General features: G+C 37.9%; 12 protein-coding genes across 14 annotated transcripts in view; 5 read left to right on the plus strand and 7 right to left on the minus strand.

Annotated features, from left to right (window-relative positions):
* Window positions 1-2849, minus strand: part of syt15 (synaptotagmin XV) — a 5650-nt gene extending 2801 nt beyond the window's left edge. Inside the window, exons 1-5 of the mRNA XM_030122151.1 lie at window positions 2713-2849; window positions 1325-1482; window positions 898-1178; window positions 584-751; window positions 408-516 (exon numbers count right to left, since the gene is read on the minus strand). Coding sequence (XP_029978011.1) covers window positions 408-516; window positions 584-751; window positions 898-1178; window positions 1325-1482; window positions 2713-2834 — 838 coding nt within the window. The 5' untranslated portion in view covers window positions 2835-2849. The remainder of the gene's footprint in view (window positions 1-407; window positions 517-583; window positions 752-897; window positions 1179-1324; window positions 1483-2712) is intronic.
* A 2297-nt stretch (window positions 2850-5146) lies between these two features.
* Window positions 5147-10226, plus strand: LOC115410775 (flocculation protein FLO11). 3 transcript variants are annotated; one of them, XM_030122568.1, is made up of 3 exons: window positions 5147-5579; window positions 7885-8757; window positions 8836-10226. In XM_030122568.1, exons 2-3 carry the CDS (start codon window positions 7900-7902, stop codon window positions 9904-9906), a joined length of 1929 nt encoding a protein of 642 aa, XP_029978428.1. In that variant the 5' UTR covers window positions 5147-5579; window positions 7885-7899; the 3' UTR covers window positions 9907-10226. The 3 variants fall into 3 exon arrangements, with proteins under 3 accessions (XP_029978428.1, XP_029978427.1, XP_029978426.1); XM_030122567.1 differs by having other exon boundaries at window positions 5148-5565; window positions 7885-10226; XM_030122566.1 differs by having other exon boundaries at window positions 5149-5579; window positions 7885-10226.
* Window positions 10227-13501: 3275 nt separating this feature from the next.
* LOC115410507 (elastase-1) lies at window positions 13502-18651 on the plus strand. The gene is made up of 6 exons (XM_030122164.1): window positions 13502-13652; window positions 14057-14166; window positions 15922-16016; window positions 16111-16391; window positions 17661-17824; window positions 17939-18651. Exons 1-6 carry the CDS (start codon window positions 13526-13528, stop codon window positions 18116-18118), a joined length of 957 nt encoding a protein of 318 aa, XP_029978024.1. The 5' UTR covers window positions 13502-13525; the 3' UTR covers window positions 18119-18651.
* A 73-nt stretch (window positions 18652-18724) lies between these two features.
* On the minus strand, window positions 18725-21878 carry timm23a (translocase of inner mitochondrial membrane 23 homolog a (yeast)). Its single transcript, XM_030122165.1, is given in 8 exon segments — window positions 18725-19672; window positions 20237-20347; window positions 20517-20575; window positions 20657-20741; window positions 21053-21133; window positions 21136-21145; window positions 21242-21299; window positions 21469-21878. Coding segments are annotated over 8 exon segments (633 nt in total). The 5' UTR covers window positions 21579-21878; the 3' UTR covers window positions 18725-19553.
* A 3746-nt stretch (window positions 21879-25624) lies between these two features.
* On the minus strand, window positions 25625-45115 carry qki2 (QKI, KH domain containing, RNA binding 2). Its single transcript, XM_030121641.1, is given in 10 exon segments — window positions 25625-28323; window positions 30276-30353; window positions 31317-31340; window positions 32733-32921; window positions 32924-33016; window positions 33243-33330; window positions 35366-35509; window positions 39672-39788; window positions 41213-41361; window positions 44485-45115. Coding segments are annotated over 10 exon segments (1047 nt in total). The 5' UTR covers window positions 44627-45115; the 3' UTR covers window positions 25625-28300.
* Window positions 45116-50958: 5843 nt separating this feature from the next.
* Window positions 50959-56321, minus strand: prph2a (peripherin 2a (retinal degeneration, slow)). The gene is made up of 3 exons (XM_030122006.1): window positions 55741-56321; window positions 54070-54316; window positions 50959-52610 (listed from the first exon to the last, which is right to left on the minus strand). Exons 1-3 carry the CDS (start codon window positions 56319-56321, stop codon window positions 52407-52409), a joined length of 1032 nt encoding a protein of 343 aa, XP_029977866.1. The 3' UTR covers window positions 50959-52406.
* Window positions 56322-58978: 2657 nt separating this feature from the next.
* On the minus strand, window positions 58979-60391 carry tbcc (tubulin folding cofactor C). The gene has a single exon (XM_030122005.1). It carries the CDS (start codon window positions 60269-60271, stop codon window positions 59192-59194), a length of 1080 nt encoding a protein of 359 aa, XP_029977865.1. The 5' UTR covers window positions 60272-60391; the 3' UTR covers window positions 58979-59191.
* A 1101-nt stretch (window positions 60392-61492) lies between these two features.
* On the plus strand, window positions 61493-71986 carry bicral (BICRA like chromatin remodeling complex associated protein). Its single transcript, XM_030122002.1, has 13 exons — window positions 61493-61715; window positions 63901-63949; window positions 64145-64190; window positions 64930-64978; window positions 65113-65178; window positions 66100-67371; window positions 67481-67529; window positions 68042-68082; window positions 68179-68228; window positions 68330-68475; window positions 68583-68677; window positions 68774-68876; window positions 69619-71986. Exons 3-13 carry the CDS (start codon window positions 64150-64152, stop codon window positions 70101-70103), a joined length of 2397 nt encoding a protein of 798 aa, XP_029977862.1. The 5' UTR covers window positions 61493-61715; window positions 63901-63949; window positions 64145-64149; the 3' UTR covers window positions 70104-71986.
* A 166-nt stretch (window positions 71987-72152) lies between these two features.
* LOC115410376 (cell wall protein IFF6) lies at window positions 72153-81550 on the minus strand. Its single transcript, XM_030122004.1, has 5 exons — window positions 81133-81550; window positions 78435-79760; window positions 77246-77356; window positions 76741-76857; window positions 72153-75240 (listed from the first exon to the last, which is right to left on the minus strand). The coding sequence occupies exons 1-5, from the start codon at window positions 81173-81175 to the stop codon at window positions 75212-75214; spliced, it is 1626 nt and encodes a 541-aa protein (XP_029977864.1). The 5' UTR covers window positions 81176-81550; the 3' UTR covers window positions 72153-75211.
* An 820-nt stretch (window positions 81551-82370) lies between these two features.
* On the minus strand, window positions 82371-96336 carry LOC115410673 (guanine nucleotide-binding protein subunit alpha-13-like). The gene is made up of 5 exons (XM_030122419.1): window positions 95855-96336; window positions 94633-94859; window positions 89468-89518; window positions 86857-87057; window positions 82371-85250 (listed from the first exon to the last, which is right to left on the minus strand). The coding sequence occupies exons 1-5, from the start codon at window positions 96135-96137 to the stop codon at window positions 84879-84881; spliced, it is 1134 nt and encodes a 377-aa protein (XP_029978279.1). The 5' UTR covers window positions 96138-96336; the 3' UTR covers window positions 82371-84878.
* A 709-nt stretch (window positions 96337-97045) lies between these two features.
* Window positions 97046-113861, plus strand: LOC115410672 (regulator of G-protein signaling 9). Its single transcript, XM_030122418.1, has 17 exons — window positions 97046-97200; window positions 101016-101112; window positions 101968-102018; window positions 102150-102256; window positions 103853-103904; window positions 103994-104052; window positions 104127-104203; window positions 104280-104361; window positions 107197-107259; window positions 108773-108802; window positions 108899-108960; window positions 110922-111035; window positions 111144-111259; window positions 111371-111458; window positions 112473-112611; window positions 112744-112826; window positions 112970-113861. The coding sequence occupies exons 1-17, from the start codon at window positions 97132-97134 to the stop codon at window positions 113154-113156; spliced, it is 1476 nt and encodes a 491-aa protein (XP_029978278.1). The 5' UTR covers window positions 97046-97131; the 3' UTR covers window positions 113157-113861.
* A 2364-nt stretch (window positions 113862-116225) lies between these two features.
* On the plus strand, window positions 116226-120558 carry LOC115410674 (regulator of G-protein signaling 9-like). The gene is made up of 2 exons (XM_030122420.1): window positions 116226-116694; window positions 118250-120558. The coding sequence occupies exons 1-2, from the start codon at window positions 116534-116536 to the stop codon at window positions 118407-118409; spliced, it is 321 nt and encodes a 106-aa protein (XP_029978280.1). The 5' UTR covers window positions 116226-116533; the 3' UTR covers window positions 118410-120558.
* The last annotated feature ends 14612 nt before the right edge of the window (window positions 120559-135170 follow it).

Raw genomic sequence — 135170 nt, forward strand, 5'->3', positions numbered from 1 at the left:
GACGACGGCAGACGACGGCAGACGACGACAGACGACGACAGACGACGACAGACGACGACGACGCCGGACGCCACATGACGCCGCATGACGCCGCATGACGACAAAAGCTTACGGCCTGTCTGCTGGTTAGCTAAAAATTAAGCAGGAATTAAAACAGGTTGTAGAAATCCACTTGATTTTTACCAAAATGAATATAAAGATAGCTTTGCAGCACCTGGAGTGCTCAAATTCAACCTTTTTGAACTATTAGGGTCCAAATACACAAATAAATGTACCAAAGACTAATAAATGTAGGTTAAGCAAAATATGACCCCTTTAAGAAATGTTAGATGTCAGTAATCTTGCATTTTGAAGTCACCACAAAAACAGTTCTGGGTCATTAAGGGTTAACATGGACATCCTCCTACCTGCACCTGTGAGCAGCTGGAGACCACGAGCCCTCAGAAACACCACAGATAGTCTCTGCAGGGAGGGACTGTAGCACAGAGATATCTGGACATCACCCAGCTCTGAACACTGTGAAATGTGGAAAGATTAGGAGTTGTTATTCTTGAATATTGTGCTTGTGTAAATGCAAACAGACCTGTGTGTCGTCCTCCTTCTCCAGGTCCCTCCACATCACCCTGCCTGCCTGACCGAGCTCTCCCTGCAGAGGAAACAGCACCCGGCCCACTGCGTGGCGTTTGGCATCCTGCTCCACACTCAGCACACACACACTCAGGGTGCTCTGAAGGACACACACTCCAGACACCTGAGGCAGAAACATAACATTAACACACACTAGATGACATGATGATATAAGTAAAGTTCATAGATGGGCTGTGATGAAATCTGATCAGAATATTGAGCCTCTTCATTTTTTATAACAGGTACTTCTATACATGTGTTTGTCTTCACCTGAAAAACAAAGCAGTCACTGAACTCTGGGTCAGGACCTGTACCACGGGCCTTGGCCTGGCGGGGCCGCCGGTCGTCAGGTAGAAGCCGGACTTCTACTAGTGTGACGTTGCCATGGAAACGAGGAGGGAGGTTGCCAAGACGCATCAGAGAGACCATGAGCTGCTCGCTGCTGTGTCGATACTCCACTGAGAAGCAGAGACGAGTGGCCATACCGGGAGGCGGGGCCACAGGAGAAACAGAGTAAAGACCCGCCAGAACTGTCCCAACTGGGTACCAACCTGATGGAGACAGGTCACATGAACATAGATGTACAGTAGAGTATATAAACATGTCTTCATTTTGGTAATTTTCCAACAAAGAGGCTTACATTTTAATATATTTCAAGTCTTTATGTTGAAATTAGACTCAGCTATTTTAAACCTACTCCTCACTGAGAGGGATCCACGGTGGGCTAGTATGTCCCTCTGAGCCTCCATCTTCATCTCCATCTCCACCTCTTTTTCCTTTCCCTCTGTATTTTGCAAATCTTTATGGTTTTGTGTCACAAAACGGGGCGGCAAGGCGAAAGGGATATCACTGGGCCTTTGACAGAGAAAAAATGATTTACATTAGTCATTTATGCTTCACTTTTCTCTACAGACTCATTTACAAAGTAGTTTAAATTTTGCTATCGATCGTAACTTAACATCAAGAACCAGTTTTCTACAGTCTCATCTAAAATAGAAATTTCAGAGCCAAAACTAACAAAAGAATTTTGTGCTTATAACTACAGTCACATAGGAAATAATTACTTGTTTTCTAGATCAGCTGATATTCTATGATGTCTGCAGCATTTAATATGTCAATACAGTGATATATTAAATGCACCTAACTGTTAATGGTTAATGTTTAAAATGATTAAAGTTATTATTGTTTTGGCTTTTTACCCCACCCCCCGAAGGGGAGGCAAGGGGTATTGTTTTTAGTTCAGTTTATTTGTTTGTTTGTTTGTTTGTTAACACTCTAACAGCAAAACTATTGGTTGAATTCATACCAAATTTGGTTTGTAGATTGCCAGTGACCCAGAATAAATGTCATTACATTTTGGAAAAAAAAGGTCAAAGTTAAAATTTTTTATGAATTTTTAAATTTTGTATTTTTTTTCCCCCTTTACTTATAATGGGCAAAATTTCACATGTCTGTAGCAGCAAAACCATTATTTGAATTCATACCAAATTAGGTTTATAGATTTCCAGTGACCCAGAATAGATGTCATTGCATTTTGGGAAAAGTAGGTCAAAGTTCAAATTTTTTAAGAATTTTTAAAAATCTTTTTTTTTCCCATTTACTTACAATGAGAGGAATTTCACATGTCTATTAAAACATCGATTTTGTTTCAATTTACTTAAAACTTGGCATATAACATATATAGAGTCAATTGATTTGCTAACATTACCACATGCAGAGACATGATGACATCAGCTGGTTTCGTTTTGTTTTTGTTTTAGAATGCTATCATTGCAGCACTGTAGTTAATTATTTGTGCTGATTTTGGGAGGTTATTTTTGTCATTTACCAGGAATGTAGCAGAAGCTGATCACTACTGATTTGGCTGTCCAAATCAGGCTCAATATTGTCATCATAAATGTTTTTGCAATGATCATTCAAATGTAATTATTAAATATTTGTGATAAATAAATGTAATGGTGATGGGATTAGAAAAAATAGCATATTTTTAGCATAATGTAAAACACTGATACTTATATATCTTTGAATGACTTATATACTTAAAACAGACTTTGGTCTTTGAGGGGTTTTTTTTGTTGAACTCACATCGTCCAGGAGCCTTGAGAAACCAGTAGGACCGGAGCAGAGCATGCTGGTACAGACGGTACAGTGGAGATCAGCTCCTGGTATTGACTCTGATCTTTTCTCCTCCACAGGTAATAAACCATCAAACCCAGCAGCAAAAGCACCACGACCCCAACAGACAAACCGACAGCTAACACCAGCCTCTGGTCTGAATGAGCACAAACACACATAAACATAAGAGGGAGTCACAACAAAAGGCAGTTAGATATGGTTTATTTTCTGCTCACCTGTCATTGGAGTAAAATTTCAGCTCAAATTTCAACAGAGAAGTGTTTTCTTTCAGAGTTATCGCAGATGGTGTGAAGAAGCTATTTTTGCATTAAGTACATACAAGTCTATTACACCAAACTTCTTTTGTTTGTGAGGAACCTACTGCAAGTTGCGCTCCGTTAGCAGTGGTCTTGTAACATGTGGTTATTTCTCACCATTTCACACTCTTATCAAGCTTTTTGTGTAGCTGCCATATCCTCCTGAGACCCAGGAAAGTGAAAATTTTAGCTTTTTTACAATTTTAAACAATTGTCTTGATTAGAAACTGCATAATTCAACATTTTTTTTTACACTTTTAACATTAATTCTATTTCTTTTTCGCTAGAATGTCCTTTGCAATGAATAACATTTTTTAAGTAAAACTGCAAAACTTTTGTCCCCTACAGAGGAAAAACATGCATTGCTGGGTCTCAGGAGGATATCCAACCCCTTTAAAGGACCATACCAGACCATTTTTTTGTTCAAGGACCGATTATCAGATGTTTTACAACACTACATGTGCAGAAACTGACTTTAATAGTGACTGATACGGAGGATTCTCAACTGAATTTACTGAAACTGAGGGAAAATAGTAGCTGAAAAATAATATTCACTTATATCTAGATTTTTTGCAGTTTCTTTCATTAAAAATATTCACATTGATTATCAGACAGGTTCATATCTCAGGTCAGCTTTATCATGACAGAACATGGAAATGTGCTCCTATTTAACTGAAATACTCTTACATTTCAGATCAATAAGGAGATGATGACAATGACAACAAGAATGATCCTCTGTTTGAAAGTGGAAAAGATTCAGTAAGTGAATAGCATATCTAATAATAATAAAAAAGAACAATCATGTTGATTAATGCCCCTTGCAATATTTTTTCTAGAAGTGGAAAAACTGTAGAAGAGTGAACAAGTTTCATTTTCAACAACTAAATAATAATCAACACAAAAAGCTCTTATTGTAGTTAATATGACATATTTACTATGACATAATGTGGGAGGTTTCTGAGCTACCAAAGCTGATTTAGTGATGTTTGAAAACAATCCTGCAAAGTCTGTGTCAGCACCACGCCTTCTGATCTACTTACAGAGCAGTGCACATTGACCTTTGACTTTAAGTTCAAAGGTCAAGGTTGCTGTGACCTCAGTAATGCCTCCAGGGTCTGGTTTTCTAATTTGGCAGATATGTTCACTTGGACTTGAGAATGGACTGGATGAATGGTACAGTTTTGGTAGACAAAGGTAAAGGTTGTGACCTCACAAGCACTTTTTTTTTTTTTTTTTGCCCTGACTGCTAGTAACGCAAAGAACTGCAGAAACAGATTGTGATGAGGATAGTGAATGCATCTGTCTGAACTGAAGGTTCTTGTTCAGGTGTTAATTCCTTTCACTTAGATGCTCATTTCAACAATTATAGTGATTTAGACAAACTAATCAGCTATCAATCATTATTATTATCAAACTTTAAAGATCCACACTCAGTTGAGATCTAATTTATATGATTGAGATTTGTTACATATTTGTGATCTTACACGTTCTATTAACCATTTTATACACAGTTTAACCAAATGTTTGATAAACAATCCATTTAATAAATACTTTAGGTCCACTATTACAGGGGCAATGGCTGACATGGTAAAAGCTCATATTTTTACATAACATTAGCGCGAAATTTAACATCCAAGTAATTAAATCACCACCTAATTGAATGTTTGATTTACATATAATATTTTGAGATATTATTTCTTACATTGTCCTGATAAAAAAAACATTCCTGGCACCAAAGCCACTGAAAACATCCTAATCTAAAAAGCAAAAAATAAAGGTTAAATTAAACACAATGCTAATTTTCATCAATCTGGAATTTATATCACATGGGCAAAATGAAATTTTTCAGCCATCCTTCTATTTTTTTATTTATTATTTGGGCATTTTTGCAAAAGTATGCATCTACCAGTCCATAGATTTATTTATTTATTTATTTATTTTTGCTGGTTTTAAAAATGAAGACTATTAATTATTAATATGAAGCATGTGACACTGAACTGAAGTTGCACATCTCTTAGATTTGACCTCATGATGTTTATTTACTGGATTCAGCAAAGCTTTAATTATTGATTTATACATGAAAATTGAATTCTAAAATAATGTCACATATCATCAGACACATACATGGACAACACGCACCTTGACTGTTCAGAGATTGGACAGCACCTAATGAGATGACGGCTAATCCTCAGAGCTAAAGGCAGAGTAATAGGCCTCTCGTGGACGCACACTCACACTAATACAGACGTCACACACATTCACAAACCTCATATTTAGAGCAATTCCAGTTTCACATGGAAAAAGAAGAAGAGATAAAGAAGATCCAGCTGAATAATAGTCACAGAAGGAGAAAATACAGTGTGTTTACAGGTATGTGTGGAGTCCAGAAACAGGGGAGGTGATCTTCTTAAGAAGTGAGAGAGTGAAGGAAGAGTGGTACGAATGTGAGCCACCGTTTAGCATTGTCTGCTCTGTGACTGGACAGAGGGAAAAACCATAACACAAGGTGTAAACGGAAAGGTAAGAGGTTATTTTCCTAATTCTTATCCCATCAGACTATGCTCTAATACCATCATGTGTGTAGTTACAAGAGCGTCTATTCTGTAAAGTCTTGATATGATAAGATTGAGAGTCTGTGGGTCAGTTTGGGACAAAGGTTTAACTGAATGGAAGTGAGTTATAAGGTAAATACATATGCACTGATAATGTTTTATGAGCTAAACCTAAGTACAGAAGTCTTTATTTTAACTAAATGTACCAGCATTCATTTGACTAAAGCCTTGGCCTTATATGTTTTTGTCTTTTTTTTTTTTCTTTGGGGTTAGTATATAAATAAAGAGGAAGGAGAAAAAGCTGTAGCAGCCCAGAGTAAAAAAAAAACAGTTAATTTATTTTATATCACTTTTTCTTTCTCATTATTTTTTTCTTTTTGCTTCTGTGACATCTTACAACTAAAGCCAAATGGCCTCTTTAATCAGTCTCAATTAATCCACATTATGTCTGAATAATCAAATAATCTGGATTGTGTAATCCCATTAGGCTAATCTGGCAGTGCTTGTGTGTCTTTGTGTGTCTGTGTGTCTGTGTGTGTGTGTGTGCGTGTGTGTGTGTGTGTGTGTGTGCGTGTGTGCGTGTGTGTGTGTGTGTGTGCTTATACTAACAGGGTATGCACGTGAGACAAAGCAAGAAAAGATTATGGATCCCCTACAGACATGTTAACAGGAGCAAAAAAAAAAAAAAAAAAAAAAAAAACACTTTACAAAACAAATATATTTGCCAAATATGTGAATATTGTTAATTTATTTTACCAAAACACATAGCATCTGTGTGCTAAAGAAACAAAATCTCATATCTTGGTATTAATCACTTCATATCTAAATATAGAGTATATATAGTTCTGTGCAAAAGTGTCAGACCAACATTAGGCTTGTAGGTTTAATAAAGTTATAACACAAATGCTTTTCTCAGTTTCTGTATTAAGATACAATTAAACAGCTTCTATAAACCACAGTGGTAGTATTTAATGTGACCACCACCCTTTGCACTTAATATGTCTTTTACCCTTTTGTTGAGACAATATGAGATTTATCACATTCATTTTCTGATGTTTTATAAAAGGTTTCATTCAATAAATGTCAGATGTTTCTAACTTTTTCCGCTGCTTCTTGTCATGGGATCAGGGGTCACATTAAATAGTGACTTTGACATTTATAGCCCATTTAGTTCAGTTTTTTGTGTGTCTTTTAGGGCTGTGAACATATTATATGCATTTTCTTGCTGTATCTGGAGAAAAGAGAAGGAGAAATTAAAAAAAAAAAAAAAAATCTGCTCATTTTAACCTTACAGAAATGCCAAAGCTAAAGGTGGCTAAGACTCTTTTGCACAATACTGTTGATGAAATGGAAATCAAGGCTAAAACTAAAGCTAGCAGTGAAAAAATTATTTTAACTGAAATAAGAATAAACAGTGACAACAATGCAATGCAACAATGACGAAAACAAAACATAAGAGGGTAAAATCAGTGTGATTTTGATTTTATATTTCTCAAAGTTTTTTTTGTTCTTTTGTTTTTTTTTTAATTTGGCTAGGAGTGCTAATCACTATACTTTGCATTTTTCCATCTAACCATAGGAGTTGTCTCATTATACCTCAAAAAACAAAGTTAAAAAAAAAAAAAAAAAGAAAAATCTAAACAAATCCCTAGAAATTTGTCAAACCACAACCAAATTAAAATCAAAAAATAAATTAATAAAATGTTTAATTACAAAAAAAAAAGAAGTATTATAACTCTTGTGTTACATTCAGTCTCCGTCTTGTACGAACTTGTGTCCAGATGATGAAAAATGTCACACGAACTTGCCATGAAAATAAAATGTTCATCATTATATCACACCTGGACACAAGATGTTTCCTATACCCCTGAAATTTAACTGCATTATATTTCTTTACATTATCTGTCAATCTGCCTATATGGACATGTGACACATGACAGATGTGGCCCTATATCTGCAGTGATACTCATACACTTATGTATCTATTTAGACATACACACATTGTACATTTACATAGATCCTCTGCTTATGACAGGATATGAGACAGAGTAAAACATGTATGTACATCCTACGTGTAGTAGGTTATGTACAGTTTATTGTCTGTATACGCTCTAAATGTTTTCACCTCATATGTGCAAAATAGTTCATAAAATCTAATCATAAAATCAAAATATTTACATATTTTACATGTGACAATGTATGTGTATGCATGTCACTCTGCACAGATGAACAATAAATCCACCATAAATGCATTTCTTTTTCCTTACTTGCAGTTTTATGCTGTTGCCATGGCGAGGCCAGGTCGCCCTGCGTCTGAGAGCTACCAGCCCGTCTGCTGCTCAGTCAGTCAGTCTGTGTCTTACTCCAGTGAGACAGGGATAGTGGGGGTGGAGGACGACGATGAGGCGCCCATCTTCTCCCTCTCTAAGAGCTCAATGGATGTGGTCATGGGGACGGGACAACCCCATAAGCGTGACCCGGCCTGGAGCAGACTGGACCTAAGACGGAGCTCAAGCACCAACACACACCCTGAGCAGAACTCAGTGACCCACCAGCACCTTTATCCCAACACGTGGCAGCATGCGAACTCCCCAAACAACCAGGTATTGCTTACAAAGCAGAACCTAGACCTGCACAACCCTCCTGCACTCAGTGAGCGCTGGATCACCAACATGCAGCGCTGGAGTGGGTGCAGCAGCAGCACCCACAGTCGCAGCAGCACTCCAGAGACGGTAGTGTGGAGGGGAACACATTCACGCCCCTGGAGTCTAACCCAGGAAGCTGCTGGTTCTGTTACACCTGACTCTCCTGTCACCAAAGCATCCCCTTCCCCGACCATACCTCCATTTATTTCACCTTTGCACTCCCCCACTCTCCCCCTGGTAGATGTTTTCTCATCTCCTTCTCCTTCGCCATATTGTCTGTCCACACATCTGCAGGAAGACTTACCCTTGCCTGCACCTTTGCCACTTCCGTCACCTTTACAAAACACCTCACCACCATTATCAAACCCAGCTAATCTCCTTCACATGGAAGATGATGGCTTCCCTGAGAGTCAACCACTCTCCTTTACATTTCCTTCACCAGTCCCTTCCTCTGTTAGTCTAGGAAAAGGAGGTCTAGTTTCACATCCTGGAGGCCTTGTTGACAAAGTGATGGAAAGCCCTGAAAGAGATGTAAAAAGAGAGCAAATGTTTGGTTACCTGTTGACTAATCCTGTGCCAGAGGGTCAGGAATCAGGCCGAGGACCTTCAGTCTGCTATCTAGAGTTGCCAGGTCAAAACCTTTCGATGGGCCGAAGTTGGAAGACACCTCTGGTTTCTTCATTAAGTGACTCCCATTTGGGCAACTGCTGCAGGTGCAGTCACTCCAGAGAGTCAAACAGAGCCGCAAATATAGAGGTGATCAGGGAAGAAGGTACAATGACATCCCAGGTGGACCTTGTAGATGCAGCTGTGCAGACAGTTTCTCCTGTTGCCTCTTGGTCGAACCTCAGGAAGAACGTTTCAAACTCCATCATGGGCTCCCACTCCCTCTTGGGTTCTCCTCCTGGCTCAAGACTAAACCTAAGATGCTCAGTTGGGTCTCACTCCAACCTGGTGTCTCCATCCTCCAGCATGTTCCCTGCAAGCAGTGGAGAAGATGATAGGGAATATGCAGATGGCCCGTTATGGGATGAAAACTTGGCTTCCTACCATGATCTGTACAGGAAGAGGTCCTGTTTGAAGAACCACGGGGGGGAGAGGGACGAGCTGGGGAGGAGGAGCAGTATGAAGCAGGTGCAGTGGGATGAGGAAGGGATGACGTGGGATATACATGGAGCATCTGTGGAGCCAGAAGTACTGGTTTCAGCAATAAAGAAACATCTGGAACTCAAGATCACAGAGGAACCAAAAACCCCTCAGCTAGTAAAACGTTCATCAAAGAAGAAAAAGGCACCAAAGCCTCCTGTGAGTCTAAAAGTTGTTGATCAGAATGCCCCGGCGATTGTTAATACATCAAGCTGTGGGCTGGTGGCTGGAGGTGAGGTGAAGAAAGACGCAGTCAAAGAGAGGAAGCAGGAGGAAGGAGGCAAAAAAGACGGAGTAGCAGAGTCTGTGAGGAAAGTCAGTAAAACGGATGGACATAACACAAGAGAAGACAAGAGAGGAGAAGAAATGGAGGTGTTAGAGGAGGCAGGAGCAGCTTGCAGTGAGTCGCCATCACATGGGAGTGGACACAGTCGGAAGAGGAATGTGATCAGGTCTCTGAGGAGGCCCGGGTGGTGTGGAGGCTCCAGGAAGGCTGATGACTGATGCTAAAGACTAATATAACCTACAACTACCCATTACATGCAAATAACCACTATTCAGTTTACAGTTTTAACCATTTGCACAAACAACACCGTAGACATTTCTGCTTGTTTAAACATTAAACTGTATGTTACCAGGTATATTTTTTCACTTAAAACTTATAATACTATGACATCTACAAATTGCTTGATCTATTTTGTTGACTTATGGGTTTACATCATATCAAATGTTTCTAATGTTTCAGTCTAATGGCCTATTTGATTTCTTATCATTCCAGTCACATTCTCATTATTTAAGTTAACATTTCAAATCCCCCAAAACACAATTCTGCACTGGCTTGTGTTACAAATCACCAAACCCATATCTGGTATAATATTTCTGGGCCATTAGGAGTTTTTGCACCACAGGTTATATACAGGAAATAAGTAAATAAACTATGCAAAAAGTAAAAGGTGCTACGATGAATCTTTCATGGGAACTTTACATTAGACCAACCCATTGGTGTGGAATGACGTAATGTAACTACACATCATTAAAGTAACATCAATAAAAGTTTAATATCTCTAATCATAATTTTTGTGCCTGGGAATACCAGGAGGACACCGAAAACAGCTCCCGTGATCCTATGTTACTTCATAGCATCATCTATTACATCATCTTATTCCTTAGATGAACAAGAATAAAACCTTGAGTCTTTAAGTGTGGAAAAACTACCTGTTAACACACATATTTTACAGAAACATATAACAAATATTCCCATATCCATGTACAGCCTATTATTTTTGAAAATAGTGAGTCCTGATTAAAATTCTGGTTTTAAAAAAAAAGTGAAGAAGCAATGTTAGAATACACATTCATCCACTCATCAATATCCTCTGTTTAGTAGATAACGAACAGGAAGAAAACTCCAAGGCACTTTCTTTAAGCATTAAAATGCCTTTATTCTCATGGCATGGTCATATGTAGACCTATCCTTAGGTCATCTACTGTATGAATCCCTTTTCCAAAGAGCACTTCAAACAAATTCTTTTTTTGGGTCCTAGAAGCATTCCTTCCTATGACTTTTTTTTAAATCTTGTTTAGTGTTCAGATGCAAATCAAGTTTCTGTCATGTTCCACTGGATGTAAAAGTACAATTAAATGATACATTTTTGTATTTTTATTGTTTCAGAATTTGTTTGTTTTATATGCATTTGCTTTTACATTCACATTCATTCGATAATTGTGAGCTGATCAGTTGTAGTTTTCCAAGATATTCTTAAGGAAAGGAAAGGAAAGGAAAGGAAAGGAAAGGAAAGGAAAGGAAAGGAAAGGAAAGGAAAGGAAAGGAAAGGAAAGGAAAGGAAAGGAAAGGAAAGGAAAGGAAAGGAAAGGAAAGGATGCACAAATCACATGATGCCACATGAGAAGATCTGATGAGAGCAACTGGAAAACAATGATTATTCGGTGACATTTAAGGTACTTTCCTTTACACTAATATTTACACCACTAAAGATAATGAGCAGGGTGTGACCCAGCAAACAATAATCACAATATCACAACAAACCATGATAAATTAATTCCTCCTCACTAAAAAACACACAGCTAAGCCATTGAATCCCTCCCTCCTTCCTTTCCCACAGCCACTCCTCTCATTCACTGTCAAAACACACACACAAAGTTCAGTTGTATGTAAACTTGGTGAACCATGGTGGTGAGGTCTGTCCATTCAGGCGCTGCCATTCAGATGAGCGGGCACATTCTCATTCACCACAGTAAAAAGCTCCACTGACTAGTGGCTTCCACTGGAGTTATTGTTGTTATATTTAACAGCTGAAAAAACAACACAGCTGTAGGTAAAAGTGGAGGAGCATGTATTCTGACTTACAGGGTCTTGACGGGTCATATATGAATGTATATGTTTTTACTTCATATATACATATTTCATGTCATATTTAGTGGAGACAGAGGATGTATACCGAAATGGGTGGATCCAGCAGCATCTTAAAGTGTTAAAAAGCAAAGTCAGAATAGGTTGAGTGTCAATACTTGCAGACCTATGTGTGAAAATGCCAAATATTACACTAGAAATAATGTTTACATCGAACTACAAAATACAGTTTTAGTATCTAATGTGGTACTGTAATATAGCTCTTATTTGTTGAAAATGAATAGTAAGATATTTTTATTACATCCATTTATAGTGGAATGCTAGAGCTTCTGTTTACTGGACAAGAACCCTTGTCCAGTAAACAGCAATGACAGAGGACCCTACAGGAGTCCGCTGTCATTGCATCATAATTATCCGTGCAGTTGTCTCATGTAGTAGCAGTTATACACAAAACTGTAATCAAGCACACTATAACCTTGGATTTTAATCCAAAGAATATAATTAGTTCATTCTTAAATCCAAGTAAATTTTTTAGCCAAATCTGAAGACATTCCCTCAAGGCGTTCATGAGATATCACATTCATAAAAAGACAAGACAAGAGGTCACTGCATCCTTGACCTTTGACTGTTGGCTGAAATATTATTATTTTTAATATAATGGAGACTGATGATGACCGACAAAAACACATTTTTGACGAGATGTGCTGTGGACACATAATAAAATACATTCTTTCCAGACAGAAGCTTGAAGGTAATTGTGGCAAAAAATTATACTAACAAGGCTTCCAACTACGTTAGCTAATGTTAGGAATACTTCATATTGGATTTTGCGGTCTGTCAGTTAGCCTGCTAATAAAGACAGCTAACACTAATTAGCATTTATAGGGTTTAGGTTTATGTCAATACTGTCATTACATGTCTTAAATCATAAAGTAGCTAAAATGACTTGGTAGCATTTTATTTAACATTTACTGGTTAACAGTACAGTTGGTGTTTTTAATAAGTTAGCAATAGCAATGACTTGTAGAGTTTCACCCATCGCTACTTCTGCCTGCCCAAATACAATCACTTTGGACTTTTCTTGGCAAATATATCATGCCTGGCTCTAAAACCAAGATATTGACAGGTAATGTCAGACTCAAGGCTTCACAACAGAAATCCACAAAACAATGGCAGCCATTTTTATATGGTCTATAGAGTAGACAAATGGTTGTCCATGCTTAAATAGGCAAGACAGAGCTAAAAAATAAACAAATAAATAAAAATAGGGAATATTTAGATTGTTCCGTCAGTGACACCTAGTTATTTTTCATTCTTAAATATCCTCACAAAACACGTTTAGACAGATTATCAGCACATCATCTTATCTCCTGAGTCATATTCACAGAGTGAAGTAAAGATCTTGACCATCAGATATAAAGGTCAGGTCACTATGTCACTATCTGTCATGTGACATGTTGTGGTGACACTTGTTGTCATGTTTGTTTGTGTACACCACTTTTTTTTTTTTTCTTGTCCTGTGAACAAGTGAGCACGTATGTATGTGAAAGTGCTGATGGGACTCCCCAAAATCCCTTTTTTCTCAGCTGCAGTGGAAACTCGTAGCTACAGGAGAACAATCCAGCGCTCAGCCTTTGTTGTCACACTGTCCATTGTTGTATGAGTGTGTATACTGTATGTACATCTGTGAGTGCTTACTGCCTGGTATAAATAGCGTTGGACGTTGGCCGGCCGGTGATTCTGTGGAAGACGATGGCTGTACCAGGACCTCCTCTGCTCCTCTTTCTCCTGCCTCTGCTGTTGAGCCAGGCATCTGTGCCTGCAGCTGCATATACACTGACCCCTGGACGACAGCCACAACACAAAGTCCTCCACCTGGGTGAGGGCAAAAAACACGCCAGACAACATCAGAAATCAAAATTTAATGGGATTTTATCTTTGGCTAGATCTACCAACACAGCCTCTGATTCTGGATTTGACAGAAGTGACGGTTAACCTTCAGATTAAGGGTTAGATTGCCTGTTTAGCTCTTTCAATAAAATAATTGGACTTTTTTTAAGTAAAACACAGTTGACCCTACTTTAAACCATGCAGCTGTGTTCATTCAGGATGACAATAACTTGAAAATCATGTCCTATGGAGTAAAATTTATAGGATTTTATGGAGAAAGTTCAGTTAAAAAAGAAAGAATGAATGAAAAGTCAATTCTGGTTTAAGACTTTAGACCAACCTAAAACGTCTTTAAGAATCCAGCTCCTGATATGTGTCACTGTCTCCCTCCAGACTGGCCTAAGGATTGTGGCATGCCCCACTTCAAGCCCAACATGGCTGAGAGGATTGTTTCTGGAAATGAGGCCAGACCTCACTCCTGGCCATGGCAGGTCTCACTGCAGGTAAATCTGTCTTTCACCAAATTGGTTCTGTCTTTAAAAGTTTATAATCCATAAAGACCCAGTGCTATTTTTTGGCGGTTCCCAAATGATTTTTTCTCTATATTTACCTTTACTTAAGTGATTTATGCTCATTGATTGTAATATTATCTTCCTTATTTTGCTTTTTTTGTGTGTAAATCACGTATTTTTCTATACTTAATTTACTGATAATGTAGATGTTCATTAAAGCTCAGAGAAAAGGTGAGGGTTATTATATCAAAGACAGAGAAAACTCAAGAAAAAGTGACTTTTTCGGCAAAGACATCAATGACTGGACATAAAAACAAGTGTCCCCATCCACTGTCATTGATCAAACTCCATGGGTTTTACTGGTGAATCAATGTTCTAGAAGATGACGGTGTTTCCACAGGAACTACGGAGCCTCTTAACATCCAAATGGGGTAGATCTGATGACCATGAAAAGATGACAAACTGTATTTTACACCAAGTATTTGATAGGATTAGTGGATTGGAAGTTATTAAACATTTTAGATCAGTAGATGGCTTTGGTTGCCGGTGGAGGTTTGGGTCTTCATGGGATAACATAACATGTGAAGAAATTTCCATGTAATAATCAATTATTTCGTTCCTGTGTGCTCAGATCATATCATACATATTCAACTGTCACAGTTGCCTATTCATGAAACAGATCTTGTACTGATTTCTGCTACTTGAACAGACTTTAGGTTAAAACTGTGATGCTCACTGCGCATTTGCCGTAGTGCTTTCTTCTGAACAGTAACCCTGTTCAACAATCATTGCCATTAGAGCAGAAATGGAGTTAAGTAATGTCAACAATTGGCAGACTGTTATCACAATAAAAAAACTTAACATAATTGCATGTACATGAGCTATACTACATCTTTAGGGGTTCAGGAGTCCTTGACGTATTTGGTGGCTTCAACTCCACAAAAAATTTACACTGATTTATTGCTACTTCCTGGATGTCAGTAAGGTAAAAGTGAAAGTAGAAGGACAGGCCCATTCTTACACTTGGTCTGTGATTTGAAAGCTGCAGTTTGTGCAACACAGGGATATTTTTGCATAGGTGAAATACAAGTTTATGTAATTCGTTGAAATAAGATTGTTTTTGTTAGTTTTCAGCGAGCTACTTATAGTCACAGAACATAGACTTTATACAGTGATTGACATTTTGAGAGCACTTGAAATTTAAAGCTTAAAAGTCTCAATCTACCCCTGGTGGCAGGTTGCAGTATAGGTCATAAATCCAACACCCCATGTTATTCTTTGAGAATTTAACCGAACTAAAGACTCAAAGCACACACCCAATAAATTTTTTTATATTTTTAGGTAGATTTATGTTAAAAAATCTAATCAGTTCATTTTTTAATAAGTTACTAGATATTATAAAAATGACAGCTGTAATGACCAGGTATGGTTTTTTGAATGTGGGAAAGGTTTAGAAATACAACAGTTTATAGATTTTTTTTCAGCTACTGTAACAGATCTCAGAAAATTAGCTGCTAGATTAAACTGACATTAAGGCATTTCAATAAATTGTACTTTAGGGCAGAATGAATGCCCATAAATAGATCCACGTCATTAAATCTAACCTTATAATCATGTTTAGTTGAGTCCAGTATCATTTGTTTATATGCATGTCTATATTATGGTGTAGGTGGTGTTCCATTACAGATGAAAAAATTTTAAAATGTAAAATAATACATGTTTAATAATCTGTGTTATCTGTCTTAGGTTCGTCCAAGGGGAAGTAAACATTACATTCACGTCTGTGGAGGAACTCTGATTCACAAGAACTGGGTCCTTACTGCCGCTCACTGCTTCCAAAAGTAAGAAAAAAGAAAAGAAAATTAACACCAAGCTATATATCTTTTAGGTTTTAGTCTGGTAGTGTTTCACGCTGAACCTGTTTTTGTCTCTTAGAGGTAAAGCTGAGGATGCTGGGAGCTGGAGGATCGTCCTGGGAAAGCACCAGCTGAGGCGTTCAGAGATGCCAGAGAGGATTTTCCCAGTGAAGCGTATCTACAGACATGAGAACTTCCGTTACCCTGCTCACAGCGAGCTGGACTACGACATCGCCCTGGTGAAGGCTGGTACAGATATCCTCCCCTCCAACTTCATCCGCTACGCCTGCCTGCCGCGCAAGCAGACCAGCCTCAAACCAGGACACTACTGCTGGGTCACAGGCTGGGGAGACACCCGGGGTGAGTGGGAGAAAAACACCACAAAGGGAAGATGGGGGGCGGGGGGTAGTCATGAGATCTACAGATGGGAAAAAGTGCCTCTCAAATTAGAAAAGGTCCTGCAAAAAGAAAAAAATAGTATCTCAAAACAATGGGGTATTAAGACAAAATGATGAGACACTTTATCAAAAATAAAATGAAATGAAATTTATCTAATAACTGAAAACACTGGTCTACAAGTAAAAGGCATCCACAATAAAAGTAGTTAAACTTCACTAAATTTGAGTCAGTAATAAAGAAAAATTATGTCGAAAGTGCTAGTTGGTTGCAGTTTCTAAGATACAGTCTTGAGCCAAAATGTGAAATTCTGAGAATTAATGAGAGAATGGGTTTTACTCAAAAGATATACTTCAGTACACTGTCTGCACATTACAATACATTCACTTTTCAGGTCCTTTCTAGTGGAAGATTTACAAATCCATTGTATAAATGTACATAAACCAATATATATGTGCAATAACACACCATCATATATACTGAAAACATCAGCTCACTGCACTTTTATTTGGTTTCCAATTCATCTTATTAAAGTATGTAAGATTTAGAACTTTTAATGTCTGAGGCAGATATTTTCTAAGAAATTGTAGAGCAGTGTAACCTCAAAGTGAGGAGACACAAAACACTAAATATGCAAATACAGTAGGTTTAAGACTATCTGCTTTAAAAATCCTATAAACTGTACTTTCTCATAATATTATTAGCACATATTCACAAAAGTATGAATATTAGAAGCCAAAAAAGTGGGTAATGATACCTCTTTGCCCTATATAACAAGCAGCATCATAGTTAAAGCTGCAAAATATCTTAAAACAAAACAAAAAAAAACCTGATGTCATTTCAAGCTGTTGTGGAGAACAGAGGACAGTATCCATTGTGCATAAGGAGGGTTTTGATTCTCATTCCTTCCTTTCTGTATTTGTACATTATCACTTTACAAATCCCCCTGCATTTCTGAAAGAATAACAACCTCAAACTGCAACTACAAACCATTATCTAAAGCACTGGCAAAGAGTTAATGAAACATAGTAGTCAGTAATTGCTGCAAGTTTGAGAAAATAAACAGAAAACCTTAATAATTACACAAGTTCAATAATTAAAGCTCTGCTCTGGCCTTTACCTGGGAAGTTTAGTTCTTGCTATACCTGAACTCTAATAACATGAAACTGATGAAATGAAACAGGGGTCTTTATATGCGATCTGGCTTAAAAACTGTGTTATGTATTGTTTTAGGTGGAAAGGAGAATGTGTCACTTGCAGAGGCTCTGAATCAAGCTCGTCTGCCCATCATCGACTTCAAGACCTGTCGACAGAAGAAGTTCTGGGGTGATCGGGTCAGAGACTCCATGATCTGTGCCGGGTTCAGGGACACTGAGGATCCACCAGCCGCATGTCAGGTATGACTCAGATCAAATTTAAGAAAAAAAAAAAAAAACCCTGGGTGATCTCTGTGATGGAGGTGAGAATAGGCCTGTATAAATAGACCTTACCCACATCTGTCTGTCCCTCAGGGTGACTCTGGTGGGCCTCTGCTGTGCCAGCTGGGCCAGGACCGCTGGGAGGTGCACGGCGTGGTGAGCTTCGGCCCCATCGGCTGCACCGTGGAGAACAAACCCAGCGTATTCACCCGCACCGCCGCCTACATCCCCTGGATCGAGGGTACACGCATCAGGGACTTCTTCCTGCACTGAGCGAGACGCCGGACTCAGCTCTGACAGCAAACATAAGCTCAGCTCGGTGTTGTTTCACCTCTGACATCATCAGACTGTTCAGATACAGGTCACGTTTCCTGAGACGCTTCATGTCTGTGGAAACTCCATATGTAAATACAAGTTCTCAATGTGCAATATTTGTTTTTTACAATTATTTTCATTTTGTACAGTTTACACTATCGTAGGGCATACATTACCACGGCTGGGTATTGTTTAAGTGCCCGCAGAAGAACTCTTCTCTGGGCACTTTAAATAAAGGAGTATGTTTAAAAATATTTGAAACATTTGACAAAAAGCCAAACACAAGAATGTTTTGCCAAGTGCTGGCCTTCAATCAGGATTAATAAGCAAACAAATCACAAATTGGACCTAATTTTTAATATCATGAATTCAGTAAAGCCATGTAATAAATCCAAGTACTTAATTTTATTACATGGCTTTACTGAACTGTTTTATTGGGTCAACAACAGTGTCCAGCAGTATTACAGACCATAGCTATTTACAACAGAATCTGGTAGAGGAAAAAAAAATTATTTTGAAATATTTTTGTTAGTCTAGCATGGTACAAGGTTTTTTTTTTTTTTCATATAAACAAAAGGCTGCTAAAAGGTTATAACAAAAAATGACAGACCTGCTTTACATGATCCCTTACTTAAAATACCCAGCCCTGCATCCAGTCTACATTTACGCAATAAATTTGTTAAAAAGCAAAAGCCTTGTGATTGTTTTCCTTTTTTTTTTAATTTCAGTTAATAATACAGTGGGTTTGATATTGACAATACAGCTTTACAGTCAAATTCACATTGAACAAGATCCTTTCTCGCACAATAAAACATTTCCCACTGTGTTACAGCTCAGTAATAAATATAACTGCAGAACTGGCTCTGTTCTCACAGGTTTCAGATGAATCTGTTTATTCTTCTACTAGAGAAAAGTCTTTCAGTCCCAAATTGAAACACAGGAACATTCATCTGGTGACCACACACCAGATGTCATTTGGAAACTAATATTGGCGCATTAAACCCAAGAGTTTAGGGTTAATGTCACCTTGATTTTAAAAGTTTTACAGGAGTGGAATTGTTCTCCCATATAAAGTGAAATATCGTCTATACAGCACAAAGTGTTCTCATCACCGATCTAGATCTTATCAGTGACAGGGACACTCTGGAAGGGAAAACTAGTGAATGGAGGGGAATTCAGGGACGGTCTTCATTAATTCCAGCAGAATTTTTCACATATATTTGTTACATCCCACAATGCTCCTCAGCAGGGAGGCGAATGGTGGGACCTGACCTGCCCGTCCCTGGAGAGCACACTGAGTTTGACCAGAGTCTAAGCCTTCTTAGTGCTGTCATTAAAGGCTGTGTCCCGGACAGATTTGGCCCTTTTTGTAGAAGCAGATGTGTGGCAATGTTCAGTAAAGTCTGGAGGAGGATGAGGAGCCAGTGAGGTGGTCCCAGTTGTTGTAAACAGCATAGGCACCCGCCAAGGCTAAACCTGCCAGACCTCCACGTGCTATGCCTTTTAACCCACCTGCAAAAGCAAACAGGAAGTGAAGGTTAAAACTAAGAATGCAAACTGTCATTTAAACAAACAGTTCACATTTTGAAGCACCAGAACCAATGATAGAATTAGTTTTATTTTCAGCTACAATACTTGTATTAATTCACTGAACCATAAACTTCACTTCACACAAATTAAAAGAAACCAACTCACATATCTTGAATTTAGAAAATAAGCGTATTTTTTCTGCAATGTGTGTTATGTAAACAACACAACTACTGATGCTACAGTATGTCATATTGATCAATGACGAATTTTGTGGGGGGGTTTTCCTTAATTTCATTAAAATTTTACAAATGTTGGTCTGACAAATGAAGCTTCCTGATGCCATCATCAGTTTTAGACAGACTTCACTTTTTTCTGAGCTGCATAAATGAAAAAGCCATGATCATAATAACCTAATTGCAGCCTACATAACCGGTCAAAAATCCAACACAGTACTGTTATGTTTGGTAAGGCTTGACTTATTCATTAATTTGTGCAAAAGGTTGTAAACAATAATATTTCAACATAATAAAAAGGAAAAGCACTTACTGCCTGATTTAAAGAGCATCCCAGTCAGAGTTCCAGCAGCCACTGTGTTGATGTCATCCTCTGCTCCTCTGGCTTTTTCTATTGCTACACCGAACGCACTATACAACAACGCTGTGAAGGAAAAACAAACACATTTCAAAGGTAGCAAAAACATCAACACATTAATTAAACAGAACACACTGAATCAAATTAATCACATCCCACAATACATGTAATAAATTCACCTATCATGTTTAATTATCTCCTCAAGTTTAAAGTTATATTATGCTGAGGGACTTACCCACAGAGCCCAGAGAGTTGGCCCATGAAGCACCCTGTCTGGTCACCATATTGAGAATTCTGGAGAGAAATTAAAACATTCAGACATTAGCTTAGGTCATCCAAATAAGTTTAACAACTATTTCAGCAAACCTTACTCACTGAACATTACGAGGTTTGGACCATGCCATGTCTCTGGTCTCCTTTAGACCCATCCTTAGACCGTTTAATGCTCCAAGTGTAGCTCCTGTGGTCAAAACAAAGGAGGGGTCAATGGTTTGCTGTAAATCAAAAGAAAATATAAAACTTTCTTTTTTTCAGTTAAGATAGGGAGACATGCCAAATATCATATGCAACTTTATAACATAAGAAAACGTGCCCAAGTCATTCATAACAAACTAACAATATTTGTCCACAGAAATGTAACAAGATGACATGAAGTGGTAGGGCCCTTGGTGAATGATTGGTTGCACGACTGTTTTAATTAACACGTAGAAGAGATTAGGAGTAGCAGAGCCAAATATGCCGTTTCAAAAACGGATTAATTCTGATCCTTACCTGTCATACAGGATCCTCCAATGGTAAAAAAGGCCAACTCAAACCTTCCTCTGGTTTTATTTGCCCCCGTCGGCAGAATGACTCATCTGTGTCCTGAAACACAACATCCAAACGACCAATCATGTTTACACATTCACTTTAACCTACTGTAGAAAAGCACATGATTCACGACGCTCTGGTGTGACTTACCTGAACCAAGTAACGAGGATCGACATTGAGATAAGGTGACAAAGGCTCATTCCCGTCACTGAAACGACACAACAGCACATTTTGTCCACATATGTCAGCAATCTAATTTTCTAAGCATAATATATGTTAATATAACAGCATTTCATTGTTATTTATTGTAATGATGTCTTTGTCAATGGAAGCTTTTAAGCTAACTGCTAGCAAACAAACGTGTAAAAGTATAGCACTTACAAGGGACCCCGGCGAGCTCTGTGTTGGAGTATTCAGGTGCACCACCTCCGAAGAGACCCCCGAGACCCGCCTTTATTCCCCCTGATCCTTGTGAATTGTTATCCATGGCTATGAAAGATCTGAAGGGTCACCTGGCGAAAAAAACAGACCCGAGGTGCTGCGAGCTAACGTTAGCAAAACTAGCTACTGATGTCGAAACACTCAAAACCCTATGGGAGGTTTATAAAGATGAGTTGTCGAAAGAGCCCAGTAAACAGTTGCTGTCCAAAAAATGTATAGTTTTGGTTCCGTCGGTAAATTTCCGAGTGACAACGGCTGCTAATCATGACATGTTACTCAACTTCTCTTCGCGTCATGTCCTGACCTCCAGCAGCACGCGTCTTCTTCTTCTTCTGCTTCTTTCCGCCTCTTCTTCTTCGTGCATTTAAATTGACGCCAGAAACAACATTACTTTTTTTTTTACCGCCATCTACTGTTGAGGAGTGTGAACAGCACGCGAAAGAATGAACAGATGGATGAAATTCTTGTAATACTTTTCTGACATTTTATCCCAAAAATAAACAGTGAGTGACTTCAAATAAACTCTAAGCTACATAAGACCTAAAATAAAACTTAAAATCAAAATGATGCCCAATGATATTTCTGCTAAATATGCAGTAATATAAAAATCAATAACTGAAACCAGTGAAGGGCTTAAGATACATCTCTGCTTTATCCGACAGGACTTTACTTAAATATTGATTAACCCATACACACCCAGAGCTACTTTTGTGTCAGTTCCCAAATGATTTTTCTCTCTATTTAACTATTCTTAAGTGATTCATCGCCATTTATTATAATATTATCCTTTGTATTGTATGTTTTTTCAGTGAAAATCATGTATTTTCCTATATTAAATTCACTCATCAGGTAGATGTTCATAAAAGCTCAGAGTAAATTCAATGGTTATTAAATCAAAACAGAAAAAACTGAAGAAAAGTGTCTTTTTCAGTCCAAACTCTCATTGACTGAACATAAACCAGGTGTATCCATCCACTGTCATTGTTCCAACTCCATGGGTGTTACTGGTGAATTAATGTTGTAGAAGATGACAGTGTTTCCATGGAAACTACGGAGCCTCTGAACGTCCAAATGGATCAAATTGGATGACTGTGAAAAGATGAATAACTGTATTTTACACCAATTATTTACATGGATTGATAGGATTAGAGGATCAACAGGTATCAAACAGTTTAGATCAGTAGATGGTTTGAGCTGTCGATGGTTGTTTGGGTTTTTAAGGGTTAATAAAAGATAGATTGCTAACTACAGTTTATCTATTACTTTTTTCTGTCCAATAAGACAGGCTGTGTGCATATTTTATGCATATTTCTACTTACCACTATGACTATTTGGTGAAAAAATAATAATAATAACTTTTAATATAATTATGCTTGGAGCCACACCCAAAGTTCACCTCTACATTCGTTTCATCTGAAATTTGAAGATACTGGTGTCTGCCTCTATGAGAAATGGGCATACATCCTTTTTTTTGCATTTTTCTTTAGTTTTTTCAGTGCTAATATTTTGATACTGTATGTGAACGGATAATAATTGTTTTGTATATGGATTTATGCAGAGTAAAGTAGGAGCTGTGGAAAACCTAACTTTAAGCGTCTTCTTTGAGGGCATTAGGTCTACCACATCCTTTTACCAGTGTTTCACAGCTGCTGGTTGATGTAATGGATTTCCCTTATTTGTGACACAGGGGGGCAGTAGAAAGCCAAGAGCAGAGATGTCGAGAAAAGGCCCAGTTGAAAACAGGTCAAACATGTTAGTTTGGTTACTCTTCAGTCCTTATTCCAATTAGATGTGATTTAATTGACTGATTTTGCTAAATTTGCTACCAGTCACGACCAAATTAAATTGTATTTGCATCATACTATTTGCATTACTTGAAATCGAGTGAATGCATGTCCGTATGACACCTGTCAGAATACAAGCGAACATTCTCCTACTTTTCCAGCTGAAGGGGAACCAAACAGAAATTAAAATACATGCATGCATGTATATGCAGCACAGCCTCGGCCATCTGCTGCTGGTCAAAGGGACAGAAACACTGAAGGAATTTAGTGTGTGAATTTCACAATAACAGAGCATCTTGTTTGGATTCTGCCATTGTGTGTGTGTATTCAGAAGGGGCCAAGTGGAGCGATGAAGTTTGCCATTGTCGCCCAGTGTGGGTGTTTTCAGACTCTCTGGCATGATCTGTGAGTTAGTGTTCTCTGTGTTACTGCCCAGTGTGCCCACTGTCTTCCCACAATGCCCATTCAGCCCTGGGCCCTCTCTCCCTCTCTCCCTCTCTCTCTCCCTCTCCGGTCACACTCTCAGACTGTGCAACCATCCATTTTGTGCCTCTGGCTAATCATCATCATCAACACCATCATCACCACCACCATCATCATCCTCATCATCATCACACCGGGCTGTGAACCAATTTTGGGCCAGGGGATAAAATAGCTCTGATGTCATCCTTGTTACCATCATCCTTCTCCTCCTTCTTCTTCTTCTTCTGCAACTTGTTTTCATCATTCCCCGGTTCCCTTCCTCTCTGCCTTTCTCTCTGAGCTCCCAAACACAAAAAGACAGAGAGGCCACGACAGGACCCCCAGTGTATGCTGGTTGTCAAGGAGACAAGGAGACAGTGTTGGGTCTTTAAACTGCCTCAGAGGGGTGTGTGTGGAGTTAGGGGGAGTTGGCCTTATTTACATGGGAAGAGGACAAGGGGAAGGGGAAGGGAGAGAGTGGGAGCGAAGAGAGGAGGAGAGGGGTTTGAAATACAACTTTTCGAGCTGTTTCCCTGCAGCTTAGGCCTTCACTGTTATCCAACTAAAATCATTCCACCGACTCGGTCATCAAATATTTACCAAGCAGAGGAAATCTGGAGCTGCTCATTATGTGGAGAATGCCGTGCATACATAGCAATGTAAATCAACCTGTCCTCTCCTACCGCCCACCCTAATCTTTTTCTCTCTGTCTCACACACACACACACAAAAACACACTTTGATTGTAAGCGATGGGAGCTTTGGGCCCAGTGTTGGCAATGGCAAGAGCTGACTGCAGAATACATTACCAGATGCTTGAAGAGTGTTTCATAGCAGACCAAAACTTGACTAAAAACAGGAAAAAACAGAGACAAGAACAGCACACACCCATCCAAACACATGTGCACCCCCACCCGCTTCTATTCTCAATCCCCTTTTTCTTGCTATCAGCCTGTTCTCCACTCTCCTCCTTCCTGTCCAGAGGATTGTCAGCAGCGCTCGTATTATGTCCCCCCTTTTTTTCTTTTCTTTTTTCTGTGTGATCAGGGGGTTGGGGTTGCGGCCACAGAGCAGGCTCAAATCCAAGCTTGAAGTTCAATATCGCCCCCTAAAACTCCACAATGAAAGCAGGAAGGGCAAGCAGAGGACGAATGAGCCACCCACTGCTGCATTCACCCCAGAAAAGAAAAAAAAAAACATGTGAATTTCTTATTTGTTCAATGTGTGTGTGCTCCTAAGGGATTCATCACTTTTAATTCCAGGCTTGGAAGCTTTTATAATGTCTCAAATTACCCCCAGATAACATTATGTTCTTCATTTTTAACTCCAAATTAAAACAAATGTTGCTACTCATGACACATGTCGGCAGCTCATTCAGGGAGATACTTTGGGGACGGACTGTGATCCTGTGTAATGTTTACTCTGCAGATGTTTGAGGGCGAGCTTGCACAATCAATTTCCCTTCAATTCCCCAGCCATTTCCAAACCTGAACCCCCTCCACCACCACCCCCCCCTCCTCTTTTTTTTTTTTTTTTCTGTTGTACATGTGCATGCCTGTGAGAAACCATGGTGAAGCTGGGTGTGTTTGTTCTCTCTTATTACACACACAATGTAATGTCCATTTTAAACAGCAGGAGCAGAGACAGAACACAGAAAAGGAGAAGTGGGAAAACATATTGAAGGGTTTTGTTTCTTTTTTTTTTTTTTTTTGGATGGTATTTCTGTTGTTAATGGTCCTCACTTCTTTGAATTTCCCCGCAGTACTTAGGAGTGTTTGGTGATTAGTATGCAGAAAGGAAGCTGATTTGCATAATTAAGTGCTACAGAGAAAAAGCAACAAAGTTAGTTAGTTTTACAACTATGAGTTTAATAGTGTGCTAAAATGCCTTCCAGTACAAAGAGTTATTCTTGCTCAGAATACCTTTTTAAAAGTTAAAAGTTCATTGTTCAACATATATCGTTCTTTCATTTTTTTTAGACACACATGTATATTTAAAAGGATCAAAAGCAGACAGATACCATTAAAGTTGTTAATAATCACAGACGTTAGTAACCTACACTTGAAGAGTAGATTAATGTTGTACTACACTGTTAATTGTCACACTCATATACAAAAGGCACAGAAGGCAAGCAATGCTTACTGTATCTCAAAGGCTCAAGTTAATACAGAAAACATCAGAGACTCCAGGTTATCAGGACATGTGACATGATTACTAATGGACATGAAATCATCAAATTATTCCCCATAATAAGGCATAAATGTTCTTATCTGAAAAGGTCATTTAATGTTATTTTCACGTACAAAATAGAATATAAAAATACATTATAAACTTGTTACAGATGTTATGTTTTTTTTATGAAGGCATCAGTTGGTTTGTGTTTATGTGTAACCATGGATCTCTCTATCATACAAAAAGTAACTCTTCAGAGATTCACTGTATGTGCTCTGGAAAAAAAAAAAAAAGCGGATACACATGCAAAAATATACCATGGACAAATTCCTCAAACAAACAAACACAAAGAACCAAACAAAAAGAGATAAAATAATATAACACTGCTCTTCCGAGGCCTCGTGAGACCTCACATGAACATCTCAGACATATTTAGCTGGAGCTCTCAATACTGCATCACACTTCCAATTAAAAGACAAAAATTTGCCACTTTTTTTGGCACTGAAGTCTGAATTGAGAAGAGATTATAGATGTAAAGCCATAAAAGTGTAGCTGACAATCAGGCTGCAGTGCATTTCCTCTCTCTGCAGGCCTAATTAATCTGCATAAACTGAAATTTCATGCTTGGGCACAAGCCCGTGATGTAGTTGTAAAAAGATTTAGGTGTAACATTAATCCACTGCTTTCAATAAATAAAGGCACTGTTGTTCAAGCACATACAATACTGTAGTGTGATAAAGGCAAGGCATTGTTGTGTCAGTCCTCTACATTTACACAAAAGGAGTGCAACCTTCGCTGTCTGTGTGTAGACTTGGCATTTATATATATATATGTCGACTCAGAGGGTTACGTGCCAAGTATCGAGATGCTTCACCGTTTTAGAAAAAACTCAGAGATACTTTGGCATTTTGGATTTCGGGTGGTTATTTTCCTCACCGGGCACCTGTCACTTTGTGGGGAAAAAGGTTCTTCATTGGCATTTCACTTAACAGAACATCAGAGTGAGTCAAGGAGAAAAAGAAATCATGCTGCGAAACCATTTTTAAAAAGTGAAATGTGGCATTTAAAACATATCTTTGGAAGTTATTCGTGTTACATTTCAGCAGGTGTATGTTAACATCAGTTAAACCCATTAAAGTCAAAACATTATCATTATAAAAGCCGTCTGGTTTCTTAAAGGTGTGATATGTTTCAGTGATTTTTGGACATGTGTGTTCGTTTTAGATTCACTCAGATATGACATGAGCGTTATAGGAGAGCCCTGATATCCAAGAGATATTTGGCACCTCACACATGACAGGAAGTGGACATTGTCATTGCTGGAAAACAGCTGCGGGTTGAAAAGTTTAACAACCTTACGGACAAAAAGGGGCTCGATCAGCTGTGGGTTTCACATTCTTTTTTTTTTTTTTCCTTTTTTTTCAGAGGATCCACAGTGAATTCTCGACTTTCATTTTAAGGAAGTGCTGCTGCCTGCTGTGTATCATTGACAGTATTTAAGTGACAAGTTCTGTTACCATTTGGCTCCCACAATTTTGGTCTTGATGACTTTTATTTATGACAGATGAATACATAAGACTGGAGACATCTGGTCTAATTATTTCTGTGGTTGCACGCTGTTGCAAAGATAAAACTTTTTTCAGAGTCTGACTCATTCTACATGAGAATAAACAAAGTTAAATTGGGTGCGTCACTGAATTTCATGGTCTATAGGGCTACATTTAGCATGTTTTGGGGTTGATGAATGAGAGAGGAATGCTACAAACGTTATCTTAAACCTACTTGTGTGGAAAAGTTTTGTAGATGACATGAAAGGTGCACAGTGAGGAAAAATGATTAAAATTATCAAGATGTTGCTTGTAGTTTAGTGTTTATGGAAGGTTTGTGTGCTGGATAAGTACGTTTATAATCAGTATTGTTACCATGCTAATATTAGCATCATTATTATTGCATCATATGACTGAGGGTGGGGCAGCTCAGAGAGACGTTTGGCACAGTCACAAACTGATTGGGAGCCCTTCACCTGTACGGGGCATAAAGGATTAGGGCTCTGACTGTCAAATCGGAATAAACAACGTTTTTCAGCCTAACTTTGGAGCTTTAAGAAAAAGAAGGCACGTCTGGTAAAAGTTAGGACTCTGTGATGGGCAGGGATCCTGAGGTTTATTCCTGTGATCGCTGTCATCTGGTTGGTTGGTTAGACAGAAGCAGCCCAGGGTTGTTCCCAATGTGCTGGTCTCTGGTTGGCTGAGCTGGGGGAAGTGTCGGGGGGGGCCGTTGCCAATGAGCACGCCAGCAGGGGCAGAGATGGGTGGGTCATCAGTGGGCGGAAAGGTCAGAAGGTCAAGGGGTCATGGGTTAGTTGCCGTGGCAGCTAGAGTTAGACAGACAGAGACGGACAGACGAGGAAAGGAAACAAAAAGGGCACATAAAGGGACATAAAAAGAAAAAAAGATAGAAGAGAGATTAGTGTCGCTAGTGGCGTCAGGATGACACAAGGCAGATCTACTGCAGTCGCACAGCATGAGGGGCTCGACTTAATAGCTGCAAAACACCTTCATGAGCCCTGCATGACCATTCAACAAGGACTTACATCAACCACCGGGTGTTGACGTAAGGAATGGCTGGTTAGTGATGCTCACATGTGCTTATGAAGGTGTTCGCATGGTTAAGTTTTAGGGAGATACCCCCCGTATCATGTGACTGCTGCTATAGTGACACTACTCATGCTAGCTGGGCTATACGCCTGGCACAGAGAGACAGTGAAACCATGGACAGAGAGGAAGACAGCATGGTTTCATGTGGGTGAGAGAGTGACCTTTATGTCCAAAGAAGGGCCTCTGTAACACTCTGACTTACTCACAAGTAGCTCTATTGTTTAGCAGCAGGCATAAGATCTGGATGATTACTGATTATTGATTATGGTTTGATCCATTTGCTATGAAGTATTAGAACAGCACCTAATTACTACAAGTAAGCAAAGAGGCACCATAAGAGACAGCGATGAGATGTTAAGAGATGGTGATTTTAGAGGGACTTAATAAGAAACATTCAAACTTTATCAATACACAGTCTAACTACAAGAATTTCGAGGCTTTGGTTGTCTTTAGAGATTTTTTTCAATAGTCATCTTTATTGCCTTTTAGTGTTTTTTGTCCATCGTGTACAACAAGAGCTTCCACCGCTCACACACACACATATATTGTAGCTAGCTAGTCCATTTTCTATTGCATAAAACAGTCACGAGGCCTGTGGATTGAGAAGGTCACCTCATCTTAAATACACAGAGCAAAAAACACTGCCTTCATTGCCACCCTCATTATGGTGACTAAAACAGTAGTAGCTACACACTTTTGAATATAGTTTACATGGAGACTTCACCTATAAAAAGCATACTGTAAAAACAAAACAAAACAAAAATAAAAATTTACAAACTAAAAATCTAAAAAAAAAAAAAAAAAAAAAAATACTACAAGTATTTCCAAGCGATCTTGTTCCATAAGCTTCATAAAAGCACTTAAATCCTTAAAATCCCTATATACAAATTTATTTTTGCAGCTAAATACATGGTAACAGCACCACTCTGGCTAGGAAATATATGAAAGATGTAAACAGCCCCAATGATAAAGTCCAGTGGGCGACTGATAAGACCACAAACAACAGTATTTCATACAAAAGAGCTTGTAACACAGACTTCAGTAGTTATCACACGCTGTGTTTTAGTAGTAAAAACCATGTTGAGTTTCATAAAAAGACAATCACTGTTTTCTTTAAGTGTCATATAGGGCACATTACAGGAATTCATTAATCCAAAACAGTTTGTGGAAATCTACTGGAATGATGTTGGGTATAAATAAAATGTCCTACATATTTGTAGGTTAAAAAGTAGTAGTGAAGAGATAAAAAAAACAACAAAAAGGAAAAAAAAAAACTTCTGAGAGACTCAAAATCCAGAGTCACAAGGACCGAGTCACATGAATGGAGTGATCCATTCTAATTGAGAGGGTCCCGGCCTGCAAGCCTTCCAGTTTATCTAACAGGCAGGGTAAAGATAACCACTGCAGCTGTCACCCCTAACATGGTTCATCCCAATCTGCTCACTTATTTCACTTTCACTGCAACAATACTGTTTCACATTTTACAACTGAGGCTGCTTTAGCGTGTGACCTTTTAGCCTGATACAGTTATTTCTCTCTTTTTTTTTTTTTCTCTAAGGCATGCCATTTTACAGACACAACTGAAATTGGTCCATTGGTCTGCATGCACGCTAACACACACACAGATATTCACACACATACACAAAAAGTGGCTGGTGAGCTAACTAACCTCTGTCTGTGGTCACTACCCTTTGGTAAGGATGGATTCTCTTGTCGTGGCGTCGTACCTTAGTGGTCATGGCACCTGCTAACAGCGCAATGACATCGCCAAAACAAAACACAGAAGGTTACTCATCAGAAAGACATCAGACCGTCCACCCATGGCACCAACATCAGTTAAAGGTACAATATGGAAGATTTGCACACGTTCGTATGCGTATGAGAAGTTTGTGTCTGAGTCTGCCTTGTGTTAAGCTAACAACTGTGTCGGTTGTGTACATGTATGATAACACCTGCTGCACTAATTTCTATGTAGAAGACTTGGGCTGTTTTTTCCTGCTCCAAAGTTCTTTAATGCCTCTCTTCTGCTCTTTTACAGCAGCAACACTAGCTAGAAATATCAGCTAACATCAACAATCGACAAAAAAACAGACTCTGACGTGAGCTTCACGTAAGCACACAAAATGTGCAAATCTTGCATATTGAACCTGAAAACCAGGAATTTACAAAGTGTTCAAGGCTGAGGGTGAAAATAAGTAAAATAAAGAGACAGAATTTTGTCGTTGTTCTGTGGTCTTCTGCTCTCTAAAGTAAAGTTTAATCCAAACCACTAATTTCTCACTAAGCTTCACTAGTAGATTCAGCTGTAAGCAAGGCCACTCTATAGCTCTGTGATCAAAATAAGCTTACTAAAATTACAATCAGCAGCACTAAAATACCTACGGGTTCACTAAAATCGTGTTAAAAATTACAAGCAGAAGCTGAACTATTAAAAAAGTTAAATAGCAGTCACACCAAAACACTAGTCGTCAAGTCTGCTAGTACAAAGAGGAAATTAACAGAGTAATGAGCGAAGGAATGGACACTTGACTACAGAATGACTGTCGAGGAATCTGTCATCCTAAAGATTGAGCAAACTGTGTGTGTTTGCTCTGTAGGACAAGTATGTAAGGGAGAAGAGGGGGGTGGGGGGGGGGGGTCTCTGCAAGCCAGTCCATGTGTGTGCTAGGAAGGGTTGCTACCGCTTAGCCTTTGGTTGGGAAAGCCATACCTGTGAAAACAAACGGAGAGGGGACTGTTAGGCCAGCGATGAGTTTAAACATACATCTAAATTAGACATAGATGTATTAAAAGAGCTGGATGCAGATGTTGATTGTACTAGTGGCTGGTGGCAGTATAACAAAGTAAATCCACATCATCTCTAATGATGCCGAATCAGATCTGTCAAAATAATCAAAACTTCACTGGAGATTTAGAGATGTCATTAAGCTCTGGGATATAATGTGTCAACAAATCCAGGATATGACTGAATTTCACTCTCTATTGAGCCTCCTTTTCATTAGTCAGTGATCAAATTCATTCCTAATAGAAAAAAGACACATGAACAGATTCGTGTCAATACAAACAATGAAATATTTGTGAGCGAATAAAGTCTACTGAAGCAAAAAGGTAATCTCAAAAGCAAAATTTATGACTTCTACGCATCTTATTTGTGTGTTTGTGTAAACTATCACTCTTTCCCCTTTCTATTAACATGGCCTTTTATTTACACTGAGTTTTGCTCTCTGTTGTCTTTACGGATCCAGCTCTCTCATTTGTTCAGCCTGACTTTGTTTGCAGTTGTAGCATGCAGCTCACTGTCCCAGATATTGGTGAGTGCAGGGGGATTATACATTACACAAATAATTACACAGGATATTTGTTTTATATTGAGGCTTGTTTTGTTTGATTATTCCATAAAACTACAGTTTTCATTTTTATTAGGAATAAAACATCAGCATTATGCGCCTGAAAGAGGCTTAATGAAAATAAGGCTTAATAGAGGTGGATGTCCTGAATTAGTTAAAACTTTATTAACCACTACACAATAACATCTTCAAGATTATCATCCAGTTTATAAGGTAACACGACAATATGTTTGGATTAAATGTAACTTGTCTCAAACCCAAATTACAGAGTTGTATCATCAAAAGATGTGAATGTGATGCATGTTTCTATAAATGTAGTTCTGTAAGCATGTAAGATATTGCATTGGAAAAGGTTTAATGAAATGACAAAATTAAAGAAGCTGTATATATATTTTTTATATATAAAGAGTGAAAACATGGCTGGTTGTCACATCAGGTACATTGTGGATAGATGTGAAAAATTCCGCAAGACTCAGTTTTCAGTCTTCTTATTACAGTCATGTGTAATGTAGCCTATAGCGCCGCCATCTGATGACACTAAGTAGTCTTATTTCTAACATATCGGAGGTTCAATTCAAATTTACTGGTCAAACACATGGAGCAAAACGCAGACATTATCTAGGATTGTGGGAAACAATGATTAAGATTTTAATAGATGAACGTGAAGTTGAGTTGAGGTCAACCAATACTTTGTCCCTGTACAATGCAGCTCTTAATCCAGTTCTCATAATACATCCATGGCCTATGCATGAATATGAAGAACTTTTCAAATTATGTACCTAATACTCCAGTTGAGTCGATGGGATATTCCAATATGGAGGGTGTGAGCGTGTAGGGATACTCGTAGGGTGTGTAGATAATCCCAGATTCGGGCCCTTGCTGAACCAGTGCCGGGTGTGGATTGCCTCCCGGCACGAGGGTGGAGCTCTGGATCTGACGAATCAGAGGCATGATGGTCGGCGTGGTGACAGGGGCAGGTTACGCAGGGTAGGAGGCAGGACGGGCGTGGGGCCTGTGATGATTCGAGGTGCCTGAGGGGTCGCTAGAGGGAAGGCGGCGGTGGCTGTACGTACATTAACACAAATATGTGTACACCCACATGCCAAGACACACATACAATAGACAGGGAAGGAGTGTAGAGGACAAAAAGGAGACAAACAGTCTATTTAACAGGAGAAACAGAGGCATTGTTCATATATACAGTGGACTCCTGTACTCAAACCCCTCCTTTGTCACCCACCAACCCACAAATCCCCTCCTCCACATGTTAGTTATGATGTCATCCTTACGCGTCTTGACATTGGCGTCTCTGTAGGTTCCATTGAGGATGGCCAACTCCATCAACTGCATTTTCTTGAGGTTGTCCTCCCCCTCCGCCTACAGACACATACAATCACAGAAAAATGGTCAAGCGAGGGTTACCATTCAGCCACGCGAATGTGTAAATCAATTAGAAATAATTACAGCATTCATAAAGTCTAAAGTAGGAATAAATGTGTGTTCTGAGACTTTAACCAGCCATGTTTCTGCAATTAAATAAATGACAGTGTGTAAAGTTTGTTTTCTTAGTCTTGAAAAAATGCTGTCAAACACTGGGAGCTGACAGGGGTAACCAAACAGAAGCTAAACAATGTAGCCTACTGCTATAGATGGAGGCAGCGTTTAAGTGACTATTTCAGCTGCTTTGAAATGCCTACTAAATACCCCTAAAAAACCCAATATCACTATATTTTCTATATTGAGAACATTTCAACCTCAAATCCACCAGACTCCCTTGAAAAACAGTCATTTTATCACACAGATCTTGGGTTACACGTCATAACATAAAGTTACATTATAGTACAAAGACACTGAGTAACCATGGTAGTAGTAGAAGACCAGAAAGTCCTGCCTTCTGAAAGTTAAAATTGCTGTTTTTGTAAAGGGAGTCTGGCAGATTTGAGAATTGATTTCTTGAGATTCTTAGATGAGCCTATTTAGGTAGTTGTTTCATTCACAGCGGTGCGCTACATTGCTTCTGTGTAATTACTCCTGTCTGCTGATGAAAGGTGCTTTTTCTCTTAGTTGTCAAATACCACTGTGTTAATTTCTTACACACTGTCATAACCTAGACAGTATGGAGCTGGAGAACCACTGATACCAACATGATCCACTTTTCTTCAACATTACAGTGCTATGCTAGTGGCTAAACTAAATTTGGCTCCAGTGCGTCATTGAGCCACCACTTCTGATAAACACCCTTAAATAAAAAACTGATGAAAACCAGTTTAAGAGTCTAACTGAATTCTCCATAACTACTGAATAACATCAGTTATGTGTTCCTAATTTCTCTTTGTACAAACTTAAAGTTTCCTCGAAGGACTAGAATTAAAATGTGACATGAGTATAGCTGCACTGTAATTTTATTACTCTTCTTATACTGTTCAAAATGGATACAACCAGACCTTGAACGCGACAGACAGCCCATATTAAGTGTCAAATATGCTAACTTTCTAGCTCCAGTTACAGCTCAGTGAAAAGCTTGAGTGATTTACAGATGAAAAGCTGGGTCAGCTGGGTTACACTAACAGATATCATTAACCTCAACACATGCACACACACACGCACAGAGACACACACAAATAAACAAACAGATTAACAGGTGTTCAGTTTCCTGATTGCCCGTAGACACTTCTTACATCCTTTAACCTTTGGGGTTGACTAATGCTGTGCAGTGACTATGGCAGGAAATGATGGTTGATTGCTGCAATAGAAATTTCCCTGCTGGTCTTTTCAATCTGTTTCTATTGTTACAAATAATGTGCAAGAAAAATAAAAGAGCCTTTGTGATTTGAAATATGTGCTTTTGTGTTCGCCCATGACAGCAGGAAAATTTCTGCGTGCTGTTTTTGTGCGTCTAGGTTTGTTTCTTGCCTGTTCTTGTGTTTTTTTGTGTGCACTTTTATGTATGTATGTGTGTAGGGGGGTTAGTAGGTGGGCCAGAGAATGTGAGAAATGTTGAGGAGTGCAATCAAAATGTCCTCTTGTGTGGACAACAACAAAACCGGCAGAGAAAAAGGAATACTGTAGCCAGTAGTTGGGAATGAAGTGAGTTGTGAACGAGTGAAAGGAGTGATGGAGTGGGGAGAACGAGTGAACAGACTCTCCATTCATTCCCTCAGCCTTTCAAACAACCCGGGGTTACCATGGAAACCCCTTTATACGTGTTCCCTAATTACCCTAACCCCTTACACATACTCTCTCATACACACAGAAAGGGACACAAAAAAGACACACACACTCTTGGACTGACAATCCCCTTCCCCCTTCCATGCATACCAACACAGTGAACTCTCATTCAGTCACACTGATGGGAGTTTTCCCATCAGCCCACTGGATAATATTTGATACATCAGGTCAGTCTGATACTCACAGCGGGCACTAGAAGTTTCTTGACTTCGGTGATGGCCCGCTGGAGTTTGATCTTCGCCCGGTTGTGTGTGTCCTCCACTGTGATCAGTACGTGGAGGTCCTCGCTGAGGTGCTCCCAGTTAGGCTTCCCTCTGTTCATCTCCTCCTGAAACACACAAACAAACACACAACACACAATTTAACTGCTTCCTTTGCAGCACACAGGCTTCCCTCCCTCTAGGTCTGCACAGACAGAACAGGCTTTTACTTTTCTTCTTGTTTTGGCTCATGATTTGGACACATTGTTCACGGTCATGCAATGCAACTTTGGTGGCGTTATCCAACTCAGGAAAAAAACACGTAGCTCTTCAAAGGTGAAACATTTTTTGTTTTGCATTTTATTGGAAATTCTGCCCTCTGATCCTTTAGTTTTCCCCTGTTTTGACCCACTATCTCCTGCATATCTCAGTCTACAGTCAATTCTTAGCTGTTCATGTCCTGTCCTTATCTTATCTACATTTAGCATTTCAGTTTCAATTTGTTTTACAAGTGCATGGTAGTTTTATTCTGAGTTAGATGAATACTTTCAGTTTAATGTTATTTAATTTTAGTATTTAATTTTTTGGGGTATTTTAATGAGAGTCTGATTGTAGAAGCTGAAAAGGGTAAAAGAGCATGACATGATTTACAACCTGTTAGGATTATTAAAACATATATTAAATGTACTATTTTTTAGCCTGTAGAACTACAGATGAAATCCCCTTACATGCAATAACATTTCATTTCAGTTTGCTCTGTTGTTTTAATTAAGTTTTTATGCTGTATTTTTTATATACAGTACATTTCAACTTTCAGCTTCTATTTAGGCTTCAGCTAGTAACTGGTGCTTTCTGCTTTTCATAACCTGCATCTGCATCTCCAGATTAATGCTACATTCTTTTTGTTCGTACAAACCATTTTGATGATTACCATCTTTAAACATTAGAAAATGCAAAAATTATGTCTCCCTTTGTTAAAAAAAATTACGTGTTGAAATTGCTTGCTTTTTAACCACTTTCTAAAGCCCCTAAATATTCAGGTCATCACCACAAATAAATCCTCATGCTTAAGAAGTAGACACCTGCCAAGTGCAAGCTCTTCTGCTTGAAAATTATAATCTAAATAAAGCTGATTAACTTGCACTCAGTTAACTGTTGCAGAAATGACTTGCTGACTTACTGAAATGACTTGCTTTTCTCTGTTTCAGGTTGTATTTCTGTTTTTACATCAGTGATAATCTTAATGTAGGAGAAACCCATGGACCATTTTATCCAGTGAACAAAGAAACCACACAATCAATAGACAAATCAGATATTTCCAAATGTTGCAGCTCCAGTTGAAACTGGAGTTACAGTAAGAAGTGTCTGATCTCAGTATGCTCCGCTGGGACACTGTACCCTCTGCGAATGTTTTTAAAAGTGAGATGTATCGTTTTAAAGAACACTAAAAGTCAACATCTTTCTTTCTCCCCACTCCTGCGCTGCCTCCCACTGTGTCTCTGTTTTCCTTCCTCTCTATCTCTGTGTGTGTCTCTCCCTCTCTCTCTGAGGGGCGTGCGGGGTAGGGAATGTTCTGGAGAGAGAGAGAGAGAGAGAGAGAGAGAGAGAGAAAGACAGAGACTGAGGGAGAGAGAGAGATGGAATGGGGGGGGGGGGGGGTGGGGGGTGGAATGCTGGACTTGCTCCACCTGCCGTTTGGAAAGCTTGGGCCTACTCCGTCCAACACCAGACACCAGGGGAGAGGAAGGGAGGACAGATGGACGGAACACCAGGACAGGAGAGGAAAACTGAGCACCAAAAACTCATTATGGCAACAGCAGAGAAGCAGATAGACAGAGACAGACAGACAGACAGACAGACAGACAGACAGAGACACCGAGAGAGACAGACAGACAGATAGAGAGACAGACAGAAACAGACAGACAGTCATAAAAACAGACAGACATACAGATAGAGGGACAGACAGACAGACAGAGAGACAGACAGATAGACAGAAACAGACACAGACAGACAGAAAAATACAGAGAAATAGAAACAGACAGACAAACAGACAGACAAATAGAGGCAGACAGACAGAGGGACAGATAAAGAGACAGAGGGAGACAGACAGACAGAGGCAGATAGATGGACAGACAGACAGACAGACATAGATAGATAGATAGATAGATAGATAGATAGATAGATAGATAGATAGATAGATAGATAGATAGATAGATAGATAGATAGATAGATAGATAGATAGATAGATAGATAGATAGATAGATGTTTTGTAGCCAAATAACTTCTTGCTCTATTACATTTTCCATTTATCCCAGAGCTGAACCATGTATTTGCATACTCACAAATCCCATTAATATTTTCCAACGAACAGTTACTTCATCTCTCTATGCGTATCTTTTACTGGTTGCATGTCACCACTCAAACTTGGCAGTAAAAGACTCCAACAGTCTGTAAAAGGATGCATGAGCACTTGATGGAAAAAAAAATGCAGCTTCATCCCGTGAGCTGACGATCCAACTGTGCCTTTTTTTAGAGAAAGGGAGGCAATATGACATTTTATTCATGGGTTCCTAGTGACAAACACTCACGCCTCATGCACCATATTCAGTCTGTGCAGAACTGACTCTTCAAGACAGTTTCCCTCCCCCTGAACCATGATGCTGATTCAAATCAGTGTTGTAAATCACTTTGGCAGTGGAAAGACACGTCAAACGGATTTTTTTCTGCTGTATGATTGTTGTATTTAGAGTAACGGTGGATAACAGTATTTCAGGCTCAAAACTATTTACCTAGTTAAATTACTTAGAATACTTTGTAAAAAGACTATGTTGGTACAACGTCCTCTACTTATGTCCAGGATGACTCATTGTTTTGTCAAAAATTCAGCAGTACAGAAGCCTGGTGATGCATTAGGAAGTTATAAATAATTTATACTGTTCTTTTTGCCTTTTTGTGGCTTTGATTACAACTTGTAAAGAGGAAACAGGAAAGGAAAGCATAACGTAAGTGATGGCAGAAGGACATGCAACAAGTTTGCAGTTGGTCATACCCCTTTACTTGTAGGATCAATGACAGAGATGCTCGCATTTTGATCTGCTAGACTTCTAGACACAGCCTGAGTCATGAGTTTACTTTTCTATGAAACATATATTTCTTCTAATCTTAGGCAGGGTTTTTCTTACCATTATAAGGCTTAGCTGCAGCACCGCCTAAGCCAAATTAATGTAAAATCAACATAGAGAGGATCAAAAGTAACTAAAATGACTTTCCAGATCTGATAGATGCATTTGGTGCCAATTTGACCTCTTTGGAAAGTTTCAGTTTAAAGCTTTTTGGGTGTTGTCTATTTAATATCTCTAGCTTTTCATTTTTGTGCCAAGACGTGGTCGTGATAATGGTCCAAAATGAAGTGACATTATATTTTTTTTTGTTTAATATCATCCTGTGGGAAGACCCCAAAACTTTGTACCTCTTACCTAGGCTTAGAGCTGAAATAGATCAAAAGTATGTGAAACTGAATAAACAATTTTAATCAGATAGCATCAAATTTCCTTCAGGGAACACCACCAAATCCCACATCAACGTGACCCACCCACCACAACCACAGCACCTAAGCCCCCAGGTAACTTAGGGGAAACCCTGTTACATGAGGTGCACTCAGAAAAAAAAAAACAAAAAAAACCCACTCCTTATTCCTGGTCAAAATGGTTCTTATTGTGGTTATTTATGGCACTAAATGAGCTCAACTGCATATAAACAACCTTTAAAATCTTCTTTCACATCATAACATAACTGACTGGGAGATTGGTAGGGTTTAAGTCCATATGTTCAACGGAAAAAATCAAAACCTTACCAAGTGTATTTTTCTCATTTCTAGTAAAAAATATTTCATCACACTTAAACTAAGGCATAATAACCTGAAGAGAAACTTTTCAGTGAGATGTAAGAACTTATTTTTAGACAATAGATCTTATTTCAAAAATCTTACCAAGGATAATTTCACTTATTCCATTGGCAGATTTTTTTGCTTAATTCAAGCAAAAAAATCTGCCAATGGAGAAAGTGAAAATTATCTTGGTAAGATTTCTTGAAGTAAGATTTTCAAGATCTATTGTCTAAAAATAAGTTCTAATATCTCACTGAAAAGTTGCCCTTTAGGTGATTATGTCTTATTTTAAGTGTGATGAGATATTTTGACTAGAAATGAGAAAAATACACTTGGTAAGATTTTGATTTTTTCCAATGTTGTGTGTTTTTTGAGACTAGACCACTGTATATTGGGGTGTTTACCTTCTTTTTGTCCCTCATGGAGCCCTTGCCTCGAACCATAATCTTGCAGCCGGTCTCTGCCTCCAGTTGTTTGGCTGTCAGTCCACGAGGGCCCAGAATCCTCCCGACAAAGTTAAACTACGCAACAGACCAAGAAAACACACTCAAAAAAAACAACCTGAAGGAACACACACAGTGTACATACATCACAGGCGTCTTTACATAGGGTAAATGTCATTTTGCAGGCCATGTGTGTTTTTGTAGGTGCTCTAATGTTTGTGCATCTGTGAGTGTTACTAAGAGAGACAAAAATAGCTCATTATATGGGTGCTGGCTGGGTGCTTGTGGCATAACAGGACAGCAGCGTTCTGTTAACCTTATCTGTCACTAAGACTGAGTGATTAACTAGACAGCTGCCCCAACGTGTGTGTGTGTGTGTTTGTTTCTTTGCCACAACCCACTCTTGTCTGTTTATACACCTCTCTTGTAACACTTCTTCAGCCCACTCCTAATGAGTGTCCAAAGTTTGTCTACCAACTTCATACACATTTAGTCGCAGCTTATTCACTTCGGTTCCTAGCATGACCCTCGACACACACACACACAACACACACAAATTCTGATAGAGGAACTGCTCTCTAAATTTAACCTTGATCTCAACCGTTTCAGTGTGCTCCTGTGCGCGTCCTGTTAGCCTCCTCCATCATGTGAGTGAGGACAGCCTGTCATTGTATTCGGTGATTGGCAAGCTGATGCGTGGCGAAAATCATGTGAGCCATTCAATGTGGATCAACCCAACTCATATTGAAGTACTTAACTGTACTTGGCCTGAGTGAGGATGGTAAACTTATCTCATAGCTGTGCACATGTCTTTATATTTGGAGAAAAGCCCTACAGTAATCCATCTTTTAAATCTCTTTTATATTTATTATGATGTAAAGCAATGCCATACACTGTATCAAAAGTCCCAACTGGAGAAAAACAAAGTATTTTAACCATTTCTTACAAAACAAAATAGCTTCCAATGGGTATGAGCAAATTGTGCTAGGCTAGATATTAGAACTAGTGGGGGAAAAAAGCCAGTTGTGCTTATTATCACCGAAAAAACCACAGTAATTGAAGACTTAATATTCTTTAAGTGAGGAAATAAGGAAAACTATCTCCTGCTGGTTGAGCTCATTAGCTTATTAGGCTGAATTTAGATTTATTTTCTTAAAAATGACACGGTGTTATTTTTCTTTTAACTTTTGGCAAACAAGGCTTAACAGTTGATCTTTTAAAAGAAACTTAACAGCCAAAATGAAATAATCTTGCAAATTACAAGTCATTAATCTTATTAGCACTGGATAAGGTTCATTACTGATCAATAAGGCCAGATTACATCACTAGGTGTGAGTAGAGATGATGTCAGAATGAAATCAGCTTTTAGATAAAAATATAAAGCACAAAAAGTGTCCCTGTGGTCTGTGCTTCCTTTTTGTGACTAGGGGGGAGATAAGGAGCTAAAAAAAGTAAACAGAAACTCTTCAAAAAGGCCAAAGGTCGCAGATGAGTCCACTCACATCGGGGTATTCTTTGACCGGTACGTAGAGCTTCTCCTGCAGCTGAGCCACAGGACCGATGGCTTCAGGAAGCTCCTCCATGTCCCGCCCGTTGAACATGCCTCCATTCAGTGTGTCATTGTACATGTCCTTGCGTACCCTGCCAATTTCTACAGAAAAAAGAAAGACCGAGATTAAGAGTTGAAGGCGCCCGTGTGAAGGGGCAGACAAGTTTCACATTTCCTGTACCCGTTTCTTAGGATGATGACTCACTGTCACCAGAATTAAAAAAGGCACTGAGTGTGACAGCAGACAGGCAGACAGACAGACAGACAGACAGACAGATAGACGGTCACAGGCATTCTGCACCACAATGTAGAATCTAACCTCTGAATGTTTTGCAATCAGACCTCCCCTATTACTGGCCATTTGGGCCTTTCAATTTCCCCCTCCAGCAGAAATGGCTCCCTCGTTCTCCAAAATAAAACACACATCTTGCAGTGGTCACAGTGACCTACTCCCCACACCTGTTTCTGTCTAAACCTCTACAAGTGGACAGCGTGAAGGGAGTTAGAGTTATTGACCACCCTCACTGAAAACACGTCAAACTTTGAATAGAACAAATAATTTAACAAAAGACACCAGTATATCAATGCTGATTTTGGAGATCAGTTTCTTAAAAGTTGAACATTTTTGGCTGGAGTCTGGTTCCAAGTACTGTTTTTAAATCAGTCCAACTATGTTTGTCTGCCTGTCTGTTTGTTTAGGGTCGACTCAATGGCCTCTGATGCCTGTGTAATGACATGCTAGCACAATAATAACTGACTACTGCACCACACAAACACATCCGCGACACATACACACAGGCCCCTGGTTTGAACCCTCACACACACATTCACATACACACAGCTGAATAACTGCCTTGAGGCACAAATATCATCTGACCTAAGCAAGCTGACAGGCATGTCTTCCTGCTCTGAGAGTGATAAGTCTGACCATAATAACTACAGTAGGACGCTATAATTACAGCCACAGCTACAGCGACAACGTTGATCCTCTAATAACCCATTCTGACCTGCTAGAGACCTAAAGTAACCATTAGAAACACACACAGAGCAAATCTGCACAGGCAAGCAGGCCTTTTGTCACACTTGAGTTAAAATGGGGAGCAACTTGGTGGAAGAAAATGGGAAGTGAAAGAAGAACAACAGAGCCAGAGACCAGAAAGACATAGCCTAGTGGGTAGCTGAAACTGGTCTTATCTTAACACTTCAACTTGTCAGAAGTTTATATATAGACTGGACAAGACCAGTGTTTCCAAACATGCTACTCACACACACTGACAATATGTGTGACTGGCAGACTTTCTTACTGGCAGAAGATGCAGGATGGCTGAAAACGGGCCTGGTACAATGCCTTTCATTCTAAACATGGGTGTCACATTATCATGTGTGAGTGATGAATATACTCGGCTGTCGTTCCTCAACATGAACTCTACTGGGGATGTGTTGAAAGTTGGCCTATTTATCAAACCATAGAGGTCGTGTGTTCTGAGAGCAACCTTGCTGCGTCATGCGACTTGTCACAGTGCACAAAGTCAGGACCTCTATGATCCTGATGTGCAACAACAGGAACAACAGAAGCCTCCGATGGCCTGTGGTAACTGTTTAGTAATGACACAAATATGAAAGACAAAGAGACAGAAGTAAAGTCTACATAGTGGCAAAGGGCAAGGCAGCAACTAAAGGCTGTACTCGTCATTGATTAACCTGCCAATTAACACATCAATGCATCAGTTAGGGACATCATGATGTCAAAAGTAGAAAAAATGTTCATTGAAATATTCAGAGGAGTTCATGTATCATCTTATTTTGTCTGATTTAGTGCATTAAATGTCAAAAATAGTGAAAAAATGTCCAGTACTATATATAAAAACTTCCTTAAGTGTCTTTATGTGGGTAATGCAGTGTATAAAATGCCAAAAAAAAGTGAAAATGCTCACTCTGTTATATAGAAAAGTCAAGGTGGCACCTTGTTTTGCCTCATTTCATCCATAAAATTTAGAAAAATAATGAAAATGCTTATTGTAATATACAGAACATTACATTGACATTGCATCTTCAAGTGTCTTTTTTGTGTGATTTAATGCGTAAAATATGAAATAATAGCGAAAAATACTCATTATAACATGCATAAATCTCAAGGTTGCATCATAAAGTGTCTTGATTTTGTTGAATTTGAAGCATAAAAGGTTTAAAAACAATAAAAAAAAATTGATTGTAATATTCAGACAACTTAAGGTGGCATCTTCAAGTACCTGATTTATAACATAAAATGTCAAAAAAAAAAGGAAAAATGTTATTTGTAATATGCAGAAAACTGAAGCTGACATTTCTAAGTGTGTGATTTGTCTACTTTAGTGCATAAAATGCACAGAAATTACAGGATGGCACAATCCAGAACACAAAATTATCCATTTACGTGATAAAAACACAATGCAAAGTGTCATTATAGCATTTGCTTGAAATCATTCAAGTGTTTAATTTAGTGTAGCTGGTTATTTCTGGAAATCAGCAAACAGGATTTTGTCATTAATTGTTTTGTTGAAAGATGGGCTGATCCTAAGTTTAGAGAGTTACGTCTCCTAAAATGTTATATCTATTAAAAAATACATAAAATCAAGCAATGATCTGAAGTGCGAGTGTGTCTCTTGGCCTTGGAGAATTAAGTATTTTACACAGTGACATGCTCTCGTTCCTGCACAGGGATGGGCTGCAACATTCACATAAGCCTGCGCATTAGGTCACTGGGAAAGACTAACAACTGTCTGTTTGTTCCCATCACCAACTGCCTGTGTGTGTTTGTGTGTATGTGTGTGTGAGTGTGTGTGTGTGTGTGTGAGAGAGAGAGAGAGAGAGAGAGAGAGAGAGAGAGAGAGAAGGTGACTTGGTGTGTATGCGTGTGTGACAGTGTGTGTGACAGTGTGTGTGTGTGTGTGAGTGTGACAGTGCTCATCTGCTGCTTTGCACAAATTAACATCTGACTCAAGGCAATTGCCACATCCTATTCACACAATTACATCCATATTAATTTTCATTGAGGATTAAGCCCACAGAACAGAAAAGTCACCATAATCCTAATTTATCATCAAGATCTTTAGAGCAGAATGGTGTCATGTTACTTTTTTGGTGAACTTGAATATGGGTGGAAGGTGTTTTGTTTTGTTTTGTTTTTCCTGCTCTGACCCTCAAAGTCAGTGGTCCCACTCCCACCCCACAGTGGACCCGGGTTACCTTCATCCAACAGCCGCTCCAGATGCGTAAAGATGCCGCTGAAGTTGGGGAGGGAGCTCATCACCTTCCTGTCGTTCATCAGCTGCATTAGATAGTCCGGGTTGGACTTGGGTCTCTCCTTCACCTCTGTCTCCCCAACCATGGTTTCTACTTCTTCCTCTTCTTCTTCAACAGTAAAGTGAGAGCTAAAAAGAAATAAAATAAAATAAAACTGGAAAAAAAAAAAAAAAGAAAAAAAAAAAAAAAAAAACACAACAACAACAACTTAAAAACAGTCCAAGCAAAAGTAGTGCGAGGACCCCCGGGGGTTTCCACCGGCTGCGACCCGCTGACCGCCTCTGTGTCTGATGGAAAAGTCAAATAAATCTCAGCTCCGGTTAATTCGACTTTCCCTCGGTTAAACCTTTCGTGTGTGCGCCCTCTCGGTTCCCCCCTCTGCCCGGCTCTGTCCGGAGTTGGAAAAGAAGTTCCTTTTGCGGGAGTTGTGCAACAGGCAAGCACTTTAACCGACTCCACGTACTTCTTTAGCGGCTTAAAAATTTACCATCAACTCTCCTCCGCCCCGACTCCTCCGCTCGTCCGCCCGCTGTATCGGTATTCTGCGGCGGGGCTCGACTCCCTATCATATGATTACAGTACAGCGGCAGCACGAGTCGGTCCACGGGAGCGCGCCCGCGTCGCCGCTTCCACAAGAGGAGGAGGACGAGGAGGAGGAGGAGGCTCGTGCTCGTCCCCAAGCCCCTCCAGTCCAAGCCCACGCCTCTATCTCACACATGCACATACATACACACATCTAGGATAACAATATAACAACCCTACATAGGTATGTACACCTGCTGAGCAACAGTCACTGTCCATCATGTGTCCTCTGCGCGCGTGCATGTGTGTGTGCGCGCAGGTGCTATTTACACAAACTCCCACTGCTGTTAACACCTTCCACTTTGAGGTGTCTGACCAGGAGGCAGGAGTTAAACAAAGTAGTAGACCACATAAACTTCAGTGTGCAGTGTGTGAAATTATCCAGTCATGGAATATAGTGTCAGTGTGTGATCAATAAAAGTAAGTGTAGTAAGTTGGGATGTAATGATATTAAAATTTCATATCACGGTTATCTTGACTGAAATTATCACGGTTATCATTATTATCGCGGTATTGTTGAAATTGTGCTCAAAATGTTCAAAAAGTACTTATACACACACTGAAATAATTTAACCAAGTTGTATTTTGGAAAAAAAAAACAAAAACTAAACTAAAAACAAAAAAAACCAAACAAATAAAATAATTGGCACAATGTACTTTCTCTTGGCAGAAACATTCAAGTATTAACCCTCAGAGGTCTGAGCGTATTTTGTCTGTTTTTCAGTACTTTTTATTTTGCCTTTATATACTATTTAAACAAATGTTTACAATACCCATGTTTGGTACCTTTTTTTTTCAGCACAACTTCATCTATTTCATGTGCCTATTATTTTTTTTTTTTCGCTTTAAACTACTATAGGCCAGAAAACACACACAAAAAAAAAATCTGATTTGAAAAATGTATATAATTTATTGCATAAATAACACACAGATGCTTCACTAACCTTTTCAAAGACTTTAAAAGTGCATGTTGGTTCCAAATATTAGGTATATAAAATCAAAATTGTAATAAATTAAAACTATACTCAAATATTTGACATAAAAGCAGATCTTTACTTAGGCGTTTTTTCCCCTAAAAGTGCGGTAATCAAACATGGTTATCATGATAATCAGAATTTAAACTATAATAATAACTGTCTGCAATTTTACCACAGCTTATCATTATACCAGTAATCGTTATGTCTCTAGTAGTAGGTAAGTAAGTGTGATGAGTAAGATGTCAATAACTAATGAAAATGCTCATTGTATTGTGCAAACATCTCATTGTTTTGCCTGATTTAGTGCGTAAAATATAAAACAAGTGAAAATGTTCATTGTAGTTCATATAAAACCTAATATGTCACCTTCAAGTGTCTTTTCTTATCTGTTTCAGTGTATAAAATGTAAAAAATGTTTTAAGGTGGCATCTCTAAGGACCATTAGTGTATAAAATGTCAGAAAGCAATGCAAATCTCATTGAATTACTTGCTAAATCTTACTTACAGAGCATGGCATCTTCAAGTATCTATTTCAACCGATTCAGTGTATAAAATATCAAACAAAATGTAAAAAAGACATTGTACATTGTAATATGCATAAATCTTAAGGTGGAACCTGGGACTTTAGTGTGTGTAAGTTAGTGTATAAAATGTCTAAAGTGGAAATGCTCATTGTATAATGAAAAGAGCTGATATTGTTTTGCCTGATGTACTGCATAAATATAGTGAAAATGTGATTATTGAAGTCAACACGGCATCTTCAAGTGTCTTTTCTTATCTGATTCAGTGCGTAGAATGCCAAACAAAATGTATATTATAATGTATAGACATCTCAAGGTCATGTCTTTACGTGTCTTGGTGTTCTTAGTGTACAAAGTGTATCTTTGTGTGTCTCTTTTGCCTGTTTTAGTCCATAAAATATACAAAAAAAAAAAGTGTTAAAAAAAAATGTTTATTGTTTATGTGTAGAAAACTCCGGTTGACATCAGTAAGTGTCTTGGTTTGCATTAAAAACCAGGAGTGATAAAAGGGTTGAAAGAAGGCAGGGCTTTAAAACAGGAGTTTTTAATAGAAGGCACTGCCGAGATGCATTATGGGAATTTCCAGTGATTGTCTTAAAAGGGAATGAAACTGGTTTGCCTTGTGGACAGTTTTAGAAGAAACGCTGAGTTATATCTGCCCCATCATTGTTGCTTTACTTTAATGGGCTTAATTTTTTTCTGACAATCTGTCCACATGTATTAATGTATTTGTCATTATTCTGCTTAATTTCTGATATCTCATCATTTTATTAATGCCAGATTATGCCTTTTTCACCTGTCCTGCCTTAATCTTTGTACTCTGGGTTGCATGGTTGTATGAAATCTGATATATAAATTGACTTTAATGGTTCAACTTTCGCAATTTATCTTTGAATCTGACCCCACTTTATGTATCTATGAGAAATATTATTTTAAAGTACATTTAATCAGTAGTTTTGCTGTCTTTCAATCACCTATCTTGTAATTCATGCTTGATTCTATATTTTTTCAGTGCTACTTTTGCTGAAAAGATCATAATTAGTTTTGATTTCTGGGCAGGATGATCCTAAAACTGATAAAATGGTGTGAGCTGGTCTTTTGCTCTTTCTGGGTGGCTGCTGCTTTGGCTACTGAAATGTCACTGAATTGCAGAAAGAACAGATAGGTGCTAGTGTCTAAACTTAACTTGCTGTAAATCACAGACACAGAGGCGAGACACCACACTGTGTTGCTTCTGTGTGTGTGTCCATGCATGCCTTCACTTAAGCCTTTTGTCAGAAGCTTTGGCCTCCCACCTGGTTTCTCTCTTCAGTCCGCACAGAGTTTTCTGCCTCATGAGACTAAATAAATGTATGATTGAGGACTGAGTGCATCCATATCTGCGTCTGTGTGTGTGTGTGTGTGTGTGTGTGTGTGTGTGTGTGTGTGTGTGTGTGTGTGTGTGTGTGTGTGTGTGTGTGTGTGTGAATGTGTGGAGCTGCAGGACTTGTACCGGGGCAGCAGTGTTGGTAATAGCTGGTCAGCTGGTATGGCGAGTATTCAGGGCGGGGGCAGTGCATTGTCCTCTCATAGCTCTAACAATGCCCCTCTGAGCAGGCCACACATCTACCAGTCACGGGCCTCTCTCTGCCTCTCACTCTGCTTTTCTTTCTGTCTGCCATATTTATTCAGCCATGGTGAAGTGTAAAGTGAGATGTGGGAGCTGTGCGGGAAGCCACAGTGTTCCTGACCTTTGGGTGAAACCACAAGGTTAAACAGTTAATATTAGAGCACATGTCAATCAACATGATCTTAGCTTTTGATTGTTCATCACCACTGTAAATAATTCATAAATGTCTGCTATGCTGCATGTATTCATTAGTGCAACTGCTTAATGCATAATTGATAATAAGCATTGATTCATCACTCACATTTTTCTTCTATAGCATTTATGAAACTGGTTCTCTAATCTACATTACAAATGTCTGAACAAATAGATGACAGCATTACAGCAGTGGTGAAAGGCTAGTACTTTTATTAATGTACTGTACATATACATACAAATGTGACAATTATTTCAAAGGAAAATACATACTTTTTTTTTACTCCATTCCATTTGACAGCTTTAGTAACTTCTCAGAGCAGAGTTTTTCCATCCAGTTTAACAAAAGCCAGGTTAATTTTTCACTTTTGTGATAACATGAAGGATGTTTATGTTAGTTTATGGATTGAGAACAACCATCTACTTCTTAAATTAAGTATATTTACTTATATGTAAGTTGTATACTAATAAAACTTACTTAGATTCAATGGAAAATCAACTGTAACAAAACTCAACACTTTTTCTGAGCTCAAGAATTTTAGAGTTATATAGTTCTCACAGGACAATGAAACAGCAAACATTCAATGATCTTATAGAATACAATTCATAGGTGTAGCTTAAACGACCCAAAATAGTTTAAAGGAGTTTAACATTAAACTTCTATAGCAGTAAAATGTAACATACACATTAATGCAGCAGTAAAATGAACCCAGAAGAGTCTGACACTGGCAGGCACCATTTAAAAGTACAATGAATACTTTTACTTTTCATTCTTCATGTGCAGTTTAATGATAAGACATACAAATTACTTGTAGTGGAATATTTTCACACTATGGTATTAGTACTTTTCCCACAGTAAAAGACCTGTGTTTCTATTATATATCTAGCATTGCATCTTTGGATACAGCTTCTTGAAAGTCTAAAATGTGATGTCGTCAGACTGTTGTATAGACAAAACAGTCTATTCCACCCTGTGTTCTCAAAGATTATGAACCATTTAACTGTCTTTAAAACTGTTAACAGATTGATTAGAAACCTATTTACCAATAATAAGATCAAAAAGACAAACACACCAATGACGACAACACCTATTATTCAGTTTTTCATAGTCTCACAGTTTAACTGCTACTGCCTAATATATGTTCCTTTTAATTAAATTCAACCCTGTAACATATTTTCTTCATTCTTTAGGTTGTCCAGCAATCAAAGACCCTCCCTGTTATAAGAGTGAGAGCAACAGCATCAATGATGGAGAGACTCCCCCTGGTGGAGACTTGGTGTAACTGAAACTGTTCAGCGCAAAAGACCAATCATCTGTTGATTCAGGGCAACTACTTAATAAAAAAAAATAAATAAATAAAAAATATGAACAGAAAAATAAAAATAGATAATTATCACAATGGATTATCATAACATAGAGTCACAAGAGCAGCAGACGTACTTTCATATATATGATTTTTAAAGTTGCATGCTGTGGATATATGATTTTGCCTGTATTTGTTGCTTGCATTCACCAACAGAGAGCAGCACAATACAGCAAACAGGATGCACTCAGCAGTTTATTTGTGTTTCTGACAACTACACAGCTTGGGTATTGGCTTCATGACAAGACCTAAATGGTCTCTGTGAGTAAAACTGATGGATAAACCCAATGAATATGTTAACAAAGCAATTTCCACGAATCTGTTACTTTAAAGAAAATTAGGAAATGGGATTATAGTTCAGTTGTCAGCCACAGGCTTTACACAAAAGCCTGTTTTTATTCTAATTAGGAACTATTAAGGTTTAAGGGATTTAACATGTAATTGTAATGCCTAATTAGACTGTTTGGTGCATGTATGCCCCATAATAAAGCAGAAACTGTCTTAAAATAATACAACAATGCAATTTATAAGACATTTTTATTTAACCCAATTGCATAAAAATCTGTTAAGACAAAGCAGGGTTTTCTTTTTTTTCTTGTTTTTAGCATTTTCATTAGTCAATATTCAGTACCTTTAGCCATTTTCACATTATTCTATAATTAAATGGAAAGAACAGTACGGTGCTTAATGTCCTACCAGTGGTTTTTAATTCATAATACTCTAATCCTTACTTTCTCCCATTTGTTTTTGTCTCTCTGTCTCCGTGACGTGAGTCCTGCAGCAGGACATCACCTGCTCACCTGGTTGAGGGGCTCGTGCTAATCTAAAGCCGATTAGGGTTCTTATCTGCTCAGCGCTGGTTATGTGCTTTGGTCCAACAAAAATACCGTGCAGAGTTGGCCTCTTTATCGTTCATGCTGACTTTTCACAGTTCCCTCCCATCTGCTCTTACTAAGCCACACTGACTTGGATATCATGCTTCCTCATTCCTCATATCTAGAGTTTGAAGAATAGTTGCTTGGTGCTGTGTTTAATAGGGAATTTTGATTGAAGAATATGAATAATCAGCACACTGGTGTCATTGGTAAATTCAGAGAGACTGAGTTAAAGATTTTGTTTGTATTCTAGAACCAGATTTATTGAACCAGCAGATTACGAAATGAATTTTAAAAAATTCTCAGCATCATTTCAAATAAACATTTCTACTTGCTAAATATTGTTTAAGACATTTATATGGTGAATAAACCCTCCTTCACACACATGTGCATGTCCTTACATGAGACATGTGAAGAGTCATCCGATGCCCATGTGAAAGCAGTAATGCCATAATTGCTCTTATCCTATTGACTTAATCAGGAACCCTGCCACAGTCACAGCGCACTTTGCCTCTTGATCTCACGTCTGTGTGACTCAAGGTCAGGAAAACTCAACATTTCACTCATCACATCTCTACACTCCTTTATTCATGTGTACAATCAGCATAATCTCTTTTCTACACAGACACACAAAACCAAAAAAAAGGTTTCATATGGAAAAAAACAAACTTTACATTGTTTTGAATAAAAGATTTAGATTAATTACATTATTTTAAAAAAGTAAATTTTTCAGAATTTCTACACTATGTACAAAGACATCAACCCAGGTGTTAGAATATACATAGATGTGAATATACAGGTACTGAAAGCACAAGGGAAACAAAGAGGATCTGATATAACTGTACAGGGGTCAGGAGGCAAGATTTAGCTGCCAATTTTATTCAGCCTCTGTACTCGTTTTGGAGTTGCCCATCATTTTTCTCCCGGGCTCACCCTATATTTCCCACACCTCACTCTTTGACAGTGTGTCTCAACATTCATGCACAATTCATACTGATTCATTCAATTCAGAATTTGACTCCATCTCAGGAGTATTAGCCAGTCTTCACTGTGGACAGTGGTGCACTGGAGTAGAAAAAGAGGTGAGTAGGTTTTTAATTTGCTTTGCTTTTTTGTCTATATATTAGTTAGAAGCCAAAAAAGAAACTATAGGCAGGTCAACACAACTAAAACAATGTGTTTTATGGGCTGTAAATATCTTCCATCTGCACCTCTGGTTCACATGAGAGGGGGGTTGCATAGCAACCACTTTCCCCGTATGGTGTTTAAGTGCTTGATCTTCCCACCAAACTATATGACACAACACCAAGTAAAACATTATATACTTGTGAATGAAAAGTTTCTGACATAAATCAACACATATTAAAGTTAAACAATTCCTCTTGTATTTTTTGGAGAAAAAAATGAAGGAAACATCCAAACACATAGAGCATAAGAACCCAAAACAGTAAACCTCTTAAACAGATGCTGTGAAGCAACTCAGGAGATGAAGACAGATTTACATGGTTGGAAAACAACTAAATGAGAAAACCAAAATTCATTCTAGTCATTATCTCAGTGTACAGATATACCATATTTTGTGTGCGAGGAGTCCAGGTGTAGGGAGTGCAATTGGAAGGAGTTCATAGCCAAATGTATGCAGCAGGTTGTGTCTACATAAATATTGGTAGAAAAAGTGAGAATCTCACACGTCCCCTTCCTCCCCATCAGGTGGGAGTGCTGTCAGTTTATCAGGAGGGGCTGGCTCAGCTTGCTGTTGCAGCTGCCTCGCCCCCCTCCTCCACCTTGGTGCCTTTGCCCATTGTTTTCATTTTGGCCATGATGTCAGTGAACGTCTCCTTCACTGTCTTCTCCAGGAGCCAGCCCTCACTCTCGCTCTCTGGGTCATCTGGGTTCGCCAGGCTGGACAAGGAGCTGTTCACATACTGGAGCCCGACAGTCACTGCAACCTGCAGGGCACAGACATACAGCGCATATGAACCTGTACACTGCTGAGCTCCATGGACTTTCTCAAAAAAATACCTGGAAATTAAAAACATTTTGTTCATGCTGTTATAGGCTTATAATAAATTCTATAAAAAGCCTATGATCCATCTACATTTTGTGACATAAATTGTGTCTGCAATTGAACAACTCAAATATTTTTGTGGCTCATATAGTGAATAAAAACCTAATCAGCCACTATCAATTTTTACATCATTTTTACAGTAAAGAAGGAACAGAGCAAGCAACTCTCATCCTCTTTCTTGAGAAAAGAAAAGAATTATGTAATTCTGTAAATTAAAGAGGGCTGACAAACAAAAATCAGCACCACTACTGTGAATATATTCTTAATATGTAAATCATTTTACTTTACATCTACCGCTGAAGTGTCTGTTGCTGCCATTAGAGAGGTTCTATTGGCTCAGAGCCATTTAAAACTGACGAGAGATCAGGAGTTTAAGCTCCAGGATGTGGATGTGTATTTGTCACCTCCCTTAGATTAACCCATTACTCCATCTCTGAGCCCAGTATCTGTGTCAGCAATCAGAGGATTGCATAACTACCCTTAAATCTAGGATTTCTCCAACTGTGCGTCTGATCAGCTTCCATGGTATCACCCAAATCCATGTTTTTAGAGCAGGATTTCTAGGTTATCTGTTATCTAAATGGCACGATTACTATTTATTGCCTGTGTGAGGAGTTGGAAGAACTTTAACCATCTTCAAACTGACTTCATAGATTCGTGCATAGACGTTTGAGGCTGTTCTGTCATATGGGCTACCTATTCTTCAGTTGTTAATCACACCAACTGATGCTGATACCTCAATGAGGAGAAAGTTGGGGACAGACGAAGGGCCATGTGGCTGCTAAAAGATTAAAAGAAAGTGTCTGGTGACATGCCAAAGGCATGCAAGGTAACCTAACAGTAGGGCAAGAGGAATGATATTTAGGTAAAGAGAATATATATATATATATATATATATATATATATATATATATATATATATATATATATATATATATATATATATATATATATATATATATATATGTGTGTGTGTGTGTGTGTGTGTGTGTGTGTGTGTGTGTTTCAGAGATGTAATAAGTGGATAACTGATTGTGTGGGTGGAGTGTGGAAAGTAGAGAAGATGACAGGAGAAAGGAAGTAGGTAGTGGAAGCCAAGTGGGTCAAGGCTTTGCGTGTTTAAACTAGGCCATTCATTAAAGTGTCCTGGCTCTGGATCAGTTTTATTCTGGCTTTGTCTCAACACTAGATCCTAGAAGGACACACTGACTGCAATTTTCTGTGTAACAAAAACATTCAAATGCAACATAAAGTGAAGGTCACGTCATTGAAGTATAAATACAAAAAAAAAAAAAAACCCATAAGTGACTAAGTGGACTGTGACTGATTTTGGCCCTGACCTCCAACATAGTGACCAGCACCACCATGGCTCCAATGGTGTTCATCATGCCTCCATAGTAAGACAGCAGGGCTTCACTGCAGCCCCGCTTCCACACATTGAGCTCCTCAGTGTAGTGGTCGTAGCTGTAGTGGGCTGAGTTGTTAGTCATCTGGAACTGGATACAGGGTCTGGGGGAGCTGGGGTTACAGCAGCTGAAAGGAACTCCATCCATCAGATACTGGCCATCGACGTTGCTCCCAATGCGGCTAGGATGGTGGGAAAGAGTGTCATGTCAGTACTGGGTTATGATGGATTGGGGTGAAAGTCGGGGGGATTAGAGGTTAAAACCTTACCATGCTATATTTGTAATATGTATGAGCTAAAATTGCCCAAAGTATAATTAGAAGGTGTATATTAGGCTTGTTTTCAGCCAAAAATAACACAATAACAATGACGGAATGCAGCACAACACAGCATTTAGGTAAGTAGTGGAATTATATTCTAGCAACTTTTGTAAGTCTAACTATTTTCATTTTCTTATTCACATTCATTGATTTCTAGGGTTCATTAAAAAATGCTAAACAATATCACACTGAGGTTAAAATGAGACCTTTCTGGCAGAAGCACAATCAATGTTTCATATTAATTGGCTTTGTGAATTAAACATACTTTAAATTATAGGTAGATATGCTTGATTATGAATGATTATGCATGATGTATGAGCATGATTATCAATGACTGACTGATCATATTCAGTTAGAAAAGAAAGTTGTAACAGGACCTGAATTAGACCAGAGATTTCTGACACTGACACATGAACAAATCCAAAATAATTCTCAAGAAATTCTATAAATGCTATATTATGCTTATAAAAGAATATTATGGCAGACAAAAGAGGTTAAAAAGCCTTAATATATGACTCTTAAAATGATTAAAGATAATTAATTTCAAGAAAAACTCCTCTTTGCCAACAATTGATCTTTTTGCTCAGTGATGTCCCCGGATGACAGCCATGTCCTCTGCTGACGGAACAGGATAGTGATTCTTGAAGGACATGGACATGTAATCTCTGTGATTAAATACTACTTAAGTACTCAAAACTCTTTTTCACAAACAGTCACACAGGGAATTAATTGTTACCCAAATCAGGTCTGACAAAAAAGTCATGTCATATGAAAACAAATTCATCCGTGTCCCCTGTGAACGTTTGACCCCATATATCTTTTCCTGTCACTAATCACCAAAGCCCCTCCTTCTAGCTTTATCCATAGAACTGCCTAGTAACCTCTTGTGCCCTCCTTGCCCCCAATGCTACAACCCCATTGCAAACACTTGCCGTCACCATTTCTGAGATGGTAATCCTGGGTGGAAAAGTGATTACTACCCTTGCTGTGGCCTTCCTTTACCTGCAATCCACTTATACTGAACTGTTACATTTGCAAATAGATTCCAAAACATGTTTACAAAAATGTACTGAGGTTTCATGTTAACAAATGCATCAGAAATTTAAAGGTGGTGATATTTTATACTCTTTTAATCCAACAAATAAAGTTGTTCAAGACACTCCAAGTTGGGCGGGAGTGTTTTGGCCTCCAATGTTTCATACACAGCAATTGTTCCTAGCCCCGACTTGTAATTTTTAACTTATGAAGGTGCTCGGAGGTAAATTATTTCTTTTGCTCTCACTTACTCTCTGACCTCCTTGGCGCTGAAGTCAAGGTAGCGGTTGCTAACCCACTGAATCTCAAACCAATCTCTGAAGTTTTCATTTCCACAGCAACGGAACTCCATCTGCATCAAATCCAGGGTCCTCTTCATGTAGCAACGTCCCGGTGTGTCCGTGTCCTTGTAGAACTTCATGCCATTCTTCAGCCCTTCAGCCAGGGTGAACTGTAGAGGGATCCTCATCAGGAAGCACAGTAGTGCTGTAACAAGCAGCAAAGCATTGAAGACCATACAGCCCATCAAGAAGGGCTGCAACATTGGCTTCCACTTCGAAAACTTCGATGGGTCCAGTGAGTCATAGCAGACTTTCCCACCGAAGGCATTGATGCCGCAGATTACTAGACCCATACATATGAGCAGGTTGGGTAAGAAGTGACTCTCGTTGTTGTCCATCAATTCTGAACGCTTTCGTAACTCAATCTTGAAGAATAGGCCCATGCTGAAGACCAGCACGCCGGCCATTACTGCAAACCAGTACATGAACCAAACTGTCTGAGCAAGCTTCACTCGCTTTTTCAGATCAAACTTGACCTTCATCAACACCATTGTTCAACCTTAGAGGTGTCCAAGCCAATTACCAAGAAAGTCAAAAGATGATCAGAAACAAAAGGAGCTCCAAGTTGCCCCTTCGTTGAGATTATTGCACCGCAGGTTCCCCAAGTTCTCGCTCCTGTTTCCCAGTCTTTTTCTGGCTGGTCCAACAGGACAAGAGAATCAGTGCAACCTGTAATCCATCCCACAGCAAAGGAACAGAGATGAAGAGACCAGGATGACTGGTCTGAAGGAGCACAGGTGTAGTTATTCTTTTAAGACTAGCTTCACTCCCATTCTGACAGAAACTAAATTTCACCCTAAATTTGGCTGGTTTTTGCTCTTTCACACACAGGTGAGGCCAATCGTGATGTTCAGTTCTCCACGAGAGGTGGAGGATTGCCGAAGAACCTCATGATTAAACTCAAAGTTGCAGTACGTCATGCTAAGTCCCTGTAAGCACCCTGATCCAATTTGCAAAAATCCTTCTACACAAGATGAGCTCGATCGTAAGCTGCTGCCAGAGGCCATAATTGGTTTGTGTGTTCACGTGGTTATGGTTGCCTCAATTGAACACCCTAGGAGCTAATGGCTGACAGAGACCATGGACATGAAAGCAGAGCTAATAATGGACCACTCACTGCCAGGGGTCCACAAGTTCAACACACCGGATGGCTTTAAGCAAATAATGTTCCATCTCAAGTCTCACTGACCCATTGACATTGAGAAAAGCATTGAGGTCACATACTAACCCCTCTAGTGAAACCTATTTTAACCACCTAAATAAGCATGCATTTCAGACAAACTGGAAGAATTCAGAGAATAGATCACATAAAAACTTGTACCTTCCATAATGCATACTAGAACTGCCATTTATATGCTCACTGTAATTAACTTGTCACTGTCTATTGAAGTACTCGGCACATGGAAAACACACTGTCTGGCACAATCATCGGCCACATGCTTATGCTAACCAAGGCCAGACCTTTCACTAATTGGTTTCTATTCTGGCCCCTTCATTGTGGCTGGACACGAGAGCTCCAATGTTATCATGTGGGATGCCAACAACGTTAGAGGTCAGAAAAACAGACAAAATAAACATCAAATTTGGGAATTTGTTTTGAGGGCATTGACACAGCCTGTTGTATTTCATCACATTAAAATAGTACTAACAAGAGCTTTGTCTTCCTCTGCAAGAACATGTATTATATTGCATTTACTCTCAATTACAATTAAAAACCCACATATTGCACTAGTGCTGTTCTGAGATCTGTAGATGGCAGCAGCAGGAAGGAGTATTTTCTCTATTAGTTGTTTGTATTTTTTCATTTTATTTCAAATTCACCCCAAAGAAGCATCAGTGTTTTGAAACCAATAATGAGGCATTTAGCCCTTTTTATGGTCTATTAACTTAAGCACATAGTAGGTTTTGAGATTTCTTTGTATGAGCTTATGGAATACTAATATCTAAAATAACTTTCTGCATAACAGACATAATATTAGCAATGCTTTGGATTAATGAGAAAACCTTTTGCAGCTTTAACCTCCTAAGACCCAGCTATGGGTTTTCTGTCCACATTTGTGGACAAGAGTTTCACAACTTTATCCCCCCCCCCCCCCCAAAAAAAATATATATATATAAAGAAAACTGTCCACCACAAAGGACATTCCATAAAAATTTTAAAAACTGCATCTGAAAAAAACTGTTGCATCATGATGTTTCCAATATAGGCACTTATTTAATAAAAAACAAAAAAAGCTTGTACTTTGCTGACATTTCCTGGGTCTTAGGAGGTTAAAGAACATAGAAATAGTTATAAGTGAAAAGTTTGATTGAGTAGCTGCACCAAGCATCATCAAAAGCTTTTAAGGTCATTCACCGAACCCTGTAATTATGACAATTACTTGATCATAAAACTATATTCTGTAATTTTTATCATAATAGCCTTTAATATTTTTGAGTAAAGCTTTGGTGTGCACAATAGATTTGGGTCACTGGGAAAATTTTCATAATTGCCTTTCAGCAAATTGTAATTAGTTTCCATTTACAGGCTGTAGAAATGTATCCATGGGAGATTTGGTCACTCAGTTTTTTTCTCCCACATAGGTAGTTACTGCTCATGAGTAAGTGTCCATCAGACACAAGTTTACTGCTCTACCCTTGGCTCCTCACAGACATATGCCACCTCCCATATATTTTGGCTTCACTGTTTTATCATGGCATCAAGTTGTTCTTTCTTTAAGTTTAGTCTTTAAAACTGGATAAAATGTTTCTACTGGTAACAGATCCAGAGGTTAACAGAAATCTTCTCATAGGGGTTAGGAAGAAGACTCCCACCCAATTTTACAATGACAATACAAATTGTGATATAATAATAATAATAATAATAATAATAATAATAATAATAAATCCTAGATAAAATAGAGATAATTGTTACAGGGAAAGAATCAGAAGTGTGTCTCTATGACTAATTTAGCAAAATTTGTACCAACTAATTACAATGTAAACAAATACATCTCTACAGTGCTTTCAAGAACAAGTGCCATCTAAACTTAAAGGTTAATTTACCACCTTAAAATCAGGTATAATCACAGCCAGAAAAGGTTTGCTTTGTCTGATCGTGTATCATTGATGAAAGTGTGTAATATAAATGCAAAATAAATACAGTTTCAACAGTGGATTGGGCATTGTTTAATAGAAACTTATGATAAAGTATCCATGTCCAACCTTGTCACATTGTTAATGATGTCAGAAACATTTTGACTTAGCAATACCAACTCCTTTATGAAGATGTTTTATGTAGTCACAGTGTAATTTCTGTAGCAAAACAGTAGGAGCTAAAGGTAAAGGTGGTGAGTATGCACACTGAAAGAATTTCAGTTGGTTAGTTTGACAAAACATGACTTTTACGCTTAAAGTCTGAGTCCCAATCAGTTTTCCTTAATTCTTCAGGAATGACAGTCCAGTTAGGAGAAGGTGTTCCTGCAGCTAGCCAGTTAAAGTCATCTACCTGGCTCCAGTTGTTTCTGCCTTGGTCTAGGCCAGAGACACTGAAGTCCTCCTCCAGAGTGGGATAAGACCAGGAGAACGGAGCAAAGCTCACCCCTTGACAGTCCTCTATGATTGCTCTGCTGGTTACATGCAGATAAACCTGTGTATCAGTGGTGTTGTGTGTCCGCAGCTGCTGGCATGGAAAGGCCAGTGTGCTGTTTTTACAGTGGTCTACAAATACTGAACTAGACACCGGCCCACATAGGATCTCACAACTGTCAATGTGCTTCAGGTGCAACGTGCTAGGGGATCCAAAAAGACGGACTTTGCAGTTGGTCAAATGAGTCAGAAGCACATCTCTTTTCTGAATCTCCTCTGCTGTTTTGGTCAAAGAAACACCGTCCATATTAGAGAAGCCACACTGCTCAGATACTATCATTCCATCCACGCTGGTACTACCAGTATCTACAGGTGTTCCAGTATCTGATGAGGGTGTGTCTGACGATGGTGGTGCAGGCACTTTGTCGGCAGCTTTAGTACGAGATCGAAAGGCAAACTTCTTTTTGGGCAGAGCCTCCTCTCTGGTTTCAGCAAGGGAGGTCTGCAGTTGTTGGAGCGCAGCCTGGGCTTGTCTGAGGTCGTACTGCGTGAGGAACATCATGCTGTCATTGAGAAACTTTTGTAGCTGTGCAGTTTTGGCCGTTGCTTCCTCTAGCCGCTGAGTCACCAGGGCCCGGTCCGCCCCGGAGCAGCCGGACAGCAGCTCCTCTATCCCCGCCCGCTCTCTGTTAAAAGCACTAGAGAAATACTCGCCCTGCTCTTCTGCGACAACCTGGCTCTCTTTCGCTTCTTTCCTCCGTTCCGCATCCTCTATCCTCGCTTGGTGCCGCTTTAAAAGTCGTTCTTGTATCTTGGCTGCACTATTTTCGCCTGGAATTACATTTTCTTGATTCTCCTCCATAGTTGCTTCCATGTTGTTAGCTGAAGCGGAAGTGATGGTGACAGTTTTCTTCTTCGTGTATATTTCATACTACTACTAAGCTAAATACCGCCACCTATCGGGATGTATGCTATATGAATTGCAAAAATATACTCACGTTAACAAATAACTTTTAACTCTATGTGTTTAATTAAACACTTCTTAACGTCATTATTTATTTATTTATTCCAAATGGATGCATTTACAAAATCCACAAATGCTACAACCGGAAATAGACTGAATGTAATTTCATGAAAAGTCTATAAAATAATGAAATATCAACAAAATAGGCATCTAACGTAATAAACTGTAAGAAAACGAAACGAAAAAGGAAACCAATCCAACAAAATGTGCTTGAAATCATTAGCATATATAAATATTAATAATCAAATCTTTTGTGGAATTAAAATAAAGCAAATACTAAAACCGGAAATGGCAGGATGTAATTTCATAGTAAAAATAAAGTCCACTAATAAGCTATTAAATGTTAATATACAAACAGAATAGGCTTCTTACGCTCTTAAGTTAGGAGAAAAAATAACTAAAAAGGAAAATACACTAATAAAACGTACTTAAAATCATTAGCATGCATGACACGTGAGGTATAAAATAAAGCAAATGCCACAACTGCGGAAATGGACTGCGTGTAATTTCATGATACACCTCACAGTACACTAATAGCATACAAAAGCTTAAAATATGGACAAAATAGACTTCTAACGCTTTGACAACATTAAACTAAAAGTGAAACGCAATCGGTAAAATGTGCTTAAAATCAATAACATGTATGAATATTTTTTTCTGAGGTATAAAAATAAGGCTCTTGGGGAAAGATTCAAGTAAAAAACAAAACAAAACTTTATTTGTCCTTACGGGCAATTTACAGGCACATATGATTACTCGGCACTTTTATACAACAAAAGAAATTCAAGAAAATACAATAATATAATATAATATAATATAATATAATATAATATAATATAATATAAACAACTGTGTGTAATAAATAAGAAAGCTGTGCCATAAATAACAAAAACCTGGCTTTTAAAAGACCATACAATCCGATCATTTTTTTGTGTATTTTTAGAGATATGTGTGAGTTTTTGTGTAACTGCGTGGCAACTGCTCATACCTGTCTGAGTTACGTCAAGGTGTGGCACCCACTCTAGAGGCCCGCCCTCTACTGTTGGTGATGTTTAAATTCTAATAACCTTTATTTGCTATTATTAGGGGCAGTAAAAGGTGATATTAAAATTAATTTATGGTGGAAAAAAATTGTAAATGACTGCTTGGTGGTTGTGTGTTTATATTTTTGTTGCGGTCGCATGCCGCCGTTGTATAGCGGTGATTTGAGTTGTCTTGTTGTGTGCACTACCCCAACAACCCGTGCGGTGATGGCGAGGAAACCCCGTTGACAAGGCACTGCTTTTTCATGACGGTGAGTTTCCCTTTGAGTGTATTATAATTTTGTGATAAAAATTTCAAGGAAAAAACACACACAACCTCCTTCCTCCCTTCCTTCAGGGAGGGAAGAGAGTTTGAGCGGAGAGAAAAATCTATCCGAGACAGAACAGGGACAGTGAGAAAAATATATGAGTGGGAGAGGGAGAAGGAGGAGGAGGAGAAGGAGGGGGGAGCAAATTAAAAGTTGCCAAATGGAGATATTGGGTTTCAAGAGGAGTGAGACAGGAGTAAAGGGTTTGCCTCTTTGAGTCGTCTTTATGTTATGCTAATCTGGATAAATATTTATGGCTCGCCACGGTTTAGTCCTTTAGCATTTTCGTCGAATTCCAGCCGACGCTTTCCAAACAGGCTCCGTCGACTCCGCGGCTAGCTAACCCGACCAGGCCAGTGTTTATCTGTAAAATGGTGCGGAAAAAAAATACACGCGAACCGCTCCGGAGAGCAACTCGACCCGAATCCCGGACTTCTTGGTACAAATCCTTCAATTGAAACGTGTCGATTCGGCATATCGAGACAAATGTGACGTTTTTCATGCTGGCAGATGAGCCACATAGACGACAAATGAAAGCCTCCCCAGCAGAGAAAGAGCGAGCACGTCAGCGACGACCAGCCCGCTACAGGCTGGACGACGGGCGTTTTGTGCTGCTTGAATGCGATTATCATTCTGTCGATTCAGTCTATTTTTGGAAATAAAACTTGCAAGCTGTACATTAGCTGGCTTTTTAACCGTCGACACTGTACTGAACTGGGGCAGGACTACAGCCCCGACTAGCTTGGTTTTCGTCGAAGCAGTCAAGCTAGGGTGGACTGAGAAGCTGAAATTTAACACGAAATTAAAATATATTTTCCATTTGGAGTTACACTGCGTAGTTCTTTACAAACTCGACTAAAATAAATTCATTTCTAACACTTCCTGCCGACTACAAGTATTGGTTTTAGCCGTCTGTAAAATCGCTGTGGTGTATTCGTGTTAAACGTTGCTATCTCTTAATACTTCTCTATTTTGTAAGATTAAATGCGAGTCAAACACTAGAATCAGTCTACATTTCACCTATTTATTAACTTTAAGAGATCCACAAAAAGACGTTTGTTCGTTTTAACCTTCCTTTACAATCAGAATGGCGTTTTTTGTGAATTTCACTGTTACTTTGTTAATCGTCTATTTTTTGTTAAATACAACTTGGTAAATAGTTTCCGTAGCTGTTTTTATTAGACTGTCCTTTTGAAGGACAGGCTTATGAACTCACTGTGATAACCCATTGAAACACGGGAAAATAACGCAGTCTATGTCGCTTGAAAGTATCTAAAATTGAATATTTTTATTAAACCGTGGCTGCCGGATTTCTTTGACTCTTGTTTGTTATAAGTACCGACGGTACAAACGGCCAAAGTGCTGCAGTAACCCTGTCTGTCTTTGTTCTCCCTGAACCAAAGATGGAGGCTGGACGTGGCTCAGCAGTAAAGACAGCCTATGGCTTGATAACAGCCATTTTGTAGCATTGCAGTTGTAACAACTTACACTGGCAAGAACATAAAGGCAGCAAATCGCCAACATTTCAGATAAATTATAAAATAAACTGTTTTATAAGGCCATTTTAATGGAGATCATAAAGTGTGGAGTCAGGAATGTAGATTTTTAGATTGAAAAAATTGAAGTTATAATTAAAAATATAGCTATTACCTGAAAAAAATAACATGTCAGTAGATGTCCAGACACTCCCAGTCTGTGTCAGGTATCTAGTTTGTCTCAACAAAAAGCTGGATACTGCAGGTCGTAGTTTTTCTGGCTAAAAAGAACATAAAGCCAACACCTTGTAAAATTAAACAACCATGTCTAAATAAAATAGGGTGGAGTTACTTACACCCAAACGCACATTTTTGCTCAGACAGGACAGACAACCAATGTGGGACAGAGAAGTGTAATGGGTGGGGGTTTTTCATGTGTCAGAGACAAGCATCTGTAGGAGGGGATGAAGGCCATCCTGCCCTTACTTACACTGATCTCCCCCCTGCCTTGTAGAACATATTTTTCACTTCAACCCCCTCCTTATATTTCACACAACCATCTCTATCTTCTTTTCAACACACTATGTCTCACACATCTTATATCTTCCATTTTTTTGATATAACACCTGCAATTTGTCACCCTCCTGTTACAGGAAACAAAGGGTGCTAAATGACTGAATCCATGCTTCCTGCTGGAAATCTGTGAGTGAGATGTCCTTACTAACATTACATAAAATAAGCTCATTACAGTCCATACGATCTGATACAGAATCAGAAAATGTGCCAAAACATTCATTCATACAGTTGCATGTTTCATACAGAATGTAAAAGTAATTTATCAACAGTATATAAACATGCTATTTCCTCTTCAATTTCCCTACTCTCATACCGCTGTAGGTGTCATGGATGATGAGGACGATCGCCGTCTTCTGGATATTTTAGGGTAAAAAGAAAGAAACCTTTATATGCCATTATTATTATGGACTAATAGTATCACACTGCATGAATGGGTGTGCTGACATTTATGGCCACCTGCTTCTATGTTTGTCATAAGTTTTGCTTAGATAAGATCAACATGCTTCCTCTTTGAAATCAAGGCCACAAGTATCTTTTTTATCACCTGAATTAAGAAAATTAAGGAAGTAGGAAGGAACATGTTCTGAACAAATGAAGCCATAGATCTGGGAAACAAAAATGAAGAGACCATTGGCTTTATTATTTCAAATTACAATTTGAACATTTGAAATTATGACAAATACATTTGTCATAATTTATAGAAATTGACACTTCTAAGAATAACAAAGATATGGTGTTTTCAGATCTTGAATAATGCAACGAAAACAAGTTCGTTTTATTTTCAAACAGCACAATACAAATTATTCAACTTTTAACATTTCAGAAATCTAGATTTGGCTGATTTTTTTTTTGCATTTTGGCACACTCTCCACCTGCCTTTCATTTTACTACGGGACACTTGATGCCACTTCTGGTGCAAATACTGACTTTGTTTTATGGCTTGTGAGCATCCATTTTCCTTACATTCCCGAGGTTTTGCACAGGGTTCAGGTCTGGGAATTTGTGTGGTCTGTCAGTTTTGTTTCCAGAGGTGTAATTTATAGTTTTAGAAGTGAGCCTGGTAAAAGTAATTGTTTTGAATATAAAGTTTTCCTCCCACTTTTCAGGGATGTGGATGCTTTGAATGACTATCTCCATGGCAGCAACAGCAAGTCTGTGAGTGTCTCTGTGAATTTATTGTTTTTTTTAAGGATTTGTAAAATTTATTTTCACACTCTGCTGTAATCCATTAAATAACCAAGTTCATTCATCTTTTGCATGGGTTTTAAGTGTTTACTTCCCTCTTGCAGATTGAAGAAGATGATGTGACAAATGCAGCTTATGGGTCAGACGGATCCTTCTTTGCTAATGATACGGTGTGTATACCAGTGGTTACATTGATCCAACCAAAACGAAAGCATGTCCTCTGTGATTACAGATTATATTTCACATTTTCCCAAGGTTTTTTGGAATTTGACAGCAAACTCCACCATTATGGTTTGTTTTGACTGAGGCTTATCTGTACTACAGTCTTAGATGTAAACAGATATCTGTCTGGCAGTCAGTGTGAACTTGCACACTGAAGGGTTGCTTACTTATCTGACTTTCTAATTTGTACTTCAAAATGTAATATTTAAGTGTTTTAAAGATGGCAATAATTTACATTTATACAAGTGCTTCGTAGGTGTAGTGAGCCCCTCTTTTTCTTTATGAGGAAATAGAATCTTTGCAATTAAAATTCATCTGCATGGTTTACGTGCTTTGAGTTTCAATCATGACTTCAGCATATATGCTAGAGAGCCAATATATAAAACAAGTAGAATTGTTAAGGATTGTCAAATTGACATTTAGGGTGTGTTAATTGCTTAACAGGCAAGAAAACAATCCATCTTCAAAGTTGCTGACGTCCTTTAAGCTGTGTAGTAAGCTACAATATATTTTGCTAAACTTCAATGTCATGTAACATCACAGTCATTCATCATTCACTCCAACAGTTTCTTTGTGATGCATTTACACAGAAACATTACAAAGCCAGCTTTTTTTTTTAAATTGGACAGCCTGTGGTGCTCCAAAAATGTCCAATGGAAATTGAAGCTCACTCTCTTTTTTTAGGCTATTAGATGAGCTTTTTTAGTTGCATATAGAGTGGGGCAATGTATTTTAGTGACAGGTGTGAATGTAAGAAAGCGTAAAAAGAGGTGGTTCTAGATGGATTAGGGCACAAAGCACTGGCATACAAGTGAAGCTGTCTTAAATGTTTCCCACTTTGTTCTTGTGTCACTGAATGGCTTACTTAGGCTGGCTCCAACACTGGCCTCAAAGATGGCTCCGCTACAATGGGTGAATTTGGCGTGGATTCAGCAGGGGCAGGCCTCCAGCTCTCCAGCACCCTTTCGTTTATCGAGGATGAATTGGGGGCTGGGAACTCTCCTGGAGGGGTTGATCTTGAGGGAGAGGACCAGCCATTTGACATCCTACAGAAGTCTCTGTTGGAGGCCGATATCACTGAGCAGACTCTGGCCCAGGAGGCCTTACTAGACTCCCAGCCTGCGCCTACTTTAGTTCAGGCTCCTGTTTCCTTCCCTTCCCAGCTGGTCTCTGGGGGTTATGGAGGGGGTGTAGGTGTGGTTACGACAGCAACCGCTGCGTTCCCCACAGGCCAGTTCCTACAAGGAGTGTCCCAACTGCCGAATGGCTCTACTCAGCACATCCAGGTGTTGGGCTCTTTTGGGACAAATAGTGGGGTCATGACGCTGGGCAGCTTGGAGAAAACTCCTCAAATTGTGCTGAGGCCAGGGGCCCCTGTAGCCTCAGCAGGGACAACAACAGGGGCTCAGGTGTTTGCCCCTACCCAAGGCCAGGTAGGCCAAGTGGGCTTACCTTTCAAAAATATCCCTCTTCAAAACATCATCATTCAGAGAGGTCCAGGAGGGACCCAGGCTCTGGTAAGACCTATACAACCTAAACCCCTTCAAGCTGGCACTCAGACTGTCTACAGCGTTGGTCTTCAGCCCACTCCAATCACCATGGCTAATGTAGTTAACGCTAACACTGTTACTCCTGGGGGACAGTACACAGCCAACGGTTCTATAGCAGTGCAGCCGTCCCTAGACCAACAACAAGCACAGGCCCAGACAAACGTACCACCTGGACAGTTTCTGCTGCCCAGTTCTCTGGCCAACACCATCCACAATGGCCCTGCTGACCCCAATTCTAACACCCTGATTACCAGTCAGAACACGGTGCAGATTGTTGCAGGGCAGAACTTCACAGCCTCAACAGGGGGGCAGCTCATTTTGAATCAGGGAGTCATCAGCGGGAGTCAGGTTGGAGGGAGTGTTACTCAGACATGGACAGGAGTTTCTGGTGCAAATGCTGGTCCTGTGCAGACATCGTGCACTCCTGGACGGCTGACTCTGGTTGGCCCAGCGACGGCGGGGATCAGTGGTCATTGCCAAGTGTCTGCTAGCCCCGTGCAACGCCTCCTAGTGACCCAAACTCCAAACTGCACATCTCTGTCTCCTTTACCTGGTACGGCATCAGTCAACCAGGAGCAAGACTACAGACAGGTACACAACAAGTTAATTGTGGTCTTTTATTTGAACTGCTTTAATTAAAATCTCCTAAATCTGTGCTGTTCTTTACATGACTAATATCAAATTTACTTCTTATTTTCAGAATTCCTCATCACCTGCCCTCAAACAGACACAGCTCAGCAGCATCCATGGTAATAGAAGTTGCCTGTGACAGACATTACCTGTGTTTTTCTTAATATCTAACATAGGGCTGGGCAACGTACTGAATCCATCTGATAAAATGAAAAAAACAAACAAGAAAATCCCACAAATTTCAAAGATTCAAAGATTAGTGCTTCTATCATTTTAGTTCTACAGAATCAAGCTCTCACCATTTCCTTGGAGATGCATACACATGTGAGTTTTGCCAGTCAGTAGTAAGCACATTAACTGCAGCTGCAACTACTGAAGACAATGAAAGAGAACTCAGTCATGTTACCCTGGTGATATTTGACCGGAAACGAGCCATCATGCTGTGTAAAGCTTTTAAAAAGTCCATGAGAATTAAAATTTGCAGCAAAAACAAATACATGTGAAAAAAACGCATGCTGTTGAATAGAAGCAGTTCCAGTTATGACTTCATATAGCTATGTTAGCCCAGTATATTACAGTATAAATGCAACATTTGTCCTAATATAAGTTCTTTTTTTCTGATCTTTTGTAGCTGTGAAACCCATGACTCAAGATTTAACACTAAACTCTCAGGTATATTACTCAGTCTAGAGTTTGTATAGTCGAAAATATCAGATTATTTTTTACTCAAGATGGTGTTGGAAGGACTTTCATTTTTTCTCTTTTTAGGTCGGAGCACAGAAGAGGCCTGCCCTTACGCCACTTACAAGAGGAGGAATGTGAGTTACTTAGATATTTTCGATTTGTCAGGTGACTTGTGTTTGTACAGCTTGTCATCAGCCACTTAGAGTTTATGTTTCTTTCCTCTTACCTTCTACAGGATTTTACAGCAGTTGAGGAAAGATCATGCTGGTGTTCAGATCTCAGATTGGAGTCGTTTCACATCATTTGAAAATGTTCTGGAAAGACTGCTCCCATATCATGTGTTCCAGGGAGCTCCACCCAGCCACGACGAGTTCTCACAGGGTACTGTGAATCTTTAACACCAAGCCTCCATGAAAATGCCGAAAATTGTCTAGAATGATTTTTTTCCCCATTTGAGTGTAAACAATGTCCTGATCTTTTGTTTTTAGTGGATGAAGAATTTGAGGTAGTGTCAACTCAGGTGCTGAAGAAAACACAGTCCATGGTAAACAAATATAGACGGCTACTAATGACAGAAGCTGAGGTAGGTAAACACACAAGAGCAAATATGTGCACGCAGTTGTTTAATGTTGCGACATGAGAAACGAGTCTAACTGGATGCCCCCCCCCATCCCTGCAGCGCTACAGCCCGTCTTCGGAATTGGTGATGATTGACAGGACCTTTAACCAGGAAGAACGCACCAACCTGACACAGGACAAACGTATGGTACTAGTGGATCCAGGTAAAAACAGCGTTTTGTGGAAATATTTTTATGCTATATCCTGACACACACTGTAAAATGTTTCTAGGTTGTCCAAGTATTCAGTTGGACTCCCTGATGAATGATTAGATTTTGGTGAGGAGAGGTCAAAGGTCAAGGTTTTGGTAACTCGATGAGGTGAGGGGGGGCTTTATCTACAGAGCTATATTACCCACCACGTCCTCCACATACAGGTTCATTGCGTTACTTTTAGAATGCCGTACCCCCCACTTCTTGGGAAGTCCATTCTGGGACTGTTCTTACCAAGACCCTACTCGCTGAGTTCACAAGAACGTATTCAGTGAATTTGATATTGAGAAACAGCCATTGTAATTCAAAATACTGGCAACAGGAAATAGATTTTTGGCACACACATGGAAAACCAGGTTTCCAGTATAAATCAATGAGTGACTAATCATGACAAAGTTTCACAATGGTGCGCAAAAGGATGAAATGATTACACTTTATATTGCAAGGGTCATATTCACAGTGACATCATAGTGTTTTGTAATAACACATCTCTAGGTATTACTGAATAACAGTGTTTTTTTTGTTAAATAGTCTAAGTGAAGATGCTATGTTTCTCACTGGAAGTATACAAACATGTCAAAATAGAATTTTTATTAATTTTTTTTAATTTAGTCAAAGTCTTGTCATCAGAGTCTGAACGGAGATGGTTTGTGGAAGCATGCAACTGCAAATTTTATGTTTGTCTTTTTTTCAGATGGTTACTTAGAGGACTTCTGCTGTGGGGTCAAATCTAATTATTTTAAGGATCCATGCCCTTCGCAGACTAGTTGGAATCAGTCAGACAGGAGCTCCACAGAATCCCCTTTTAGGACAGACTCCCAACCAGGGTATGGAGACCCTGGAGGGGGGGGAGAATCTGGAGGAACAGGTACGGCCGACAGACTCCACCCTCCTCACCTTGAAAACAAGAGTGTACTAGATATAAAGAGAACACAACAGCAGCACTTGGGGCCCAGTGGCGGTGCCGCCAACAACAGCCTCAACGCTCCCAACAGTTTCCCCCAAGGTAATCGCTCGCCTTTTGCAGCAACGTCGGGAGGACAGACTCACTACCAGGTGTCTCACCATGTGTCGTCCCACCCTGCCCAGTCCCACTTTACCCCTCAGTTCACCCCACCCCCTCATCCCGACACAGACTCTGCTCTTGAGGCAGCAGTCAACAGCATCTTGGAATGTTAAGACTGATACACTGTCAATATTTTTCCCTATGGATCAGAAATCTGAAGGTGTGTATCTTTTGTTTTGTCAAAGTCTCCTGTAGTAATATTTGTTGTGTCCACCGTAAGCCTGTGTGATGAGAGGGGAACTCTTCTTTCAGGTCTGTGATCTCTGTGATTTTCAGCCATGTAGCATGTAATGAGACATTTTATTTTTTAAGTTTTTTTTTTTTTTTTTTTTTTTTAAAGGTATACTGACATATGACACAGGAGTCATTGGTATATCAAGGTGCCAGTTAAGCACAGACACTTACCTATAAAGATTTGGGAATGAGTGCAATGCAGCAGACAATAGAAAAAAGTTTGTCTAGCTTTGTTTTTATATTTGAACATTATTCTAAAGGGGAACAGTCTGCAGGTCCTTAAAATCAGGACCTTAAATACAAGAGTTTTCCTCTCTTTTCACATGCAAACACAGGGCTGTGCGATATGATTAAAACCTTGTGTCCAACTAAAGGTGAGTCATATCTAGATAATGACACATATCACTGTAGAGAATTTCTGTGTTTAAATACAACAAATAGTTTATAGACCACATGGAAGAGCCGAATTCGTAGCACAATTTTAATGTTACACTCCAAATATAAAATATACTTTCTCCTATTTCATTTTTTTCTCCATTTTTTTAAAATATGTTTTGCAAATTTTTTGTTTAAAGTTAACTGTGTGCTCTTGACAGACTGTAGGAGCAGAAAACATGGCATTAGAAAACTCAGAAGTAATCCTTAGGATTTTTGTAGGAAAGAACAACAACCTGTCTCATAAATCCTTACGCTTGCTCCCATGTGCCTCAGGGCCTCTCTCATTCTACTCTGTAGTGTAAGAGTGAGTTGTATAATGTCCACAAACACCAGCTGGGATTCATATACAGACTGGAGATTTGCAAAAAGATTCAAAATTGAAAAAAAAAATTTTACTTTTGTCATATAATTGAAACTGTAAAAAGTAATAGATTTGTAACAAAATACTTATCGATTAATGCTAAAAATCTAAAAATGTAAATAGGAACCCTATTCCATGCCTGTGTCTTTTGTGGGCTAAGCTATGGCATAATGAAGTGAGTTTTCTTACCCAACTCACATCCACATGTCAGAGGTCGCCCCTCTTTTGGGGACAAGCTCCTTGTTATGTCTGGTAGTAATCCTTCTTTTGTGTGTTACTTTGACTTTCTTACATTTTTGTTTGAGTTGCTGTCATACAAAGTTCCTGCCTGCATCCGTAGAGGAATGCAAAGCAGCATACCTGATTTAAACAAAATATGTACATTGAGAACGCAACAAAATTAATATTTATTCTACTGATATGTGGTCATATCGCACAGCTCTACTTACATCATTGAGAAAATGTCGTGCCAGTTTGATACCCCGACTACCTATGCTGAAAAACAGGGATAAGGAGAAGGGGCAAAAATCACAACTCTGTGCCTAATTCAATTATATGTTTTGTGTTTACATAAAGAAATTATTCAAAAATACCCATTTAGACACTTCTTTTGTGAATTCACCCAAACACTTGTAATGTGTAGACCCCCTGGTTGAGAGGTTGTTCCTTTATGTTCAGCTAAGTAGAAACACATTTATTTGGAGATATTGCACTAAGAGGACTGCTGCCTATTTCAGGAACTATATAAATATGAGGCTATCAATAATATACACAACACGCTTTGCTGAACAGAATGTGAATATTTGGAACAGAACCAAAATCTAATTTGCCTGCTTTGCAAATTTATAACCTCTTAATCACACTAGAAACCAGTAAGACCCATAGACTTACATACAAGTGTTACTGTACGCTGTGAGGTTTTTTTTTTTTTTTTCCTGTGCTTAAGTCACATTTTCATTTACATTTTTTTGTACCTTAAAGGTATGCAAGCCCCAACACAGACACACACAACAATTCTGTTTTTTTGTGGGTTTTTGCAAGACACAGCCACGTTTTCATTTCACAGTGTGTTTGTATCAGGGGAGCTAAGTCCTCAGATTGAGGAATGTATGTTACAATATGTTTTTTTATTTAGACTTTTATTAGTTCTTTTTTTTTTAAGAAATGAAATTGAAAAGATGGCTGTTTTGTTGGTTTTGATGTGTTCCCCGGCTCTGTGAACATGGTACACCGATGCTTAAAGGCTCCCAGAGGGGCATTGATTGTATGTATGTCTGCCTTCTGCATATAATTATATATTGATCATATCTGTCTATGCTTTACTACCTTGACACATTTCAGTGTGTGTTAATCGAAACACATAGTGTATGACTGAAAGTTTGTAGTTTATTTTGTTGCCATACTCCGCACAGGATTTTATTTTTTTTTCCTATTTTTTTGAGGGGAGTTTCTCACATTTCTTCCCTTTTCTGTCAGCAGCAAAACCAAAATTAATTGGAGAGGGAGTTCATCATCAGAATCAACCCCAAGTAATTATGTATTTCACATCTCTGGCTGTGTCTTTTAGATCCACTACTTTCTTTTAAGGATTAGTACATAAGATTCAGTTGGGCTTACATGTTGTATTGAGTCTATTTTGACGCTTGGAGCTGGGCATCAACGTTATGTAACTCCCATGGAGCTGATCTAGTTGACTTCTACATGGTAGTTGGAGACATCAGCTAACTCGGAGTTAGCTAATGTCAACAAATGACTGGCTGCAAGTTTAGGGACTCCCACTTTTAAGCTACCCAAGCTTAAAAACTGAAGTCAGTTAATGTCAAGAAATAACTAGTGAGGGTGTTTTGTGCTGGGAACAGGCTGTTTGTTGACATTAGCTAACTAAATCTCAAAGCCTATGACTTTCTTTTATATCCATGTTTACAGCCTAAATTAATTTCTGCGTAAAAGACACATTAGCATAGACATCGAGTTAGCCAATCTCAACAAATGACTGACTTCAGTGTAGATTTTCAGTCTTCCGGGTCATGGTATATCTAGTTACAGCAACTAGATAAACTCTTGTTTCTTGATGTTGGTTTAACTCCAGCTTATAAACTGAGTTAGCTGAGAGCCAGTCTTTTATTGACATTATCTTCTCCACCAGACTCCAACACAAACTTAATGTCAGCACATGAATATAAACTAATGTTACATAATGAAACCTTTAATATTATCATTAAGACAAATGATTAAATTCTCAATAGTGTCCATGTATTTATGTTTTATAATAAAACCACTCCACTGTCCAATTACTAATCATCAGATACCAGCTGCAAACCCATCACAGGACCAAAGCTAGGGTTAAATGTGTTAAATTCTCTTGGGGTTGATTCAGGTTGTTGGGATCTTTTTCCTACAAAATGTGTCTGTGAAATATGCTTGCCAGTAGGCTAAAGAGCAGACTGAAGGCCTTTTTATATGCTGATTGAGAACGCATCTGTCTTCTGTTTTTGTGTTTTGAGTGCCAGTGGCCATCGCAGCATGTGTGTATTTCTGCCTCCGCCCTAATAGACCTCTTCTATCTGCCAGAGCACACAGAAAACTCGCCTGGCCTCTCTGCTTTGAAAAAAAGTAAGGTTTTGTGCCTGTATAGCACTTAGAACTGCAAGAAACACAGTTCTGCACAAGTTTGAGATTTGTCCATTGTTGGGAAAACTTAATCTGGATGCATATCAATGTCTGAGGGCCTGGTAGGAACATACTGTGCTTAGCCCCTGTTTTTTTCCAGTGCAGAGATTTTGTTTTTGTTTTTTTCCTGCTTCCATTTTCACTGTTGTTTTGTCACACTTGATTTGTATAGTTTGTTGTTTTGTATAAAAATGAAAAGCAAAACACAAAATATTTATAATTTTTGTATGGAAAAAAAAAGAATGTACAAAAAGAAGTGGAATATTTTTATTGTGTTGGCAACGGAGCGAGTCAGAAATCGTTACAAAAAATACTGTCATTTCTTCATTTGTAGCTCATGTGGGTTACACTTACAGCAGCGAGGAGAGTCGACAATAATTCATTTTAAATACAATCACAAACTGGTCCAGTCCGGCTGAGAGCCTCCTCAGCCTTCCTCCATTACTATTCTGAAGTATGTTCGCATACTGCACTGACAAACTAAGCATGCATAATAACATCATGTGACACTAGACAAGAATTTGCGAAAGAAAACAGATTTGAGACAGTCCTGCTACACAGATACCATCTTTTCACAGATGCTGATGGAAGTGTTTCATGTTTCTTCATATCTGAGCGCAAGAGGGTAAGATTTTATCCCAGGAAAATTTCTGGTTCGTTCCCTTTAATCCTCTCATGGACCCCCTGCACCAATGCCTCTGTACAAAGAAGCAAAGAAAACTCTGCATAGCAAACATTCGACTAAGCCTCCAGGTTCTATGGAACAACCCAACAGTGACACCTAGTGGTGCACTGCAGACACACCAGCAGACACCTTTTGGACAGGAATTTTTTTAACTATTTGAGTACCAAACATATTTTGGGGAAAATTATAACTGGGTAAATACAGTACTGATCTGTAAGTTACTGTACTCAATTGAGAATATTAGTTCGGGACAGCTGTGTCCAGTTTGAGTTCATCATCACAGAAAGTGTGATGGGCTGGAAAGATATGGTAGAGGAGACGCATTTAAGGACAATTACAATCATGTTAGGTATTAAATAAAGTAAGATCATATAGACTAGATTATAACCACTAACTAATACCATGACATTAATGATTGTACATGAGGCAAAGTTAAATCATGTCTAATAACTTTTCATGCCAAGTTTCCTCTTGTCAAAAGTTAAAATTAAATAAATTCACATCATCACATAAATCTAAAATGAGACTTGAACATTACATTTTATGAGCTAAGGTGTAGTGGAAAACGTTTTAAAGGCAGTGAGTGAATTTTGAAAAAACAAAAAACAAACATTCTGGTCCAAATTCATCATTTGTTAACTTGTTTAAAGAAAACAAAATGTGCTGACAAGACAACACAACAGACTCGAAAGTACTTAAGTTGGAAACTTGACTTTGGGTTCTGGACAAAGCTTGGACCACGGCGACGTCTCCGAGCCCCAACCTTCCCCTCTGCCTCAGCTCTCGAGTTTCCTCCTGCAGAGTCGCTCTTGTCCAAACATCTTCCTTTGACCTTAGTGGTACTTCCTCCAGCGATCACGCTCTGGAAATAAAAACAGCCAGTGACATGCAGTCATCTCTAAACCAACGCATGAAACCCACAGTTACCAACGTATATGTTCTGTTGCTAAGCTTCGTCTACAAAGTTGCTGTTGCACAAATAAGTGTCAATATTCCTCAGATGTATCATGAGGATTTCTTATTTTTGCCAAGTTTTTCTGCTCCTTCCATGACTTCAAACAACCATTGTTTTATGCAACAAATTGACACAAAGCCTGTTCTGAGGATGAACTATTGAACTTCAACAGTCACACTCTAGTTTTTGTCTTTATGTGGAATCAGCAAGCAGCACATTACAGTCATCCTTACATACCTCTACATAGTGATCCATCTTTTAAGTAATCATAGAGCGCAAAAGAATATAAAAAGTAAACTTGAATAAAATAATAGAAACAGAGAAATGCATGTGGGGAGGGGGAATCATTAGAAAAATGAAGAAATACTTATTTTTGATAGTACAGCCTTAAAGCCTATGTTATCTGACTTGAGCTTTTCTTTGTTATATCTTCTAGATATTTAATGTAGAAGACCAAAGAAGACTTTAACCCAATTAAGTACATTTTGCCGCGATTATAGTCAATAACTTTGTATAAAACTTCGCTTTGGACCGGTGATTATCTAAGCAATGACACTTTGCAACATTGCAATGATGTAATGACTAAAGTTTGGCTTTGACATGCTGTTCATCATTTCATCTAGATTTCATACTTTCTTATACATTATATTGATAAATCCTCTGTATTCATTGTTCATCTGAACGTCTGTAAATGGGATCTGTGCTTGCTCGTTGGCTCTTCCTGAGGATTCTACCTTTTTTTTTTTTTTTTTACCAATGAAGGTTTATTTGGGGGGAGTTTTTCCAAGGATTTAAAGATAGAGGGTGTATGGATTGTAAGGTATTTTATTGGAATATCTGATTTGTGATATTAGGCTATATAAGTTAAAAAAAAAATTATAACTGAATGGAACTGATATCCTTTACTAAAATTAATTATATTTTGGAATGCAAAGCTTTCCCTTTTCTGTATTTATCTATGTTTTATGTAGATGGTAGTTGGTTTTTTAACCTGGAAAAATTCTCTGTATAATGTAAAACTTGCATTAAGCCCAGACTCTGCAATATTTGCAACTAATCAGACCCATGTGGTTTCAAATGCCTTTTCACCCCTCAGCATAAACCTATCCTTAAAAATACACTTTTACTGTATTTAACCCATGTTGTTGCTAAATTCAAGGTTATGACAACACCATTTGAGGATTTTTCTCTCAAGTAATTAATTAGAAAATGAGTGATATATGTAATCCACTTATTACCTGTTTCCATTAGGTTTCTAATCCATTTTCCATTCTTTAGAATTTATGTTTGATGGTGAGTCATGTGTCTTTTTTTCTTTTTAACAACATTCTGTAAATCTGCCACAGTCTGCTGCAGTTCATTTGAGGAGATAAAACTACAAACTGATTCAGTTTTTCACAGACTTACTTAAGTGGGGATAACTCCAGATGTAGCTGAGCATGCAGTATCCTGCTAACAGCATGCCCAGTCCACCCACGCCGCCTTTCTTCACATCAATATACCTCGTGTAGTACCACCGCCAGCCTACAGGAACCACAGAGGAGGCAAGAGGGGAAACATTATATATTTTAGTATGCCGATATATGCACTTTATAGTTTAAGATACGCAACATAACACAAGCACAAATCAGTCCAGTCAATATTATGATAATGATGCAAACAGGACAAATCCCAGTAAATTCTGCACCGTTTTGTAATTTGGTTCAATCACTACAACATACCAACAAAATTGAAAAATCACTCAAACATTAAAGTTGCACAGAAATCCTGTTAAAGGCATTTTTGTATTAACACTGCCATTCGTTTTTTGGCTGCAACAATCCCCTCCAAAAGACAACCACTGAATCCTGGAGCGACTAACAGACTGCCTGCTGTCTGTTCTGTGAGTGTGACTGTAATGTGTGATATTGACCTCTTTGCACCATTTCCAGTACATCCCTGGGTCGGCTGGGAGTCCTGCACGCCAACCACTCAGGCAGCTCCCTCAGTGTCACCTGCCCGATACAACGCTGGGTCAGACCCCCTGGAAGCCGTGGTGCACACAATAAATCAATAAGGCAACACAGAACAATGACTTTTATCAATGTATCACTTGAATATCTGTTGACATGTCAGAAAACACAAAATGCATATAAACCCTGTGTCAGTGTTTGTTAAATATATATGTTGTCTATACTGATTCCTATTCAGTTTGACCTAACACAAGTCACTATGTTTTGGAACAATGGTACACGTGTTAAATTAAGACCATAACTGCTTTTTGCACATCAGTTTATCTCCTTTGACAAAAACCAAAAATGAAACTGATGCCACAGTTAATTGAATGGATGCATAACTCCTCCTTTTTGGCTTTTTTCTTTTGTTACACAGACATTAGGATGTATCAAGTATTGCTGATTCTTTGTATCATGAGACCATTGTTACAGTGGATCATTATGGTATTGTATACTGAGTTACTCTGTGGTTCCCACCCCTAGTTTAAAATATACTTGGTATATTTTACCAGCGAAGTAATGAAATTAACCCTCAAAGACCTAAACCGCAGCTAATGACCAAAATCAACCCCTGATCAAAAATATCTCTTAACTTTTGCACCACTAATCATATCAATATATTTAAATAATTCAGGTAAAATGGCAGTTTCTCAGCTTTTCATCATCATCGGATATGACCCATTTGGATGTTCAGGGACTCTATAGTGACAATGAAAACACTGTCATCTTCTGTAACATTGATTCACCAATAAAGTGTTGTTTTTAACAATGACAGAGTTTGTAGACACTTGTTTTATGTTCAGTTAATGATAGATTGCGCCGATAAAGTCATCTTTTCGTAAGTTTTTTTCTGTTTTAATATAATAATATTTGGATTTATGCCGAGCTTTTATGAACATCTACATGATCAGTGAATTAAATATAAGAAAATATGTGATTTTAACTGAAAAATGCAAGGACAGTATTATAATAGATGTCAATAAATCACTTAGGAAAGGTTAAATGTACAGAAAAACTCACTTTGAAGTCAGCAAAAAATAGTTCTTGGTCTTGAAATGTTAACACAAACTCACAATACATGCATTGAGTTTTATCTGAAATACTAACCCTCACTTCCATTCTGAGCAGTGTTTGACTTCCTCTCCATCCTCGGCCTCTGCTCAGTTCTCTCTGTCTCCACCTTCACAGGCAGATTCTTTTGTGCTAGAGGAGAAAGATGAGCGCTGGAAGAGGATGGTGGTGTTAGTTTTAGGTGCTGGTTGACTGGTGGTGTCACTGAGAGGAGTCCCAGCATGTGGTGGTCCATCCTCAGCCCCTCTCTCATGCTGGAGCTGTGTGTGATGTGCATATCTTGGCTCAACACAGATGACAGATGGTTAGGAAAGACTCCAGGAGAAACTGGTTCAGGTAGATCGGATTTTGAACAGTTTTCTGGTTTTGGCTCCTTGTGCTGTAAACTGGCACTGCTTTGTATCCTGCCTGGCTGAGAAACCATTTTTACTAAACTAATGTCTTTTTGCTTTTTCCCTGCTGTATTTGGAGTGGTATCAAGGCTACTTGTGGTTTCAATTTGATGGAGGATGCTCCCCCTGCTGTGCTGATGATTGTTTTTAGTTCTGCCTAATGTGGCTTTAACATCCTGCAGGGTTATGTTGGCCTGAAGACCTCCTCCTGATTTCCACAACACCTCATTCTCCCGTAAATCCTCTTTTTCCTCATCATCATCCTCCCAGAAACGGCTTCTGGAGTTAGATCTTGAACTGTTATTATTTAGGTTAGAGTCCAGAGACCTAGTTTTGGCAGTGGAAGGAGATGGCGTTGCTTTTGCCTGCTGTGAAACTTTTTTTTTTACAACACTTTTGTGTTGACTGTATGTGGTCTGTGGACCGTCTGAGCTGGTCTTTATCAGTACTGTGTTCCTGGATGTTGTTGCCCGTGGGTCTGAATCTGAGGGAACATCTCGTGAAGCAGATCTAGACTCTGGATTTGACATATGGAGAGGTTTCTTCGTAGCTTTGAGGACTGAGGTTGGTTGTGGTGAAGAGGAAACTGGAGAAGCAGGGGTAGAGGACGGCATAGTAGTGATCTTAATTTGATCAGCCAACTTCTGTTTCTTCTTCTTACTCGACAGTGTTGTAGAATTTAAGGATGACGTTAAGGATAATGTTGACTGTGATGAAGATGCAGGTTCTGCTGGTGATGATGGTTCTAGTATTGACACCTTTTTACTCCTTTTACTGTCTCCTCTTGTCTGCACAGATGTTTTTTTCTTTGCTGCTGTTTCAGACATGTCTGTGCCAAGTTGAAGAGATGACGAAGATGAGATTGTCTGATTTGCATCATGCTGCATTTTTTTGGAGCTCGCTGCTGCTTTGCAATGTGGTAGATGACTCTTCAACCTTTTGAAGGCTTTCCCACAGAACGGGCACACCTCTGTGGGAAATTAAATAGAAATAGATTAATAGTTATCAGTTGAATTGGTTCCAGTGGTGGTCAAGAGTTAATATTATGTTTCTTCGCTAGAATTACTTGAACTGAAAAAACAAGTATATACACAAACACCTACCTAGAGTTTATTTACGGCCAGATTGATATTAAGTTCCAGAGTTACTGATGAATTAACTTGGCCCTGATAAAGTCCAAAGTAGTTACAGTTTTTTTCTGGTTTAGTTTATCTTAGGGTGGAGTGGCATAGGCTGATTAATTGCAATGAGCTTTTTCCTGCCTTCCAAAAGTTTGGAAGCATTTCTTTAATTGTTGTTAACAGATACATGCATGCTCCTATTTATTTATATGCAACCACCTAAACAATTATGCATAGTTATTTCAACTTAAATACATAAATATACAGTACCTTGTACAAAAATACTTTCAGTATCACAAAGTTTTAAGAATACTTTCATGAAACTGTCACCTTAGGCAACAATTAATTTTAGGTTAAATACATCAGCCTTTAAAAATCCATTGTTTGTTGACTTCTACTATCCATGTAATGCAGATCAAGTCTCAGGCAGAGAAGTAGGAAGTTAAATTAAAAATAATTAAAAATTACTTAAGAAACATAATACACATATTATGTTGGAATTGAGGAAGTACTTCATTCAATTATATTTGTAAATAAATCCAGTGTAAAATAAAAATCCATTCAGTAGCAGTTAATGGCACTGAGGTCAAAATAAATAGGCCCCGAGTTACATGTAGGATATAAATATAAATAACATACAGTACAAATGTACCCATTTACCATAATGCTTGTTATATTCTCAATTATGCTTTTTTCTGTACTTGGCACACTTCTAACTATATTATATATACTATTACAAAATTGTGTTCTTTCATTAATTAAACAATGCATTTTTTATTTCCCTTGAATGTCTTTATTTTATGTAAAGTACTGTCAATGACTTCACACTACATTAATCAAGTTGCCTATTAATACGAGTTATTTAAAGAAATTACAGTATATTATATTACATTGCTAGGTGTATGTGCAATACAATGACAAGAGGCTACAGTGACAGACATAACAAAACACAAACGAATTTTAAAATAACTGTGATACAGAATCATACTAAAACAAGTAATAATTAATAACATAGTTCTTGAAGTTGATCCAGTATATGTAAGGAAACTGTGACCTTGTCTTGTATAACTATATTTTTTGTCACTAAAATCTGTAAATTCATTTCCAAATATTATCTCAAAATAATTAAATTAAAATAAAACTAATTCATGGTAACACATGGTTTTTGGATGGGTCACGTGATATATCTGCTTTTCCGAAAAACAAAACATTTTACCTTACCAGAACTCATGTCGTATGAAGAACACTTAATGCAAGTAATCATAGCCCAAATGTTTCTCCAGTTTATGTCACACGAGGTAAGCGTTAATACAGGGACAAAAATGTCTTTTAACTGTTAAATACATCATAAAGCTTGTCATTTAATAACTTGTTGCTTAGTTTTCGTCGTAGTTTTCATGTTCAGGGGTCGGTAACTGTAGCACATGTAACAGTAAAGACCCTTTAGGTAGCTCATCAACAGCCTGAGTAAAAAATGGTAAAACCGTCGCAAAAGGGAGTTCTATTAATTGCAAAAAATAATTAGAAACGTATTTAAAAGGTTTATATGTAACAGGTGGTTTATAACGGATTTGTGTGATACTTTGTGACACTTTGCCAACATCCTGTGTGGACGTGTACTGATCTTTTTTGTGGGTGTGGTGCCAAAGGACCGCTCTGATTCTCTAGGGGGTAAAACAAGAGTATTCACTGCTGTTTACTTCCGGTTTCGCGTAATTCCCCTGTGACATAGGACAACGTTTTTACTTACATGGAGATTTCAGTTCTTAGACTTTGTTTTGGATCGTGAACATTCCCTATTGGAAAAAAATATTGCATGTCAGGGCCCAAGACTGAGTTGTTTTAAATTTTCTCAAATATCTAAAACAAAGAGATATGTTGCTTTGAAAATCATTGTCTAAAATTACTTGTCATGAAGTCGTCGTTCTTTTCCCTGCGTACAAATGTGTCATAGTCTGGTACACACGATGTGTGTCAAAGAAATAATAAGTCATGTTATGAATGCATTTTCTCCTCAAGTATTATGCAAATTATGAATGTGATGCAGGGAAAAAACCTTGAAACATTAATATTCCATCAAATTCTACTGACTTTAGACAGAAGATCCTTAGTGGTTTGATGACTTCCAAAGCAATATGTATCTACATAAGATGCATTTCCTTGTAAATGTCCTCTTCTTTTGTTATTGAGTGTTAACTACCGGCAATTAACCATCACAACTTACTATTATGATAATGTGATAGTATGATAACCTCCAAGATGAAGTCTGTAATATTACAATTAGAGAATTGTAGATTTTGTACAATTTCTCAATTCAGTGTTGGCTCTTTGGTCAGCTTCACTATTAAAACAGTATATGGTGACTGCACCGTGATAAAGTAAAAAAGGTTGTGAATAAAGGTTAAAATTAATCCAAAATGCCTAAAATGTAAACAGCTTCATGGACAAACGAGCTGCAGTTCATTCATTAGAAAAGTGTATTTTATTGATAGGGTTAGAGTGGCATGAGTCTTGACACAGGAATAATTTCAAAAGGTGATGAAAAAAAAAATTACATAAAAATAAATCTAAGCACAGATTATTTTCATTGGAAAAAGCAGTGATTTGAAACACGAACGGAAAAAAATATGCCATTCTACAACCATTTACATATAAGGAGATAAACCTGAATATTATTTACATTGCAACAGATTACAGTATGTACAAAGCCAGGAGTGGAAGCCAACAGCAGCTCACAAGAGCTTTATTTTGGAGAAAAACTGAGACTGCTGATATGAACAGTCTCATGAAAGCTTGGTGTGATTTGGCAGAGAAACACAGATTATAACAGTGCCTGGAAGTTGTCCTCTAACAAAGATCAGCCCACTACAGAATACAGTGGAAGACAAAGGTATTCATTGCCAGCAGCTTTTGTTTCTACATTTTTTTCTGCAAATTCAAAATAACTTTTAAAGGGAAATCCCAAACAGCACAAAAGGGGTTTTCAATAACGCCTGGAGTCGCAACTCAGTGCCAACACAGATATTCTCACATCATGGGTTACATCTCACCACAGCTATGCTGGATACAGTATTTTCAGACAATCTGCACATGTAGGGCAAGTCTCTGTACATTTATTAACAGACATTCATCATTCAGGCAAACAGGGGGAGGTCTGTCCCTTTACAAGGCATCTAAAATCAGAGACATGGAAATCGAGAAAGGTCAGGCAACATTTAGGGGTCAATGCCAGGGGGATACAGTACCAGTCAATGCCCATCTAACTGTACTGAGGCCTGGCTGAGGCTCACAGCTCTGCTTACATTACTTTGTTCACCAACAAAGTCATCACAATAAATGCCGGTTTTGATTCAACCCTGAGAAAAAAAAAGTAGACTGCATACTCACTTTTGGCACACCTACCTAATGTGTCAAGGAATGTAATCTGCCCTCTGAACAACAGAAATAACCAAGGGCAAATTATAGATTTAATAAAACCCATTATAGAAATGCTTTGTGAAACCTTAAAGAAACTGGATTTGACATTCAGCACACATACCCCTTTTCCACCAACATGAGCCTAGCACAAGTTCTGGTTTGCAGTTGGTTCAACTTCTAAACCTAAGAACCGGTTTACTTCTCCAAGAGCTAGGGAGTCATTCTGTCAGGGTTTATGTCTCTGCTTTCCCAGCAGTGCTAGTGTGAAAATGGAGGACATTATGCTGCTTGTTTTGCCAGCTATGGACGGCGAGGCTCTGGTTTTTCTTTGGATTAGGCAGACTAGGCACTATACCAGCTCTGTTTTTGTTTTTTCTATTGCCATTACAAAGTCTTAGATGACCTTACTGGTTATGACACCATCCTCCCCAAGTCCCTGATGTACATGGTTCTTTGTTCTAGACCAGCACAGTGTTTTTACTGGTCTGGACCTTGTTGACCTTATTGGTAGTCACTTCCTTGGCTGTCAAAATGCAAAGAACTGGTTGAAGATCAGACACCTGCTCCGAACCAACCCTCAAATGGCGTTAGTGGGAAAAGGGGCAACAGATATCAGCGCAGACAGTGGAGTTAACAGTGATGATGTCTATAAATGTAATAATGGAGTAGTTGCCCTTTTCTAACATTTTCCACAAACAAGGTGCCGGTGCTGGAGCCAATTACCACAACTTGTATTAAACAGCGACTCCAGCCATCAGTGAGTCGGTTAGTCCTCGTTGGCTCCGTGCTGGCACTTTAAGCCAAGAATCAAGGAGGAACAGTGCTGTAATACAGTAAAACCAAAGACAGAACAGGTTGATGAAGCCCCAACAATGCAGCACAGGTTAGTGCAACAAAAATAATGGAGTGGATTTTGATTTGGTGATTGCAGGGACTAGACACAAACTGGCAAAAAGCTCTGAAAGTTGGACGTTTAAGACGATCAACAAAATGCCTTCAGGTGATCTTAGTTTTCAATTGATGTCTAGTCTTGTCTTATTCCCCTACATGATGTTTTGACTTTTGATTACATACTAAATTCACCCTGGTTGCTCTTGTTCTATGTCTTTTTTTTTTCTTGGTCGTGTATCTAGTGAAACAACCACATGCCTGGTTTGTAAAATGTTTTGCTTGTTTCCACGGCTGAGAGATGCCAGCACCAGCACCTTGTAAGTTGAAAAGCTCCAGTGAGTCTTGTGCTGTAAGGCAGTGCTCAGGCCAGAAGAGAGTCTCCAGAGGAGGCAGCAGGGATCAGGTTGCATCCGACATCCAAGCTGGTCCCGTCATAATTACCACAAACAGTCTGCCCTACGGACTCCTTTCTCCTACCTTACCCTGGGCTAACAAGGAGCTTTGACTCTTCAAAAGAGGTGAGTAAAAACTAATATAAAAACGGCTGAAGAAGAATGTGCTATCAGATTCTTCTGAGGCTGGCCTGTCCCAAGTCCTCTTTAGGAGCAAGGGGTGGTTTGTCCCCGTTCAGGTCCTCTACTTTCACAGGATGACAGGGGTCATTGGAGCATGAGCTGTTTGAGGTTGTCGTGGAGGATGGTGTCCCTGACGTCCCGGAACACCAGCCTGATGTTCTCCGTGTTGATCGCCGTGGTGAAGTGGTGGTACAGCGGCTTCTGGGTGGCGTCGCGTCTCTTGGTCCGGAAGCACTCCACCATGAACGCCTGGATTTCTGGCAGGCTGTGCTCAGGCCCGGTGTATTCGGGAAAGTAGTCTTTAAGTGGAACACTCTTCACCTTCTCCTCCAGCAGGTCCGTCTTGTTGAGGAAGAGGATGATGGAGACGTTGACAAAGACACGGTTGTTCACAATGGTCTCGAAAATGTTGAGTGATTCACGGAGTCGGTTGGTTTGCCTGTCCTCCATCAACACCTGGTAAAACACACAGGAGAGTAAACTACGACTGCTGCAACAACCAGTACTGATGTTGGGGTACTAAGAGACACAACAACAAAAATACAGCAGAGAGAAATGTGGAAAACACTCATAAGCAGTTGCCAACAAACATGCCCAAACTTTACTTCCCATCTGACCTGTGCCATTTTCAGTGTGAAGCTATTATTATTTTTGGTTTGATCTGTTTATAATAAGTTCATTAAACACTTTGTATTCATGACAGAATGACATCAACTGAAATTTGAAGCTTTACATAGTGAAAGAGGAGCCACTTATGACAGGATCTTAATATTATATAGATTACTTATCACTTTATGCTAGCTCTACACTAGGTTTTTATATATAGAGAGATAGAAATATCATAGATGCATGCTCACTTTACTGTCACCCTCCATTTTAAATGCTGCTGAGATACTTGCATTTTCCCACTTTGGGATCCCTAAAGTCTTACCTTATATAAGACACATATTATTATATGTTTTAATATGATATACATACATCAATTATATTATCTGTAACATAAATTGTAAAATGATTGAAAATAATGTGTCTGTTCATTATAAACTGCGACTTTACTGAAAACATGGATTAAAAATATAAAATCATCTAACTTTGCCTTTTGTAGAAACTGGAAACCTGATCATTTGAGGTAGTACAGCATATTCATATTAGTATATTCAAAACAGTAACAGGGTTCATGCAGGTTTCAAGAACTTAATCTGAGATTTATGAGTATAATTTCAGACTTAATCCACACCGCCAAATAAGTACAAAGGATAACTTTGGTGTCAACCACGAACTACATGTACTGTCCTACACCCAAATGTCACTCAACTTGCACAGTGACATTAGCAGAAACACTTAACTTGTTTTTATTTAGCTCTTATTTATTGTGAGATGCTATGTTAACCCACATCTCAAAGCACTTACATAGGTATAGTTTTCATTAATAGTTGTTGCTTCCATGTTAGTTTGTTTTGTAGTTTTTGTTATAGAATGATCAATCCAGTCAATTTAACATCCATCAACTTTACTTCAATTGACTATTTGATGGTCGATAATTATAAAATAGATTTAGATTTAGATTTAGATTTAATTTATTGGTCCCCGTGGGGAAATTCATCTTCACTGACTGAAAACATTACAGGAGAAAAAAAAAAAAAAAAAATAGGGCCATTACTTTGACATATACTAAGGTTGTGACACGAGTCACTGTTTTAGTAGAAACAGTCATTTCAGATTCACTTGGGTACCAAAGTCAGTTTATTGGACTTTTAACTCTTAAAAGACCCATGACTCAGACAGTCGGAATATATTTTCTTTTGCCTTTTGCTTAATCCATTAACTTTATTTGATATTGTTAGGGAAACTCACTTAGATTTTGGGAAATCTGTCCAACATATCCACAGAAAAGGAGCGTGCGCACACACACACACACACACACACACACACACAGCAATAACAACTTATCAAAGTCACCAAACATTATCTACTAGAACAAACCGATTAATGTGCCCCTTATCTCAAGTGAGTGAGTGCAGGCGTGTGAGTGGAAATGGGATGCCACAGCGGGGGTTTTCACCTGGTCGTATTCGGAGGAGGAGACGAGGAAGAGGATGGAAGTGACCGAGTCGAAACACTCGAACCAGCGCCTCCTCTCTGACCGCTGCCCTCCAACATCCACCATCTTAAATGGTACCTTCTTAATCTCAAAGTCATATTCATGGATGCCCTTGGTGGGTTTACGGGCCAGCAGGATGTCCTGTTGGCTGGGGAGATAATTCTGTGGCAAGACAAAAAGCACACTATAAACACATGCCCACTTGTATAAGTCCAAAGAATACAATTTGTACAACGTTGATTTTACTTGTATTTGACTAAAATGTGTTTGTACTGAATGGATGAGGATTTTTAATATCTGTGAGTGGGCAAAGAAAAGTAAAATCAAATAAGTAACTGCATAATGGTGGTTTCAAAGGAAGGTTTATCAATAATTCCCATAATCAAAGGTAATGCATCCAAATGTGTGATTAATGAACATAAAAATACATGTGAATATACAGTGACATAAGCTACCCATTATCTATGTTTTTATGATGCTACTCAACAATTTGTCCTTCACTTCATTGTCTTTTTATACAAAACAGGGAACACTTAACTCCAAACTGCAAAAGTTGACTGACAACAATGTTTGGATCCTATTTGGAAAACACACCCATATTTATGCACGAGCTCTATGACGGAAGGTGTGGTCAATTCATCCCGTCAATACAAATAAAAATAGTCATGTTTCTAGCATATATTTGAGTTAATACAGCTCAGTTTTTCTCTAATCTGACCATATAAAGAGCACCATCCTACCACTTCTACCCTTTTACATTTTTGAGAAAATACCTGCTGTTGTACTCTCCATTTAAGAGGATTGAAATGTTGACATTATTTAACTTATGTGGTTTTGGTGTACATGTGGAGTCGTTCCTTTTTGTTAATGAATGCATTTTTTTTTTTTGGAAACCCTGTACCTATCATGATATGCGAATCACTGGTCTGTTTTTACTCAGTTTGAAACACAAATCAACAATAGGTCTGGAACAGTTACAGGGATTTTTACATCCATAAAATGCTGATTTTTCACTGCCTGACAGCAGTGCTCTGTGTGAAAGTATTTACTGAAAATATAATTAAATAAATCAAGTGAAAAACTATACTGAAAAGTTTCTTAGTTTCTGTTGATCAACAATCAAATGACAGCTTGTTTTATGTAACTACATTAGGGCTGGGTAATAAGACCAAAAAGACGATTCTTACTTTTAATAGTTTTTTGTTTTTTTTTCTGCTCAAAATAAAACACAATGAGAGTGTATTGCTCTTTATTCTAACTATGGGTCAAAATATATTTATGTAAAAATCACATCTGGTTAGCAATGAATGAAGAAACATTAACAATGAATATATTACAACAAAGAAACAAACAAGCAGCAATTTGGACTCTTGGTAAGCAAGAATGAAAAACAAACTACAATTCATAATATGGGGGATTTTTCACATTAATCAAGTATAATAGTTTTGTTTTTATTGACCCTTCTTGCTCAACATAAATTTTGTAACTTGTTTCGTTGACTGTAACATTATCATTGTGAAAATGTTTCTCCAGTCTTTACCAATGAGTGGTGATATTATGTAAAAAGTTTTTATTCATTCATTTTCTGAACCCTTAGTACTTGGCTGGAGCCCATCCTGGCAACCAACAGGCGAAGGCAGAGTAGACTCTGGACATCTGACATACACACATATAGATATGCCTGACTTTTTTTGACTGATTAACCTATTAAGTATGTGTCATTGAACAGTGGGAGGAAGCTGGAGTACCCACAGAGAACAATTAATGCAAATGGGCATGTTTTCTTTTTGTTACTGTTATTTGATATTGCTTATACATGGTGTACAGTTTACACACTAACCTATGGCTCTGTGTTATTTGTGTCATGATTGTGGATGCTGTATGTCCATATGTGATGTCTGTTTACATCTCTGTCTTTCATTATGTGCTGATGTATTGTGTGTGATTATATTGTATGAGCTCCTTTTGTATGTTTGGACTATATATGCTGTCTCTGTATGATTGTACTGATGTTTCCCTGTTCTCTTTTATCTTTTTTGATTTATCTTGTCTCTTAACTGTCTTAACTCTCTGTTTTTAATTAATGTGCTGTAATATATTATTTTTTTAGGTTGCCCATTGTCATTAGGCCAGGAACTACAGCAGGATGCTAGCTATGTTGGCTAAAGCTGCCCCTTTTTTACTGTTATTGATACAGTTAATTAATTGGGATTGTCCACGATACAATAAACTAAACTAAACTAAATTAAGACTCTACTTTTCAATCATGTTTTATTTTTGGTTTATGTAGATGTAAGAGGCCAGATAACTGTGATTCATCTGTTATACTGAAATCATCCAGCCGTAGTGCAAATAAATAGACTCCATTTGAGTCTGTTTTTGCCAAAGACATAGATGTCCCGCTGGTCACTTAATTAGACGCTTTCACACCATTAGTCAGCATTTCTTTATTTTGAGCTACTGTCTATGTTGTTTCTTCAGTTTGCTGTTAAATCGTCTAGACATGTCGCAATATTAACTATTACATCCACAGGACTGATTATAACAATCAGTGCAGGCAGAAACAACTTACCGGCTCGCCAAGCTTATCCAGATTATCCAAGAAATACTTCACTGACTCGCCCTGAAGAAGGATAGGAGAAGAATTCCTGTTAGTTCTATACAATTCAGAAAAATGGCATTTTCATCATAAAGTGCATTTGAATTACAGTTGACAGCTTTTATTGCAATCTCAGGAGTATGAATACCGAGACGAGGAGGGAAGAGTGGCTGCCTCACAAGCAACCGCTGGTAATCGGTTTGTTTTCGCTGACGTTTTCTTTTTCAAGTGATCTGTGTGAATATGCGCTGATCAGGTGAAGCAGGATGTGATGTATTTGTCACTGCAGAAGACACGTGTTTGTGTCTTTGATGTATACACAACTGTGGCTAGGCCTGCGTGTGTGTTTTTCTAGACCGTTCTGACGGTGTTCATGTGCAATTAGTGCAAGCCCAGGCATGAGGCTGCCAAGACTGAGAAGCATTCCTCTATCTGTGTGTCCTGTAGGCTGCACAACCTAAAAGCTGAGCTCACAGAACAAAACCCATCTTACCCTTTGGCTTTCCTGTAATCCACTATCTCTTTACTGTAATGTACCACGCCTTTTGTGCAGATTGTTTGCATCTATTTTGCATTTATGACTAAAAACACCAACGTGCCTTTTTTTTTTTTTTTTTCAATAAAATTGATGTTATCAGCAGTAATAGTAGTTGTACGACCTGGATTTGTGGTCTCACGCAACGTTCCAGCCATTTTCCTCACTGTAAGCTTCTGTACTCACCTTTTGATCTTTACAAAACTACCCTGACCTGAAAAACCTGTGTGTTTGTGTATGAGTGTGTGCGTTTGTGTGCACGCTGGACATGTGTGCAAGGCTTAGATTACACAAGGGAGGAGCAGAGTAGTGTGGAGCTAAAAACTGCAGCCAAAGAAGATGTTTCTGTGAACTACACTTTTATTCTGGCTTTGCTCGAGTACAGAAAGAATCTGAGAGAACCAGTGGTTTTGAAATCGTCCAAAATCAGTCAGATAAAAAAAGGAGAAGAGAAACAAGAACAGTAATCACGCTGAGCTTGACCTGACTACATCTGCTCACTGTCTATAAGAAAAAGTGAAACATTTCATATTTGGCTCAGTTCTCACAGACCACTTGAAAAAACAAAACAAAACAAAAAAAAAAAACACTAAAATTTCAGGCAGATCTTTGTTTATTTGTCACCTTTTCTCATGTCCAATTAAATATGCCATGTCATTAGGAAGCATCAGCAAAATGACAGTAAATACTCTGGAGGGAAAAATCTTTATGGTGAATTTTCTGGTGAACTTTGTACTACACAAAGTGAAAAAAGCCATGTGCGATTCCACTGTGTACATGTGTTTTCAATGGTAATCACTCACAAGCCTGAAGGCATGTGTGATTTGCGATGCAAATACTTAAAGCAGGGTCAAAACACAACGAGTTGTATCTACTGGCACACAGACAAATTAGCCCTCGCTAACAAGAGCAGGGAGAATTTTAATAGTTCCCAACAGAGAAGCTGTTTTCCCTTCAGTTTTTATGAGATTCTGTGTTAACGGGGGAGCTCGTCTTTTGGAACGACAATACCCTCAGGTGTAAAGAACCAAATTGAACATTTAGTGTATTAAATTAAGACTTTATGGCTCATTCTTGCAAACGTGTGAGAGAACAGCACAAAGATAAGGATTAGAAGCGGAGGCAAGTCATTGACTACAGTATGTAATTCAGTATCCTCAAATCAATATCTATTAGCCATGAACAACAGGACAATATACTGTATAATATGACAGTGTAAACTAGTCCTTTACCAGGGATCTATTCTCTTATTTACTAAAGTAGATGAGAAAATGTACTACATTGCAGTAATTACTAATATTGTAGTATTAACCATTATTGGAATAAGGTGCAGTACTATTTAAGATGAAGAGAAAGAAAAACTGCTGAGGTTTCTCTTTTGTTTTGGAGAGATATAACACCAGATTAGCTTCAACAGACAGTGTTTTTTGTCTACAAAATGCTTTTTTAAAAATCAAGGTCACCTGTTATTCATGAGATTGGTATTGCACATCTTCATTGGATTGTGTTGAGCGTCTCTACATATTTTAATAGAATCAAAATGTGGCAAAAATGCATCATTTTTAGTTAAATAAAGCAATACAACTCAGAGTAGCTTACCCTGACGGAAATCTTATTAAATTACATGTTATTTGAACTATATCATCTCCTAATATAAATACTCTGCATTATTAAAACTGAACAGTCTTGAACTTTATTAAAAGAATCAATTTTTCTAATGATACCAAAATCCTAGTCACTGTAAGGGAAATAAAAGATCAAATCTTTTCCAATCTGCTTAGTATCACATATCAATGTTGATCATCTAAAAACATTCAATCCTATTAAATCAATAGGTCTGAAATGAGATGAAATATCCTCAAATTTAACAAGCATTTTTGCACAAAAGAAAGTATGCTAACAAACATTCACCACATCTTTCAACAAAATGAGGAGATATTTTTGTCATAACTATCATTCCAAGTTCAAAAGATGATCTCATGGTGAGTTTTTTGCTGACTACTGATAACACTGATCTACAATGTTATGGAAATGAGTGGATTTCGAGATAAAATGTTCTAAATCTAACTTATACTTTAAAAAGATAAACGGGAAAACAAATGACAAAAGTGCTGGTTGGCTAATGTTACAGTGTTATATGGATATATGACAAAGTGTTATTACATATGTACATGGGTTTATGTACAGTTCATTTACATAGAATAGATCTGTAACATTAGGAGGAATCTTAAAATGAATGCATGCTGTTGGATTTGTTTTTTGTTGTTGTATGTGTGTTTTGTATATGTTCTGTATAAAAACAACAATTCCTATTGTTTAGTTTTTTTTTCACTACTGCTGTAAAAAAAAAAAAAAAAACTCAATAAAAAATAACTGGGGAAAAAATGAATGCATGCTGATATACAGACAGTCTTTTGATTTAAAACTAGGCTAGAGCTTAAAGAAAAATATTCCTTTTGAGTAAAACCCATTTTCTTGGCATTTCAGGAGTTTTGACCCAATATGCATCTTAAAAGCTATAGCAAACTAACATTTTTGACTTGATTTTCTTTATTAGTGGCTCAATGTTGGTACAGTTTCACTACTACAACATTCTGTTTGTAGACAAGTGTAATATCAGTACTAAAGTACAGGGAGTGAGTATCATCACTGGTCACATGCTCAGTTCACACTTATATACACATATTCATGTGTATATGTCATTATTTGTATATGTGTACCTTAAGGCTTGTGAGACGTGTTTTTGAGCAAATAATGCGGAGTGAGAGAGCCGGTAAGCATAAAGCTGTTTAAATACAGATCAACATTCCTGCTCTGATCACACTTATTCCCCTTTCTGTCTGCACAACTAGCACACAATAACCAACAAGCCGGGTGTGTGAGAGGCTAACAAAACACCATTGAGAACAGTTGAGGCTTATGCAACTGACTGAAAAAAAAAAAAAAAAAAAAATCTCCTATTTCTCTGATCGAAAATTTGAGCACTTGTCTGGTTTTCTCCTGCATAAATAAATGGCCCTAAGATAAAGTTCATCATATGTCCCGACAGATCACAGAAAATACAAGTGTAAGATAGTACTTTTTATGTTTACAACAGGATGTGAGAGCAACAGCAGGCGAATAGAAAATCCAAGAGAGGACGTGAACGTGCACTCGACCACAGCTGGTATTCTAGGGTAAATGTCAGTGCGTTAAAACATGCATGCTGACAGTTCAGATACAAGGAGCAGGGAGAGGTGTAAACAGGAAGCTGAGTAAATCACATGTCTGACAACTCGACTGAGAGCGCGAGACAATCGGGGAAGGAGGAAAGGGAGGATGAATGAAGAAGAAAATTAGTTTCACTTTCGATTTTTACTGCCATCTTTAACATTGTATCAGCTGCAATTTTCATGAAAGAGCTACTTGAGACTAGGGCTGCAATGACTAGTCGACGGCAAAATAAGTCAACAACTAATTTAGTGATGTCATCGTGTGTATCCTACATGATGCAATTCCATGCTAAACAATGTTTCATCGTAGCCAACTGAAGTAGCTAAGCATGAGACATCTCACTTCTACCAAAATTTTGATGTACTGACAGCACATGTGCACTAATGATCAGGAACAGAAGGGGCAGCGGTCAAAACCGGCTGAAAAGAGGCAACACGAAATAAACGGTCCAAAGTTTGGGAACATTTCATATGTGACACAACCAAGAAAACTATCACATGTAAAATATGTAAGCTGAGCCAGGCATACCATGAGGTCACTTCAGCTATGGATGAACATTTGCAGAGAAAACTCGTTTTGGAAGATTTAGACACACCTTGTAAGATAATTAGCTCCCATGCTAGTAGCAAGCCTACTACTGTATGTGTATGAGAAAGATCATGACAGCTTTTAAACTGTTTTTAAACTGTAACAACATTACTCTTTAGAGTAATTTTGTCTGACAATTTCATGATTTATGCAGTGTTACGAAGAGTACAGGAGCCATGGGTGGCTTTTTGCAGAATAAGTAGACGTGTATTCCGCAACAACCTACTGCTCTGACCGAGTCACTTCTAAACATGAGACATGAAATATATTGTAGTGTCCCTGCAGTAACTGTTCTGTTAATGTTACTGTTTGAAAGTTCGGCAGTTACTGACTGTAATGCACTGTGTATGGGGGTATGATGGATAGGTGAGTGGATGAGAATGGTATGGGGGCGGAGCCAGTGAGCCAGTGTGTGCGAGAGAGGTGTGAGCAGGAAAACAGAGAGCGGATGACTGAGACAGCCAGCAGTTAAGTTTCCCATTCATTTTTCCTTTCTGTTATTTCGACATGGTTACTGCCGACAGTAACCAATACTGTTGTTTCAATATATTAGTGTGGAATAAACCCTTGTCTGTCCTTCTGATGTCCAGTTGGACGCTACAGTATTTTACTGCCACAATGAATACAATGAATGTAAGAGCCATTGTTTGTTTTTTTTTTGTTCGTAACCTGACTAGTCGTTATAGTGGTTGTTGACTAGTTGACTTTTGAGATGGTCATTAGTTACAGTCCTAAATCTAACAGTGGTGAGAGTCACCTAAAGAATATGAATGAGATCCTGTATGTTTATGCATCTTCTTACCAGCTGAAATTCCCTGCGTCGATCGTAAGCGTTCTGTATGCCCGAATCCTCCCACAGCGCTTTGATAGAGGGCATGTACTGCAAGAAGACAGACGTTTCCAGCTGGCCGCTTGCCATCTTTGCTGACCGGGTGTCGAATGCCATAAGTTTGTCCCCATGCTGTTGGTTGTCCTGGTCGCCCCACGGGATGTGCAGCTTCTCCCGGGCATCCACCAACACACGTATACCTGGAGAGCACGAAAAGAGATGATGTTAAAAGGAGCAAGTATTCGAAAAATGATGCCTTAAGTGGAAGGGAGACAAGAGATGTAGCTGAATTGCTTCCATACCAAAACAACACAACACTGCTGTCAAACCAGACTGTGTTGTGTGGCAAGAGATGGTGAAGAAGAGAGGAGGATGACTACAAATGTGATGTGCAGATCAGGTAACAGAGCAATTCATTTAGTGTGATTTTGATCACCGATAGTCCAATTTATGCAAAAAAAAAAAAAAAAGACAAATGGAAAAATTGAAGTTAATATGAGGGAGTATTTGGTGGTTTTGATTTTCTATCACTTTGAGTTATGGGAAATTTTCCAAATTTTATTTTCTATTTAAAAAACGAAATGATTCACACAAGCAAGCAATAATGAAACTAATGATCTGGTCTTAAGTTTGTATCATTATTCATAAATATTTCCAGTAGAATATGAATAAAGAACAATGACAGTTTCTGTTCTAGTCATCACCTGCACGTAAAACCCTGCTATACACACCCTTTCGAGAAGTTTAACACATTGAATCGTTGATAAGCATTGTTTCAACTATGTAGGGGTGCTGTGGATCATTTTTCTTGCTTGTTTTAACACCTTACAGCTCAATACAGTGGTGTGTTACCCTCCATTAGCTACATCCCTACTTATTGAGCAACAACTAAAGCTGCCTGTGGCATTTGAAAGTGTTAGCATGTGTGTGCCTACTGTAAAAAAATAAATAAATCAATAAATGTGTAACGGGTATGAAGTGAGAAACAGTGTGAGAGGGACATCTAAGCAGGAACATGGTTCATATGGGTGTGCCGACAGCAGATGTAGACTGTTTATGTATGTCCTCTTACCCAGCCCTGCTCAACAGATGTGGAAACTTTCCCATCCATTTAAGCGCCTTTCTAGGGCCTTTCAGTCGCACCATAAAGGTATATCTACTCACATAATGTCCCTGCAGTAAACTGAGAGGTTACCTTTGATAACGTTGCTGTAAATAGTGGCTCTGAAGTCCTCTCTTGCTTGCTGGTCGAAGTCCTGGCCGTGGATGATCCGCATTTGTTTGAGGAAAGTCGACTTGCCGCTCTCGCCAGCGCCTAACAGCAGGATCTTCACCAGCCGTTTCACGTACGTTTTCTCCCGGGAGAGACATCTGTCGATCTCTTTGGACTTTCTAATCTGTTCCCCCTCGCCGCTGTTGAGCAGGCAGACGGGTAGACAAACTTTTAACACGGACCTGGTCGGCAGGAAATCCGCCATGTTCGCACAAACTTCATCGATGCTAATTTGATGCGCGTTCGCGGGGCGCAGGCACGGGACCAAGCCCCTTCCCTAAACTCAGGAAGTAGTGTTGGTGACTGTTTACCATCTATCTTCTACTGGCTCGAATTATACTCAGCTATTTACGTCCTACTGACACACACTAGCATAACATTTTGTCGTCGCTCATACATGTTTACGCTGAAATTTACACTTACACGCTAACCTTAACTAGACACCTGACGCTTTAGTTTTTACAATACAAAGCTACAAACTATAGTCTTTCAGTGCTTGTGACTAAAAGTAAACCACAGAAATGTGAAGTATCTTCCTAACAACACATACCTTATATTCAGATTTAACTGTAAAATAAATCCAAACACTTTTAACTGCCAGCTTGTTTGACGATGCAATGTCGCCCCTAGTGGATAATTCGTTAATTGTGTAACACTATGAACGGAAGAAGTCGAGCTCTGATTGGTTGATCCCCTCTTCCTTTCGGCAATGATGCCTTCAAGTGATGCTATAAATGTCAGCAATATGGAATGCTACATTTGGAAATCTCAATAAAACTGAAAACGCTGTCCGAAATCTTTTGTCGTTTTTATAAGTGAGTTTTTCGGTTGTATTTACAAGGTGAGGGGCAAAAAAAAAAAAGTTAAATTTTATTCAACATATTGTAATTTATGAAGTTAGTCTTTCGATTTTAATAATATCGTAGGTGTGAGTGGAGCGTTTTATTCCTGTGTTGTTGCCATACGCCTCTCTGCTGTGCAAATATATGTATGTTATGTCACATGGTTGCGAGCTTTTAACTGAAAACAGCAAAGAAAAATATAGATGTTTTGTAACTTGCAAGCCGGCGCATGTGAGGAGTCCTTAAAGGCAGCACCAGTATCGATCATTGCACTTCCCTTTCAGCATCCCACACGACACGCAGGGCTCACAGGCGATAGCATCACTGTATGTGTGTGAAGGGAAGGCAGCGAACAACATGACAATTAAAAATGCTATCCGGGACTATGGGCAGCGGTATCGACCACGGATGGCCTGTCTCAAAAAGGTAGGCATGCGTTTTCCATCAGTGATGTTTCCAACCCTGCTCCTGGTCCAGACACTGTACCTGCACACGTACCTTTACATACAGTGGGGTAGTCCTCTGTGGATCTTCTCACACAGTGCGTTGCATGTATTGTCCAGAATTTAAGATATGCTCACACTGCCTTTTATATCCAAAACTGCATCGTCTAAAATAATCAGTGTTCCATTTTGGGGTTAGATATTTGGGTGGTTTCTTTGTGTCATCTGTCTGTGAATATTCATTTGAATAAGACATCATTTTTTACAGATAAGTATGCTTAAAAGAAAATGCAACTAAATAATACTTGAAAAATATGATTTTCATTATGACATTCATGTTTTGCATTTGAATTTCTACTGAATTTCACAATTAGTAAAATTAAATGTCAAAAATAAAAATCACTGTATCAACCAATCATTTGATTAATTATGAAGCAGTGTGACGTAAAAATACTGCTCATTAAACGTCATCTTGATTTGGCTACATCTCTTTGTCAAATAAAATGATAAGGTACATTTGTTGCAACCTTTCCATTGTGATAAGGTCATTCTGTTTAATAAGCATTAAGCCTGGATCAGTATCAGTGCTTTCATCTACTGTACGGCATCCAGAACAAAGTTAATCCAGGCACAATTCATTGGAACACAACTGTTCTTGTAGGCACAGATGGACTCTATTTATCACACATTTCAAAACCATTCAGCTGGATGTTTTTCACAAGGAAATAAATTTTGGAATATTAAAAAAAAGGGGTGTCTGTGCTGCAAATAGTTTTTATAAAGGCACTTTCATTAATACAATAGATGCAGTATTCATGATAGTGTCCAGGGAAATGCACACAAAGAAATCACTGCCAGGAGAACTTGGTGTTTTGGTCCATGAAAGCCCACTTTGGTCCAACTCAGCCTGGGGCTTATTGCCTCTCCAGGATGACTTCAAAGCCTGAGGCCACTTCAAACAGGCCTGGGAGTCAGCAGCATACACTTTAACACACACAGGCTTTTGCACACACAAACTGAAATCATGAACACAGTGATTTCTTGTAAACATGTGTGGCCTTTACTTTCAGGTACACATTTGATTTATGGAGCAGTGGGGTCTGATGATACGATAACCAAGAAACTGTTAGGAGCAGTGAGTCACCGCTAAACTCCCACATAGACCAAACAATGGCCATGAGATCAGGGCAGGAAACAAACCTCTCTTCACACCTCTGGCAGCATTCATACCTATTCATGAATCCATCATCATTCTTGTAGTTGACCTTTTATAATTCAGACTATAATATCTGAGGAAAAAAAATCTAAATCTCATAAATCGTTTATTTTGTTTGACCATGACAAATCTAAAAATATAAATCTAAAAAAATCCTCTGTTAATGAATGGGCTTCATTTTTACTTTGCTTAATTTGTAGCCTAACTCAAGTACTACTGTCAAACATCAGTGTTCACTCAGATCAAACAAACACTAGTTGAATTCCTTCTGCCACTGCCACATTTTGCATAAAAAAGTTTTAAAACAGATTTTATGCATATGTTCTTTACATAATCTAAATTTTTTCATAAGATTGAATCATAAAAATCTCAATATGTCACCTTGCATGATATGTTTAGGCTTGCCCGTGTATCATGATTAAAAGGCATTGCCAGATTATTGATGACGCACAGCCCTTCTATTAATATACAATGCATGCCTAAAATATATTTTAATCTGTATACTTATCACGTCTGTAAGTAGGAGCTAATGATTTGCAGGATTATTCTGTTGATGATAGATATCAGAAACGATTTAACTATATTAGTCATTTGCTAAAGGCCAGTGATATTTGATATGTATGCTTATTTTATCAACTACAAGGAACCTAAAGAGATCCTTTTGGAAATTATGTAAATTAAAGAAATATTTAGTGATGCTGGAAATAGTTTTCAATCAGTTATTAAAAACATTTACCACCTTAGACTGAAATGTACGACAATGTCCATGTTCTATGGGCTGGTTTTCAATGTAGTCCTGTTTTTGGTTTATCCATTTCTTCCAAAATGCTGTAACTTCATGTGGAAAATTCTCCACCAGTTATTACTTAATCATTACATCAATATTACTTTTCATCTTAATCTTTTTAAAGCAAGGGCAATATACATCACCTTGAATTTATATCATCATGAATCTCTTTGGGAGTGAAACCTTTGCTCTACAGGTATATTTCATAACACCACAGCACCCAGTCGTGTCCATTTTAACAAACACCAGCTACTTTTAATGTTCATAGTCATGTATTAGCCGCCAATATAAACTTGCATAGAACAAACAAAATTACTTTTCTAAAGGGTCAAAATAAATGCAGGATAAATTTCCTCAATCTGACATTTGTCCTTCATAGTTTCTATGAACTCTTCATCCCTCCTACATGTCGTCAAAAGAAACTGACTAGAGCTGTGCATCATTTTGCATTCCTCAGTACTTGCACTTGTTATTTTGAGCACTTAAAGCTGCAGCGCTTGATAGTTTTTAGCATCACTGGCAAAAAAAATCAATAATTTCTTTTCAGTCCATTGTAATTCAAGTGGTTTGAAAAGAGATGAGACTTCTGTATCTACTCCCTGCCTGTGTTTTCAGAGTGTTTCTACTTCATGATGCAGATTTTATCTAATCACAGACAGGTAAGGGGCTAAATACATAACTGACAGCTATAATCACCGACCGCTGATCAGATTTCATCAGACATGACCTGAACATTACTCTACTGCTGCACTGTGTCTTCACAAATGTATGAATCATGTCAGAGAAACATGGCTTCACTTTTTCATAACACAGGAAAATGTGTCTTTCCAGTTTTTGGCATTTTTTCCCCTCTTATTTTGGCTCCTGCGGTTTTAACTGTGTTGAAACTAGCAATTTTCAGTGCTTTTTAGTGCATGGATGGTATATAACGGTAAGAAAAAAAAGTTGGCTATAGAACACTGGACACTTAAAACCCCAATGGTCACTATTTGGGCTTTGTAGCAGAAACTTCTGAAAATAGCAGGTGTAGTACAATCCTTCATTGTTTTGCCACGGTAGCAGTGACATAACACACCATTGATAGAAATAGTTCTAGAGGAGTGAAAGACAGGCTTTAAGGCAGTCGGGATCCAACCTGATTCCTCAACCGTACAGTACATAAACTTCACTGTAAGACTATGATCCGTTCACACATTATTAATCATTGCATCTTTAAACTATTAATTAAGCAGCTCATGTCTGTGTTAGTTCACACAAGCTGAATTCTTTCTCAGTCGCTTCTTGGATTCAGACTAATAAGCACTGAAATATTGTCTAACTACAGTCACTAAATTAGTCTCTCTGCCATTTGTCTGACAGGAAGTACTTATTACAAGCCTACAAATTGTGGTTTAATATCCCTGTGGGACTATTTGGCAGAGTTGTCAAATGTTAATGGAAGTAGGAGGTAATTAGGTGTCATTTTTAAAACCTTTCAATAAATGGAAATGATGTTAAGAGTAATTTCAGCAGCAACATGAAAGCTCTATTGTAATCATCGCCGGCAGTGGTAACATCATCAACACTATCATCATGAACGTCATCATGTCCTAGATACTGTGTTATATTTCTAAGTCAGGTATACTTCTTAAATCCATCTAACCTGCACCTTATTCTCTCATTTCAGTATGTTTTGCACTGTTTTTCTTTCAAGAAAGGGTTGCCAGAGCAGCTCTGTTGGCATGGTCACCTCTGGCCCCCCTACAACCAGCTGTTGCTGTGGTAACCTCCTCTCTCCCCTGATACTCTTTTTCAGGCTGAGAAGGTGGTGCTGGAGATGCAGGATCCTAAATCAGGAGTAAAGTCTCAGCCTCAGAGATTGGTTATCACAACCATACCCCATGCCATTACTGGTGAGACACACGCAAACACTGATGGAAACACTGTACGCTGTACGCTTTTCATGTTACTCTGTGAGTGATGGAGTGATTGTGCGGGCATAGTCTCACTGGAGGATACCAGAGCTCTGGGCTCAAACTCAAGAGCTACAGATTTCATCTCCATGACAACCCCCGCGGTCTCCGAGTCAGGGGAGGGAAAAAGTAGGAGGTGAAGGAGGAGGAGGATGGCTGAGCGGGTGAGAGGGAAGGAGCAAGAAATAGACAGAAACAAGAAATAACAGAGACAGTGAGGAGGTGGTGGAGGAGGAGAAGATGAGAGGGAACCTAGACTTCTACGTCATTTGGGAGTTTCGATTTTCAGTTATATAAAACAGCAGCTTTATGTGGTGAATGAATGGAATCCAAGACGTAGAAACAATGCAAACTTCTCTCCTTTCATTTCCTGTCCTTTGTTTCCTTTCCTTTCCTCTCCTCTCCTCTCCTCTCCTCTCCTCTCCTCTCCTCTCCTCTCCTCTCCTCTCCTCTCCTCTCCTCTCCTCTCCTCTCCTCTCCTCTCCTCTCCTCTCCTCTCCTCTCCTGCATGTCCTGCTCTTCTTCTCCATATTCATCCCTCCACAGACCCCCTGTCTTCCTCCTCCTCTTCCTCCTCCTCCCATCTGCCTCTCTCTATTAGCTGGAGAGGCTACAGACTATCAATACAGCCTGTAGTGACATATCCGAGAGGGGTCTGGCATTTAGATGCACACACCCAACCAGCCATCCATACATACACACAAATTATTCATTTTACTTCATTGTCAATCCTGCTTTTGTCTCTCATTTGTAACTTTTGTCATGTTTCAGCATAGTTGCCTTTTTTTCCCTCAGGTGAAGACATAGTTGCATGGCTAGCAGACAAATTCCAAATAGACGCACAAGGTGAGTCACAAGGATTCATATAATGGTCAAGTTATTATCTATATCTGCATGAAGAAGCAGTAAAAACTTGTGAAACCACAGTTTGTAGTGAGGCCAAAGGTACTAAAAGTTAACCTTTATTCTAACTTTAGAGGCGAGGAGTGTTGGCTCCATGTTGGTGGCGTTAGGATATATCTACCCTCTACAAGACCACAAACGCTTAGTGATCAAACCAGATGCATCTCTCTATCGTTTTCAGGTAAGCGCAACCCACCGCGTCAGGTTTTGTCATAGTCTTCCTGTAATGCATTTCACGTGAAATGAAGGAAAACCAAGACTGACCCACAACAAATATTTAATCAAATGTTTGTCCTGCTTTCCCTTTCATATTATTTAATACAGTTTTTAACTTTATCTAACTTTCTGGTCAAATTCTTAATACCTCTAATTAAAATACACACTATTTTGAAGGTGTGTGTTGAAATCTCTTTTCTAGATGTAAAGCTTCTATACATACAATACATAAAATGTGGGCGTGGTCTTGTGTCTGTGTTAAATTTGGGCTTGGAGTTGGGTGTTTGTTGACATTATCAACTCCATTTCTAAGCTTGAGTCCATTCATAATAACACTGGTTTATAAACAAAAAAACTCCAAAGTACAAATAGTCACCTCACTAACAAAAAAATCTGAGAATTAATAAGAGAATGTGTTCAAAATGAATGTTTGTCTTACAGCCACCAGATCTACTTCAGAACACTGTCTGCATATTACAATACATTCAATTTACAGGTTCTTTCTAATGGAAGATTTATAAATCAGTTGTATAAATGTATATAAACCAATATATATCCGTAATAAGACTTTATCATTTGCATTAAAAACATTAGCTAACCGGCACTTTTGTCATTGGTTTTCGAATTCATCTTATTAAAGTATATAAGATTTAGCATATTTAATCTCTGAGGCAGATCATTTGTAAAACAAAAAACAGTGTATCTGACTATAGTGAATTCAGTGTAGAGGACTGATGCCAATTTTTCCACGAAAATCCATACGGCTTAGTTCTCAATGTTCTCCTCTCTGCACCCAAAGCTGCATGAGAAACTACTGTTATAAATGGAGTCCATTAACATCAGCAATCATCTATCTTGAAAACTGTGCACACAGATCTTACTCAATGAACCTATTAGTCCTAACATTTTTTTTTTTTCTTTTTTTGTGGTGAGCTTGTTTTTACTCTTTGAAAGGTACTTAAAATGGAATATTATTAGACATAGTAATCGTGCTAATGAGGTAGCGTTTCTCTTTGCAGTCTGAAATTTCATAGTCACTTCAAGGATGCTCATTAGGGCTGCAACTGTAGGGGATGAGTTTCACCACAGAGGACACAGTCCATTATTTTGGATGAATGTTATCAGTTATCTTAATAAAATGTCAACCTAAATGATTTATTTTCTTCCTAACAAAACAAAAAGGTATTTCAGTTTACAATAATACCAAAGAGAAAATAACTACAAATTCTGTATAACAGTCGAGATACAGAGAAAAATTTACTAAATAATGTAATCTTGATCCATGATAATATGTAAGTAGTCTCATCTTTCAGAAAAGACCAAATAGATCCAACTAAAGCATTTCAGTTTAGCTTTTAGGACTGGAATCACCCCTGCTGTGTCACACAACTCAATAATGCTGTCAACACAAGATTAAAAATTAGACAAAAGCAGGGAAAATAACGTGTTTAGTCAAGGTTTCTGTTCCCAGAGCAACAATAAATGCTATGGAATTCTGGCTTGTGGACAAGCTTACAACACTTTTTTTCAAGCTGTTAGTTGTGTACTGTGTCCTTTGCAGACTCCATATTTCTGGCCCACACAGCAGTGGCCTGTGGAGGATACAGATTATGGTAGGTACAAGTGCAATTTGATTCATTTGATCATTCTATGACTTGTTATTAACACTTGACTAACGCACCATTTTCTTTTGTTATTGCAGCAATCTATCTTGCAAAAAGAAACATACGCAAAAAAGGCATCCTGGAGCTGCATGAGCAGGTGAGAAGAAGACTGAGAGTTAAACATAATTGTGTTTGTTGGCATTTACTGAGGTGTTATTTTGATGTCCTTAGGAGCAGTATAATCGTCTTCACAAGTGGATGAATCATAAATGGGATTTCATTGTGATGCAAGCTAAGGAACAGTACAGGTAGGTGTGAAGAATCAGAAGACACAATAAAGATTGAGGTGCTGTTAAAACTTTCTCTGTTGGTGTGTAATGTCAGGGCTGCAAAAGAGAGGAAGAAGCCGGACCGTGTGGTGTTTGACTGCCAGGAGAGAGCGTACTGGGTGGTGCACAGACCACCGGTGAGACTATACACACACACAGATGGTTATCAGACACTGTTGTAAACACTGGCTGTAGGTATCAGCCAGCCAGCATAGAAGTCTGTAAATAAATTGCACTCCACCTCTATACTTCCCAGGATATCTCATTATCTCTACCCATGATGCCTCATTATCATTACATGTCCAGTCAGAGTAAAAGGGCATGACTCATTAATATTTCACGCCATGTGGGAGAACGTGGTGCAGTGGTTGCATTGTGAGTCACACCGGGTCTTATCAGGGTGTTACTGACCGGGTGAGATAGGCAGATGCCGTGATGGACCCAAGTGACTCTGATTCATGGATGTGTCACCAGGTTTATGATAATAGAAGTTAAAATATGCCATGATTCTACATGGAAGCGATGATGAAAAAATCCCATCAGTTGTCTTTTTTAAATACTGACTAAATAATATCCACTACAGGTCATTACATACCAGCTTGTCCAATTGAATGACTAGTTTTTATTCAGCATAGTTTTAACATATTTCTATCATACACTATATAGACAAAAGTATCGGGACACATTGGGTTTCATTGCTGACAGAAAGCTGGATTACAAAACAAGAACGTCAAGTCTCGTTATGCAGTTTTATATACTGCGATAAACATGATTGCAATGAACGTTTTTGTGTTCTTTTTAGGATTAATTTTGTTTGTATTATCATCTTTAATACTTAAAGAATGCTTCAGGTGGTTTATGCTTATTTTTCCTCAATGCAACAGTTGTTTTAAATGATCTGCCTCTACATTTTTCAAATATTTGTTCATTCTGACCATAAATAATAATTTTTAACCACAAGTAACCATCAACTCTCACTCAGGAAGAAAAAAAAACCCCAACAACAACAAACTCACATGAACATGATTATGATAATATTTAAAATCAATGGCAATGGGAAGTCCTACAAGCCATAAATCTGATGTGTCCCAATATTTTTGTCCATATGGTGTATATAGGTTCCGCATTAAAAATTCCTGCAACAGTTCCTGCTTAATGTGGTATCAGAGCTTTATTTCAAATAATTTTGACTATTTTCCAAAGAAGAATTGTCTCAATTCCTTTTCAAGGCTTTTCAGCTCTGAAACTACATTTCACACAATTTGTGGTAGATGTTTTTTTTTCTTAGCTGAATAAAATGGCATCAAGATATGGTACAAATATGTTACTATTACACAAAAGTTCAATTTAGTTGCAAGAAAGAAAAATTTTGCAAAGATTGATTTTTTTTTAATAAATAGCTTTTATATGATAGGAAAATGGGGAAAAAAACAAATCATCAATGCTGAAAAAGTACATAGTGCAAAAATACAACTGCCGGGGCACTCTGATAGAAATAAAAGTCCTTTATGATCTACAGCAACGCCATCACTGACACGTTTCGACTACACACAGTCTTCATCAGCTCACTTTAAAACCCTTAGTGCATCATGGGATGCTAATCATGTTGATTATGTCTGCCTTTAAGTGTGGCTGAACAAGTGCCACTTGCAACCATCCTTTTTGCCCTTTTGTTTTTCATGCATTCTGCTCCTGTCCTTGATGAACACTTCATTCTTCTGTACACATATACATTTTGTGCTTTTTGCCCCATTAAAGTACCCATTATAATTTTTTTCTTCAAATTATATGTATTTCAGCAAAAGCTGAATCTATCTTACTCTTAACATTCAGATTTACAGTATAAATTTCAATGTAACCCAGTGAAAAATAAGCAATAACAAAGTTTAGAATACATTACTGATGATTTTTAGAGGAGAGCCAAACATCACAGATCCAGATTTGGAGTGGAACTTTTGGAATTTTCAAGGTCTAATGATCTTCAGTATAATAGGGTTTACTTCATCACATCCAGACTACCTCCATCTACATCAAACCTGGAGTGCGACACTAATCCAGCACCACCAACTTGTTTTCTGTGGTTGTCGCTGAGATATAATGAAGCTGCCATTTGCTAGCTGTTGTGCACACTCCTCCATACAATGTAATGACACTTCAGTCCACATTAATTGATTGTTTGGCCACTTGTGGGCAACAGAACAAGCTCAACAACGGAACACAAAAACAACCTAATGAATCTGATATATCTTAATACACAAACATCAGACTCAGGGCAGCGTTATCAGGGGTCTGAGACAAATAAACAGAACATTTCATGTCATGACAGCTTGGTTTTAGGTGAAAACCTAGGCCTGCTGTAAAAAATCATCATTTTTTTTTCCTGTTGGGACCTTTATAATTATCTGAAGTAATTGGAAAATGTAAATCACATACAGATTATTACACTTATCTTTATTTCCCTTGTAAAATACACACACTCAATTTTAAAAAAAATGAATAAAGTCGGGACTAATAGTGAAGATCTAGTCCAATAATCTTTTATAGTATTTGATGAGAATAAAGAAATCTTATTATTTATGATCTTGGGCTGATTTATATAGGCTATAAAGTGATTTTAGCAAGTGGCAGTAACTTTACGTAGAGATACGTCCAGCCCTATGTCCTTAATATTATGACATTTTTGCAGTAATAAAGTCCTCTCATAGTAATGCTATAATTCAGAGGACCATTTCTACTGAATGCTGATAAATGAGGTTCGCATTCAATCATATATCTGTGATGAAACTGTCTATTTGCCGATTTGCAATACAGGCAGAGCGAGGTCTGTTGTCGTCTCTTATGTGACATTAGCAGTCAGTGATTAGCATCATAATACAGCCATCTGCTTTAATGAAGTAGGTCTTTGGTAAACACACACATTGTGAAATCATCTCTCTTTTGGTGTGTGTGTGTGTGTGTGTGTTTTTGTGCAGCCGGGGACCGTGAGTGGGATGGACTATGGGTTGGAACGAAGAGCAGATCCAAATACAGAGGAGGTAACAGGTGAGTGTAGGAGAGAAGGGAGTGAATGACCTGTGCATGACCTTTATGAGCATAATTCCATCCAATCAGCTTATAATCATTAAGAGGATTTACTGCATGGAGTTAGTTACAATAAAGGCTGGTCCTTTTGTCACTTTCCATTGCCTCTTTGCTGTTTTTATCATTGTACTTATCATCTTTTACTAAATTAATTTCCCTTTTCCTTTCTTCTCTTCTCTTCTCTTCTCTTCTCTTCTCTTCTCTTCTCTTCTCTTCTCTTCTCTTCTCTTCTCTTCTCTTCTCTTCTCTTCTCTTCTCTTCTCTTCTCTTCTCTTCTCCTCTACAGGCTTTTCAGATCCACGTTTCTACATCTTGTGAAACCTCCTCCCTGTAAACCTTTTAACCCTCATATTTACTTCCTCATACTCCTTCCTACTAAATTAAGCAAAAACTAACTACTCAACTCATTACGGGATCCACTACCATCATGAAAATAATGAATTAGTATGCCTTAATAATAATGACTTAGTATATCAAAGTAATGAGAAACTTTCTCAAAATAATGAGATACTGTTTTAAAGGTGTGACCTGCTCATATCTTGAACAGATACCTAATTATTTTCAGATGCGGTGTCAATATTTTCTCTTTATTCTTAGGATACAATGGATAGATGGATTATTACTTTCAGAAATGAGCTTCCATAAGTTCCATGTATCCTCAGTGCAGTCTGGAAATATAATCTATACCAGGAGTGTCAAACTCATTTTAGTTCGGGGGCCACATTCACCCCGATATGATCTAAAGTGGGCTGGACCAGTAAAATAATAACAGTGAAAAAAGTAAAATTACATTATGATAATGTTTACATCTACAACGTTTCTTTAAAAATCTGAATAACGTGAACAACTTGAAATGTCTTAAGAAAAATAACAATATTCTGCCTCAGTTTATCATTTACACGTGTGTTACAACTTACATTACAATTACAAATACACAAAACATGTAGTATCAGGCAGAATATTGCTAAAATTGCTTTTACTTCTCTTAAGAAATTTCAAGTTGTTCATATTTGTTCAGGTTATTCAAATTTTTCGTAGAAGGATAGTTTATTAATGCAGACATTTTCATGTAATTTAACTTTTTTTTCCACTAAAACAAAGATAAAATCTGCAGTTTTCATTATTTATAGGTTATTATGATACTCTTTTACTGGTCTGACCCAATTGAGATCTAATTGGTCTGTATGTGGAACCTTAATTAAAATGATTTTTACACCATTGATCATTAATATCTTCAGTGTAATTCATCCTACGGCCCGGATTGGACCCTTTGGCGGGCCAGATTTGGCCCCCAGGCCGCATGTTTGACACTTATGCTCTATACAAATATAGACAATAGACATATTTAAAATGTAGAAACACACAGCATCACACTGTGTTCACAGATTTACAGGCAGACATATTCTATTGATATGATACATAAAGTCTCTTATTAACATCTACAACAACAAATTTTTCTCCCCACAGTCAAAAACACCGGACTATTATGAGAGAATTGTACGTAAGAATCTTGTGATTTTGACTCTTTTATTGCTTTTCCTCCACCATTTACCTAAAGAGCATATTCTTCTGACATTGTTTTGTTTCCTGCAGATGATTTTCACCCAGCAGTCCATCATGAGACCCAGAGTGAAGTCATCTGTTTCCATTGGGGCGTAAGCAGATGATTCATACTTTTAGCTCCAACATACAGTCGTGGAAAAAATTATTAGACCATCAAAAGTCATCAGAAACAATGGTTATGCAATCAAGTACTAATTCCTGTGTGTGTCATGTGACTAAAACAGACAGAAAAGAAAACATGGAATGTCTAAAAGCACTGTTTTTGGCAGTACAATGCCATAGATATTGATGAAAGAACTTTGATTTTGGCTATTATAAAGAAAACATGGAAAATGGCAAGATATCAGCTCTTAAATTAAACTGTTATGAGCTATTTTTTTGGTTATCATTATATTTGTCCAAACAAATGTACCTTTAGTTGTACCAGGTACTGAAATGAGCAAGAAATTGAAGAAAACAAGGGTGGTCTAATATTTTTTTCTGTATCTGTAACAGTCATTTTAGTTTTGTTGCATCAAATACTGTTTCCAAATACACATTTCACTCACTGTATTTCAAGTGACCTGAAAATATAAGGCAATTAGTAACTGATTAAGAGTAAATTTGTCATGATTATAGCTTGTGGTATTTATTTACAACTACAGTAAAAACTAGAAAAGCATTCAGAGAGCAACATTTCCTGAAAATTTCATCAAAATCCTACCATAACTTTTTGAGTTATCTTGCTGACAGACAGACAGACAGACAGACAAATAAACCCCACTGAAAATATCACCTCCACCGTTACACTTGGTGGAGGTAATAAAGATATTGTGAAAATATTCTCTGTTACAGTCACACACACACCTCCCACACACACACCCACACACAATGGTTTTCTTTCATGGTTAGGTTCTGGCCACGGGTCGTTAGTGGTTATCAGGAGCACCTGCCATGTGTGTCCACACCTGGCTGCAATTAGTCGGCTGAAGTCTTTAAAAGGAGATTGAGCTCCTCAGTTAAGTTTTCTGTGTGCTGTCCAAGAGCCAATGTCCACACTTAGCTTTCAGCCATTAAATAGTTTTTCATTGTATCTATCTCCATGATAGTCAGTGCATGACTGCAAATTTTAGACCCCCCCTAAAAGGGCTCTTATTGGTTTTACCCTTTTTTATGGTTCCTATGCGGTTTGTTTTGTTCCTTTCCCAATTTGTGGCCCCTGTCCATGAGTTTTGTTTTTTTTTTTCTTTCATTAAAAGTAAAATGTCCATGTTCATAATCTTTTAAAAGCATTTATTAATAGCAGCAATATATACTCAGAGTTTGCGAAGTAAAAGCTGTAATTGTACAGTAAATGTAGCTGTCAGATAAATGTAGAGGAAGAAAAAGTCAATGCAATACCAATAATTAAAACGATATCCTGCTTAGACTTCAGAATGATTAACCTTTTTCACTCTGTTTGACTCCATGAAAACTATTGAACGCTCAGTCACTTATAGAGACAAACCAGTCTCTGTACCAGTCACATGATTAGGTACCAATAGAAGTGTGTCATGTGACCATCATGCATTAGTGCTTCAACATATGTTGCTCTTTATCATTTAATTTCTACATCACACAACATAATTTTCTGACTCCTTCACTGTCTTTACTGTTTGAAAATACACATAAACACACCCACAACCTGCAAATAAAGTTGTCCAATACTTATCATAGATCAGGTGGCCAAGGCTGTATTTATTTTGTCATAAAAAAAAAAGATCATTATCTCACTTAATCACTCAATTAATTGATAATTTTGACAGCTTTAATTATGTGACGTGCATTTATTATCCAATCAGAGATGCAAATATGTTTCTTAATTAAATTGTTGAAGTGTAAACATGCCATTTTATCCAACCCTGCAATGCCAAAATACAATAAACATACAGGAACATTTATATTATATTACAACATTATTACTTCTGCTCCTTTTAAGCCTTCTGAGCTACAACCCTACTTCAATACATGGTGATTACCTGATCCTGATCATCTGAAGCCTAAATGCAGTGTATTTCCTCCTCTTCCCTCTCAGATTGGTGAAATTTTGTACCACCTACCACACCCACGACCCCTTCCTCTGCAAACCCCTTCCCAGCAACCCCTGGCTCACTGATGACGTTACATACTGGACCTTGAACATGCTGCAGTGAGTCAGTGAAGGAAATCATTTATACGTATTAATTAAAATGTGTTTGGCAGCTGAATGTTGAATTAATCTTTGTCTTTTTTTTTTTTTTACTAATTTATGTGATAGTGTGGAGGCACCAACTAAAATGCGTGTGGAGCGGTGGACTTTCAGTTTCGGGGAGCTGCTCTCAGACCCTCGAGGACGAGATGATTTCAGACTCTTCCTGAAGAAAGAATTTAGTGGTATGATTTTTTTTTGTTTGTTTGTCTTTTTGTGATGAATTGAAGTTTTGCACACATTGCTGCAGTTGTTTCAGACACTCACTTTTTTGTCACCGTTTTGATCTGTTTCAGGAGAGAACTTGGCATTCTGGGAAGGCTGTGAGGATATAAAGTTCGGAGCTGCTGCAACAATGGGAGAAAAGGCTGAACAGATCTACAAGTAATGTCAACATTTCATCTTTCTACTGTTGTTTTTTACTCAAATACTTGCAAATGCTTTTTCAAAACGATTGTTCATCTTTTTAAAACTCAAACACAAATAGATACTTATTTTCATAATCCAACACAAGAGTTGTCTGAACACTGGTTTACAGCTTGTGATATTTTCATACTCCAACTTTAAACACAAGACATAACATCACAACATGGACACAACATCACAACATATATAATTTTTTTTAAGTCTGAAATACTGCATACATCTATAGCACAGTTGGATTGTAAGTGTTATTCATATAGAATAAACTATAATCCGGATTTACTTCATCAGAATTATCACCTCATACCTCCTTTAGTGGTAGGAGGGGTATAGGCTCATGGAGATTATTTAATTTTCATTTTATATATTTTAAAGTTTTTCTTTGATTTACCTCCATTTTCTAATTATTAGGCTCAGCTGCAGGTCGAGAGGTTTAAGAATAAAATGGCTTTGCGCAACAGGGGACAATAAACAAAGGGTCATATAAATCACATAAAACATGTATTTCTCTAAATAGAAAACATTTAAATGTACGTTTTCACTAGTAAAACTAAACTAAAATCTAAAGCTGCAAGTGAAATGTTTTACAACTAGTAAAGCATTCGGAGAGTACAGACCTCCGCCAAGATCAGTGTTCCCACCCCACCCCACCCCAATAACCACCAAAATGTAATCATTTGGTCCTTGTGCCAGTATCAACATTTCCTGAAAATTTCATCAAAATCCATCCATAACTTTTTGAGTTATCTTGCTAACAGACAAACAAACAGACAAACCCCAAGGAAAACATAACCTCCTTGGTGGAGGTAATTACTCCATTTGCACACATGTAAGTAACTGTATATGACTGCATTAAAAAAGCCCAGAAAATCTGAGAAATGTTTGAAGTAGTTTTGAAATAATGGTGTCATTACATTGTGTGTCCAGCAGAGGGCACTGGCAAGCACAAATCCAGTTTTATTTCTTGCTTCCTAGGACTTTCCTGGCACGCGGTGCACCACGATGGATCAATATTGATGGAAAGACCATGGAGATCACAGTGAAAGGGCTGAAACACCCACATAGATATGTTCTGGATGCTGCCCAAACTCACATCTACATGCTCATGAAGAAGGTCAGTGAACACACCAGGAAAGCAGGTGGAATAACCACATAGTAGTTTGTTGTTTATATTCCTCCTAGCTTCTACTCAGCATTGCCAACACTCTGTGATCCATAATATATTTGTGTATTTTATCAACTGCAGGATAAATATGGTCGCTACCTGAAATCTCCATTTTACAAGGAAATGCAGAAGAAGGCCATATGTCCTGAGGAGCACAAGTTCACGTATGTGGCAGTGTTTGTATTCACATATTTCTGTATGAAACAAAGTACACTTTTTCTTTTTTTCTACTTATTCAGTTTTGTGTTTGTTGACTCACTTTTGTCCTCATTTTTCTTACCACTCTTGTCTTTTCTCTGACTCTCAGTGACGTCCAATTGGAGCAGAACTCTAGGAACAGACGGCCCAGTCTCAGCCCTATCATCCTCCGGCAACAGGAGCAGGAGCTGAAGGCCAAGATGGCAGCCAGCGCCCCCGTTGACATCACACAGGTCATGAGTAAACTGAGCAAGCAGGGCGCTCGTCCTCCACCTCCTCCTCCTCCAAAAAAATGAACATTCAGATCTAAGTTTAACAAACTATAGGCTCGCTTTGTTTGAATGAACTATAGTTATTTGAATAGAAACTGAACTGTATGTACTGAGTCTGCATATTTTTATACATTTTAGTGATTAAATTCAGAGAAGCACATATATTTTCAGAACATTTGCAGTTTAACTAAATATAAGCCACTGCCACACTGAATATGTATTAAAGACATACTATACAGTGTGCCTAGTTGTTCACAGAAGGGTCTTAGTTACTTTTAATATAAAGTTTCTGTATTTTTTTAAGGGATTAAATTAATTGCGACTTGCAGAAGGAGATGGTAAAGTAATTATGTAAGACCTCTGACATGAAACAGAGGATAAAAAATGTAGAAATATGGGAATGTGCAATAGTTTAAAGCGGTCTTACGGTGTTGATTAAATGTTGTAGAAAAAAGCACAAGAAGAGGGCTTACTCAAAATTGGGTCCAAGAATTTTAGACCAGTAACAATATTTACCTAATTACTTTAACAGATTATTTATAAAAGGGGTGAACCAAACCTTATCACATGTACTTATAGTGTGTCCATATTCATTATAACTGTTGTCTGTCATGTTGTTTCCCATAATGTATGTGTTGCATTGCCCATCTCCACTCATTGAATGTTCTGTACTGTATTTGTTGTTATCAGTCATAAACTAATAAACATCCACAAATCATCTCATGTTTATCTGTTTGTCTTTGTCATTCATTTTTTAAGAATAGGGATGCAGTCTGCTTTTTCCTCTCTTTTTCTTTTCTTTCTTTCACATTGAGCAGGGGTGGGCAACCTGTACCTCCTGGGCCACATTTGGCTCATGTGCCCTTTTCAAGTGGCTTCATGTGGCTTTGTCAAAAAACATAGAAATGTTTTTTTTTTCTTTTTTACACATTTTGATATTGTTTTCACAATCATAAAGGTTATTCTGATCATATGCCACTGTAAAAATGTAACTACATTCCAAATGAATCAAAATGTAGTAGTAGTAATAGTATGATTTTATTTTTTGATTTTATTTATTTGCACATCATAGACAGCAAGAGAAAAATTTTAAAAACAATTTTCATGGAAGTAACACCATTGTGCAAGAGAGGATAGAAGCCAAAAAAGGCTTATGTAAATACCTCCTTGTAAATAAACAATATACGAGGAAAAAAAAATACAATATAACTGAAATAATCAGTAGTAAATAGTAAAACAAGATTTTTTTTGTATTTTATGACACTGAAGGTAGTCATCTGTATACTCAACACAATAATGACAAATTTCACCATTTTCTTGAGTTTAGTTCTGCAATTTATTTGTAGTTCTGTAAATGCACTGAAACTTTGATTGCGGTAAAACACATAAGGATATCTTTTGGCTCCAGACACAGATTTTTTTTTTCTATTTCTGTCCTAAATTGGCTCTTTAGATAGCAAAGGTTGCCAGACCATGATACAGAGTATAAATGCAGTACAACTTCCTCAATTACTACTATATCAGTACTGAATTATTGCTGATGCCCTACCCCATATATATGATTTCTACACGACTCATAACTTGCATTAAAACTTTTGACACACTCTCTAATAATAATACATTTTATTTGTGAAACACAATTTAAGAACATTAGGAACAATACAAGTAGTTATTAAAGTTAGTTATTAGTCTGGATTAACTGAAGTTTACAGAGCGTGTGTTTGCTTAAGCACGAGAAGAGAGAACTACAATTATCGGTGATGTGATAGTGCACAAAGGATAGTTTTTTCCAGGTTTTTTGCAAATAGAAAGACCTTGAACTTAGAGATTGTGCATAATTCATTAAAACAAGACTGGATAACTAGTTTAACATTCTGATTGAAGTCTGATTTTTGGGCCTAGGTTTATAACTTGAATAAATCTGTATTTGAACTGGAAATGCTCTGAGAGACAAAAAAGAAAAATAATACTGTGCTTAATAAGCTAATGTTTCTGCAGATTATATGTCCTAGTGGTAACCTGTAATTGGAGGTTTTATAAATATGGTAATACTGAGGCAAATGTAGTATATTGGCTTTCAATTAAGGTCATTTTTTAAAATAGTTGTTAATGTATTTGTATATGATTGGTAAAGAATGTAAATTGTGCATTTCCCAATTTGCCTAATAAATATGCATTAAGCCAATAGAAACTTTCACACTGTGTTACTGAAGTAGAACAGGGATTGAAATTACTTTAACTGTGCTTATAGAATTTTCTTGAGTTCTGAAACATGCAGGCATCAGTATTTTAGTCAGATGCAGATTCTTCCTTGAACTATACTGTGGTTTTGTTATTATAGTTTAACTATATGTGTCATGATCATAATGTTATCTGCTCATCAAGAGAACATTATAAAGAGCCCCAGTGTGGAAGAATTAAGAAGTTGCAATCACAGAAATTGTGTATAATATTCATCAGTGTGTTAAGATGAGAATCATTGTGTTTTCATTACCACAGATTGAGACGTTTATGTCTACAGAGGGGACAGTTTTCCCTCTTCAATAGCTCTGAACTGACTACGTCTTCTTTTCATGTTATAGTGTATAGCTTTTAGTGTTAATGTAGCTGCTGCATTCCAGTGTAGACCAAAGTCACCATCCTCGGACAGAAAAAGCTCAAAATGGACAGCTTAATGGAAAAGCGTATTAAATTGATTGCAGTCAGCAGTTTCACCACTAGATGTCGCCAAATACATATTTAACTTTCAATAAACTTTAAAACCTTTAAACCACGGGTAGGCAACTCTGGTCCTCAAGGGCCACTGTCCAGCATGTTTTAGATATTTTCCTCTTCCTGCACACCTGGAAGTCATTATATCGATATCAGGCTTCTGCAGAGCAAGTATGATAAGCTGATCATTAATTGCATTGATAATTAATTGTGTTGGAACAGGGAAATGTCTAAAACATGCAGGATATCAGCCCTCGAGGACTGAAGTTGCCTACCCCTGCTTTAAACCTCTTTACAAGATAGAAAAAATCATTTATGATATTATTAGCTGTTTCTTTTATAGCAGGGTAGTTATTTAAAAAAAAAGTAAAACAGTCTGATGATAAAGTTTAAGAAATTTTTTGGTAAGCCCTCTGACTGTTCTCTTTTACCCTTTGACCTCACAGCTGTGCCGGTTCACCACCCCCGTCCCCCATCTTGCCGTCTACTCCGGCCTAACAGACTCCCCCACCACCAACGCCTCGTCCTCTCACCCCTTCCTGGCCCACACCCCGACCTGCCCGTCCCCCATCAGCGTGGCCTTAGACAGCACTTCAACCTCTGAGTGGCGAGGGCAGGCAGGGGATGGAGAAGGTGAGGGGAACCCTAAAACCCGGACCCCAACAGGAGGACATGCATCTAAGTCACGTATGGCTCTTTCCTTGAGGCGTCTGCTGAGGCGAAGCTGCACCCCATCCGGCATGTTCGCCAGCCTGTCGCCTAAATGCCACTCAGCTGCTGGGACAAGTAGCCGCATCCAGCCAATCAGCCCAGACCAGCCCAGTCAGGCTCCGCCCAGACGGTTGGGGAAGTGAGTGTAAACAGAAATATAAACATCAGTCTGCCATAACATTATGACCATTAATTACCTCATTACAATTGGACCTGTAATGACAGTGGGTGGGATATATCAGGCAGCAAGTGAACATTTACCCCTTGAAAATAGTTGTGATAGAAACAGCAAAATGGGCAAAAGTAGGGATCTGAGTAACTTTGGTAAGGGAGAAATTGTGATGGTGAAATAATGGTGTCAGAGCATCCCCAGATTTTGTTGGAGATTCCCTATGTAAAGTGTTTGGTACCAGGTCTAAAGAGGTCTAAAGAACGACTGGATCTCAACTAATCCAGCATCTATGGGAGTATAACATTACTACCACCTGTCTAATATTGTGTAACCCTAGAATATTGCTTGTCTCACCAGGGCTGTGGGTAAGGCGGATTACAATGGTATCCTTGGTGTTGATATGTTTTGCTATCTTCCGTGCTAATAATCACCAAATGGCAGGACAGTTTCAGCAAGCTTTATTGCCAGCAGCTCAGGACAACGTACACTGATCGCGCTCCACCATGGACATAACTCTCATGTCATGCCAAAACAGGTCGTACCACAAACAATAGGCAAGAACCAAAATATTAAGAAAGGCAAGACGAAACATAATAAAAGAATATATAATATAAATTGACTAAATAATTAATGAAATAATATGTAAATTCCAACATAAACAAATGTCAAAATAATAAACAAAAATTAATTATTTGGAAATAAAATAATATTCACATTAAATGTTACAATTGTGTAGGCCCTCCTTTCTACATAAGGAGGCCTAGACTCTACCAGATCTCTGAAGATTTACTATGGTATCTGGACCAAGACATTAGTAACAGATCCCTGAAGTCCTGGAAGTAGAGAGGTGAGGCATTTATGGATCAGATTTATTTGTCCAACACCTCCCACAGATGCTCTTTTGGCCTGCGTTCGGGATGTCTTTCCATAGTCCATTTTGGTTGGTACTAACCACTGCAGACCAGGAACACAAAAGACTTTCAGTTGTGGAGATGCTCTGACCCAGTCATCACCATTACAATATGGACCTTCCCTAACACATCAGTTTTGAGGACAGCAAGATGGTCCAGGGGTTTGATCCCAGTGCTGGTCTTTCTGTGTGGAGTTTGCATGTTCTCCCAGTATCTGCTTGGGTTCTCTGGAACTCAAGCTTCCTCCCACCGTCCATAGACATGCACCCAACCTATTAATTCCCAACATGCTTTTCCACTTTTGTTCTGTATATTACACTTAACTTATATTTTCTTATTTTTTACTTACCTACTGCTCAAAAATCCCTGATGGCCAACTTCTCCAGTACCAGGTCATTCAGTCGCCTGGACGTCCCAAGTTAGGTGTTTAGATTGTGAATGAATGTTTAGTTAAATCAGACAAAATGCTTTTATTTCAAGATCTCCTCCAGTCATGTTATAAAGATCATATAAAATTAACCAATCATTAAATTTGATCATTCAGTATCACTGTTTTCTGGCAGAACTATTCTCAAGTGTCTCACTTTAATCTTTTTTGGACCCTTCCACAGTTTTTTCCAGATTAAAGTGGATATACCTCCAGAGTGCCGTATCTACCCCATTGAGTCGGAGGACGAGGAGGAGGAGAACAGAGCTCCCTCTCGAGGAGTCGGAGCCAAAGAGATCATCTGCCCCTGGGAGAGCCTCACGCCACAGAATGGGACGGACTAACACGATGACTCTGTACATGAAGAGCACTATGAAGAGCACAGATGTATTTCTGTAAGCTACACCAACCATCAAACATCTAAATGAGAGAAAAAAAAGGGTAAAATGCTTTTATTGCCCCAGTGTAGACGCGGCCACATTATAACCATCGGGCCACAAACATGATGTAGAAATCGCAAACCAGCAACTCTGACACACTGAAGACATGGCTGTTGGCCTATAATACACTGAGCATACACGCATTCTTTACTAAGGCACACTTTGGCAGAAATATAACTTTTCCATACAGGTCTATATTTGTCACACTCACTGGAGATCAGCATTTAATGTGAAAAACAGTGTTTCTTTAACCATAGCCTTATTTTTACTAATCTTACTGATGTAAGCACTAACTGAAGCAGCTGTTCAGACCAGTGGTTTGTGTCCAGATAGACCAAAAGAAGACCTTTACAGAGAGGAAGTATATTTCAAGTTCATTTTATGAAACTTTTTTGTGTAAAGCTCAACTACATTTCCCTTGAATACTTTAGTGTCATGTCACTGAACTAATAGTATACTTTGAAGTAAACTGTTCAGATCTAAATTTGTCCTCTTTAGGTTGCAAAAATATACTTTTAAAGGTGCAGTATGTGCTAATGTGAAGCTTGTTTTGGAGTCTTAGCTAATTTATCAAGCTAGAAAATAAATTGGAAATGATAAAGCAATTAATACATGCTAATCTTACTTTTATCACTTTTATGTATATTTTAAGTAAACCCAATTTAGATTGAAGTTTTATTTTGTCTTACAAATATATTGTGAGTTATACTATAAGTGGACTTATGGACTACTTAAGCACTGTGCTTTTGACTGTTTTTGTTAATGAAAACATTAAAAGTAAAAATGCTTATATAATATTAGTCCATTTCATAGTTTATGAACACATCCTCAGTATTCTTTATAATTAATATTTTATCCATTTAGTTTCATTTTGTACTGCTATTATACTAGAAGTAGATGTAGGTATACTTTACTTGATAGCTGCTCAAAAGGTGACAGCATTAGTATATTAGTATATTGCAGTACATTATTATTAGTAGTAAATTACATAGTACTAGTAGTATTATCAGCATAAGTTCACTTGTAACATAATTTCATCAATAAAAGATTCATTCAGGTACATGTCAGATGTACTTAAACTCATCAGCAGTATCTTCATATTGTTTTGTTAAATACATTATGTCATTAGTGCGTACAGGTACATAAAATGTAGCCTGAAAGCATCATTTTTTGTTTTTAATTGAAAAGACATTTGCTATACTATCACACTTGAATTACTTATTTTTTGTAAGGGAACCTGGGGTAGAAACATCCACTGGCTTTCAGATCCTGAGCTGTAGCTATCACCTTTAAACCTCATACTGCCTGTCATATAGTAGCCCAACAGCAGCCTTACCCGACTTACCGCACCGGACATACTTTGTCTTTAGGCCTTTTGATGTTTCTGTAAAGCACGGACATGAGGGCGAGAAAAAAAACAAAATTATAAATTTTTTTTGTGTTACAATGGGAACAATTTTATGAGCGTACTCAATCAGTTGTACATGTAACTGATTTGCTACAGATAAAATATTGAAATGTTTACATGCTGATGAGCGATAAGCCAAAGCAGACAGACACTGTTGGCCTGTTCACATGCCTGTTAACAAATTACAGATGATGTATTTGTATTGTTATTTCACTGAATAATGACCAGACGTAGAGAAGTGTCCTTGTGCTGCTAAATAGATTTAGATGCCTCATCCCCAGTTTATTACCTCCTACACACATTATGTGAAATAGAAGCACTTCAGGTAAAATGAGAGCACATGAGCAGCTTGTCTACATGTTGCTGTTCCTGTTAGATCAGATCTGACATGGGTCCAGTAATAGTTTTCTATTTGGCTGTTTTGTACATATTGTGTAGTCATTATACACTGCCCTGAGCGAGGTGTTAATATTTCTCTCATGTCTCTCTGTGGAGGACAGTACAATGTGAATTAACTGTCAGAATGTATTAACTTGACCATGTTTACAGATGCAAGAATGTGAAAAATACCTTAACTTTGATGTATTTGATTTGTACATTCCATGGCTTGTGTCAAGTGCCTCAATAAATTACTGTCTTAAAAAAGATTTGCTGACTTTGTGCTGTAAGTTGCGTAATTGCATGGAAACACACCTTCTTTTTCTGTCATGGAGCTGGGATTACTTTCATATATACAGTAGTTCATATAAATGAATTATTAATTCCATAAATTAGGAAAAATGTATTGTTTGATTCTTGTATTAAGGTAGTGATAAAGGTGTAAAAGCACTTGAGGGGTAGGATTAAATAAGTTTATACTTCTTCCTACTCCTTTCTGACCATGCAAAATTCAGACTTGCACGTACTTAAAGATAGATTTTGTTCATTTAAATGTTATTTGGTTTTTGTCTTATTTTGCTTTGTTTTATTTTATTTTGTTTCCTTGCATGTCATAAATAAATAAGTTAGTCTGTTTATGTTAGCTTTGTGATGAACTGGCAAGGGAGTACCCCATTGGTACCTGAGAAAGGCTCCAGCATCCTTGTGACCCTCTTAAAGATTAAGCTGTTCAGAAAAGAATGAAAGCCTATTATACTTTATATACAAATAAGTAAACAGTCAATAGCCAGACAATACACACTTAGCAGCTGTACATTAGTATTGTCATTTTTTGTTCACTTTGTTGATCCTATGGGGAAATTCAATCTCTGCCTTTGACCAACACCGTTTCTAAACCACTGTTTGTCATTTCCACTGTGTGTTCCTATTATTTATGTAAAGTACAGTTAATCGCCTTGAATGAATATGCTCTATAAATAAACTCACCTTACCTTGCCACTGTTTCCTTCACAGCAACAAGGGTTCAATCCTCAGTTGGCACGGGGTTTTATGCTGCTATCAAAACATATATGCTTGGTAATTCACCCGTCACTGCCCTTGACCAAGGTTTTTGGCTTAAGTCTAAACTCGGTCCCTGGGCACCACACTCTGGCAGCCTCCTGCTCCTATTGGACTAGGATAAGGTTAAATGCAGAGAATGAATTTCCCTATGAGACAATGAAGGGGAATTTTATCATAATGTTTTAATTCAATTCAATTCAGTTCAGCTTTATTTATAGAGCACACTTCACGCACAAGGTAGATTAAATGTACTTCACAACAGGTATATAACATAAAAACATTACAAAAAAAAAAAAAAAAAAAAGACACACAGGGTTTTACAGAATTGGATGGATATGAAAACAAACAGTCATTACTCAACACAACCCTCCCCTATAAAATCATGCAGCTGATAATTACTCGCAAGACTCATATATATCTTCATGAATGAGTCTGGACAGTCTGAATGTAAACTGACAAAATGGAAACTGCCACTTGAGTATCCTAGTATATAACCATCTGGCATGTTTTATTATGTGTAAAAGTAAAACTCTTCAGGGTAGGATTAAAGGTGATGACAGAGATGAACCACTAGATGGCGGTGTAGCAGTTGTGAATAGATCATATTGTCCTCGTGTAACAGAGGCTGGTGTGGTTGTGCTCAAGGGATTCAATATCTAACTTTCCAAAACCATCTAAATGCTTTTGGACATAATTTATTGCCCCATCCTCCATAGGGGAGGTAAGGGGTATTGTTTTGACTTGTTTGTTTGTATGTTAACAATCTAGCAGCAAAACTATTGGTTGAATTCATAGCAAATCAGGTTTATAGATTGCTAGTGACCAAAAATAGATGTGATTACATTTTGGGAAAAGTCAGTCAAAGTTCTTTTTTTTTTTTTTTTTTTTAATTTACTTATAATGGGCAAAAATTCACATGTCTAGCAGCAAAACTATTGGTTGAATTCATACGAAATTGGGTTTATAGATTGCCAGTGACCCAGAATAGATGTGACTACATTTTGGGAAAAGTTGATCGAAGTTAAAATTTTTAATGAATTTTTAAAATCTTTTTTCTTCTCTCATTTACTTATAATAGCCAAAGTTTCAAATATCTATAAAAACATCAACTTTTTTTTCAATATACTTCAAACTTGGCACATACATAAAGGCAGTTGATATGCTGACATCACCACACGCATTGAAATGATGACATCAGATGGATCGATGCCAAAATAATCTACAATACATGCAAGGGGCTGGGTTTGTTGTGCCTGGAACCACTAGTTATATAAATATTTTATTAATATGAAGTCTTCCTGAATAGCTGTAGTGAAATTGGTCTTTGAGAAAACTATTAATTTGACTTGTTTCACTCACATGATAAATAAGTCAAGGTCAAATTAACTATTAACTTGACAAGACTTAACTAAATAGGTGCATTTGTGCAGCTGAGAGTTTGTGTATAATAAAATAGGCAGATCCTCTCACTGTGAACATTTTTTCCATGGCTTAGGTTACTGAACTGGTGCTGGGGCAGAGCTTTGATCTGTTGGTGTTTTGGTCTCTGAGAGCAGAACCATCCGATCTCTGCTTCACTATTCCCACACAGGGACGTCCACACGCAGTCCAATCATATATTAGCTTATCAAGGAGGAGGGAATTTATGCAGCACATTTAACATTCATCTGAGCAGTGCATATATTAAAATGCATTTGTGTGGAGGGCTCTGTTAATGAAGCCCTCTGTGTTTGGTGGTACACCTGAATGAGTCCTTTAATGTTGTTTATTAATAGATTCTAGCTGAGTTTAAGATGATTTATGTTTTGTCCAATGTACAGTATGTCTGTAGTGTCAACTCTTTAATTTCTCACTTCAAATTATTTTGATTATCAGTTCCATATGTACTCAATAATGAAGTACAGCAGTGATGAAAAAAATCTTCTTAATGAGTTTGTATATAAAAATAACAAGTTTGCATCTTAAAAATAGTAGTTGCCGCATGAGTATATGCCCATCCCTCTAATGGGTTTACCTCAAAATGGGTTTAACTGAAAATCAGTGTTTTATTTTGGGACAAACTCAGATTACGTTGAGATACTAACTCATGTTATTATTACTAGCATAATTTTTTTTTATCATCAAGTCAGCAGAAATGGGCTTCCATATATATTATGACATGACAGAGTAAAATATATTTGGAATCCAGGCCTCATCAATACTAAAAATTTCTTTATTTTGCATATTTTTACCCTTGCAGCTGCAGATTCTTAAGATAGCTACTTTCTATTAAAAAAAAAAAAAAAAAAGAAAGAAAGAAAATCAAATACCTACAGATACAGATAAATATCACTACGGAGTATTTTATCTTGTTAATATCTGTGTTGGTTTTTGGTGCTAAGGTTTATCCATTTATCCCATCCAAATTTACAATACAAATATGCTTTTTCTGATTGTATTAAAGTGTATTTTTTGTTTTCAAGTTCCACTGTGTAGGACTTAGTGACCTCTAGCAATAAGGTTGCAGAAAGTGCACTTGAGATTTCATATGAATGTGAATCCAGAGATTTTAAAACCAACTCTTTCATTGTTTTTGACCATTTTAGCATCACACCTTTTAGCCAACCATTATAATTGATGCTAGTTTTGCATTTACCCATGTCTGGGTCTGCATTATTGATGCCTACATCATATTTTTTCCCCTTTTTTGACATGTTCTATTTTATTTCTGCAGCAGCCCTCAGTTCAGAAGTTGGATTAATTTGTTTTTCTTGGTTAAAAGGTCAAAGCCACCGCCACCTAAAAAGTGAAGTGTTTACTGCCATCTTATGTACAATCAAACAGGCAGCGCATGATGCTAAAAATACTATTTTGATTATTTAGTTTAAATAGATTATTAAAATACACTATTTTGTGATAACTAATAGAATGGTAAAATAAATATAAAATATTAACACAACACAGGCCTGCTGATCTGTCTTAGTGAAAAATATATTTCAGAGTTACTAGTGACTGTTCATTAATAGATAAAATAATGTCACAATGCAGCGTTCAATATGATGTGAATAAAATTATAAGAGATTTATGATACTTATGCTCCATTTCCATTGATCGTACCAACTTGTGTCAGACTTGTATTTTTTGGTATCTCCGCTGTGTAAGAGGTACTACCATGTACTTTCAGACACAATTTCTTTTATCACCTTCACTAAGGTTCCAAGCAAACTACAATTATACTAAACATGATGTAAAATTATGTTGACCACAGACTGGTTTCTGTGGCATTAGTTCTTATGTGTGTCATTGTGTCACAACATGGGACACACAGCCAAGCTAGCTGGAAATGTCCAAAAACATCAGAGCAAACTCTCAACTAGACTTTATCTTGATAAATCAACCACAGATTTGATTTTTGAATGCTTATATTCGCACATGAAATCTCATTCATTTGTAAAAAGTGTAATTTTCTTCCATTGCTGCCTTGCTCATAGCTGCAGTCATGCTGAAAACAATGTCACAATAGTTTACATTGCGTTGCTTGAGACAACCAGCCCTGGTGATAAAGTACTGGGCCTGGAGTGGAAATGCAACACAGTGGCACCAAAACGGAGTCAAATTGAGGTGACTTGAGGTGATATGATTGGTGAGGAGTATTTTCAAGTCTTACTGTATAAGGTAGGTTTAAATCAAATGACACACATAACTCAAATCACTTATCAAACGTCAAAAGATCTGTGGGGTTTCTGTTAGCATATCTGTTGTGTTATATTAGTCCTTCCTAAAATTTTATGGTCAAATTATGTTGTGTTATTATTATTTATACCGTCTTTGCCAAAGGCAGACAATGGAATTTTGGCAAGTCATTATATATCATCATTATACATTCAGTATGTACATATGGGATATTTATAATATAATCATGTGTAATAGCAACAATGGGGTATTTATAATATAATTAATGCGCAGACCTTGATAATTTTTTTGCTTGATGGCTTGCTTTGGTCCCCGTTTTTGTCTATTTGTGTACTACATGTTGTTGCTTGTTTTTCTTTTTGTATGTCTTACTTCAGTTATGGTATTATGTTATTTGTAAGCTGTTTTTCTTTTTTCTTTTTTTTTTACCTGCCAGTGGGACTTGAGATGGAAATTAGCTGCATGGCTATAATCTCTCGTATTTACATGTAAATTTTCATTAATACGAACTGTCCCATTTTAAAAATAAATAAATAAATCATTCATTCATTCATTCATTCATTCATTTATATAAATTGTTCTTCTAAATATTGTTGGCCCAGAATTTTACAATCTGTGCATAAGTGTTTAATATATCTGTTCTGTGACACCATAGACACATTTTCAGAGCATACTGTATAAACAATGACTCCTTATGAAAATACTGATGTTATATTCCGTTTCTCCAAACAGGTCCTGAAATCGTACACTTTACACATTTACACTCCACTGTCACACACTAAAAGAAAAAAGCTGCACACACTTCGTCAGCACAAGTACATGCTTATGCACATACACAATCACACACACAAACACAAACTGTCTGCAGACGCAAACACGTGTTGGCCACTGTGTGTGACCTTCTTGTCACATGATAAATGACCAAATCAGAGGCGTAATGAAACGCTGCACATCCGCCTGCTGCTGCTTCCTTATGTAAGTGTGTGTGTGCGTGTAGATGAGTATGTGTGTATATGTGAGCATCCAGGACCTTAATCAGAATCACAGGTAACCCAGTGTCTCGCTGAGCCTCCTCCGTTTGACAAGAGCAGATAATTACCAATGACCCCCACCCTGTAAAATCAACCAAGGAGAGAGAGCGAGCAGCAAGGAAAAGGAGCAGAGGGATGACCTTGAAACTCCAACTATATTTAGGTCACTTTTTATAGCCTACTTTCCACACCTCCATCATTTCCCCCTTTCTTACCCTTTAACCTTAACCTCAACCTCCTTAAATTCTTCCTCACATCCTGCATACCTCAGAAACCTCTATTGTTCTCTGCTGATTCAACTCCACACTCCACCATAAACCTGTCAGCGCAGAGCAAACCCTCCTGAGATTTAGCTGTACATGCTTGTGAAGTTCATGTATGAGCACAAATACAAAACCAGGTTAACATGTTCACAAAGAAATCTGATTCTACATAAGATCAATTACCTAAACCCCAAAACACATGCACTTCTAATCCAGTCATTAAAAGGAAAAAACGAGCTACCATGGGACATTTATGGAAGCTATGAATGAAAGTAAGATTGGAACCAAAATCACATTAATCTTACTATTTCTAGATACTTTTGTGTTGTCCCTAAATACACAGGAATTACACAGAATTTATGGTGGATATACAAATTCCAGGACTTTACTACTAGAGATTTGCATCCTGATTCTTAAAGATTTTTAAGTTTATTTAATAAACCTGTCTCTGTAAGGATAAGAGAAGATCATGGTATGGTTTTAATGAGCCATTTTTATTTGAGAAGTGCTTAAGATTAGAAAAAGATCATAATAAATAGAATAAATATTACATCTTTGCAAACCTTATTAATACAATATTATTGCCTGGTATATTTCCCTGACCTAATGTCTAAAACTAATCACAATCAGTGATAATAAACCTTTTCTGAGAGATTGGTTATTACAGCCTGATTGATTAAATGCAGAAACATTGTGAATGATGCAAACGTCATAACATTGATATACATTACAAGTACCTAGAGACACTGATGATGATTTTGAAACATATTTTGATGAAGAATTTCCATTATGTGTAACTCTGGAACAAAATTTTACTTCTAGCAGTGTTTTTTTTAGCTGATTAGATTGTTTTATATTTTGTGGATTTCTGGATCCTGTATATTATTATTTCAATTTTCAATTCAATTTTGTTGTTTAGTGAATTTATTATTCTTTTCACTGCTGATTTCTTTGTTTTTCTTGGTTATATTGTAAATGAGGTCTTTACTGGAACATAACCTGACATTAAATAAAGGTCGAGTGAATGATGGTTAATGTTTGCTGACATGCAACGCATCCTAGTTCAAGTAATGGTAGAGTGAGCTATAGAATAAAGGCTTTGGAGTGAGTGAAGCCATGAATCAGATAAATAAAACATTTTACTCTGGTTATGCCTCCATTTCCACATCATAGTGTCATAAGTTATAACACTATGGTACTATAACACATAAATTATTACTTAGAATTAGTCTACATATGTTTTCTTATTACACAACATACGTTTAAAATTATGGGTTTCTGTAGGAACCCGAAATGCCTAAATTTTATTGTAATGACTGCACCTCATTCATTACCTATTTTTTGTATAAATATGTCAAATTCCTTCATATCAAACTTTCTTTTTAGATTCAGCTTCGTGCCTGAGGCCAATGTCATGTTGAAACAGGAATCCATCTTTGTCAAACTCTTGTTGTCAAATATATTATAATATCAGACAATGATGCGTTGAATTTTAATGCAATGACTAGTTTTTCAGCCCTTTGAGCTCCGGCAATAATATTCACTGTATTGAAGGAGCAGGAATCTTATAGATCCTTCAGCTTTAACGGTACGTAAATATATATATATATATATATATATATATATATATATATATATATATATATATATATATATATATATATATAATTTTTTTTTTTTTATCACCTAGGACATAAAAGCATAAAATGCTTGCTTTCACAATGTCCAGATCAAGCAGATATCTTAAACCCATATAAGTAAAATCAAAACTAACAGGCATAGCTGTAGCATGGCCACATGGGTAAGAGAAAATATATTTTCCAATGTATGTGTGAACCAAACCTTTAAGACAGAAAACAGCAGAGAGGAAGTGAAGAAGGGTAGTCGGTCATGACCATGTCAGGATGTCAGGTGAATTTCACTGTAAAATCTCTGTCAGCTAGGCCTCAGGGGAAAGTTGCACAAGAATAACAAACCTACCGACCGCCCTCTGTGGCACACTCATACGCACACATACAAAACCCACAGTATGCATAGACATGCACATGTTTAGTGCACGTATGCACACCCACGTGCACAATCCTTCCGTCTCCTGAGAAACAATATTAATATGGGACTGGATCTAAAATGTCAGCCAGTTTCAAAGGAAGGTGCACAAAGACCCAATTTATTTATGGATCTGACAATTCTCATGTCTTTCTGCTCTAGAGCTATTTTTGCTTTCAAAGTGTGTATTTAGAAGGAGGAGGAGGAGGAGGAAGCAAGATGGAGATGAGGATGCAGACAGACAGAATGACCAAGTGCTGAGGAAGGTGTGTGGGCCAGTGGCCATGTTAGGAGGAAATATATCAGCTGGTTAAGCCCTAAGGAGCTGGTATTTTAACCCACACTTGGAGTAAAATGTCCCTCAGGATGTTGCTTCTTTCTGTCGCACGTGGCTGTGATCAAAGAGTTGCATTGGACGATAAAAATACCACAAATCTGGGCTAGTCACAAATCAGCATTCAGTCCTGATGGCTGCTCTCTTACATGAGCTAATGAAGTTTATTTACTCTCCTTCCAGTTGACTTCCATTGTCTTTCCATTCTCACTCTCTGCCTTCCTCTTTTAGTATTCACATCCACAGTTACTCGAACATTAGTCCAATCTCCAGAGCTGTTTACTCACTGAGTGATGATTGCCTGTTTAAACATCTGTCCGCACCAATGTACACAGCTCTTCATCAGCACATTCAGTTTGATGTCTGACATAAAGCCAGATCATGGTTTCTTACAGTTGTTGATAATCCAGAAATCAATTTTTCTTGAGCACAATACTTTGGAGATATAATGGCAAAATGCCTTCACAGATGCATTGTGTGTACAGGTGCATGTAGCACAAATTAATTTATTCTCTCTGCATAAAAATAGATCAAATATACTGCTGCTGTCAAACATGATTTTGATCTTTCCTTGACAAAACTGACATAGGTTTTAAACACATGTGTTACTTTCGTGTGTGCAATTAATTTCAGTCAAGTTTTTCTCATGTACGTTTTAGATGCTTCTGAAATATTCATACACTGTGAAACTGGAGTTGTTGTCGTATTTGATGTGTATAACCACAATAATTTTACAGGCATTTATTCTTATCTGTTGCAACCAGAGTCTTCTTTGTGCAATTCTCATGAACAGAGTAAGTCAACTGAAAACAACAAAAGATGTGTCAGTGAATATTACTTTTCACTGATACATTTTTGCAACTTGCTAAATACATTACAGTTTATTAGGGGTGAAAATGTAACCTGGCTGACATCCACCAAAACTTGTTTACTTTTGCAAATTAGTTCTACAATACATGTGTATAAGAAATGTCTGGGAAACAGAATTGATACAACCCCAAAAACTGTCAGCATTAAACTAATGTTACTGCCTGTCTGTTTTGTCATTATTATGTTTTACCGATAACACAGAATAATCTCAGATTTACACAGTGATGAATATACAAATAAGTGCTCTGAGTTTCACCTTAAATATTATGAGTCATGTCAAGAAAACAAATTTTTCTGCCAATATCTTATAATTTATAGATGTTAACTGACCCCATTTCTAAGCTAACTGCCTCAGTTGCCTAAATCCCTCAAGAAAATTTGAATCCTTTTTTCATGAAAATCCATGGGCTCATTCACAAGTTTTTTTTAGTGTCTGCTACTTTACAATTCACAAAACTAGGTATAATTATCAAATGACCAGATTCGCACACAATAGACTCCAACAAAGCTTCATGTAAGCACATAGGTTGACATGAATTGTCACAATTAAATATTTAATAATGAATTATTTAGTTGCAGATAGCTGACTTTGGTAGGAGAATGGAGCCATTTGTGACAGCTTTCTTTTACTGAAATAAGTAAATGTTGAGGAACAATTGGTGCAGTCTTTGTATTGAGCAGGTACAGACTTTCATCAAATATAACTATATGGTTGGTTACTTTTAACATAAAAGTTCCCAGCTTTATACATTGAGGTCAGTAAATGAACATGAATAAGTGTTTGGTTTCCAACATATTTCAATATTTAGTGACTGGTTGCAGTATAAACCCTACCCTCTTCATGTTATTTAATGAGACTTCAACCAAACTAAAGACTCTGGGTTACACCTGTTAAATTTTTGCCAAGAAGGATGGTGAATTGTCTTTTTTTTAGGTGCTTTTAGATTAGTCTCCCCATTTGGTATTGGTGGAGTAACAACCATTCTTCTTGTAGTCTTCAGTTGGCACCTGTAATGACCAATCCTGAATTCTGAAACACCATCTTCAAAGTGTGTCTCACAGGCAAAATGATGGCCCCTTCACACCATTTAGGCTACGTTCAGACAGCAGGTCTTAACGCACAATTCAGATTTTTTGGTGAAATCCGATTTTTCTGTGTGCTCACTCATATTACATATTAAATGCGACTTCTGTCAGTTTTCAGTATGAATATGGAGGCCTCTTGTCTCGGCGTGTCTTGACGAAGAATTGTGATGTTTGTTGCATTTCAATGACGTAAAGGTCAGATAAATGTGACCTGGCTGTTCAGACTGAAGTCACATTGCAAAATATCAGATGCGTATCAGATTTAGGACCACATATAAAAGTGGCCTGGGTTGGATTTGAGAAAAATCGGATTTATGCTGTTCAAACTGTCTTTAACAGATTGGATACGGGTCACATGTGGACAAAAAAATCAGCTTTGGACAACATTTACCTGTAATCTGAACATAGACTAAGATTTTAGCTTAATTTCTACTCAGCAGGAGAAAGCAGCATTCGACGTCCATCTTTTCACACAGTTTACGCTTGTCCATAGCTCCACCCACTTCTCCAATTAAGGTCATTTCTGACTCCAAAAGCCAACATAGTGTTGTCAAAATACAAAGTAGGGGCTACAAAATATTAGCCTAGTGGATATTTCCATTGCTTGTACACATTCTACAAAGTACACATAATTATCTTTTTTTTGCTCCAGTTTCCACCACCATTAAAATCAGGTATATTAATCCTCCTGTTGGTGCCCCTGACCATGGTATAACTTCAATGGTAGCTCACTGCTCCTAATGTGCTATATGCTAATGCTAATCACTAGTGTTGATACTGATGCAAGGTGCTGTGCATGTATGAAGAAGAGTTAACCTTTAGCTTTCAGCCTTTTTTAAAATCATGCTTAAAGACTGTCCATATGGGCATGCAACAGATTTAAATTATGGCTTTTTTTTTTGCAGTGAAGAGTTTGCTTACTTGATGAATAACACTTAAGAAGCTATAAATAAAAAGGTTAAGAATAGCAATGCAATAAGGTGGGGCTAATATTGTCTTGCATTTACACATTGTAGGATATTTATATCTGATCTCATCTTTCAGCAGGTGTTTTACACATGATGACAACATTCAGCAACGCAGACAGCACTGTGTCAAAGAACCTCGGGCCAGAAATCACTTAACTTACTTCAGGGTATTTTCAGGTTTGGTGAATCATTCCCATGGTTGTTATTGTGCCAGAAGGGTCATGTTACTTTTAAGGTTAAAATTGTTTTGAGGACTGCTGTGTAAAATGACACAACAGACATTTAGTTAATGAAAAAAAGTCTGTGATACAATTTGGTACACCTGCTGCATTAATTTATGAAGCATATGTAAATCACTCTGTATCATTTTAGACTATAAATTGACAAAGTTATATGTGACATTATAGAGGAGTACCATTAAGCCCAGTGGTTTATCATGAAAACCCACGTATCGCCTGTGAGTTAAGAAAAAATGTGAAAGAAATTAGAAAATTTCAAGAAACATAGTGTTGTGGGGAAAAAAACGTGTCAAACCAGAAGCCAATAAATTAAGGAAATGGCATGAAATATAAGAAGTTGGATTAGAAATGAGATTATGAAATGGAGTTCAAGTAAACCTTGTAAATGAAGAAATAAAACTCTTAAGCACAAAGAAGACATAAAAACACTGTGCCAAAAAATAGAACTGAACGAGTGTTCAGCCTCATGTTTTTACTACTTGACAAACAATGACAAAACAAATTTAATGTGTGTTATGTTTTCCAGTGTGTTTCAGTGGGATAAAAAGCTGTGTCATCTGCATAGCAATCCCACTCATTTTTATGCTTATGATCACAATTACAACTGATGTGCCCAGAAGGAAGAATACCAATCCAAAACACCGTGTCCAAAATACAGCCTTAGGGAAAACAGACAGAGCAGTTCTTATAAAAACTGAGAACCACTGTTACAGAAAAGCCTCCAGCACATGTCTGAGTCTCTGATGTCTCCCTGTTCTCAGACATTTGATTAGGATTGTAAGGTCAGCTGTGTCGAATCCAGAGCTATGGTGTAACAGCATTAAAATCAAGAATTTAGCAGCAAGAGAAAAGTCATTAAAAAGTTTAATAAGAGAATTTGAGAAGTGTCTAGAGCTGCTTGAACGAGACATTCTAAAGGTTTCATGTGTTAAATTTGCATGTGTCTGCTGTGCTGGAGTGTGTTTTGTGCTGAAGAACTGACATTCAGTTTTTAAGTTAGTGCTCCACAATGTTGCAGCTGTAGAGGAGCAGAAGAGAAACACGGAAGAACTAAGGCACTAACATTAACCCATAAAGACCCAAACATCCACCATCTACCAAAATCCTTTACTGATCTAAACTGTTTAATCTCTGCTGATCCACTAATCCATGTAAATAACTGGTGTAAATGTAGTTTGGCATCTTTTTATGGTCATCAGATATGACCCATTTGGACGTTCAGAGGCTCCGTAGTTACCGTGGAAACACTGTCATCTTCTAAAACATTGATTCCTCAGTAAAACCCATGGAGTTTCATAAAAGACAGTGGATGGAGATGCTCTGTTTATGCTCAGTAAATGATAGATTTTACTGAAAAAGTTAGTTTTTCTTCAGTTTCCTCTATCTTTGATATAATAATCCTCAACTTTAGTCTGAGTTTTTATGAACATCTACATCAGGGGTGTCAAACTCATTTTAGTTTAGGGGCCACATACAGGATGATATGATATAAAGTGGGCTGGACCAGTAAAATAATATAAATAATTTGATAAGAACTTTTGAGTGAAAAAAGTAAAATTCCGTAATGAAAATGTTTACATCTACAAACTGTACTAGAACATAACATGAACAAATATGAACAACCTGAAAATTCCTAACAAAAATAAGGGCAATGTTAACAATATTATGCCTTAGTTTATCATTTATACATCTGAATCACAACTCAGAGATCACAGTGGATCTACAAATACACAAAACATTTAATAACAGGGAGAGTATTATTAAAATTCCATATACTTCTCTTAAGACATTTCTGATATTCACATTTTTTATAAAACACTAGTCTATAAATGTAAATATTCATGTGTTCATGTGTAACATAACATTTTTTACCCTAAAACAAAGAGAAAAATTTAAAGTTTTCACAATTTATAGGTTATTATGATAGTATTTTACTGGTCTGATCATTTTTTTTAAATGACCTAAAATTATTTTAACATCCTTAATTGTTAAAGTCTTCAGTGTAATTTTTGCATTTCACAAATTCATCCCAGGGGCCAGACTGAACCCTTTGGCGGGCCGGATTTGGCCCCCGGGCTGCAAGTTTGACACCTGTGATCTACATGATTAGTAAATTAAATGTAGAAAAATACTTGATTTTTACTGTATAAAAAACACAAAATACAGAAGATAATATTACAATAAAAGGCGATAAACCACTTAAGGATGGTTAAATATAGAGGAAAATTAATTTGGGAACTGCCACAAATGTCACACTGGGTCCTTTTGGGTTAAAAATACCCTGAGTACTCTACTTCGGAAAATGGTGCAAGTTGTTATCATAGATATAAACAACCAAGACAGTTGTTAAGTTAGAACTGTACTTTGCTTCAATAAGACACACATTTCCTCCCACCTCCTTACATAACCTACTGAATCTTTAACATCTGTTGTGTTCTAATATTGTTAAATCTTGGCTAGATTCTAGAGTTATGAGGCTTATTTCAGTTTGATCATATTACAGAGATGGCATTTGAAGTCTGGATACTCATTTCCCTGTATATGTGATAAATACTAGCATCCTGGTTTATAACTGCTGCTGTTCGTCTAACATTACAGTTGGCTATAGAAAATGGTTTAGAGCAGATTTAGGTCTATTAAAACCTGTTCATCTACTGCCAGCAATGGGAGATGAGATCAACAGGTAAACATGTCCTCCAGCTGTTGTTCTGTCACTGTCACCACATAGGACAAGGATGTTGATGAACATCTGCAGCCATGACTAATGGCAGTGGGTCGACATGATGGAGTTCAGTGACTGGTTTTATTGTTCATCCACATAATATGTTTCACTGGTGTTTTCTACTGCAACCTGATTTGTTGGACTGCTCATGTTGCTAGACTGAAATCCTGTTGGTTGATTTACTACAGACTTGAAACCTTCAGCTTTCCAGTGCTTGTTCAGTCTAATCTGTTAAGTATATTTAATTTTTTCATTATACAGAGACAAATCTCAGTGTCTCTATTGCCCCAGGAGTGAGATGCTTTTGTTGCCTTTGCCATGTTTGTGTTTCTGTCAGTGTCTAACATTGCCAGCACAATAATCCTCAACTGTCAGAAACTGGAATAAGATGTAAACATAAATGGTATGTGGACTGAACTTATATAGTGCATTTTATACACCTTCATGGTGCCCAAAGCGCTTTACAAGGCCTCACATTCACCCATTCACATACACACACACTCATACACTAGTAGGCGGCTGCTGCCATGCAAGGTGCTGCCAGACCCAACTGGGAGCAATTTAGGGTTCAGTATCTTGCCCAAGG

The sequence above is a fragment of the Sphaeramia orbicularis genome, chromosome 19, assembly GCF_902148855.1.
Source record: "Sphaeramia orbicularis chromosome 19, fSphaOr1.1, whole genome shotgun sequence".
Lineage (NCBI taxonomy): Eukaryota > Metazoa > Chordata > Actinopteri > Kurtiformes > Apogonidae > Sphaeramia > Sphaeramia orbicularis.

Excerpts from the sequence above, each read along its gene's own strand:
- LOC115410674 (XM_030122420.1), top strand. The coding sequence starts at position 116,534 with ATGGCTCTTTCCTTGAGGCGTCTGCTGAGGCGAAGCTGCACCCCATCC. Across the intron at positions 116,695-118,249 it reads CCGCCCAGACGGTTGGGGAA|TTTTTTCCAGATTAAAGTGG; the intron begins GTGAGTGTAAAC and ends ACCCTTCCACAG.
- LOC115410775 (XM_030122567.1), top strand. The coding sequence starts at position 7,900 with ATGGCGAGGCCAGGTCGCCCTGCGTCTGAGAGCTACCAGCCCGTCTGC.
- bicral (XM_030122002.1), top strand. The coding sequence starts at position 64,150 with ATGGATGATGAGGACGATCGCCGTCTTCTGGATATTTTAGG. Across the intron at positions 65,179-66,099 it reads CCTTCTTTGCTAATGATACG|GCTGGCTCCAACACTGGCCT; the intron begins GTGTGTATACCA and ends TGGCTTACTTAG. Across the intron at positions 68,476-68,582 it reads CCACGACGAGTTCTCACAGG|TGGATGAAGAATTTGAGGTA; the intron begins GTACTGTGAATC and ends TTTTGTTTTTAG.
- LOC115410672 (XM_030122418.1), top strand. The coding sequence starts at position 97,132 with ATGACAATTAAAAATGCTATCCGGGACTATGGGCAGCGGTATCGACCA. Across the intron at positions 103,905-103,993 it reads TGTGGAGGATACAGATTATG|CAATCTATCTTGCAAAAAGA; the intron begins GTAGGTACAAGT and ends TTGTTATTGCAG. Across the intron at positions 104,204-104,279 it reads CAAGCTAAGGAACAGTACAG|GGCTGCAAAAGAGAGGAAGA; the intron begins GTAGGTGTGAAG and ends GTGTAATGTCAG.
- LOC115410376 (XM_030122004.1), bottom strand. The coding sequence starts at position 81,175 with ATGATTACTTGCATTAAGTGTTCTTCATACGACATGAGTTCTG. Across the intron at positions 79,761-81,132 it reads TTCATACGACATGAGTTCTG|AGGTGTGCCCGTTCTGTGGG; the intron begins GTAAGGTAAAAT and ends AATTTCCCACAG. Across the intron at positions 75,241-76,740 it reads CTGGAGTTATCCCCACTTAA|AGCGTGATCGCTGGAGGAAG; the intron begins GTAAGTCTGTGA and ends TTTTATTTCCAG.
- prph2a (XM_030122006.1), bottom strand. The coding sequence starts at position 56,321 with ATGGTGTTGATGAAGGTCAAGTTTGATCTGAAAAAGCGAGTGAAGCTT. Across the intron at positions 54,317-55,740 it reads AGCGCCAAGGAGGTCAGAGA|CCGCATTGGGAGCAACGTCG; the intron begins GTAAGTGAGAGC and ends CCACCATCCTAG. Across the intron at positions 52,611-54,069 it reads TGCTGGTCACTATGTTGGAG|GTTGCAGTGACTGTCGGGCT; the intron begins GTCAGGGCCAAA and ends TGTGCCCTGCAG.
- LOC115410673 (XM_030122419.1), bottom strand. The coding sequence starts at position 96,137 with ATGGCGGATTTCCTGCCGACCAGGTCCGTGTTAAAAGTTTGTCTACCC. Across the intron at positions 89,519-94,632 it reads GACGCAGGGAATTTCAGCTG|GGCGAGTCAGTGAAGTATTT; the intron begins GTAAGAAGATGC and ends ATCCTTCTTCAG. Across the intron at positions 87,058-89,467 it reads TGGATAAGCTTGGCGAGCCG|AATTATCTCCCCAGCCAACA; the intron begins GTAAGTTGTTTC and ends GTCTTGCCACAG.
- tbcc (XM_030122005.1), bottom strand. The coding sequence starts at position 60,271 with ATGGAAGCAACTATGGAGGAGAATCAAGAAAATGTAATTCCAGGCGAA.
- LOC115410507 (XM_030122164.1), top strand. The coding sequence starts at position 13,526 with ATGGCTGTACCAGGACCTCCTCTGCTCCTCTTTCTCCTGCCTCTGCTG. Across the intron at positions 13,653-14,056 it reads ACACAAAGTCCTCCACCTGG|ACTGGCCTAAGGATTGTGGC; the intron begins GTGAGGGCAAAA and ends GTCTCCCTCCAG. Across the intron at positions 14,167-15,921 it reads CATGGCAGGTCTCACTGCAG|GTTCGTCCAAGGGGAAGTAA; the intron begins GTAAATCTGTCT and ends TATCTGTCTTAG.